Source organism: Perognathus longimembris, chromosome 1, assembly GCF_023159225.1.
Source record: "Perognathus longimembris pacificus isolate PPM17 chromosome 1, ASM2315922v1, whole genome shotgun sequence".
Classification (NCBI taxonomy): domain Eukaryota; kingdom Metazoa; phylum Chordata; class Mammalia; order Rodentia; family Heteromyidae; genus Perognathus; species Perognathus longimembris.
The window spans coordinates 3557150-3693782 of record NC_063161.1 but is presented as its reverse complement, the minus strand read 5'-3'; the positions used below and the strand labels follow the sequence as shown (position 1 = coordinate 3693782).

Below are 136633 nucleotides of genomic sequence, written 5' to 3'. Positions count from 1 at the left end.
CAGCCTTGAAACAGTTGCCACAATAGAGAGGGAACCCGGCAACCTAAGCCCCCGACAGCCACTCCAAACAGGACAACTACCGCCACAAAGCCCGCCCGCACGCACGCACTGAGACATTGTTGCCAGGGAGGCGGCGGGTTCCGGGGCTCGGGGGCCCCGGCCGTCCCCGTCCCCGACTCGCGGGCGCGCGGCTTTGGAAGGCAAGTCGCCGCCGTGGTTCCACACAGCGATCCGATCCCCATCCGCGCCGGGCCGCAGGGTCCCCCGGCCCCTCCCCCCGCTCCGAAAATGGCCACGAAGCAATCAAAATGGTAATGCCGGGCCCGGGCGGCCCCTCGCCGGCTCCCCGACGCCGCGCCCCCGCCCCTCCGCCGGGAATGGAAGCTTCCACTCGCGGCCGGGGCTGGGGGGGGTGGGGTGGGGGGCGCGCGGCACCGGCGGGGAGGGGGGAGCGCGCCCGTCCCACGGCCAGCCCAGCCGGGACCCCGGCCATCTTCCTTCCCGACCTCCCTCCACCCCCCCCCGGCCCGCCCCCGGCTCCCGCCCGCCCCCTCCCGCCACTCTTCAACTTTAAAGACGCGACGGGGAGCCGCGCGGCCTCCGCGTTCTCCCTCTCGGGGCGCGGGCACCGGGCCCCGCTCGTCCACGCTCCCGGGAACCCCCACGGAGAGGGGCCGCGGGCGGGGGGGGGGGGTCTGGTGCGGGGAGGGGGGGGCCGGGGCTGTCCAAGTTGGCGCGGGCGGCGGAGCGAAGCCAGCATTCCGGAGGAAGAGCGATCGATGTCGGGGGGGGGGGCGGGGGGGGGGCGCGGCGGAGGGGGGAGGGGCAGGGCCGGAAGGGGGGGCGGGAGAGGAGAGGGAGGGGAGCCGGGGGCGGGGCGGAGGAGGGGCCGCCCCCCGCCGCCTCGGAGCTCCGGGCGCGCCATTGGCTGCTAGGCTCAAAGTTGGGCGCTGGGTGGCGGGCGGGGGCGGGGGGCGGGGCGGGTGGGGAGGGCCCGCGGGAGGGGGCGGGGGGCGGGGCGGGGGCGCGCGGCCCGGGAGCTCCGGCGGCGGCGGCATCTGTTCGTGGTGCTGAAAGCCCGGCGCGCCAGCTCAGCGCAACTCAAGTCACAATGGATCAACTTTTCCTCCCCCGGCGGCCGCGCCTCCCCGCGCGGCAGCCGCTCCGGGGTCCCCACCCCCCCCCTTCAGGCCCCGAGATCAAAGTTGAGGCACCACGGGGGGACCCCCCGGGGGCGACTTCCTTTTGTTCCCCGAGAGCCGGCGTCGGGGTCCGAGAATTAGAAAGTGCAGCGGGCCGAGTGGAGGGGGGGAGGGAGGGAGAGGAGGGGGGCGGCGGCCGGCGCTGGGCCGCGGAACCCAGGAATCGCTCTCCAGGAGTTCGGGGTGCCGGCGCGAACGGCGGCCCCCCCGCGCCCCCCGCCTGTAGGGAAGGGGGCGCCGAGCCCCGGGAATTTCCACGCTCCAAAAACATGTCCACCAACTCAAAATGGACGCCGGGCGCCGGCGCCTCCGAGGGGCCTCCCCCCCCCACCCCGGGCCGCCCCCCGCCCCCCCCCGGCTCGTCCTCTCCGGCCAGGAGGGGGGGCAACTTTGAGGACGGGGGGGGGGTAACCCCGTGGGAGCCCGCGCGGGGCGCCCGGGCCGGCACTTTGCGGGACGCGGCCGAAGTGCCCGGCGCCCCCGGCTCGCCCCGGCCGGCGCGGACGGGCCCAGCTTACTTGCTTGTCGCCGAGCGCGGCGATCCGCGGCTGCCTTTCGTGGAGCTGCTTCTTGAGGTCGCCGTTCTGCGGAGACACGGGGGTGGGGGGGGCGAGGGGGTGGGGGTGAGGGGGGGGACGGTGGGCTCAGGCCTGCGGCTCCCGGGGCCCCCCGCGGGCCGGGCCGGGCCGGCCGCCGCGGCGCCTCCAAGTTTCCCGGGGCCGCGCGTCCCGCCGTGGCGTCGGGGCCGCTTACCTGTGGCTGCCGCCTCATCGGGGCAGCTCGCCGGGCGGGGCGGGGGCCGAGGCCACCCGGCGGCGCGCCCCCGAGCCGTGCAAGTTTGCAGGCCGGGGTGCGAGTGCGTGCGGAGTGTGAGCCGGGGAGGGGGGAGGAACAAAGAGCCAAGTAAACACGGCGAGCCCGTGTCGAGCAAAAGCTCATAAATATTCAAGTCGCGTCCTAATCTCCCCAACACACGCACACACACGCGCGCACACACACCACACACACACACACACGCGCGCACGCCGCCACACCGCCGGGCCCCGGCCGCCACGCCGCCGCGCGCCCCGACAACAATCGACAAAACTACTTTTGCAGACCCGGGGGTGGGGGGGGGGGGAGCCGCCTCCCGGCAGCCCCCGGAGCGACCCAGAGCAGAAGCCCGGCCGGGGTCCCGCCGTGCCCGCACCCCCGGAACTGCACGGGACTGCGCGGGAGGGGGGCGGGGGGGCCCCGGGCTGCGCGCGCACCGCCCCAGCCCCCCGGGCGGGCTCAGGGGGGGGACCCCGCTCCTCCCGGCCCCCCCCAGTCCCAGCCCCAGGGAGCCGGCGGCCGGGGAGGGGGCCCCCCTTCCCCACCTACCTGGCGGCGCGCGAGTTCCACGGCGAGCGCCTCGGGCCGGCTCTGCAGCTCCATCCCGGCAACTTGGGCAGCACTTTGCGCTCACTTTGGCCCGGGCTGCGGAGAAGTTGCGCGGCTCCGGGGGGGCCGGCCGGCCGGCCGGGGGCGGACCGGGCCTCCGGGGGGAGGGGGGGGGGTCGCGAGCCCCCTCCTCCACCACCCAAAGGGAGGGGGGCTGGCGACGGAGTGGGGAAAGCGCCACGGCGCTGAGCCCGCGGTCACCCCAACTCCTCAGGCTTCCCGGTGATCGGCGCCGGGTGTCCGGGCGGCCACCGCAGCCCGGATCATGGCCGCCCACCCCGGCGTCCGGAGCCCCGCGCAGCCCCGCGCGCGCCCCGCCGCCGCCGCCGCGGTCTCCGCCGCCCGCCGGCAGGGACTATATTTCCTCCGCCGCGCGCGCCGGGATCTCGCCAGTCCTCGGCAAAGTTGTGCCTCGGCCCGATGCTAATTCGGCAATGCCCGGATGGAGCGGGCCGGAGCGGCAGGGGGCGGGGCCGGAGCCCTCCGCCGGCCCCGCCCCCGCCCCGCCCCGCCCCGCGCGCGCGTGCGCACCGCGGACCGCCGCGGCCCGGCGCCCCCGAGCCGAGAACAAAAGTGCCAAGACTCCCGCGGCCCGCCGGGCTCCGGGAGCGCGGGGCGCCCGCGCCGGGACCCCAACCGACTCCGGGGCTGCGCGCCCCGCGGGGAGGGGCTGGTGCTGGCGTTGCTGCTCCCGCGGCTGCCGCCTCCATCCCCGCGGGCCGGGCCCAGCCGCCGGCGGGGGGGGGGGACGGGGGGGCGGGGATCCGTGAGTCCCGTGGCCGCCGGGCCCTGGAAACCGTGGGAAATGGGACCCCTCGCTCGTCCCCTGCGATCGGTTAACGCTCACAAAGCCCCCAGCATGCCGCCGACGGGGACAGTGGCTCAAGGCCGCCGACGGGGGGCGGGGGCGGGGACGCGGCCACAGCTGCGGCCAAGGGGACCACGCGCCCAGCCCGGGGGCCCCCGACGACCCAGGCCTGCGACCCCCCGACCCCTCGACGACCCCGGCCCGCCACCCCCCGACGACCCCGGCCCGCGGCCCCCCGACGACCCAGGCCTGCGACCCCCCCGGCCCCCCGACGACCCCGGTCCCCCCCGATGCCCCCGGGACCCGCCCCCGACGCCCCCTGACCGCGGCCCCCCGACGACCGCAGCCTGCGGCCCCCCATGCCCTCGGGACCGGCCCCCCGACGACCGCAGCCCGCATCCCTCCGATGCCCCCGGGACCGGCCCCCCGACGACGCCGACCCCCGCAGCCCCCCCGACGACCCAGGCCTCTGCCCCCCCCACGCCCCCGGCCTGCGGCCCCCCGACGCCCATGGCCCCCCGACGACCCCAGGCCCGCGACCTCTTGTCCCCGCGGTCCCTCGACGACGCCGACCCCGCAGCCCCCCGACCCCAGGCCCGCGACCCCTTGGCCCCGCGGTCCCTCGACGACCCCGGCCCTACAGCCCTCCGACGCCCCTGGCCCCCCGGCCCGCGGCTCCCTGACTCCCCACAGCCCCCACCCCCGCCCCATCCGCTGAGGCCACAGGCTCAGCCTGGAGGAGACCCCTGCTCGGCCCCGGGACCTTGGTCCGCCCTGGGTTCCCCAGGCTGCGGACTCCCACGCGTGGAGTCGTCGGGGAGTCAGCTCCCCGCCCCTGCCCGGCCTGCGCGGAGAGGCCCGGTCGGGCCCGTGTGCCCGGTACTGCGACCTCTGGAGACCAGCTGAGGCCTGAGGCCCGGGGTACCCAGCTCCTCGCCTCGCCTCTGGGTACAAAACAACCCCAAACCTGGTGCTTCTGCCGTGAGCAGGCCGCCCCTGCTGAGCGCCTTCCCCGCCCCCGAACCGGCCGCCCTGTCCCCTCCCAGAGAGAGCCCGTGTGTGGCACACAGAGCCGGCCAGGCCAGGGGGAGGAAGAGGAAAGGAGCCTCCCTGGAACGCACTGAAGTGGGGCCTCATCCCCCGTCCCCCTCCCCCCCCCCTCCCCTCCCCTCCCCCTCCTGAAGCAGCTTGGAGCTGGAAGCGTGGATGTGGCGCTCTGGTTTCCTTCTCACATTTGGAGACGCGTTGACCTCTGGCCTAATCCTTCCCTGGGCTGCTTCCCCCTCGTGAGCCCCTGTGGAAGGAACTATTGGGGAACCCGGTGAGGGAGAAGAGGCTCCCACCACACCAGCCTCCCCCGCTGCCCCCCAGATGTTGTGAACAGTGCCTTTGGAGCCCCAGTCCACCCCGCAGGCTGGTGCTCCCCAGAAACCAAGAGGGGCCGGCCGAGCACAGCAAAGGGGTGCACGCCTGCAACCTCAGCTGCTCCGGAGGAGGAGACGGGAGCCTAGGAGTCTGAGGTCAGTTCTGGCGAAAGCACGAGACCCCGTGTGAAAAGCAATGGCCGACAGGCCCCTGGGTGCATGGTTCAGAAGAGGGTTCATGCTTCACAAACATGAAGTTCCGAGTTCAATCCCCAAGCTCGCTCGCTCTCTCTCTCAATCTCTCTCTCTCTCGGTCCTTATTCTCATTGGCAGGTCTCATCCTCCATCATTGCGTGAGCCATGTAAGGGACTGCAGCGTCTCCGTCTGCATCTGGGGACCCCCGGGAACATGCTGTTAGGCCACTTGGCTGGTGGGACGCCAAGGATGTAGATCTCTGAGTTGGGCTGCGCAGTGGAGTTGAAGGTGCGGGGAGTTCTTGGGACTCGCGGGCCGGGGGTGGGGGGGCGTGAATGGACGCCCAGGGCAGCTTGGGCACAGGTATGCGTGGAGGAAGGGAGGGGCGGCTTAGCCCGGACCCTGAGCTCCGGCGGTGAGGGAATGCAGCGAGCAGGGATGCCACGCCGCCTGGGAAGCGGACAGGGAAGGGTCGCGTCGGGGTGTCCTGTGAGCCATCAAGAACCCAGCCCAGTGCTGGAGCCCACAAAGATGGGGTCTCTCTGCCAGAGGACACAGGGACAGACACAGTCGACTGTCATGTGATAAGAGGCACAGAGCCAGCTGAGGACCATGGCTGCTGTCAGTCAGATGGTAGGAGTGGCCTGGAGCAGATGCCCCCAAGCCTCCAGAGAGTCAGGCCGGCCCCCCACCTCTGCTCTGGACTTCTGGCTTCCTGGCCTCCGGGGGGGGGGGCTGGGGGGGCTGCCCTGCCTTAGTTAAAGCTGCCTGGCAGTACTGACATCCTGAGGCCTGTGTTCCTCCTCCTCCTCCTCCTCCTCCTCCTCCTCCTCCTCCTCCTCCTCCTCCTCCTCCTCCTCTCCTCCCTCCTCCTCCTCCTCCCTCAGCCTTGTCTTATTTGAGTCTTACTTGTGACAAAGTCGTATTTGTGGCATTCCGCAGCCTTCTCCAAACACAGCGATCAAACTCCTACATCCCCTCCCTGGGCGGTGCCGGAAGTTGTGCCAGATTCTCCTGATTAGCACCTCTGGGTTCCCCTCCCCAGGCTCCCCCAAACCTCGACCTCCCTCCCACGCACAGCGTGGCTCCACGGCCTCCCTCGGGCCACAGGGTCACGGGTCACGGTGGTGGGAGAGCCCACCACGACCCACAGTTCTCAGGGCCTGTGGACCGGTGCTGTCTCACCTCTTTGGCTCAAGGCCAGTGCTCTTCCACTTAAGCCACACCTCCACTTCCAGCTTTTTGGCAGTTCATTGAAGATATGAGTGTCATGGGCTTTTCCTGCCCGGTCTTGGCTAGAACTGCAATCCTCATATCTCAGTGTCTTGAATGGGGGGGGGGGATTACATTTGTGGAAATGTGGAAACAGCAACACAGGACAGCATCAGGCTTCTACCTTCCCTTTCTTGACTTCCCCTCTTTCTCTTCAAGCATGTAAATTCCAAATTAAAAAGCCTTCTTTAGGAGGTGAGAATGTGGCCTAGTGGTAGGGTGCTTGGCTTGTATACATGAAGCCCTGGGTTCGAGTCCCCAGCACCACATATACAGAAAATGGCCAGAAGTGGCGCTGTGGCTCAAGTGGCAGAGTGCTAGCCTTGAGCAAAAAGGAAGCCAGGGACAGTGCTCAGGCCCTGAGTCCAAGGCCCAGGACTGGCCAAAGAAAGCATTCTTTAGGCATTAAGCACGGCCACCCATGCCCCAGCCCCGCTGTGGGCTTAGTGGCCATGGTCGCCATCGTCACCGTCAGCGTCGTCCTCTGGATCGTGCTGACAAGTGAGAAGGTATTAAATCCAGGCGCTGCACCCAGGGCTCACCACGTTGTTCCATTTGAATCCTTTGTAAAAACCCTGGCGAGTCGGTACTATTGCCCCCCCCCGCCCCGCCCCGTGTGCGGGTGAGAACAGGGGGCCGCCCTCAGGCGCCCCGAGCTGGCTCTGAACCCTGGCCCGAGGGCTGTGCGCTGCAGCGCCTGGTGGGCGGGAGGAGCAGCGGGAGGAGGAGGATCGGGCCTTGCAGCCGTAGCTTCCTCTCCCTCCCGGAGGACACAGGTGCAGATCCTTCCCGAGCCACGCAGCCACCCGCCGGCAAGAAGAGCCGCCGAGGAGTTACGAGTTGCTAGTAACATTTACAGTAGCGGAGTGACGGGCTTCGTGATAATAACGGTATTGCGGTCATTAGTTCTGATTTGCTGGAGAGCCAAAAAAACAGTTTAAGATGAACAAAGTGTGGTTCAAGTGGTAAAGCACCTGTCCAGCAAGTTTAAGGCCCTGAGTTCAAACCTTATACCATGAAAAAAAGAGAGAGGAGAGAGAAATAAAATAAAGGCATGGGAGAGATTATGCGTGTGAGAACGTGTGTATTCTGGGATCCCAAATGTCAGCCTGGGACCAGGTCAGGGAAGAGTTCCAAGCAACTTCTTCCCCAGCGATACTGTGGAAAGAGTCGCATCCCGGTCTACTCCCCGTCCAAAGCCCCCCCCCCCCCGCGCCCCCCCCCCCCGGGCAGGAGCGCGGCACCCAGAATCAGGAGGGGCGGTGGAAGCCACCCTTCGCTGCCTGGGCCCCTGCTCCCAGCAGAGCACCCCCCCCCCCCCGAGTGGGTGCCTGCGGGCCTCTGTGTGCTTTGGCACACGTGTGTGGGAGGAAAGTTTCCACTCGAACCCAAAGAAAGCCTCGTAGCATTTCCAGAGTCACACACGCGCGCGCGCGCGCGCGTACACACACACACACACACACACACACACACACTGCGTCTATCAAACAGAGACTTTCCCCAAGCTGGAAGAGACTGCCAGCGTCCCCTTTCCTCATTCTCCTCATCTCACAGATGATGAAAGGCAGAGTCCAACGGCTGAGGTTGGGCACCGAGGAGGCTTGCAGGCCCCCTGCCCCACCTCCTGCCCCGAGGCAGACATAAGCAATCGATCCCAGATCACTTCCTGGCTCAGCCTGCGCTCGGCCCACGCTCCTCTCAACACCGCTGTCCTGAGAGCCACTGGTCTCTGTGTGCCAGTGTCACTGGCCCTCCCGGCCTGCCCCTGGGGAGCCTGCCTGGCCTCTCAGAGGCTTCCTGCAAGATGGGCCTTTCCTGACCCCCACAAAGAAGCACTACCCAATAGCCCAGGAGCCACACTCAGGCGACCACACTCATGGGCAAGGCCATGCACTGGAGCAGTTTCTATGCCTTTTTTTTTTTTTAATTTTAGTCTCAACCACTGGGTTGACTTCATGCCCCGGGCAGGAAATCAATGTTTTCCCTGCGTGTGACTCCAGTAATGTGAAAAACTCTCAAAAGCTCTCCCCTCCCTGATCCCCAGATCTCACGTCACCCAAAGCCTGCATTTCCTCCAAAGGCAAGACAGGAAGTACAGGCGCTGGTTGCACCTGTCATTACCTGACTTCCAGTAGGGTTGACGGGTCTCCTCGCTACCCAGCAGGCTGAGCTGGGTGGATCACAGTCTGAAGCCAGGCTGGCCAGGAAGTCTGTAAAGATTCTTATTTCCAGTTAACCAAAGTAGAAGTATGGCTCAAGTGGTAGAGCATCAGTCTTGAGTGAAAAAGCCAAGTGAGAATGCAAGGTCCTGATTCCAAGCCCCGGCACCAGTATGCGTACACGCACACGCGCACCGTGACAGCACCCCCCGGGGGAGGTGATCGTCCTGCTCCGCCCACAGAAGGAAAGAAAGTTCTGGCAAGTCAGCTCTGTCCACACTGGTGCACCTCCCAGAGGGAGATCAGAAGGCTTCCCCGCCCACCCCGGCACACCGGGGGCCGGGCCCAGGACCTCCCCCAGACAGCCTCGATCCTGGCCGTTTTGACGGCATTGTTCAGCCTGGCGCGCACCCCGTCACTCCTGCAAGCCGCCCGGCCGCTCCGCCCGGTCTCCTTGACCCAGGGCAGCCTGAAGGGAACGCCGAGATCTGCCAGGAGCCCCGTTGCCCTTGGGAACCAATGGAAGGAGGCATTGTCTTCCTCCCCTTCCCTCCCCTCCTTGTGTGGTCCCTTCCAGTCTAGAAAGCGGCAGGCTGGGCCCCAGCCAGGGCCCCCCCCCCCGGGAAGCGGCCTCCACGGGGGGTGGGGGGGCCCACACCCGTGGAGCAGAGCCCAGAGCCTTCGCGGGCCTTTGCCTCCGGTGCACCCCGGTGACAAACGGCAGAGCTGAGCAACCTGTGCTCCACCTGCTCTCCCGGTGAGACTCCCCGAGGCGGAAGTCCCGGCAGCTGAGAGGAGTGGCGAGGAGCCACGTCGAGACCCCTGGGGGACACTTGTGAGACAGATGGACCGACAGGACAGGAGCACGGGCAGACGTCTGTCCCGTGTCCATCTCCCTGGACGTGCCTCTTCCCTTCTCTGAGCCTCAGATGCCTAAACTATAAGTCAGCAAAAAGCTGGAAGTGGAAGTGTGGCTCAAGTGGCAGAGCCACAGTCTTAAGTGACAAAGCTAAGAGCCAGCACCCCGGCCCTGAGGTCATGCCCCGCCCCCCAGGAAAAAGGAAGAAGAGGACGGAGAAGGAATAGGAGGAGGAGGAGGAGGAGGAGGACTGCTCTTCAGGCAAGGCCCTCGAGCCATAGCCAGGACTCGGTCTCCCCAGTACATTTCTCCTCCGGAGTCTGAGCGTCGGTCTCCACTACTGTGTCATACTGGGGCCCAAACCTCAGGCCCATCCCCGTATCATGGGATGGACGACAGACCATGTGTGTGGACAAGGGGTGTGGGCGCCTCGCTCTGCCCCCCCCCCCACCCCAGCCTCCGGAGACCAGGCTTCTCTCTGCTTAGCAAGTCGTGACCAGGTGTGAGCCACAGTCCCAATTCAGGTGTTTCACCAGAGCCTCTTTCCCAGGTCACTTATTAAGATGGTAACGCCTAAGCAGAACCCCAGAGAGCTATATTTCTTGATCTGCAAAATCGCTTAATTATCTTTTCCTTGGTTTCCCTGGCGTGGCACCCTCTTACTTACAACAGAAAGATATTTTTTCCTAGCAAAAACAAGCTTGCGCTGAGCCAAGTCCTCTGTAGATCCGAGGCCATTCCACCAGGTGTGTAGCTTCGCGGCTGCTGCTGACTGCCACCCACAGAGCAATTGGCCTCAGTTCCACAGAGATGGGGTTACCACGCTGGGGCGCTTCTGCCCTACCAAAGCCCGTTCCGTGGAAGACGCCAGACACAAAGTGGACACACTGTCACCAAGCCCTCACCGGAAAGCTAGGTAAACACCGTCGGGTTGTTTGGTTTTAGTTTTGTTTTTGTTATATTAATAGCGCTAGGGCATAACTCATTCGATGGGAACACTGTGCTTTGAGCAGATTCCTTCCCCCTTTGAAGACCGTGTGTGATGGGTTTCATTAAGCTCTCTTCCTCTACACCTACATCCACACACACACACACACACACACACACACACACATCAAAGCAGGACACACACGTATGTATCACCCCCACTCCCCCTCCTTTCTCCCTCTCTCTCCTACTGAGTCCTTCCCAGACACTCCTCCGTCCACGCTCTCATTCCGCCGAGTCTTCATCTTCATCGTGATCCTAGCTAGGCTGGATTCCACACAGGAGCCCAAACGGGCGCTACTCTTTCGAGCTTAGCGGAGCTCCCCCAGCATGAGGGGGTCCAGTTGCATCCATTTTCCTGCAGATGATAGCTTTTGGTTCTTCTCTGTGGCTGCCCGGTGCTCCCCGGTGTTTGCATTCTCCCGCGGCCACCTGAGCGAGGTTCTGCATGAACGCCTGCCAACGAGCGCTCTTTACAAAGGACCAAGGGCCCCATCATGTGGCAACCCTGCTCCAGAGTGCTCCTGTGAGGTCATTTGCCCGGCTGTCTGTCTGCCCTTGGACCGATGCTAACCGTACTGCGGACCCTTGAAGGCCAGGGTTAGTACCTCAGAAGAGTTCACGAGCTCTTCATTCCTCACTTCACTTGTCAAAGCTTCCCCTTGGGCTGGGGTGCGGGCTCAGTGGCAGAGTGCTTGCCTAGCATTAGTGAGGTTCTGGGTTAGGCTGTCAGCACCCAAAACAAACCCAAATCCTGCCCCTCGCTTTGATCTCTTTGGATGCGCCCCTACCCTACCGTGGCACACCTGCCCCTGGGAACAGTTAGAAACCTCCTCGTCCCCAAAAACATGAGCCGGCCAGCCGGCGCGGGGGAGACTTCCGGTCTCTGGAAGTTAACGACATGTAGACCAGTTTTCTAGACCAGTTTTCTAGAACTCCTCAACCCGTGTCCACAGACCCGGTGAGGACCCGCGGTCTTCCTCCCTGCAGGACGGCCAGTGTTCCTTGAATCTGCCCACCTTTCCATCAGGAGAGTGCACTTCCGATTTGCTTTTTATTTACTTGGCTCTAACAAGCCTGTGCCAGCCTGAATGTCCTCGGTGTCCATCCTCGTTTTTTGTTGTTGTTGTGTTGTTTTGTGCTGGTCCTGGAGTTCGAACTCAGGGCCCGGGTGCTATCCCTGAACGTTTTTTGCTCAAGGCTATTGCCCTACCACTTGAGCCAGAGCTCCCACTACTGGCTTTTTGGTGGCTAATTGGAGAGTCTCACAGACTTTCCCGCCTGGGCTGCCTTTGAGTCACAATCTTTAGATCTCAGCCTCCTGTGCAGCCAGGATGACAGGCGGGAGGCTCCGTGCCTGGCTTATCCTTGAAAGCACTGTTCCCGGCCCGACCTGCACTCTGGAGCATCGTGCACAGAAGCCTCACGCCTCTCAGAGCGGCCCGGTTAGTTCTTGCCATCCCGTCTGACCACCCACCTCTGGGAAATTACAGATGCGCTGGGCAGCTCCCCACCCTGTGCTTGGGGCGCAGGCTCCAGCGGGCCTGAGGGCCAGCTCCCCGGATTCTCAGGGCTCCCTTCAGACGCCAACACGGTTGGACCACAGTCCACACTTTGGCCTGACCATCCGTGTCCAGGGGCAGCGGCAGCAGCAAATGACATCCACAAGACGGCTTACAATCACAGAAATCACATACACTTCCAGGGATCGAAGGCCAGGAGTCGGAAACGAAAGTCCTAGCAGAGCAGGTGGGCGTGAACTAAGAGCCTGGGCACTGTCCCTCAGCTTTCGCACTCAAGTCTAGCACTCTACCGCTCGAGCCACAGCTCCACTTCCCGCATGTTCAGTGCTTAAATTGGAGATACGATTCTCATGTTCTTCCCAGCCTGGGTTGGCTTTGAACCACGATCCTCAGATCTGAGCCTCCCGAGTAGCTAAGCATGAGCCACTGGCACCTGGGGTGAATTTGATATCTTAATTTTGGCTGAGTCCAGTGCTGCCGGGCTGGGGTGCTGTGTTCGAATTTGGGGGATGACCCCTGGCTGCCAAATCTCACGGTGCGGCAAAGGTTCCTCACCTGAGCCCTTCGGGGCCCTGTCTGGGGACCAGTGGTGCCCGCACTCGGAGCTGGGGCTCCCCGGCTGGCTCCCAGGGCCTTGCTCTCGCTGGGCAGGGACTCCGCCTCGCGAGCCAGCGACAGCCCTTTCGCGACCTCGCAGGCTTTCCTTGTTCATCGGGGGCTCGCAGCTCCTCGCGTGGGAGAACCGGAGGCGCCCGTCTCTAGGGGCCAGCGCAGGAGCGAGGGCGACTGCGGACAGAGGGATGAAGAAAGAAGCCAAGAACAAGGAGGCGCTGGTCGTTCCAAAGCCACCGCCCTCATAAGGGAGCCAGAACAAGAGGACAAGAGCTGCTCTGTACCCAGTGGCTCTCAGGCACATTGAAACTGCCCTGCACGCTCTCTCCCCCCCCCCTCCTCTCTCTCCTTCCCTCCTCCTCTCTCCACTCCCTTCTTGGACAGCCAGGCAGCAGCTGAGTCTCTGCTTGGTGACAGTGGACTTCAGTCTGTTTGACGGGGCTGTTTGTGGAAGGCCGATGCCAATCCCCTGGGAGGTTCCGTGGGCGCCCCACGCGGCCGGGCACGCCTGCACACCTGGGGCCTCCCTCGGCCTCCTCCAGGACGGACACCTGCAGGCACCATGCTGGGTCCAGCTGGGCGACTCCCAGGAAGGCGGCATGGAGACCGGGCGGCCATCTTCCGCGCCCTGGGGTCCTGTGGCTAAGCTCTGCCCTCCAGCGAGCGCTCTCCTGGCTCCCAAGGCCAGACTCGGGGAGAGGAGGCCAGCTCGAGGAGCCACCGAGGTGATGGGGAGCCCTGGAGGGAGGCAATGGGGAGAGGCGGGTGAGAAGGTTCTCACCCAGACGCCCAGGCGTGGCAGGTTCTGATTGGCCGCCGATGGGCGCGAATGCTGCTTCTCGGTCAGATCTACCAAACGCGAGACAGGCGCACCTGGCTCTGGTGCTCACGCCTGTAATCTGTGACTCAGGAGGCTGAGATCTGAGGATTGTGGCTTGAAGCCAGCGGAGGCAGAAAAGTCCATGAGACTGTCATCTCCAAGTAACCAGCATAAAGCCAGAATTAGAGCTGTGGCTCAAGTGGTAGAAGGCGTGCCTTGAGCAAAAGAGCTAAGAGACAGAGAGAGGCCAGGCTCTGAGTTCAAGCCCTCGTATGCACACATACACACACACACACACACACACACACACACACTCACATGTGCATGTACATAAACCTATCTGAGAAAACCAATGGGATCTGTGTTGTAAGCAGTGCCAGGCTGTGCGCTCAGCTGGAGGATGACTGAGCTGATCACAGAACTCTGGCAGAGTTGCCGAGGAAGGAGCAGTCTGCCCGTATTCTGCCTGGTAAAAGCCACGGGTGGCCTGCTGCTGGTGTCTCATGCCTGTCATCCTAGCTACTAAGACCTGAGGGTCACAGTTCGAAGCCAGCCTGGACATGAATGTCCATGAGACTCTTATCTCCAATAATCTACTCCGAAAAAGCCGGAAGTGGCGCTGTGGCTCAAGTGGTAGAGCGCCAGCCTTGAGCAAAAGTGAAGCTCAGGCCCGTGCCCAGGCCCTGAGTTCAGGTCCAAAGACCGGCACACACACACAAAACAGCCATAGGTGCCAGGCACACCCAGGCAATGAGAACGGGGGGGGGGGGGTCCGCGGGGGCCTGGCGGTCACGGGGGCCCTGGCCGGGCTGCTCGTGCTGAGGAGCCTTCCAGCTCCTGGCTGGCCCTGCTCACTGCCCTGGCCCACGCCATCGCACCTCATCCAGACCCGGTCCGCCCCTGCCATTCCGGGGGAAACGGAGCCATTATCCCCTTCCAGGAGCCGAGCTGTGTCCATCTTCCTGCAACCTCCACTCTTAGGGGAGCACGGCCCCCCGCAGAGCCGGTGAGACAGAGGAGCCCCGGATTGCTCGCGTCATCAACCCCGGAGTCGGGGCTGCCATGGGGAAGGAGGGAATCGCGGAGGTCAGGCCCTTGGCAGGGCTGACTGCACAGAAGGAAGCTGTGTGTGTGTGTGTGTGTGTGTGTGTGTGTGTGTGTGAATGCGTGTGTGTGTGTGCGTGTGCGTGTGCGTGTGAGATGCCCAGGCTTGACTAGGTGCTGTCCCTTCGTTTTTTGTGTGTTTGTTTTTTGCTCTATCGCTTGAGCCACAGCTTCACTTCGGGCTTTCTGGTGGTTATTGGAGAGGAGAGTCTCATGAAGTTGCCTACCCAGGCTGACTTAGAACCCAGATCCTCAGATCTCAGCCTCCTGAGTAACTAGGATGATGGGCACCAGCCACTAGTAGCTGGCAGGAAGCTACTTTGAGTGCCTCTCTCTGTCTGTCTCTCTCTCTTCATCCCACATCATCATCATCATCATCATCATCATCATCATCATCAGAATAATAATAATTCCCAGAGACTGCAGAGTCTTTCTGGGAACCTGAAGCCATGCGTGTTCCCTATCAGGTACATTTCTGGCGCTAACTAAACAAGCTGCTGTAATTAGAACCCCTGGAAGAGTTCTGAGCTATTTCAACCCCACAGTGAAAGGGGGACCTTTTAAAAGTTCAAAGCCATTTCAGGTAAGTCAGGTGCAATTCACACTGCCACTGTCTCCCAGAGTGAATTACTTGCCCTGAAAAGGGTGATCGATAGAGATTATTAACTTGCAGAGCGAAGTACATTTCAAAGAGCGGGCAGAAGCCCTTCGGATCTTAATTAGGTGCCATTTTTCTCTGCTCCTGGAGAAGGAATGAGTTTCTGGGTTTGCAGGGGTGGGGGGTCAATTGCAAAGGGGAACAAATAGCTTGGAGGGCTCCTGCAGGTTGGGATAAAGGAGAGGCTGTAATGGGAAAAGACATCCTGAGAAAGCACTGCTCCAGGCCGAGGCGGGGGTTGAGGCTGTGCCAGCCGCTCCTCGGGGGACAGGGTCCCCTCTGGACATCAGGGTGCTCTGGAGGATTTGTCTATGTGAGCCATCCCCCCGGGGACTCGGCAGCTGTCACCCGGGGCCCGGCTGGGGGACACCCTTGGGCTCCCAGTGACCCCACTCCCGGTGTCCTCTCGCCAGGTGTCGGCCATCACCTGCTGCGAAGCTTTGGGAAGGTCTCCCCACGTCTCTGTGTTTCAGTGTCTCCACCAATAAAGTGGGGGACAAGCTGGGTGCAGTGGCTTACCCCTGTCGTCCCCGCGACTCAGGAGGCTGAGATCTGAGGACCACAGTTCAAAGCCAGCCCTGGCAGAAAAGTCCATGAGACTCGTATCTCCAGTGAACTGGCAAAACGTTAGAAGCGGAGCGGTGGCGGAGGCCGTGGAGTGCTGGCCTTGGGAAAGGGCGCAGGGACGGGGCCCAGGCCTCGCGCAAGCCCCAGGACTGGCATCACAAAAGAATGGGGTGACGAGTGTGATCATGGTCTCCACCTCGGGGGTACAGAAGCGTAGATGCCACATGCTGAGGCCTGGTCCCCTGAATCAGAACGACCCTGTGCCTCCCCACCCCCCACTCCCCCCCAAAAAAGACCTTCCTGCCCAGGACACTCTGTAGGGAAACCATGAAACAGCCATTGAGTGGCAGGAGGAGTCCCACATAGAATGCAGTTAAGAGAGCAGGTAAACTGAGGCAGCCAGGCTCAGGCTCAGACCAGCCACAGGCAGAAAATAAAAAGCACAAAATCCTATCTGAAAAACAATGAAAAAACAACAACAAACAACAATGAAAGCCAAAGGGGTTGGAAGTATGGTTCAAGGGGTAAAACGCCTGCCTAATGGACCCCGAATTCAAGCCCCAGTACACACACACACACACACACACACACACACACACACACACACACACACACAGGATAAGAGTTCAAATCCAACCTGAACTCCAATGTCTCCAACTCTGGACTCTGACTCACTAGGAGGAAGGGAAGAGGAGGGGAAGGAATCAGGAGGAAGGAGGAGAGGGGAGGAAGAGAGAGGAGGAGAAAGAAGAAGAGGGCGATAAGGTAGTAGAAAACCATGTACTAATCTGCTTCACAATTGGGGAATAAATACAGAAACCGCCAAGAACCAACATCCCTGTATCTCCTAAGGAAAATGCTTAGAGGACTTCCCCAAGGAAATTCAGATGAAGAAATCAAAGGGAACAGTGGAGGTAGACGTAAGTTTGCTGAATTTATCCTTGTGCCATCCTGGATGCGGAGAGAAATGTACTGTTTATACAACTGAGTTAGAAACTATGGTTTTTATTAAAGCAAAGGAAAACACAGGGGTCTGAAACAGTGCCTATAAGATGGATCTCCAATAATAATATAAGGGGGGGCTGGGAAGGTGGTAAAGTGCTCGCCTCATATACATGAAACCCTGGGTTCGATTCCTCAGCACCACATACATGGAAAAAGCCGGAAGTGGCGCTGTGGCTCAAGTGGTAGAGTGCTAGCCTTGAGCACAAAGAAGCCAGGGACAGTGCTCAGGCTGTGAGTTCAAGCCCCAGGACTAGGGAAAGGAGAGAGAGGGGGGGGGAAGAGAGAGAGAGAGAGAGAGAGAGAGAGAGAGAGAGAAACAACACACACACACACACACACACACACACACACACACACACACACACACACACAGAGGGGCTCCTTAGATCCGGTGGTCAAGTAAGCATGGACAGCTGGATCCACCAGAACTGTCAGGAGGACGAAGCACAAGGATACTGCAGACACTGAGGGTGGATCACAGAACACTGTGGACAGCAGGACGGACCACAGGACGCTGCAGACAGGGCCCTGGGGATGATGTGGACAGGAGGGGGAACCACAGAGGCGGCTGTGGACAGGAGGATGGGTCGTGGGGATAGCGTGGGAAAGAGCACGGGTCACAGGGATGCTGCGGACAGGAGGACAGACCGCGGGGATGCCGTGGGAAGGAGGGCGGGCTGCGGGCAGCGGTAGCCGGAAGGATGGACAGCAGGGATCTGTGGGCAAGAGGATGGGCCAGGAGGCCGCTGGACGGGAAGATGGAGCACGGGGATGCTGCGGTGGGAGAATGGACCGCGCGTGGACTGTCGAGACACGGCAGGGACGGGAGGGTGAGCCCTGAGGACTCACGCACAGGTGGGAGGAGCTCAGGTCAGTGGAGACGAACCACGTCACGGGCATCCTGGGATGGGACCGCAAGTCACGTGGGCCCAGTGCTGGGCCACCAGGTAAGGGAGGAGCGGGGCTCAGGTCGTGCCACGTCTGGCTAAGTGTCCTCCGGAGCTCGGGCCCTTTGGACTCTTTCTCTCTTCCTCTCTCTCTCCTCCCTCCCTCCCTCCCTCCTTCCCTTCCTTCCTGTCTTTCTTTCTTTTTGTTGTTGGTCATGGGGCTTGAACTCAGGGCCTGGGCGCTGCCCCTGAGCTTTTTCACTCAGGACTCTGCCGCTCGAGCCACAGCTCCACTCGGGTTTCCTGGTGGTTCAGTGGAGATGAGAGTCTCGTGGACTTTCCTGCCCGGGCTGGCTTTGAATGTTGATCCTCAGATCTCAGCCTCCTGAGCAGCTAGGATGACGGGCGTGAGCCGCCAGAGCCTGGCTAAGAAGTAAGCTGTCTGTGGGGCCCCCTTTCCCTGCCAGCTCCCTTGAGCCTGTAACGCTGCTTACTCCAGCAGCGCGCAGCACTCCACGGGGGCTTGAGCTGCTCCTCGCACACACTCGCGTGCCCGCCGTGCGCACACACCGCCCCAGCTGCCGCTCACCACCAGACGCACGGCGGACAGGAAGGAGCTCTGACCACGATCGGCCGTACCCCTTCCCTCCGTGGGTTCTACACACACACACACGCACACACACACACACACACACACACACACGCACACACGGTGGAAGAGCCGGGGCCGAGGGCTGAAGGGAGAGGACTGGAGCGTGGGTTTTTGTGGACAGAGCTTCCGTTTTGCCAAGTGAAGAGTTCTATGGGTGGGGGGCGGGGCCGCCGCTCAGCAAGGCTAACGGGGTTCCCGTCACTGAAGTCCAACAGTCCATGATTTAGCGCAGGGGCTGCCGGAACACAACGGCTCAGGCTGGGCAAGACCCACAACGGCGACGTGCCGGGCGTGACGTGGCTGGAAGCCTGGCCTCCAGCCGCCACGTCCCCTGGCTGGCAGACAGCCACCCTCCCCCTGGGCCTTTATTTGAACGGCACTCTTTTTTTTTTTTTTTTTTCCTTTTTACCAGTCCTGGGCCTTGGACTCAGGGCCTGAGCACTGTCCCTGGCTTCTTCTTGCTCAAGGCTAGCACTCTGCCACTTGAGCCACAGCGCCACTTCTGGCTTTTCCTATATATGTGGTGCTAGGGAATCGAACCCAGGGCTTCATCTATACGAGGCAAGCGCTCTACCACTAGGCCATAGTCCCAGCCCCCATGGCCATGTTATTTACTCTTACACGCACACCTGGGAGTCTCTTCCTGTGACGACACCAACTCTGTGGGATCAGCCCCCCATCCCCACTGGCGACCTCATTTAATCCAACCCCCTCCTTCAAAGCCCTGCGTCTCCCTCCACATACAGTTAATACCGAAGGTGGGCTTCTGTCCGAGTATTTTGGAGCCATAATTCCATCTAAAACAATTAAAATGGTAATAGTTCATGTTCAGCATGTGTGCTACAATTTGAGACAAGAAAGTAAGGCTTTGCAGAAGTCTGAGAAGGTAAAATGCAAAAAGAAAGGGTTTCAGCCCCCAAAGGAGTAATTCATGCACTTGTGTGGGCAGCAGAGTTCTCAGGGAGCTGATTGGCGGCCAACGCTACCCGCCTTTACTGTAACTGGATTAGCTCCACTAAGAGTGTTCTCAAAAATTCATCACAGAGATCTATTCATTTCCAGACACTACGGTCTCATCAGCATAGAATTCTCATCTGTTAATATCATCAGTGCTGACTAGATCTTATGACACTAAAGAGAAACAAAAAGCCCAGGTTTCCATTCAGATTCCCCTGCACCAATCCCTCCTGAAAACGTACTTGCTCCTGTGAGTGGAGAGTATTGTGTGTGTGCATGTGTGCACACATGCACACAAGCACACAAGCACGCCTGCATGCACACACTGGTGCTGGGGATTGAACTCAGAGCCTGGACACTGTCCCTGAGCTTTTCTGCACAAGGCTGTCACTCTACCACTTGTTCCACAGCTCTACTTCTGGCTTTTGGGTGCCTAATTGGGGATAAGAATCTCACAGACTTTCCTGCCTGGGCTAGCTTCAAACCCAGATCTTTACCTCCTAAGTAGGTAGGATTACAGGCGTGAGCCACTGGCACCTGACAGATACCTTCTACTTGGTCTATTTGCTATGGACAGTGAAGAGTGCATCCTTGCCCCAGATGTGGGGCTGAGGTGGCCCTGGGAAGGCCTAGCTCCCAGCTGAAGAGCCTCCTACAGGGCTAAAGGCATTCTATTGGCCTTGGCTCCGAGTTCAATCCCCAGTACTAGGGGTTGTTTCCCCAAGACTGGAGCCTAGGCCTACCCAGGTCTAAGTTTCAGATTCGTCCTAGAAATCCAGAAGTCTTTGGTAGAGAGCACTGTGAGGGGGTGTCTTAGGAAAAACCCTCCACGAGGTTTTGGTAGACCCCTTCTGACTATGTCTTGAGAAGCGCTGATGTAGAAGTCATAAGACCAGCTGACACCTGAGCGCACTGCCCTCCCTATGCATAGCCTAGCGGCCTTGTGCTCCTCACACCTGTGTGCTAGGAGCTCATTTTATAAGATTTAAAAAAAAACAAAAAACACGTGGGACTTAGAGGGTAATTTGCTCCACGTCAACAGCAGCTAAGAGGTCCCAGGGACCATCTAACGACGCTGCCCCAGAGTTGTAAAATGCACAGCTTTCAAATGTACTTGACTAGGAGATTCCGACTCAGTCAGCAGCGGTAGGCTTTCTGCAGGGGATTCTCAGGCACCGTCTGCATTGGGAACCATCACCTAACCCATCCTTTTGGCTTTACAGGTGGAGGATGAAGGCAGAGAGAGTAATGGCTCCCAGCACCATTTTAAAGGGAACACTGGAGTCTCCCCTACAAAAGCACTAGAAACCCCAAACTACTTTCAAGTTTCATGGGCTAGGACCCAAGGTAGGGACCGCTGAATAGGAGCCCCACCTCAGCCCAGGAGACAAAACACACTGCTCTCCAGCGCCATCTAGTGACGCGGAGATGCGGTTCAAGACTCTGCACAGGGATCGCAGTGGCAGTGTCTATCCTTACAGCCTCAAAAAGAAGTCCCGACGCAGGCCACACACACGGACAGATCCGAATCCGCAGGACAGGGGCAATTACTGTATGATTTCACTCATACAAAATACTAACGGTCAAATCTGGTCTTGGAAAAGGCAGCCACAGCCACTCACACTGAGACGGCCATGCTCGGAGACAAAGCACGGCCACGAGGTTGCCACCAGCCCCGGCGGGGCTTCTGCCGCTGGGAATGTGTGTACAGGCTACGTGTGTGGACATCGGCATCTGGCTCAGGCTGAGTTCAGGGACCGAGACTCATCACCTCTCAATTTTGTTTACTTCATTGGGACAGACTGCACGGTTTATCTTCCTTATTAATCGAGCCTTATATACCCCTCCCTCTTTTCCTTCTTTCTTCTTCTCTTTGCACTACAATCTAGTATTTCCTCCCTCCCCCACCCCCAACCTCCCTCCCTGGCAAACTATCCCCTCTCCATCCTTTCCTTGCCCTAGAACCCTACACTGTTCATGCGATGCACCCCATCACACCTAACTCTACACCTACACTGAATGGCTTTACACACCCCGAACCCAGATGCATAAATCACAGTGAAAGATCACAAAATCCATGCACAACCAAGACAACATGCCACCCTCAGAAATGAATGATAACTCAGGGGAAGACTTTAGTGAGAACAAAGAAGAGGGGAAAAGCTAAAGAAATCATTAAAGAAACGATGAGAACATTTGCCACCAAACTAAGAGAGCAGATCCACAAACAACTAGAATCCAAAGAGAAAATATTAATAGACAACTGTATGGGGACCAAAAGCACAGCGTCAGACCTCGTCAGGGACCGCTCCCCAGAACCCCACGGCCAGTCATTCTCCCGTCATTTACTGCTGACAGCATGCCATGCGCTGCACTGGGGACCTGACGTCAAACCACAGGGACGAAACTTCCTGCCCTGGTGGAAAGTGCCGTCCAACAGCATTCACCCGCCAAGCAAATACGAGGCACGAGGTCGGAGGTAGGGATGCCCGCTAGGCCAGAAGCCTGGCTCTTCCCCTTCCTCGCCCCAGAGCTCCTTTTCAATGACCAAGCTGACCGCACACCTTCCCTCCTGCGCCTCTGCCCTGGGAACTGTGCCCGCGTCTCCTCCCCCCAGCCAGGTATGTCTAGATTGCCAACGCTTGGCCACGATGCTTCCGATATGCTGGGAAGAAGCAAGTGAGGACCTGTGACTGTGAAGGGACAGAATATGCCTGGCAAGGTCTTTGTGAACTGCTACTGATGCCCTTACCGTGGACACGGGAGGAGAAGTGACAACTCAGCTTCAAGAGGCAGCAAGGCTTACCCGAGGAGCAAGTGGCCGAGAGGCCCAGAGGGACGGACACAAGGGCCGAGCCAGCCACTCTCACCTATAGCAAGGCACCCAGTCTTCAGGTTGGATTCTTAGGCCCAAGGCCTGGGTTCTGATCCTGCCTCGGCCTCCCCTCTTACATGGGGCAGGTCGCTTATCTTCTGTTTCCTGAAGACGTGAGCTGGCTTCCTGCGGGGATTGTACTAAATCAATCAGCTTAAGTAAAAGACTTTGAGCAGGGTTTAAAAACTGGGTGGTACCTTGCCACAGACGGTGCCCAGTGTCCGTTGCCCACCCGTCTTTGTCACTCATGGTCACCGTCTCCATCGAGATTAAGAGGGGGGAGGGGAGGGGGAGTCCTATTTTACCAAGAGTGGGTCTTGAGTTAGTTGAACTTGGAAGCAGGGGGTGGGGAGGTGGGGGGGAGGGGACCAGGCTGTCTGATGGAGAACATTCTGCAACAGACCCTGACAGGCCCGAGCTCCGCGCTCCGGTCCTTAGAAGCCTCACAAAGCGGGAATTGGATGACAGCCAAACAGAAGGCTGCAGGTGGCAAGCCGAGAGAGGGCTCCGTGATAGTTACCAGCCAGCTAAGTGCCCAGACACTGAAGGACTGGAGTTCCAGGGAAACAGCTCACGCTTCGTGAAATGAGACTTCCTTCTCCCCCCCCCGCCCCCCCTCCCCTTCTCTTGTTCTCCTCCACCTCCTTCCTCATGCTCTGGATGGAGAGCCGAGGCCTAACCACTCTGGAGAGCTATTATGATCTATCAGGTGAAAAAATAATTTACTTTACAAAGTGGCGTGTGTGATTGTCGCCATTGACTGTAATAGCAACAGGGAGTCACTCCAGCTGGCGGAGTGCATAATCGGTGTGTGCTAAACTTCCCTAAGCATGGGTTGACACAATGGAGGAAAACAGCCCCCTGGGACCCGCTCGGCGCCGTGGAGTCAATAATGTGCACTTTACTGAAGGACCAGGGGTGTGTCAGGACCCTGGCTCGGTGATGTGGCTCTGGAAGCTCAGTGACTGTCCTCATAATCCATGTAGAGGCAGGAGGTCCCAGGGATGCGGCCCCAAGTGGCAGAGAGATACTGCCAGGTTCCCCCCCCCCGCCCCCATCCCACCAGTAAGAGAAAGGGAGAAGGGAGGGCAGGCCCTGCCTGACCTTCCCACCAACACCGCTGGCTGGGCAGAGGCAAATCCCTGCACTCCCTGGCCGATCCACTCAGCGGCAGCATGTGATCTAAAAGATAAGGTTGGGTTTGCCAGGGTTGGGTTGTTTTTACTTAAAAGATTTAAAATGATCTTTAAGTAGTTGTACAAAGGGGTTTCAATTCAACATGTCAGGCTAGCATTGGTGGTTCAATGGTTGAATTCTCAATTCAGCATGTCCTATGAGTACAACACACGTTGATCAATGTCACCCCTTCCATCCTCCTCCGCCCCCTCCCCCCGCCAACCTCCCCCCTCGTTACCGAGGTCCATTTTCACACGTGTACATTGAATATTGTGATTGCACTTGCCCGCCCTTCCTTTCTTCATTTGTCTGCCTGTGTCCCCCCTGGACCCCACCCCATTCCCAACAACACATGTTTCAGCCTCCTGGGATTTATTTTGTTACACAGAGTCATTGTTTGAAGGAGCTACACTAGTGCGACCTTTCCCTGTCTATAGCACACTTTAGATAATATGTTTCTATATGCACGTACATGGCCTTGTGTATGTTTTCATGTATGTTTATAATTTGGATCTAATAGTGTGGTTGCATGAAAGGATTTCTGGATTCTGGCTGCTGGTCTATCTTTTCATGCCTTGCCTGCTGAGCGGAAGATCTCCTGGTGACCCTGGGAGGTCTTCATCTTTATGCTGGGACTGGGCTGCTCCATGGGGCCCGAGCACGGTCCCTGCACCTTTTTCTGCTCAAGGACACCGTACCTCCACCAGGAGCTCTTAAAAAATGTAATTTTATTATTATTAACGTATTGAACAGAGGCTACCATTCCATAAGTCGGGTAATGAGTACATTTTTGGGGGACAATATCACCCCTCCCTTTGGTTTCTCCCAGTTTCCCCTTCACTTGGGGCTTTTTTGGTAGTTAACTGGACATAGTCTCCTGCCCAGGCTGGCTTTGAACTACAATCCTCTTATCTCAGCCTCCTGAGTAGCTAGTATTGGAAGCATGAGCCACCAGGGTCCAGCCTCCTGGGATATCTTGAGCAAACACTTCAAGGAAACTCCTACCCCAATGACAGGGAATACACTCAGGACTGACCTAACTGGAGAAGTTTAGGGCTTTTTCTTCCTTTTATTTTTGCTTAAGGCTAGCACTCTACCCCTTGAGCCACAGCGCCCCTTCTGGCCTTTTCTATATATGTGGTGCTGGGGAATTGAACTCAGGGCTTCATGTATACGAGGCAAGCACTCTTGCCACTAGGCCATTCTCAACCCAGTTTAGGACTTTTAATTAGGTTGTGTTGTTGTTTTAAGCAAGCACAAAGCTGTGCGGATAGCCTAAGGGCATAAGGTAAGAACTAGGCCAGCCCATCATCACGGCTGCCTTCCAGACACTGCATAGAAACATCTTCTCATTTTTTACATTTCTGAAGGGGTTGTTTTTATAGTGAACACAAAAAAACACGATAATATAAGATCTTAACAAGTAAATCTTAAGGTTCCACTATGATCTTATCTCCAAGTTCTATCAAGGAATGCCAGGACCACTTCCTACCAGGACAGCCATGTCAGTGCTGAGAGCTCTTATTAAACCATGCAGGACCAGTGGCTCACACGTCACCCTAGCTGCTCAAGCGAACGAGATCAGGGGCTCGCGATTCAAAGCCAGCCTGGGCAGAAAAGCCTGAGAATCTTAGGGGAGGCCAGGCCAGCTGGGTCACACCTTTAATCACAAGGCCCGGATTCAAAACTCGTAACCACCACAAAAGCACAGGCGAAAGAGCAGGGGCAAGTCAAGCTATTGTCCTGAGAGTGGGGGTGAAGCCAGCCACTTGCGGACCTGGAATATCAACAGTGACAAGCCTCAGCCCCAAACCTTGCTCCCCTCGTGGGCTGCTCACCTGTTCTTTCTTCCGGTTCCGCTTCCTCCCCTTTCTGTGCGCCCCTGACCTTCTGCTTCCCCTGCGTCGAGGCGGGCCAGCAGCAGCCAGTCCAGAGCACGGACGGAGTGCCTCCCGGGGCAGCCAAGGGCATGCCTGCCAATGTCTCTAGAGACAGAAACACGGAGAGTAACTCCTCCCTGAGTTCTGAGGGCTCTGGGAGCCTGGAGGTGCCGTCGTTGTGACTGCCTAGAGAGAACGTGCCCAAGGCTGAAGCCAACGGATGAAAACAGCACAGAGGTGGCCAGGTGGAGACCAAGGCCTGGAGTTCACTTGAGCCCTGAGCTCTGCCAGGCTGAAGCCAGGCCTCTGTGAGTCTTGCTTGCTGACTCCCTACCTCTCCTTCTCCACCTGAGGCTGTGTGGTGGGACGCCACCCACTCTGGTAAAGGGAGATGCACAGTTCATGTGCGGGGCTGGGGATATGGCCTAGTGGCAAGAGCGCTCGCCTCGTATACATGAGGCCCTAGGTTTGATTCCCCAGCACCACATATACAGAAAATGGCCAGAAGTGGTGCTGTGGCTCAAGTGGTAGAGTGCTAGCCTTGAGCAAAAGGAAGCCAGGGACAGTGCTCAGGCCCTGAGTCCAAGCCCCAGGACTGGCCAAAAAAAAACCCAAAAAACAGTTCATGTGCAGTGACCCTGCGTAGAGACACAGGCGGCCCCCGCAGAGGTAACAAGCAGAGGTAACAAGCAGGTGGCCCGCAAGCCAAATGCCAGCCACACATGGGCTTTGTTGGCCCATGAGATTAAAAGTTCGAACCAACTGTTTTAAACTGGATTTCCTCGAAAAGGAGACTTTCGGTTTCTCTCAAAAAAAACAAAAATCAAAAGGCCAGGTCACTGGGCCTGTGCCTCAGACAGTGTGGCCTTGAACACCCAGTGTGTTCATGCTCTTGCAGATCCCTTCACTGCCTAGCTACCCTCCTCATGGAGTCGGAGTCAGCCGCGTTTGGTTGTATGGTTGTGCTGCGACAGATGATCTGACATTTCAGTTGATCCTGGGGTCAGGGGGGAGTATTGGCAACATTTTTGGGGACTAGGTTTTTCTTTTTTTTTAATTTATTAATTAAACAAAAATTTTTTGACAAGGTGTTGTGCAAAAAAGGTACAGTTACATAGTAGGGAGTGTGTCCATTTCTTGTGATATCCTACGCCCTGTTTTTCTTTCCCTTCTCTAGGTCAGGTAGACATATATACAATACCCAATGTACCAAGAACATACACAGTAGCCACGTGGCCTACGCCCAAGAAAATTCGCCTAGGGCTTTAAATGTAATGTCGACATTAGACAATATGTCGACAGTAGTCTTATATGAACATACATACATAGCTTTTGAGCTATTGTGATCCACTGAGAGGTCAGTTTTTGACCTTTATATGTTGAGTAGTTGTTTGGTTTTAGTTACATAATGTTGGGTCACTGACCCAATCCTGTGGAAAATACCATTTGACAAGAAGCTTTTGGTTTCACAGACCTGGTCTCTACTGTCTCCCCGTCACCCCATCTTAACAGTCATATATCAGGGAGATCATGCCCCTTTGTTTTCTGTGTTCTAGGCTTGTCTCGCTCCACATTATTTGTTCAAGTTCTGACCATTTCCCTGCGAATAACAATATTTCACCATTCCTAATCACTATGTAGTATTCCATTATGTATAGGTACCATATTTTTTGGATCCATTCGTCTGTGGAGAGGCATCTGGGTTGATTCCATATTTTGGCTATTGTGAATTGTGCAGCGATAAACATGGAAGTGCAAATGTCTTTTTTGTATCTTGGGGTTTGCTGTTTAGGATAGATGCCTAGGAGTGGTATGGCTGGGTCATAGGGTAGGTCTATATTGAGCTTTTTGAGAAACCTCCATATTGTTCTCCAAAGTGGTTATACTAATTTGCACTCCCACCAACAATGGAGAAGGGTTCCTCTTTCCCCGCACCCCCTCCAGCATTTGTTGTTGCCTGAGTTCAGAGTATAGGCCATTCTAACTGGAGTGAGGTGGTATCTCAGGGTTCTTTTTATTTGCATTTCCTTTACTACCAGGGATGTTGAACATTTCCTCATATGTTTCTTTGCCATTTTTATCTCTTCTCTTGTGAAGTCTCTCTTTAGCTCCTTTGCCCATTTCCTAATTGGCTTATTGGGCTTGGAGGGGCTTAGTTTTTTGAGTTCTCTGTAGATGACAGAGATTAGGCCTTTGTCTGTTGCTGTGCTGGTAAAGATCCTTTCCCATATAATTGGCTGTCTTTCTGTTTTGGTGGCTATGTCCTTAGCTGTGCAGAAACTTTTTAATTTGTAGTAGTCCCACTTGTCGAGTCTCTCCCCTATCTGTTGTGCCCCTGGGACTCTATTCAGGAAGTTCCTTCCTGTGTCTATAAGTTCTAGCGTCTTTCCTACTCTGGGACTAGGTTTTTCCTTGATAACAATTTCTTTTTTTTTCTTCCTCATTTGTGTGGCCATCTTGAATTCCATTAGTCTCCACCTGGTATAGCACTTTCCATCCGCCTGACACATCTTGTGCCAAAGGCTGCCGGCCACTCTGCCAGCAAATCCCATCCTAATGCTAGCTATGACGCCTTTCAACCTCAAGGAACTAAGGAGACAACAGAACTTGCTTTCTTCAGAAGTGATTAGAGTAAACTGACTCCCTAGAGGAAGGCGAGGAGGAGGAGCAGACACAGTGTAAATATCTTGGCCGCTTCCCCAGAGACGTAATTAGTCTAACTCGGCAATAGTTCAATTTTAGCTCTGCCGTAATTTTCAGCAGCCGGCTAAGCTGCTGAGAACGAAATAGCAGCTATTAATTAGTATGCAGATTCATCAAGTAATGTTAAGAAACAGAAAGAGATGAGGCGGAGCCTGGGGAGTACTGCCATGGTGATTCCGGCCTTGGTGGGAGCTGGCCAGCGGCAGGGCTTAGGGAGGTCAGCAGGCTCTGAGACCTGGCTGCCTCTGGGCAGGGACGGTGGGGGGCGGCGCTCAAAAATAAGTCTCAAAACACAACAACCCCTAGCTGACCAAATCACAAGGAGAAATGGACAAATCCACCAAGTGAAAGGGCGCCCCCATTTTCCAGGAACGTCTACAAAAATTGGAATATTCTGTAACATGCAAGTCTCAACAAATACCAAAATGTCAAAAGAAAAACCAATGTCTGATTCCAAAATGTATATGAAAAACTAAACAATCACGCACAGAGTGATCTGGGAGCCGGTGGCTCATGCCTATAATCCTTGCTACTCAGGGGGCTGAGATTTGAGGATTGCGGTTCAAAGTCAGCCTGGGAAGGAAAACCTGTGCTGCTGTTATCTCCAATAAACTACTCAGAATGAAGGGGCAGCAAATTCATGGTCTATGAAAACAATACATGACAGCTGGTATCACTGAAGTCATTTAATAAACCGGTCTTGGCACAGTTTTCCCCCTGGCAGTATTAGAGTTTGAACTTGTGTTTGATAGGCAGATGCTCTACTGCTGAAAACAGCATTCATTTTTGAGATAGGGTCTCGTTTGCACTCACTAAAGACAGGGTCTTATTTCCTGCTCAGATGTAACCTTCCTGTTGGAGATGGATGGCAGGCATATACCACCGCTACTGACTCAGAACTTTTCTCAGTCTGCATTGGAAACATGATACTCCCAATTTCAGCCTTCAACCACGGTGGGTATTTCTACATGTAAAAAAAAAAAATCAAAAGTGAATTGCTTCCAAATACCACTTGAAAAAATAAATTTCAGGCCGATTAGACCTAAAACGCAACAGCAAAATTTGAAAGAAAATTATAAAAAGAAAAAAACTTGAAGACCTAGTGTCATTTTTTCCTAACTTTCATGATTCTTTTAATCAATATTTTACATGTAAAAATGTATTTGCATTTGCCCACACATGTATTACTATTTTTCATTGTAGGAGTTCCAACTGAGATCACTTTCATTCTTTTTGCATGAAGTTCAAATTTTAGAATTTATGAGTCTGCTGGTCAGACTATTTTGCTTGTTGAAAGTATTCTTGTTTATTTCATTTCTTGAAAGCTTTCTTAGAACGTTTCTCCCCTGCCCCCCTCCCCACCCAGAGCTGAGGACCAAACGCAGTGCCTTGCACTTGCCAGGCAAGTGCTCTTCTGCTGAGCTAAACCCCCAACCTCATCTTAAAAATATTTTTCAAGTTGTTCCTTCCACCATCTCCTAATGTCCCTGCAGACAGTCACCCAAGTTGTTTTCAGGAAGGACATGCCCTCCAAAACACTTTTCAATTTTCTGTCTTGGTTGTCTTGAAATTTCATTAGGATGTTAGGTGGAAGGTTTGCTTTGTGTGGGATTCCCTGGGCTTCTTAAATCTGTAGATAAATATATTTGGTGAAAATCATAGCATTGTGTTGTTCGCTATTTCTCCTTTCTTCTAGGACTATGAGCAACTATATTAGACTTTCTCACTTTATCCTACATATCTCAATCCTTCTGTATTTCCTATCTTTTCTCCTCTGAACTGTGGATATCCAGCGGGCCTAGTGATGTTTACTGGAAGTCAGCTGGCTGCAGATGTATAATTTATAGGCTCTCAATGTATTCCATTGTCCAACACATTTAACCATATGCCTGTACCACATTTTCTTCATTATCAAATTTGAAATTTGGGAAGTCTGGGGCCCCTGAAAATAACTTGTTTGCAAGATTGCTTTGGCTCTTCTGGATCTCTTGGACTTACATACAAACTTTAGGATCAACTCATCAATTTGTGCAAAAAGGGAGCTGGACTATTCATAGGAATTCTGTTGAGTATTGGGAGTGTTACCACCTTAACAACTCATGAATAGGTCTCTCCCCATTTATTTAGGTCTTCTTTAATTTCTTCTAGTCATATTTTATACAAATCTTACAGCTGTTTTGTTAAATTCATTCCTAATTATTCTTTGTTGTTGTAAATGGAATTGTGTGCTTTGTGGGGCTTTTTTCCTTTACTAGTGTATAGGTATGCAATTTTTCATTGATCTTACACCCTGCAAGCTTGCCAAACTCATTATTAGTTCTGGTAGCTTTTTGGTACATTGCTTATAAGTTTTTGTACTAGATTACCTCATCTATGAAATTTTCCTTGTTCTTTTCCAATCTGAATGACTTAAATTTCTTTTTCTTACCTAGTTGATTGGGCTAGAAACTGCAGTTCAGGATTAAAAAGACCATATAACCTAACCTTGTTCCAAGTCTTCTGGAAAAGCACTAGACATGATGTCTGGTATGTTTTTCACAGATGCACTTGTTCAAATCTGGGAAATTCCTTTCTATACTTAGTTTGTTATTATGAAAAGGTGTTGTGTTCTGGCAAATATTTAATACTTTGTGTATCATTCAGGATTTTTCTCCTTTATTCTGTTTATGTAGAATATTACTTTGTCCCATGTTGAACCATCCTTGCATTCCTAGGATAAATATTATTTGGTCACAGTATCTCATTCTGTCAATATGGTGTTGAATTCAGTTTCCTTGTATTGTGCTGAGTTTTGTTTATAAGGAATATTGGTCTACATGGTTTCTTGTTTTTTTTTTGGCCAGTCTTGGGCCTTGGACTCAGGGCCTGAGCACTGTCCCTGGCTTCCTTTTTGCTCAAGGCTAGCACTCTGCCACTTGAGCCACAGCGCCATTTCTGGCCGTTTTCTGTATATGTGGTGCTGGGGAATCGAACCCAGGGCCTCATGTATACGAGGAAAGCTCTCTCGCCACTAGGCCATATCCCCAGCCCCTCTTGTTGTTTTTGTTATTGTTGTCTATGTCTGGTTTTGGTATTAGGAGAATGCTGCTAACATGGAAACAAGGAAGTGTTCCTTCATTTATCTTATTTTTCAGGACCTGAGGAAAAAAAACTGGCATTTTTTTTTTGGTGCTGGTTCTGAGGCCTGGGTGCTGTACCTGAGTTTTTGCTCACGGCTAACACTCTACCACCTGAGCTACAGTTTTACTTCCAGGTTTTTGATAATGAAGAGGAGATAAGTGTCTCATTGACTTTCCTGCCTGGGCTGGCTCTGAACCATGATCCTCACTCAGATCTTGGCCTCTGAGTAGCTAGGTTTACAGGCATGAGCCACTGGCACCAGCTCTTAGTGTTAGTTTTTCTTAAGTGTTATAAAATGCACCAGGGAAGCCCTTGAATCTTGGGCTTTTCTACATTAGGATTTTAAAATTTTTCTGATTAATTTCCCTTACTTGTTAAAGGCTGACTCAGATTTTCTACTACTTCATATTCTGCATGCATTGTCTTTCTAGGAATTTGTCCTATTCATCTAGGTTAATTGGTTGACATGCAATTATTTATACTATTGTGTATAGTCCTCTAGCTTTCTTGATTTTTCTATTGTCTATTTCACTTTCCAGTCTGTCTCCTTCCTTCTGCTTGCTTTGGGTTGAACTTACCCACTTCATCCTTTTAACTTTCTTAAAGGATGAGAGGTTTGGCTATTGATTTGAGAGCTTTCCCCTTTTTTTTAAAAATAGATTATTCTCCATGTTTCATTTGCCATTTCCCGTCAGTTTTTGGTATGTTATGGCCTCATTTTCATTCAAATCATTCTCTAATTTTCCTTTGGCTTTCTTTTTAACCATTCATTATTTATAAGTGTGCTGCTTGATTTCCGTACTTGTGAATTTCCCAATTTTCCATTTCACTCTCTCATGTTCAGGAAACACACTGCATGTTCAGTCTCTTTAGTTTCATAAAGCTATTTATTCCATGGCTTAACATATGGTCTGTACTCCAAGTGAATTTTGAGATCATGTATCATGCTGTTGCTGGATGCAGCATTCTACAGGTATCAGTTAGGTGTAGTTGGTTTATAGTGTTGAATTTAAGTCTTTTGTTTTTTGTTATTTAAAATTTTTTTATTGTCAAGGTGATGTACGGGGGGGGAGGGTTAGTTACATATGTAAGATAGTGAGTACATTCTTGTCAAACGTTACCTCCTCCCTCATGTCTTCTTGTTTTCTTGAGGGTCTGCCTGGATTTTTTCATCTATGACTTTAAACAGGATACTAAAAATCAACCATCATTGTTGAGCTGTCTCTCCCTTCGGTTCTGTCACTTTTTGCTACATGTGTTTTGTATTCTTACTTTTATGGAAGTGTTGGTTTGGGGAAGTCCTATTACATCACTCCAAAGGAGTTTCTGCACATGACACTTCATATGGAGCTTAGAGGAGATGTGTGAGCCTTTCAGTTGAGTTTACTCTTGTTCTATAAGTAGCTTCTAGGATACTTCAAGTGTGTTATTTTGATTCAATCTTCAGTAACCCCATTAGGTGGCCACCTCATTAGGTGGCTACTATTACTCTCCATTTGGGATATGAGGAGACAGACACAAGGAGTTAGGTATCTTGTTGAAGGTCATAATGCTAGGAAGTGAAAGCTGCTATTTATATGCCACTAGTTTCTCTCCAGAGCTGCCTTTCCCTGTGCCTGTTTCAAGTGTGGTCTCCATGTGTGGGAGCAGGAAGAGACCACTTAACTTCTTCTAAATGTACTCTAATACAGCCCAAGATTGTGTGGTAGTCACATCATTTGTAGACATTTAGACTCTGTTAATTGTATACCAATGACTTCCCTCCTCCGCCTTCTCAAAAGGATCCCAATTTTGTTGGTCTGTCTTTCCCCCTAATGAATTGGAGGATGGTGAACTCATGGCACCATCCTCAGTGCCAGGGATAGAGCTCAACTGACCTAAGAACAAAGGCATCCACTGATAACTTTATTGGTCCAGAGAAGAGCTTATACTGGGTTAGTCCAGTGAGAGCTGAAGGAGCACTGACAATCTTCAGAGGAATTCATAGTCCTGCATGTAAGTCAGCTTGTGATGCTATAACAAAATGTCCAAACTGATGACAAATTCCCCCCCCCCCCCCCCAGTTCCAGAGTTGACAGTTCCTGGTGAGAATTTCCTACCTGGATAGCAGAGGGCTACCTTCTCACTAACTGAGGCTCTCAGGAAGAGAAAAAAAAAGGTCTGATGTAAAGATTGAAGGGGCAGTGAACTTTCAGCCAAAGAAGACCAATTTGGACAGACAGGCAACATAAGTAGAAGCAAACCTGTCCCTTCTTCAAGGGGAAGCACACATCAGCTTACCTAGTGAAAGTCTCTCTAGTCTACCTTAAAAAACATTAATTTTAATACCAAGGGGGTATGCTCTTAAAACTGCACATCAAAGGTCAGAAAATACCCTCACCAGAAATATACAAATGAAAAGCAAAAATTTAAAAAGTATATACTCTGAGGCTAAAAACCACACAAAGAAAACATTTGCTTTGGTAAATAGGCTTGAGACCTGTGAGCTACTAAGCCCCCAACTATGATAGCTTCTTATGGCAGCCTGAGCAAAGGCATGCAAGCCTTGTCCTGAACAAACCCTCCTTCCTTTCAGCCACTTGTTCAACCTTCATCTGACAGTACACAGAATATGACTTTGGGTTATTTTACCTTCTGCTTTCACAGAACAACTGTTTATCTGCCTTTTCTCCGTCATTTTTTTTCTCCTGCTTCCACAACTAGGCAAAGTCTCTAACTACAAGCTTTGTCTTACAAAACACAGCTTAGAATCTGTCAATGGTCCAGTCTTCCAGGCAGATGTCACTACGTTGTCAGCCAGTGGGCACGCTGGGGACTGGACCAAAGGTCTGTTAAAGTCACAGCCTGTAAGAAGGGGTGAGGGTGGAGAGGAGAGCACTGGTAGGGTGCAACACTAAGATCTGGTGCTCCAGGTGTGGCTCCAGTGGTAGGGCTCTTGTCTGGCCAGTACACAGCCCGAGCTCAAACCTCTCAATGGCAGAACTGACAGGCATGAGCACATGCACACACAGCCAGAAACTCACCATTACCTTGCAGTGTTCTGCGGTGAGTTAAACTGGATGTGGACTCTGAGACTTATGCTGTGATGACTTGATAGTTCCTGTCCTGTCAGGAGACTTCAGAAGTAGAAATGAAGGATACATCAAAGTCAACGTGGTTTGTTCTGCAGTGCTAGAGATCAAGACCCAGTGACACTGGGCGGCCATACCTCCAACTCCAAATTCATCCTTAATTCAGTAAACCAACATGTCTGGATGTTTATACACTGAGCATGAAAAGCCAAATGGCTTTTAAAATGCTTTCTAAAAGTCCTTTGGCTCTCAGGGGTTAAGCAAGTTGAAAAGAATTTTGTTTTGCTTTTTTTGTTTTATGCTGGTACTGGGGTTTGAACTCAGGGCTTGGGTGCTGTCCTTTAGTTTTTTTTGCTAGCATTCTGTCACTTGAACAAAAGCTCCACTTTGGGTTTTTGGTAGTTAACTGAAGTTGGAAGAATCTCACAGACATTCCTACATGGGCTGACTTCAAACTGGGATCCTCAGGTCTCAGCCACCTGAGTAGCTAGAATTACAGGCGTGAGCCAACAAGTGCCTAGCTAAAAGGGAAATTTGTAAGGTAGATTTCAGAAAAAAAAATGGCTAATGTCGTGGGGATTTACTGAAATGAGGCAGAAAAAGCTAATTGGAAGTAGCTGAATTCAGTGGAGGTAGATGTTATCCTCATGCAACCTGCCTCCATTCTCCTGAGTTACTCAGTTTAAAGCTGCCATTTTGGAAAGCAATGAAATCTATCCAGTAATATGCAAGTCAGCTACAGAACTATCATTCACATGTCTTTAATTTGCATTAGAAACACAATTGCCTCGTGCTATAATGTGTAATCATGCTATGATGTGTAATTTCGGGTGCTGGTGGCTCACACCACACCTGTAATCACATGTGATTACAGGTACTACTCAGAGGTGAGGGTGGAGAGGAGAGCACTGGTAGAATTCAATACTTATTAGCTGGAGCTGGAGGTGTGGCTCCTTTGAAGTTACTCAGAAGGTTGAGATCTGAGGATTGCGGTTCAAAGCCAGCCTGGGCAGGAAAGCCATGAAATTCTTATTTTCAATGAACCACCAGAAAACTGGAAGTGGTGCTGTGGCTCAAATTGGTAGACTGCTAGCCTTCTGCAAAAGAGCTCAGGGACAGCACTCAGGCCCTAAGTTCTTGCCCCATGACTGATCAAAAAACAAACAAGTGTGCTATTTCACTTAATCTTCTAAGATAAACATTACGTTACTGAAGGAAAAGAAGTTGTGATTTTCACTAAGAAACTTTTCAACGTTGAGTACAGAAGTCTACTGCAACCTAAGCTATGTGCCTTACAAGGTAACAATGCAGGGTCATAGCAAGCTGCTTAGTGATTGTACTTTGAAAATTAAAAACAAAAATCAGCCAGGCACTGGTGGCTCACACCTGTAATCCTACTCAGGAGGCTGAGAGCTGAGGATCAAGATTCAAGCCAGGGGCTGGGAATATGGCCTAGTGGCAAGAGTGCTTGCCTCATATACATGAAGCCCTGGGTTCAGTTCCCCAGCACCACATAGATAGAAAATGGCCAGAAGTGGCGCTGTGGCTCAAGTGGCAGAGTGCTAGCCTTGAGCAAAAAAGAAGCCAGGGACAGTGCTCAGACCCTGAGTCCAAGCCCAGGACTGAGAAAAAAAAAAAAAAAAGGATTCAAGCCAGCAGGGGAAGGAAATTCTTTGAGTTTCTTATCTCCAATAAAACACCTAATAAACAAACCAGCCAGCCAGCCAGAAGTGGAACTGTGACTCAAGTGGTAGATTACTAGCATTGAGCACAAAAGCTCAGGGACAGTGTGCCCAGGCCAAGTTCAAGGTCCAGGACTGGCACACATACAATCATTCATTTGTAAGAAGGTACTAGAAACAGCTTGGCTTGTAAACTAGTAGAAAAGACCCCAGAAACTGGTTTATTTCAGTGAAAAACGGGGGGAGGGGGGTAACCCTTAGGGCTGGAGGTGTGGTAAAGTGCTAGCCAACGAGCAAAAGGGTCAGGAACTCAACTTGAGTCCCAGTTTTGGGCCAAGAAAAAGAAAAGGAAAAGAGGGGCTGGGCCCTGGTGGCTCATGCCTATAATCTCAGGAGGTTGAGATGTGAGGATCACAGTTCAAAGCCAGCCTGGGTAGTCCATGAGACTGTTAATTCCAATTGAGCAAAAAGCTGAAAGTGGAGCTGTGTGGCTCAAATGGTAGAGCACTAGTCTTGAGCAGAAAGGCTCAGGGAGTATCCAGGCCTTGAGTTCAAATCCCAGGACTGGCACACCCAAAGTATTTGTTCATTTTGTATTTATCATCTAATAAGGATAGTGCTGGATTTGTGGTTGAAAATATATTAAAGGAAAATTCCAGAATAGAGCAACTTTATCAGATATGAAGGAATGACAATTAACAGGCACAAGGATAAGCAAGAGTGCCTATTTATAAAAGGAAAAGGGAGCCTAGAAGTGGCCCAGGGAAGAAGGCTGGTGGCAAGGGTTGAGTGATTAAGGGTTTAGTCACTGGGGCCAAGGGGGTAACTGGATGCAATAAGGGTACAGTGGGGGTGCCACACTGAGTCTGTGGCATACATTCAGTCTTGTATTCAATGTTTATTTAAAGCGCAAGAGAAAGGGCATGTCTGCTAAAGTGAGACCTGAACTCTGGTTCTATCTCTGCCACTAGCCAGCTGGATGGTTCTAGCAAATTATCCACCATCCTGAAGGATTCATACTTTCTTTGTTCTTTGTCACTGATCAAAACAAAAACATCCATGGGAGACCTCTCCTTCAAATACACTATACCCTACGGTTTGCAGACCTTCACAAGCGGGCTGTTTACCCTCAGTGAGGATGTGCTGAGGTGGTTCGTCTTTGATAGAAGTCCTCAGGTCACTGAAAGAGATTAAGGTAGTTCTCATGGGACCTCTGAGTTAGTTCTAAAGGCCCCATTTTGACTTCCTGTCTGGCCATGAAACCTGTCTCTTGCACATGCTCCTGCCATTGTGATGCCCGTCATCCACGAGCCTTTACCAGCATCAAGCAGATGTCAGCACCACCTCCAAAACTATGAGTACTCTTTTTTTAATCTTCTTGCCAATCCTAGGGCTTGGACTCAGGGCCTGGGCACTGTCCTTTTGCTCAAGGCTAGCACTCTACCACATGAGCCACAGCACCACTTCCAGCTTTTCCTGTGCATGTGGTACTGAGGAATAGAACCCAGGGCTTTGTGTCACCTAGGCAAGCACTCTACCACTATGCCAAACTCCTGGCCCAGTCTCTTCTTTATATGGCTATCCACCTTGGGTTTTTTTTTTTGGGGGGGGGGGTGCTGGTACTGGGGCTTGAACTCTTGAACTCAGGGCTTGGGTACTATTCCTCAACTTTGATACAAAGGCCAGCACTCTAACAGACACCTACATAGGCTCACAACTGTAAATTTAGCCTAATAATTAGCTTTATTGATTAGCATGCTTTCATAAAGCTTTAAAGACTTTTTTCCCCCAACTAGTTATACATACACTTCACATGATTCCATACCGAAATTACAAGGCTTGTGGGAAAGACTTGCCTAAATGCAGATGGACAAAATCGAACACAGCTTCCTGGTTGGATATTTCTTTTCACCTGAACCAGCTGGGCATAACATCTTTTTTTTTTTTCTTGCCGGTCCTGGGCCTTGGACTCGGGGCCTGAGCACTGTCCCTGGCTTCTTTTTGCTCAAGGCTAGCACTCTGCCACTTGAGCCACAGCGCCACTTCTGGCCGTTTTCTGTATATGTGGTGCTGGGGAATCGAACCCAGGGCTTCATGTATACGAGGCAACCACTCCTGCCACTAGGCCGTATTCCCAACCCCCATAACATCTTTCTTAAACGTTCAATTTAAGGGGTATTAAAAAAAATTCTGTACAGTTGATTCTGTGTGGATGAACTGGTTCTTGATGCCCCTGCAGATATCAAAACCTTCAGCTCTAACAGCAGCAAAACAACCAAAAACCCCTTCAGATGGATGCTCGGGTCCCTTAGAGGGTAAAGGGGCATGGGACTTGCATGAGACCTCTCATATTCTTGTTTCCTTCCAGACCAAGGCTGGCTACGGAATTGGGTGGGTGGGATTACCGGGGCGGCTTTATTCGTGTTCGGTGCGGTTCTCCTGGGGCAGGCCGGGCCTGGCCAGGCTGCCCGGCCTCCGGGGGGTCCTCCAGCCTCGGCCTTCCGGGTAGCGGGAACCTGCGCCGGGAGTCGCGGGCCCGGCTCCGCAGGGCTGAGTCGTAGTACCAGCGACGTTCTGGCGGGACGCACACGGCGGGGCGGCTTACGGTAAACCGGCAGGCGAGCGGGGGTCCGCGGCGGGCGTGGACGGGGCGGGGCGGGCCGATCGATCCCCGCGCGGGGGGTCGGGGACGGGGCGGGGACGGGCCCACCGCCCTCCGCCGCGCGCTTCCTTCCCAAGGCGGCTCCCCCGCCCCCCCCCCCCGCGGCTCGCCGGTGCCGGCGGCCCGTCCGGACCCGGGCAGGGGCGCCGCGAGCCGCAGCGGGGCTCCGCGTTCCCCGCCCCGCTCCGCACCGCCCTCGCCCACCGCGAGCCGCGTTCGCGCCAACTCCGGCGCGGAAAACGCCTCCAATGCGGACCGCGGCCGGCACGTGACCAACGTGCCCCGGCGGCCGACGCGAACGCCCCACTCCCGCGGCTACGGCCCGAGCGCGCGCGCACGCACGCGCATGCGCGAAACGGGCGCGTCGCGCTGGCGGCGGTCGCGCCGGAGGAGCTACGCGCATGCGCCGCGTGACGTCTCCGCGTCCGCGGAAGGAGGCGACACCGCCTGAGCTCCGCCGCGCTTGCGCAGTGCCCAGACGCGGGCGTTTCTTTCCTTCTTTTTTTTTTTTGGCCCCCCCCTTTACCCGCCGAGTTGATTTGAAGCTTAGACCCGAGTTACAAAATGGCGGTGCGGAGCGCGCTCGTGGCCGGGCTCCCCGCCCTCGGCGTCTGAGCGGCCGCCCGGCCCCCGGGGACATGGTGTGGGAGACCCCGGGCCTGCCGACCATCGAGTCCTCCCCGGCTCCCAGCGCCCCGGAAGAAGCGCCCGGCCGCGGCCTCGGACTCGCGTGCGGACCTCGCCGCGCCCACTGCGCGTCTAGAGTGGCGGCGGCCTCCGGGAAGGTGAGGGCGGCGGGCCGGGCGGGGCGGGCGGGAGGAGGGGGCCGCGCTCCTTCCCGCGCTCCCGGGCGCCGAGCGCCTGGCGGGCCGGCGGTTCCCGGCGCGGCGCGGTGCGGCCCCCGGGCCGGTGCCCGGTCCGCCGCTCCGGCCCCGGCGCCTCCCCGCGGCGCGTCCCCTCGCCGCGCGCGGCGTTCGGCTCCGGGGCGGGACTGCGCCCGGCGGCGGCCCCGCGGCCCGGCCTTTGTCCTGCGGTAACGTCCGGGGGGCGTCCGCGCCCGCCGCCCCAGCGCACGCGCGCGCCCCGCCAGCCCGGCCGGGTGGGCGCCTGGCGGGGCACGAGGCCCCGGGGCCCCTCCCAGCCGCCCGGGGCCGGGGCCGCCCTCGCCCCGGTCATACCCAGCGGACGGGGAGCCGCGTGCCGGGCGGGACGAGCTCGCCACGCTCCGTGGACGGTGCGCCCGAGCCCGCACGCCGCCTTTCTCCCGAGGAAATGGTCCGAAGTGTCATGCTTCGGAATAAAAATATTGGCGTGCTATAAAAAAATAATAATAACTTGGCAAAACTGACCGGCTAACCGCTGCTCCCCGGGCTGGACTGCTGCTGTGCAAGTTCTGGAGGAGACACCAGGTTCTTTCTAACAAAGCCTGTGTGCCTTGGGCAGTTCTTAAAGCCCTTCCCAACTAACTAGGCTGATGTTCCCAACCACCTTCTCCACCCGGCAGGTAAGGTGAGGCACGACAGTTAACTTAAGCCAGGGATGGTGGCTCTGCCCCTGGCATGCCAGCGTGCTGTGTCTTTTTTCCTCAGCTCAGTAATACTACAGATGACGTCCTACCAGCAGATAGAATGTCCGTGAGCTGGACAGGTTTGGTGCTTTGGGAGTTTTCATTAAACAAAACTGAGATCCCTGTCTCCCCCCACCCCCCCTCCTTGTTATATGCTTATTTGATTAACCTCGGAAGCAGCTACATTTGCCAAGGTGTGTTAACCGCTGTAGTCGCAGTTACGAGTGAGATTTTACCCTTATTACCCTGTGCTTGCGTCTTCACCCTCATCCCCCAACTCTCCTTTGATAAAATCCACTGTCAGTACTCCTCTAAGTGGAAAGAAACCATGACTGTTCTAATTAAACCCCTCTTGTGCCCTCTGGTGGAGACGCTAGTTAATGAATAGGAAAATTGCCAGAAGAATCCATGGAGACCTTGGTGGGGGAGCAGTTCAGTGAAGAGTTGCATCTATTCCTATGTTTGAAACATGAGCCCAAAAGGAGAATTCCCGGTTAATGACTAAAAGTGTAGTTAATAAGTCTTGTAGGTTGTATTTTATAGTATTTGGTCTTTTAAACCATTTTATAATCAAAAAACGTGTGAGAAAATGATTAGAATGTATTTAAAGCTGAAAGCCTAAATGGAAACACCGATTGCTTTTTTTTTTTTTTTGTCTTGGGGGCTTAAAGCAGGGCACAGAAAGAGATGGGAGGAAGGGAGAACAAATGCAGTCGTGGTATCCAGTATACACTAGGTAGAAAATGAACTCTTTAACTTTCGGGCAGGGACAGGAGAGGTAAACTAGGGGCAAGCAAAGGAAAAGGTGACATTGTCAAAAGAAATGCACTGGCTACCGGACTTAAAAATGGTAACTCCTCTGTATAACATCTTAATAATAACAATAAAATTATATATTTTTTAGAAAGGCTGAAAGCTTGTAAGCACCAGCTTTTGAAGGACTGGAATGTCACCATTTAAGTTTTATGCTGTACAACAGCAGATGATATGTAAGTGCATGTCCTTTTTGTGTGTGTGCTGGTCCTAGAACTCAGAGCCTAGGTAGTGTCCCTTACCTTTTTGCTCAAGGCTGGCTCTCTACAGCTTGAGTTACAGCTCCCCTCCACTTTTTGCTGATTCACTGGAGATGAGTCATGAGTTTTCCTGCTTGGGCTGGCTCCAAACTGCTATCCTGGGATCTCAGACTCTGGAGTAGCTAGAATTACAGGTGTGAGCCACCAGTGACTGGCTGTTTTGACTTAGATGCTGATGTTCTAGCATGCTTATTCCGGAGTTGAGTTTCTGAGGGCAGATGGATGAGGAAGAAGGCCAGGCAAGCTTGATCAGCCCTCACCTGTGCCTGGCAGGCACCTCCCCAGCCCCAGTGAGAGAAAGGGGATGTTTCCTTGTCCATTCTGAGTGACTGCTCTCAGCTGGTTCTAGTGTTTTGGTTTTTTTCTTTCGCTATTGCTGTTTATTTACAACAAAGGAAATGATACTAGAATCAGAAGAAAAATTGGAAATTGCAAGAGATGGCCACTAGCACCATTTATGAATAAAATGGCAAAGATAATTCCAACAGTCTGCCAACTCCAGCCACTTCCTCTAATGCCCATGGTTGCGGGAGAGTTCAAGGGCTGGAAGCATTATACGTTCTTTTGAGTGTTAACACATCCACAGTGGTATTTTGAGTTTGTGGATGGGGTCTTAGCTTTTGCTAAGCTTTTGCCTCTTTTGGAGCAACTAAATCTTGGGACACATGGGGTTCTATCAAGTGTTAGGCTAAAGAAAAGTATTCATGGTGTGAAAGTATTTCCAGTGTCTTACTAAAGTGCTTACCGGAGGATAAACTAAAGAATAATCTTTAAACAGTTTTTAAATATGAAAAATGCCCAGGTACTGGCGGTTCACGCCTAGCTTCTCAGGAGGCTGAGATCTAAAGGTCACTGAGGCAGAGCTGTGGCTTAAATGATAGCGTGCTAGCCTTGAACAAGGAAAGCTCAGGGACAGTCCCCAGGCCCTGAATTCAAGTCAAGACATTCATTAAAAAAAAACTTGTGGCAAAAATGACTGTAAATGTAGTTTGCATAGAGTAAGTTAGCCAAGACTTTGGTACCTATATATACTATATCATACAAAGATTCTAGATTAATTTTTTTTCTGGTGGTACTGGGATTTGAACCCAGAGCTTCACACTTGGTAAGTAATTGGCATTCTACCACTTGGACTCTGCCCCAAGACTAGATTTCTAGAAGTCAGTGGCTGTGTCATTTGATTTGGTTTTTTTTTTTTAAGAGTTTCACTTTTTATTTTTTTTTATGTTTTGGGGCTTGAACTCAGGGCCTGAGCACTGTCCCTGAGCTTCTTTTTGCTCAAGGCTAGCCCTCTGCCTCTTGAGCCACAGCGCCACTTCTGTCTTTCTATGCGTGCGTGGTGCTGAGAAATGGAACCCAGGGCTTCGTGCGTGCTAGGCAAGCGCTCCACCTCTTGAGCCACCTTCCCAGCCCCCCTTTGAGTCTTTTCTCGCGGAGCGGAGCGTGTCTGAGGGCCGTTGAGGAAGAGAGCTTGAGCTCCTCTTCCTACAGCCCTTCCCGGCTGCATGGTTAACCGCGCAGCCCTTGCAGCCGCGCCCCGTCCATGGGCCTCAGGAAAGGTCTGTTTCGTGCTAGAGTAAGCTTCTTACGTTCTCCGCAGGAGCTGTATCTTGGTCTAGAGAGAAAAGTTTTTTCTTTTTTTAAATGCACGTTAGTTGTACAGGAAGTTTCATGATGACATTTGCACGTGTGTAGCCAGTGCCACGTTAGTTGTACAGGAAGTTTCATGATGACATTTGCACGCGTGTAGCCAGTGCCCCTCTGTCGCTCTCCTTTCCCGCTCCCCACTTCTCAACACATTTGACCCGCACCTTCAACCACATTGGTCTTTACTCTCGTTAACCTGCTCCTGCTTGTAACCCTGCCCCCATAGAACGTATTTTACCCCTGTGTTTTTTTTTAATGTGTATTGGTTGATTGCACCAGGGTGTTTCATCGTAGCATTTCATAATGTGCATATATTACATTTTGCGCCAAATAACCCTCTTGCGGCTTTCTCCTTCTCTGCTCCCAGTCCCTTGTCAGCAGCTTTCATTAGGTGTCCCTGTGCCATCTTCATATCGTAGTTGCACTGGATATAAAACTTGACTTTTTCTTCCTGTTTTTTAGATTGGAAAAAATGGCCAAAAGAATCGCCGAGAAGGAATTGACAGATAGGAACTGGGATCAGGATGATGAAGCTGAAGAGGTAAAGCGGTTTCCATAAAAGCAATATTTTTTACGGTGTCTCCATGTGAATTGTTTTGGAATTCTCCTGAAAGACTTAGAGTAGGATGAAGACAGAATCAGCATGTGGACAAACTGCCGTGCGTCCATTGACTCTGTGCTCTCAGCACTCGGCTGTTCATTCCATGTGCTGCCCACTAGTCCTTGTGTGTAACCAACTGCTTTGCAGGAGCGTCTTCCTCCAGAATTTCACACAGTGGTGAGACTCAGGATCATGGTCCACTGTCACCATGTTAGTCTGCTGTCCATGTGGTGACCTTTGAGGTCACCTGCCCAGCTCCGACTGGCTCTGCTTCTGCTGTATTTGCAATTCCGATGGCAGCTCCAGTGTTGCAGCTGAGATTGGTGTGGCTATGAAATCAAAAGATTTGCATGGAAAGACTCTTACTTTTCTCCCCCAGTGATAATAGAACACAAGCTAGATGTGGTGGCAAACACCTTTAATCTCAACACTCAGGAGGCTGAGGCAGGAAGATCAAGGCCAGCCTGGGGCTACATAATGAAACTCCATTAAAAAAAAAAGAATGGGGGGCCGGGAATATGGCCTAGAGGCAAGAGTGCTTGCCTCATATACATGAGGCCCTGGGTTCGATTCCCCAGCACCACATATATAGAAAATGACCAGAAGTGGCGCTGTGGCTCAAGTGGCAGAGTGCTGGCCTTGAGCAAAAAGAAGCCAGGGACAGTACTCAGGCCCTGAGCCCAAGGCCCAGGACTGGCAAAAAAAAATAAGAATAAAAAAAGAATGGAACATAGTTGAAGTCTAGTGTTTTTTACTAAGCATATCTGTAGCTAAGTTAACCTTTGAAATTTGTGTTCATAAGACTGTGGAACTGTTTCTAAACTTCCTGGGGGGTGGGGTGGGCAATGGGTTTGAAATTAGGGTTCTATGCTTGCTAGGTAAGAGCTGTACCACTTGACCATGTTCCCAGTTCCTAGCTGGTATGTTCTTCTCTCGCTTTATAAGGATATGTTCTGTATGTCTAGGGAAGCCAAACTGACTTGATAGGGTTTTTATTGTTGTATTTTCTTTTTGTTTTTTGTGCTGGTAATGGGTTTTAAACTCAAGGCCTCGTGCTCATTTGGTTTGTCTAGCACAACTTGAGCCTGACTTGGGGTGGGAGGGTGTGTGCCATGCATTCATTATTCCTTGGACTTGAACGCAGGGCCTGGGCCCTGTTCCTGAGCTTATTTTGCTCAAAGCCTAGTGCTCTACCACTGAGCCACTCCACTCTTTTTGCTATGTAATAGGAGATACGAGTCTCATAGACTTTCCTGCCCAGGTTGGCTTTGAACAGCAACTCTCAGATCTTAGCTTCCTGAGTAGCTAGAATTATAGGCGTGAGCCACTGGTACTTGGTGATAGCTTATATTTCTGTTTTTTTTGTTTGTTTTTTTTTTCAGTCCTGAGCCTTGGACTCAGGGCCTGAGCACTGTCCCTGGCTTCTCTTTGCTCAAGGCTAGCACTCTGCCACTTGACTCACAGCGCCACTTCTGGCCATTTTCTGTATATGTGGTGCTGGGGAATCGAACCCAGGGCTTCAAGTATACGAGACAAGCGCTCTTGCCACTAGGCCATATCCCCAGCCCGATAGCTTATATTTCTAAAGCAAGTTACAATTTCATTGCAAACTTTATCACTAGTATCTGAGAATATATATCCGAAGTACTTGAAGATCTAGCTGTGAATACGTCTGTGCCAAAGTTATCTTTTTAGAGCTATTGTTTACATATCCCTCTCTCTGGATTGGGACTTGAAGCCTGTGTGGATTCTCACACAGTCACAGTTTGCCTTACTTGGATTGGAATCCCCGGGAATCTATGGATAATAACTGTGAGCCGGAGGCTTTGGGCATGCCGCTCAGTTATCTGTGTTCCCAGTATTTACAGTAAGCCTCCTGTTAGGAGACAGGCTTGTCCTGTGCTGCTCAGCGCTTGCGCTTCCTGGGTCTGACCTCTGCTGTGTGCTTTGTGCCCTTGCAGGTGGGAACATTCTCAGTGGCCAGTGAAGAAGTCTTGAAGAACCGAGCCATAAAGAAAGCCAGGCGTAGAAATGTTGGGTTTGAAGTGAGTGCTGATTTACACTTTTGCTGCTAAAAACTAATGTGACATCTGAATTGTGAGTGTTTGTGCCTCTGAGAGCAGCCAGCATGTAATAAGTTCTCCCCCCCCCCCAGTGCTTACTCCTGGCCAGGCGCAAATGGTTCCTACCTGCAGTTCTGGCTACTCAGAAGGCTGATAGCTGAGGGATCCAGGTTCAAAGCCAGCCTAGGCAAATAAAAGTACATACGATTTTTATTTCCAGTTAACCTAACCACTTAAAAAGCTGGAGTGGAGGAGTGGCTCAAGTGGTAGGGTGCTAGGCTTGAGTGGAAAAGCCAAGCAAGAACATGAGGCCCTGAGTTCAAGTCCCAGTACTGGCACCAAAAAGTAAAATGCTTACTTGTGTAGATTGTGGGAAATAGAAAAAAAATGATGGCGGGATCTGTGCCCTAAAGGCCACTCCTCAGTGGTAAAGGTAGATGTATACATTGACGCTGAGTGACAGTTTTAAGAGGAAGTGAGGCAGAAGGCAGGACTGGCGTGGGGCGCGGTGAGGAGCTGGGTGGAGCTGCGTGGGCAGCGGTGGGTGTGGCCTTCTCCAGCGTGACGGTGCGGTGTGGAAGCTGCCTGCTGCCTGTGCCCAGGTGGACGGACACGGGGACAGACACGGGGACGAGCGCTTCCGGGGCTGCGCCTCCTCCCTCCCGCTCCTCCCCCTGGAGCTGGAGTGGGTCTGTGGCCTGGATGTCTGGTGAGGCCGGACCCGGCAGGGCTGGCTTCAGAATGAACACAGCTTTGCAGGGTCAAAGTTCTCTTCTTGTTCCTTTGGGAGGAGCTGGGGTTTGAACCTGGCCTTACATTTTGCTGGGCAGGTAGCTACTATCACTGAGCCATTGCTCCAGCCCAGAGCGGGTTTGGTTTTGTGTGCCAGCACTGAGGCTTGAACTCAGGGTCTTTGACTCTCAGTCATTTTGCTCACTCGACTTTTTCATTCATGGCTAGCATGCTACCATTTGAGCCACATCTCCCCTTTTGGCTTTTGCTAGTTGGTCTGGAAATAGGAGTCTCATGGATTTGTCTGTTCAGACTGCCATGAACCGTCGGCCCTGGCAGCTCACACCTGTGATGTCAGCTGCTGGGGTGGCTGGGTCTGAGGATCGCAGTTCCAAGTCTTTTAGTTAATCTGACTTGCTTGTTTTTAAGGCTGCTTTAGGTGTTTGGGGAAAGTTGATGAAAACGTTTATCGGCATTTAGTTGTGTTGAGAATGTGTTCAGTTACTTGAGGCTGTGTGGTAGGTTAGATGAGTTTATCATTTTAGTCTTTATTTCTAGACATATATAATGCTTTTCTTTAGCAGTACTAGGGTTTGAACTGGGGCTATAACACTTGCCAGGCAAGCATTCTACCGTATAAGCTCCCCCCAGCCCTCCATAACCTGCTTGTAAAGATGTATGTAAGCTAAACGATTCTCCAGGCTATGTCAGGAAGGATTTGGGCAGCAGAGCACTCCTCCGGGGTGAAGTGTCCCCACTCTGTTTCGCCGATGCTGCCTCATGCTGGCTGTGGTGCTGCTTCCCGTGCTGGCCGTGCTAATCAAGCCTGGGGTCTGAGTGCTGTTTGGATGAGACACAGTTGTCACTTACCTAGCTTTATGCCAACAGTCTGCCTGCCTAACATGTGCTCTTTCTTCATTTCAGTCTGATAGTGGAGGGGCCTTTAAAGGTTTTAAAGGTTTGGTTGTGCCTTCAGGAGGAGGAGGGTTTTCTGGATTTGGCTGTGCTGGAGGGAAGCCTCTGGAAGGATTGTCAAATGGAAACAGCTTGAGCAGTGCCAGGGCGGCGGCCGATTCCAAGGCGGCCTTTGGTGAGTAGGCGTGGCCCAGGCCACCTCCTGGTTACAGATGACTTGATGGAGATGCGTTCAGTACGAGCTGAGGGCTGGGCCCTGGGGAGACCTGGGCGGTGGACAGAGAGGGAGGCAGGCGGGGCGCGAGCCTCTGCACCAGCTCAGAGCCCGCTTGCTTCTGCTGCCTGCCTGCCGCTTCGCTGCTCAGCTCAGCATGAAAGGCAAGTCGCTCTGTCCATTCTTTTTTTTTTTTTTTTTTGGCCAGTCCTGGGCCTTGGACTCAGGGCCTGAGCACTGTCCCTGGCTTCTTCCCGCTCAAGGCTAGCACTCTGCCACTTGAGCCACAGCGCCGCTTCTGGCCGTTTTCTGTATATGTGGTGCTGGGGAATCGAACCTAGGGCCTCGTGTATCCGAGGCAGGCACTCTTGCCACTAGGCTATATCCCCAGCCCCCTTGTCCATTCTTTTTTTTGGCCAGTCCTGGGCCTTGGACTCAGGGCCTGAGCACTGTCCCTGGCTTCTTCCTGCTCAAGGCTAGCACTCTGCCACTTGAGCCACAGCGCCACTTCTGGCCGTTTTCCATATATGTGGTGCTGGGGAATTGAACCGAGAGCTTCATGTGTAGGAAGCAAGCACTCTTGCCACTAGGCCATATTCCCGGCCCGGCCAGAGCCTCCCCTCCCGGAGCGGCGGGGAGCAGAGGTCTTGGCCTGTGTCTCATTTTGAGGGAGTCGGTCATCACGAGCTTCTGGGGTTCCGTGGGAAACGATGCAGAGTGGGAGGCCGAGACCTGACCCTGGGCGGCTGCAGCGAGCCGCCAAGCGCTTGAGCCCCGTCACTCCCACCAACCGTGGGGACGGAGCTCAGGACAGCGCCCAGGCTGGCACACACATAACAGCAAAGCCGTGGTGTAAATCAGCCTCTAAATAGATTGTTCAAACTTTGATTTCCTCTAGGTTCTTTTGCTGTAAATGGCCCCATAAAAATGGATAAAAACATTTCAGACCCCAAGGCTAATGGCAGAGGCGCACGGCCCTCCTCCTCCTCGTCGTCCTTCTCCTCGTCCTCGTCCTCCTCCGCCTCCCCCAAAGCTGGCACGGGGAGCGCCTACCGCGAGCAGCTGGCCTCCCTCAACTGCTCCGTGCGCGACTGGATCGTGAAGCACGTGGGCGCCAACCCGCTGTGCGACCTGACGCCCATCTTCAAGGACTACGAGAAGTACCTGGCGGCCATCGAGGAGCAGCGCGAGAGCGGCAGCAGCAGCAGCGGCTCCGAGAGCGACGCCAAGGGCCCCGGCGCCCAGGCCCCGCCTCCGCCCTCGTGCGCGGCCGCCAAGCTGCAGCAGGAGGGGACGTTTCTGTTTCACGGCAGTCACACGGAGACCACCCTAGAAAAGAAGAGGGAGGCTGCGCCCGAAAAGAAAGAGCCGGGACCAGGAGCAACAAGTGCCTCATTCAACTTCGGCAAGAAAGTCGATAGCTCGGTTTTGGGCTCATTGAGCTCTGGGTCTCTCACTGGATTTTCATTTCCCCCTGGAAACTCCGGTTTTTTCAGTAAAGATACGACTCAGAGCAAATCGGTTTCTTCGCCATTTCCTGCTAAAACCTCCGAGAGCCAAGCAGAAGGCGTTGGTAACGCATGCAAAGGTAAACAAGGCTTGTCCTTCTGAGGTTTCTGTCTTTGTTTTTGCTGGTACTGGGCCTCACGCCCTCACTGAGCTTTTTCCTCCGGGTTGTGCTCTGCCACTTGGGCCACAGCTTCACTGCCGCTATGGTCTGGTCTCAGCCTCCTGCGTAGGTAAGATCACAGGTGTGTGCCTCCAGTGCCCGACCCTTGTAAGTTTCCTATGTGCACAGGTTTTGTTTCAGTGGGGAAAGCACGGGCTTTGGGGGCAGATCTGAATTACGTTGTATGTGTTACACTGGGCAGAGTTGTAGAGTAGAGTAAGGCCTATTCTGTGGAGTCGTTACAAGGATTAAGGACAGAAAAGGAAGCCGGGCACTGGTGCTTTCTGCCTGTAATCTGAGCTCCTCAGGAGGGTTAGTTCCACAGGATCAAGGTTCATAGCCAGCTGAGGCAGAAAAGAAAAGCCTCAGAGACTCCATCTTAGTTATCCAGCAGAAAGAGCCAGTCTTGAAGCGTAGCTGAAGTACTTCACCAGCTGTGAGGAGGAAAGTTGCATAACACTATAGCAAGATAATACACACAGGGCTGGGAATGTGGCTCAGTGGTAGAATGCTTGCCTAGCATGTATGAAGCCCTGGGTTCGATTCCTCAGTACCACATACACAGGAAAGACGAGGTGGCACTGTGGCTCAAGTGATAGAGTGCTAGCCTTGAGCAAAAGAAGCTCAGGACAGTCAGTACTCAGGCCTTGAGTTCAAGCCTGGCAAAAAAGAAGATCACACAATGAAATACTGTTAGTAATACTGAAGGGCTAAGGGTTTGCTAGAGGAGGTGAAGCTGTTCGAAGTGCGGTGTATGCATCCATGGATAGATTGTACTGAAGCCACTGTGCAGTTACTATAAACTAATAAAAACGAGCCAAGCATTCCTCGTAAGAAAGCCAAGCAAAGCTGGGTACCACTGGCTCACACCTGTAATCCTAGCTACTCAGGAGGCTGAGACCTGATGATCGTGGTTCAAAGCCAGCCTGAGCAGGAAAATTTGTGAGATTCTTATCTCTAATTAACCATCAGAAAACCAGAAGTGAGGCTGTGGCTCAAGTGGTAGAAGGCTAGCCTTGAGCTGAAGCGCTCAGGGACAGCGCCCAGGCCCAGAGTTCAAGTCCTGTGACCTACCAAAAAGAAAAAAGAAAGCCAAGTAAGCCCAGAGTTCAAGCCCCAGGATCAGCGTAAAACATAGACAGTGAGGCTGCAGTTAGCAGTCACTGGCAAACGCTTAGCTAGTGGGGGAGTGGGGGCTCAGCTCAGCCCCTCCCCCCAAATAACATACCAAACATGCACAGAAAAGCGGCCTGTTCCCATTTTACAACTTCTGCTTCAAAAGTTCACCATCAGCGTGAACGCCCACCGAGTCGACTGGCTTATATCTTGGAGGTTTGGCTGGATCAATGACTCGGCTCTCACAGTAGAGACTTGATTGTCCCCCGGCACAGATGCAGTGTCCTCTCGGGTCTGGCTGCAGCCTCCCTTCAGATGGGCCCGGGGCCGGCTCCAACTCTGTGCGTCATCAGTGGCCAGACCCGCAGAAGGCCAGGCCTTCAGCTCAGCGTCTGCTCCTGGGCCTGAGGCGCGAGCGGGCCACGCTCAGCCGCTGGTCTGCAGTGCTGCTGTCTGTGCTGCTCTCCTCTCCTCTCCTCTCCTCTCCTCTCCTCTCCTCTCCTCTCCTCTCCTCTCCTCTCCTCTCCTCCCCTCCCCTCCCCTCCCCTCCCCTCCCCTCCCCTCCCCTCTCCTGTCCGCTCGCTTGGCCTCCCTAAAGGAACTGCACTGGATCCCAGAGGTGCCTAATCAGGTGGAGCCTGCCGTGCAGGTCGCCGTGTACGCCCACAAAGTCAGCCAGGCCTCAGCTCCCTGGAGGGCTCAGCTCCATTGCAGGGCTTTTGATTTTAAAATAAAGCACACGGACATCGGTGGCTCACACCTGTCATCCGAGCTACTCAGGAAGCTGAGCTGTGAGGGCTGTGGTTCAAAGCCAGCCCAGGCAGAGATGGCCTTCAGACTGAATTCCAGTGAACCACCAGAAAACTACAAGTGGTGCTGTGGCTCAAAGTGATAGAGCGCTAACCTTGATCCAAAAGCTCAGGGACAGCACAGGCCCAGAGCTGAAGCAAAACAAAACTCCCAGGAGATGCTAGGCCTCTCTGCCTCATCCTCCTACAATTTGTGTTGGTTTTTTGTCAGTCCTGGGGCTTGAACTCACGGCCTGAGCACTGTCCCTGGCTTCTTTTTGCTCAAGGCTAGCACTCTAGCTCCGAAGCCACAGCTCCGCTTGTGGCTTTTCCTGTACATGTGGTGCTGGGGAATCGAACCCAGGGCTTCACGTTTGCGAGGCAAGCCTCTACCGCTAGGTCACGTTCCCAGCCCCCTGGCTCCTGCAGTTTGGATCTGTGACTGAAGCCCTTTGCTTCACGAGGGCCTGCGTCCTCGGCCCCAGGCGCAGCAGCAGTGAGCCGCTGTCCAGTGGCTTGAGTGGCTTCTCTGACAGCTCTCTCCCTGGCACTGTGGTCCTGGGGGTCCCTAGCGCTGTGCGGGGGCCCGGAGCCTTGTGGGTTGGGGTGTGTGTTGGGTTGCGCTGCAGGGCATGAGAGCCCCGGCCGCCTCCGGCGGAGCGTGGGCTGCGCTCCCCGCGTGGACTGCTCAGCCGCACGCGGGTGCTTCTGCGCTGGGCGCAGTGCTGCTGGGGCTCACCAGGGTGTCGTTCCGTGCCAGGTGGGGATGAGGAGGAGAGCGACGAGCCCCCCAAGGTGGTGGTGACTGAGGTGAAGGAAGAAGATGCTTTCTACTCCAAAAAGTAAGTGCGCACATGGGCGTCCTCCATGCTTCCCAGGCCTCTGCTGGCGCAGGCTTGAAAATGCTTCAGTCCCCCCCTTCCCCCCCTTCCTCCCGCTCTGGCTGTCTCCACTCCACCCCGTCTCCGCATTGGGATTTAGATTTAAGGACTCGACACTCACCAGGCAGATGCTCTGCCACTTGAGGCCTGCCCCTGCTCTTTTCACTCGTATTTACTTTTTTGGAAAGGGTCTCGTTTGCCTGGGCCAGCCTTGCCCACCACCTCTTCTCTAGCTGTAGCGTCCCTCGTGGGTGGAATTGCAGGGATGCCGCCACGCGCAGCTTGCTGGTGGAGAGGGCCACTCACCGTGTGTCAGCTGGCCTCCAGCATGGCCCTCCGCACCTCCACCTCGAGCAGCAGCTAGGGTTTCCAGGCATGCTCGTTGGCTAATTTAAAATGAGAGTTGACTCTTCAGGGGAAAAAAAAAAAAAGCACGAAGGGGAATTTGATCCTCATAACTAAATGAGATTGCTTAGTACAAAGATACGTAGTGGAAAATATTTGTCATGTTTTGTTTGTTTGTTTTTTGCCAGTCCTGGGCCTTGGACTCAGGGCCTGAGCACTGTCTCTGGCTTCTTTCTGCTCAAGGCTAGCACTCTGCCACTTGAGCCACAGCGCCACTTCCAGCTTTTTTCTATATATGTGGTGCTGAGGAATCGAACCCAGGGCTTCATGTATATCAGGCGAGTACTTTCACCACTAGGCCATATTCCCAGCCCTGTTTGTCCTGCTTTGGAAGCTTTCTGGGATGTTTTCTAATAAAAATTTAGAACCACTCTAGTGAGTAGTTTTTCCTTTAGCCAGTCACCACGCCCTGTGACATCTGGGGGACTTTGAGGGGACACCAGTTACTGTAACGTGGATCGCTCGGGTGGCCTCTGGTGAGGCCATGGCTGTGATTTTTTTCTGCCCGGATTGAGTAGAGGGGTTCTGATGGCGGGGTGCAGGTCCGTAGGGTCCGTAGTGTTTCAGCGCTGGGCCCTGCCTGCGAGCGTTTGCTCACTCAGGTGTACTGAGAAGTCAGAACCCGAAGGCTCCCCGGAGAGAGCTTGGGACTCGGGCAGCCGAGGGCCCGGAGCAGGAGGCGTGAGCGCCGCGGGCCCTTCGTGCCTCCACCCAGTGGGAGGCTGCCTCCTGCTCGGCGCAACACAGACTTGGCTACACCAGTGGACGGAATGGCTGCTGGAAGAGCGACTTAGCCTTGAATTGGGGTGATTGTTTTTCTCCACAGGTGTAAACTATTTTACAAGAAAGACAATGAATTTAAAGAGAAAGGTGTGGGCACCTTGCACCTGAAGCCTACAGCAAATCAGAAAACACAGCTGCTAGTGCGGGCGGACACCAATCTAGGTGGGTGCCTTCTTACATCGTTCTATACACTTGTATTGTTATTCCTGAGAAGCTGTGCCCAGGTTACGGTTCGTCAGGTGGGGAGCCCAGGCCCCCCCCCCACATTGTAGGCGCCTCCTTTAGGGGGTGCACAGCCGCTGCTGGTAGCCGTCTCCCTCGCCCGCTGGTTTCCGTCCTGGGAGGGCCGAGGCGGGAGTGGGCGGGAGGGGCCACCGTGCCCGCCTCCACCAGGCCTTTTCCCTCACTCGGCCTGTCTCATTTGTGGCTCTTACCCGGTGACCCTCGCTGGCCTCGGGGGCAGATTTGTGTGTTTGTGGTGTCCTAGAGCTTGAGAGCCGGGCCGGGGGCGCCCGTTGGCTCTCTTGTTCCGGGCTGGTGCTCTTGCACTTGAGCCACAGCTCTACTGGTGGCTTTCCGGTGGTTTGTTGGAGATGAGGGTCTCAGGCTTCTCTGCCTGCGCTGGTTTTGAACTGCGGTCCTCACAGCTCAGCTTCCTAAGTAGCTGGGATCGCAGGGTGAGCCTCCGCCCCCCGCCCCCACTCCTTCTGGAGCCGCACCTGGGCTTTGATGTGCGCCTCTTGTGTCGCCTCCCTGCAGGAAACGTCCTGCTCAACGTCCTGGTCCCGTCCAACATGCCGTGCTCCCGCACCGGGAAGAACAACGTGCTCATTGTCTGCGTCCCCAACCCGCCCCTCGACGAGAAGAACGCCACCGTCCCGGTTCCCATGCTGATCCGGGTGAAGACCAGCGAGGACGCTGACGAGCTGCACAAGATCCTCCTGGAGAAGAAGGGCGCCTGAGCCCAGCCCTCCCTCCTTCCGCGACGGCCCAAGGACTTGAGACAACTGCAAAGCCTTTGTGAGGAAGAGTAAGGCCAATAAAACCTTTCAAAGTGAAGTGTCAAGCACCCATTCTCCCTTCTTACGAACTAACTGCAGAACACTTTGGCAATTGGGGAGGTTTTTAATTAATGCTCATTTCTTGGTTACTAAGCATAAGTGATTTCCTAATGGACTGCAATCAGGGTACCGATGAACTCCTGATAATCGGTGGGGTTCAGGGTCTTCTCCCTGAACCGCCCCCCCCCCCCGCCGGTGTGTGCCGTCCGCTTCCTCCTGCCGCTGTCCGTGTGCCCCGCCCAGCTGCTCGCTCAGCCCCGCGCTTAGCTCTGCCTTACCACATTCAGGAACTGCTGCTTCAGTGTCAAAGGAAAGGGGTGGATGGGGGAGGTGTGGGCTTCTGTGAGCGCCTCTCGTCAGCTCCCAAGACAGTGGACGAGGATTGCAGGACGGGGGCTTCAAAAGCACAACCTTGGTATCACATCATCTCCAGACCATGAACAAAGCCCTTATGCAAGAGTCAGTGTGAACCCGCATGAAACAGGAAGTGGGCGCGGGGCCATTGCCACTGCGGCCCCGTGGACCTAAGGCTACTTAGATGGCGGACACAGGAGCCACTGAGTTCACCAGCAGACAGAGTACGATGGGGAGGAAACTGCGCGTGCGAATCTTGCCTTTTGCTATCTGACTTACGCACTTATTTTTTTAAATGAGATACGAGTCCATTTGGACAAAAGCCATGTGAAGCCCCGCAGCCCCGCTCTGCACACGGTGCAGAATTGAGATCGGGGGCGTCTCCGCCGGTGGCTGCGCCGCGCTGGCTCCGGAGCTTCCGGGCCTAGCCGGCGCCCAGGGCTCGCACCTGCTCCTGCACCTGCGCCTGCTCCTGCGCCCGCGCCTGCTCCTGCTCCTGCGCCTGCTCCTGCACCTGCTCCTGCTCCTGCGCCTGCTCCTGCACCTGCTCCTGCTCCTGCACCTGCTCCTGCGCCCGCGCCTGCTCCTGCTCCTGCGCCTGCTCCTGCGCCCGCGCCTGCTCCTGCTCCTGCGCCTGCTCCTGCACCTGCGTGGCGGCAGAGCCAGCAGCGCGGCTGGGCGGACGGTGGCTTTTGGAACCGCAGTGTCGGTGTTGGTGTGGCGTGGGTCAGGGCGGCACCTGGTGAACTTGAGATGGAAGGGGATGGGACACGGCCATCGGGAGAGGGTTGCGTCGCTCGTGCCAGGTCTGAGGCTAGTGCGAGTGGCCGTGCGTGGCTTTGGGCAGGAGGACGTGGCCCAGCTCTTAGCCCTGGTGTCTGTCACCTAGGGATGAGCTCCGCGCTTACCTTGTAGAACTGAGAGTGCTGTGACTTCCTTAGTTGATTTACAGTAAGAAAGTGGTTGATATTATAAAAATAGCACTGGCCCTGTCCTATTCCCATTAGAGAGATTTATCTCACTTTGTGTGTGTGTTCCGATACCGGAGCTTGAACTCAGGACCTGGGCGCTGACCCTTAGCTTTTTTGCTCAAGGCTAACACTATCACTTGAGCCACAGCTCCCATTTCCAGCGGGAAGGGGGGTGTTGTTTTTGGTGGGGTTTTTTTGTTATTAGAGATGTCTCACACTTTCCTGCCCATGCTGGCTTCAAACCATGATCCTCACATATCAGCCTCCTGAGTAGCTAGGATTACAAGCATAGCCACCAGGGTCTGGCCCATAATTTCTTTGAAATGAAGAGGAAGAGAACACACATGAGAACCTCACAGCTCAGCCGCACATGCGTGCATCACGCTTGCTAACCTGCATGTGCAGTACGTACAGAAAGTCACGTGGGAAGGTTATGATTGGGTTTCCCCTCCCCCTCCCCAGGTTATATTCAAATAGCTGGATATGTGTGGTTTCCTTTTTTCCTGACATTCCCTGCAAATGTTTGCTGCTAAGATGATCACTGTTGAGGTGAAAATTACAGGGAAAAATGTGATCTGTGTACCATAATTCACAATGTGACATTTCCTTACTCAGATGCTTTGGGAACGTGTTGCTCTCCGCTCTATCATCTGAATGTGTGGATTTTGTTGTAATTGTATCTCATGACTTGGAGGAAGACACAGAGGGCCCGTCTGTGTTTTCCCCTTCTTTGTTAGCCGTGAATTGACTCATAGTGGTGTTAGTTTTAATCCAGTGGTAGAAATTTTTAAATGTTCAATGTGAAGTGAAGTTTTATTCCTCAAGGTTTCTTGAGTTGTATCAGATTTGGCCCAAAGTGCGATGTGTCATCTTCACAAATACTAAGTATCCCTGTGGCCTTTCTTTCCAGAAGCAGGTGGCCATCTTTCCGTTTGCACATTCCCAGGAAGCAAAAAAAAAAAAAGAGTTCTGCTGTCTTCCTTCTTAGCATCACCTACTGGAAACGTGTCCAGGGTTTTTAAAGAACTTGAGATTGTGTTCTACCTAGAGGCACAAGCCGGACCGTCCATGGACTGCTTGTCTTCAGGACGATGATTCTGCTCTACAATCTTAATTCTAAATCATATTTTTATATGCTGCATGCCAAAAAATAAATAAACTACCTGTTGTAGGTGGAGGGAAACAATTCTGCCTTTTACTCTTAGAGCTGTAGAGACATATTCACTGCGAGCCTTCTCCTTGTGGCTAAAGATAACAGGCTAGTTCTGAGCACAGCAGGCGAGTATTTCCCAGGTCCAATGCTAGCCTGGTGCCTTCAGAAGCTTTGCAGACTCAGTGGTCCACTCCCGACCTGACTCTCCTTCTGAAAGCCAGAATCCTAACAGCAGACTGGTGGATGGGCCGGAGCTCCTGAGAACTGGGCAGGTCTCTGCGCCCTGTGGCGGGCACTAAGGACTGCCCATTCCATGCGGATGCCATTGTAAGGGAAGCCTAAAGCTTCTCCACAATCAAACGGATACATTGTTTGCTTTTTACTTTAAACAGGAAATTGCTTTCTAAAACTAAAACCCCTTCAATTGTCCACCAATAAAATTCCGTTTGTATTAGGTTTTGAACAGTCCTATTGAGAAGTGTAACAATCCTTCAATGTGAATAAATGGGAAGTAAAGAAATGAGTGTCTGGCGCTTTCCTCTGTCACTCACGGGCGTTGACACGAGCCCGGTGTCCAGGAACTTCTGCAAACGACAGGTCCACTTCTCCTCAGCGCGGTGGGCCAGCGTCCGGCCGAGGGCTCCCCGAGGATTGCTTTATACAGCAGGACGGGGCTACAGGCTGGATTGGTGCCGAGTGCGCAGCACTGTTGGGCCAGGGAGCTTACATTTCCCTCGCAGACACGGTGACTGTGGGATTGGTGTTCAAGTCTGTCTCTACCGCTAAGAAAAGAAACATTTTTAGACTAAGGATCAAAGTGACAAGTGTATGTTTTGGAATTATGCAATTCAGAGTATTTGTCTTGAGTTTATGTCATTTTACTTTTTTGATGACTCAGAAGACCTTTTAAGGCTTAATAAGTTCTCATCTAATTCATGATAGTGTTTTGGGTCTTTGTGTGTGTACTGGGCTTTGAACACGGCCCTCCACTTCCTTGGCTGCTTTGCTTAGCTGGTGCTCTTCCACTTGAGCCATACCTCCGGTCCTTTTTTTCCTGGTCCTTCTGCTGGTGAAGTCTCGTGGACTTTCATACCTGTCCCCGGGATCTCGGCCCCCTGGGGAGCTGGAATTCCATGCTGAGCCGCTGGCTCCCAGCACTGCGCATTCTTTTTGAAGTTCCCTACTTTATTCAGCATTGATCTAATTTGCAAGTTAATTTCTGACTTAAAAGAAAATGTGTTAGAAAGGCCAGGCGTCCTGGCTCAGGCCTGCCACGCTGGCTCCTCGGGAGGCCGGGACCTGAGGACCGCAGTTCAAAGCCAGCATGGGCAGGAAGGGCCATGAGACTTACCTCCAGTTCACCACCACAGAGTCAGAAATGGTGGCTCCAAGTGGTAAAGTGCTAGCCTTGAGCACAAAATCTTAGGGACAGTTCCAGGCTCTGAGTTCAAGCCCCAGGACTGGCAAAAGAGAAAAAAAAAAGCTAGAAAAATGAGGTCAGCCATCAAGATGGTTTCTCCTGAGCGGTGGTGAGCAGGGCCGCGCGGCCCAGCCCGGGGCCACCGAGCCGGAGCCTCGGCTGGGGGAAGCTGGGGCGGACGCACGGCAAAGCTCGTCTTTCCAGCGGCTTTCGGCACCTCCGCAGCCGTGCCGCCATGGTCCCTCCTGAGGCCCAAGGGATTATCCCGGCCACTGGGTTGGCCCAGGCCACCACAGGGCAAAGAGGACTCACCCAGAGACAACCCATGAAATGCCCTCTGGCACATTCTGGGGGAGCCCGGCAGCCTTGGTACCTAACCCTGTCTCCCTTCCCGGGGAGAGCCCAGCCTGCCACCGCCTCCGGGCAGCCCGCCGGGCCCTCCGCTGCGCCTGGGAGACGCGTGGGCCTCCTGAATGGCCGAACCACTTTGGTTTCCGGGACTGGCTAGTCTTTCGAGCAAAACTATTCAAAATACAATCAAAGTTCACTAAAAATCATGATTAGTTCAAACTCGGCAACCTAATTGTTAAAGATTCCAAAGTGAAAGCCCTTGCATCACCCAGGGGGAAGGAAAAGCTGGTTCTCGTGGCGGCTTGGGTGGCGGTGGCGGGAGGCAGGCGGAGGACGTGTTAGGAGACCACACGGCCTTTCCTCACCATTCCCTTTCCGTGGGGGCTTCCAGCAGATGGGCTTTCCAGCGCAGAGTGACAGCGGGCCACGTGGATGTGAATAATGGGCTGGGCTGGTCACATTCCCCCGCAGGAGCACAGGCTCCAGGTGGGTGACGGGGCTCGGAAAGGCTACGCAGGTCAGGACACGAGGCCCGAGCACCACGGGGCCTGGTGAGCACGAGGGCACACGCGGGTGTCCACCGAGGCGGGCTTCCCCCAGAGCACGGCAGGCGGCGAGGGCCGGGCCGCCTGGTTGCAGTCAGTCCCTCGCCGTTACCTTTCTCCTTTCTCGAACTCCGCGGGTGGCCTGTGTCCCCTCGTGCTGGCCGCGGACCCAGGAGCCAGGACGCTCGGGCACGCACCTGCTCAGCAGCCTAGGGAGTGGCAGGGCCAGGCAGGCGCCGGGGCCACCTTGACACCACCAGACGGCGCGGGGCCACGTGCATCGGCCACCCACATTTTATATGTCAAAGCAGTACTTCGTGGAAAAGTTTCCAAAGAAAAGTTCCAGACCCTATGGGGCAAAATTATTATTATTGAATTACTGCTTTGCTTTAAAATCTGTAATGAATCTGGAATATGTGTAATAGAAAAACAACTGGGTATAGATTAGGAAAGCAGAAAAATAAACAGCATCCAATATGCAAAGTAAAGTCCCAAAGAAACAAAATAATAAAGCCAAGAGGACAGCCAACCACCACTGTGACTTCACGGTGACTTCTAGACTCAGAAGACGGCGTGAGTCAGCAGCAGGTCCTTTCATGGGAATGCTGCTGGCAACTCACTCACTGGTCTACTCCGTGTATTTGGCGCCATCGTGATGTGTGCACCAAAGTAGATTTGACAGAAATCCCAGGGTAGGCCTCAACGCTGTCTGCAGATGTAAGCACCTTCCCACGCGCCACGAGCCTGGAAGGCACGAGGGCTCACTACTTGTATGGAAACTTCTGGATTAGGAAGAGGCACAGAGAAGGAAGACCGCGGTTCGGGCTGCAGAGCCGCGCTGGGGGACGTGGCCTGCGATCTGCCGGCTGACTGATTCCCTTTCCCGAGGGTCACGTCAGGCCATGTCTGTGAGCGAGGAGAACCCCATGGGTTCTCGCAAAGCCCTCCCTGCAGAGGGCGTGGCCACCTGGCCTCCAAGCAGCTCTCCCTCGGGGGGACGGGGCAGAGCCTCCCAAGGCTGCTTTCGTTCAAGCTCCTCTGGTCTTAAGGCCTTATTGTGTTCGCGTTGCCATGTTTGGCAGAAGCAATTGATTTTGCTTTCTTGGAGACCGAGCCTCCGCTGGAACTAGTGCCAGGATGCCGACATGGCTGAAGGCGAAACCAGATTCCAGCAGTGATACCCACTGAATCCCATCGCAGGCTGCCAGGCTTTAATATAGACGCCCCTAAAGACTTCTGGTAGCTGTGTGTGCGTGTGCGCCAGTCCTGGGAGCGTGTATGCACGTGTGCACGCATACATGTGCGTGTATGGCGCCATTCACACTTGAACTCAAGTCCCTGAGGTTTTTTTGCTCCAGGCTAGCACTCTACTACTTAAGTCAGAGCTCTACTCGTAGCTATTTTGGTGGCCAATGGTGAGAAGGGTCACAGGTTTTCCTGCCTGGCCCGGCTTCATCCCATAATCCTCAGCTCTCAGCCTCGTGAGTAGCTGGGATTACTGTAAGCCACCAGGACACTGCCAGTAGCTCGGGAGGTCTGAGAGCAAAGCTTTGACTCCATTCGTCTGAGGGCTTCTAGGTGGAGGCTGAAGCAGCAGCCGCGGCCCGTCGGTGCTGGCTGCGGGCACAGGCGCCCGCCTTCCCGCCCGCTCCTCGGTTACTCCAGAGCACAAGCCCGTCGGGCCCGCGTCCACACGCAGCGGGGATCCCGCTGGCCCGGGAGGCTGGGCCGCTTCCCATCCTCTGCACCGCTGCCCGGGACGGGGGAGGGGCCTGCACAGGACCCGCCTGCCGGAGCCTCCGAGGGCTGGAGGCCCAGCAGAGGCGTCTACGAAAACAAACCAGGTGAAGCAAAACAAATACGACTTTCTTCTCTGTGTCCTACAGCTTGACAGCTAGGTTTCCTGCGGGGGAACGAGTTCTAACTCCCATTGAGGACGTGTCTGTCTGCATTCCTTGGTCACCCATTTTGTACTGGAGACAGGTGTGTCCCCCGAAAAACCAAAGATGGCCTTCGGGGAGCATCCGATCTTTGAGGCCTGGGATGACCATCTCTTATTGTCCTATCACTTCTTCAGATTCTCGCTAGATAACCCAGGCTGGCCTCAAACTCACCATCCTCCCTTCCTGCTTCCCTCGCACCTGTGCGAGACCACAAGCACGCACCACCATGGCCAGAGCTCTTTTTTTGGTGCCAGTCCTGGGCCTTGGACTCAGGGCCTGAGCACTGTCCCTGGCTTCTTTTTTGCTCAAGGCTAGCACTCTACCACTTGAGCCACAGCGCCACCTCTGGCCTTTTCTATATATGTGGTGCTGGGGACTCGAACCCAGGGCTTCATGTATACCAGGCAAGCGCTCCACCACTAGGCCGTACTCCCAGCCCTCTCGATCACCTTTTGAGTGATGTCAGCCGGTACTTTGAAAAACGAACTTCAAAGTGACAGCTCGTGGTCTAGCTATCAAGCGCTTCGGGGGAATTTTACATTCAGCACCGGAAGTGCTCTCTGGAGAGGGGTTTAAAGACTGAGCAAGGTAGATGCAGCTAAGCATCTGGCCGTGTATGCAGGGCAGCACTGTGTGGTCTCGACGGCGGCCAGGCCTGCGATCCGGCCTGGCTTGAGCCCCGGTGACGGTGTGGCCCCTCTGGTTCAGCGGTCCCGGGGTGAGATGGGGCCTGCACACTGTCGGTGGCACGAGTGAAATCCCACAGGCTGCTCCCGTGCGCCGCCGCCGCCTCATCCCTGCTCCGGGCCCCGCAAGCAGCCGTCCTGCAGGGAGCTGGCCCTTCCTGGGCCGGGCCTCAGGGCTGCCCCTCGGCTTCCGGCTCTGAGAAGCCGGGGCCTCGGCACTGCCGCCAGTCTTGGGCCACCCCGTCCTTCCACGGAAGACTCACCACGACTACATTCTTCCTGAAGTCCCAGGAAGTCCAGGGAGGGAACGTTCCAGAAGCGGATCTGGTGCTGCCCACGGAGGGTGATGGCACTGCAGCACCCACGGTGTCCCAGAGTGCTCTGCGCGGGGCCCGGGCCCGGACCTGGCCCTGCAGCCAGGAGACACTGCTCCCGGGACCCTGACGCGCAGCCTGAGCAGGGCGGGGTTCTGCTGGACCCCATGGGCCATTGCGCACGGGAACCCCGGACACTTCAGTGAGGTAGGTGGCATCAGCCCCATTGACAGGTGGGCAAACTGAGGCAGAATGAATTGCAATAGCTCGTTTTTAATAACAACATACAAAATCTAGAGAAAGGCCCGAAGCAGTCCCCATTTCTGGAGCCAGCCGCGTGGCAACGGGAGGGCGGGCTCCGGCCCCTCCTCTGCCCACGGGGAGCCCTGCAGCGCGAGGCCCAGCTTCCAGTGGGTTCCGGTTGGTGCTGAGAGCACACTGCCAGGCCAGGCCGGGGGCCACACGCACCGGCTGGAGGCCGCCGGGGCGGAAGGGGCTGGCCCAGGGGGCGGGGCCCGCCTAGGGGCTTCCGGGGAGGAACCCGCCCCGGCCCACAGCGGCCCCCGCCGCCCAGGCCTCTCCTGCCCTCGCGGTGCACACGGGGCCCCGGCCGCGAGGTGTGCGTTGGCGGTGTTCTTTGGCTGGAAGCGGAAGGCCGTTCTGGCGGGGTCGGGGCCGTGCGCTCGGCGCGGGGCTCCTGCGGACCTGGTGTGGGGTGAGGTATTCACAGCCCAGGGCCGAGCCACCAGTCTCCCCACGGCAACGGACAGTGACACGGTGGTGACGGGGGAGGACGCACGTCATCCGTGCCGCGTCTCCCCGCCTCCCGCGGCCTTCCGTGGGGGCTGCGCGCAGTCTGGCTCGCTGAGTGCCCCCGCGCTCCCTGCTGGCCCCCTGGGGTCTCCCACCCTCTTGGGGTGCAGCAGGCGCCGGGGGCGGGCGCAGGGGGGCAGAGCCAGCAGGGAGGAGGACGAGGCACTTCAGTTTGGGCTGGTGTTCGTGGCGTGGGCCCAGGCCCTGCCTAGCTGCGGCTCTGGCGCTGGCTCGTCACAGAAGACCTTGGTGGCGGTGGCAGGTAGGCACTTGGCAGCACTCTCGGGGCCGGGCGGGCTCTGCGCGCTAGGTCATCAGGATGGGCTTCTGCCGGACTTCCAGGATGTCTAGGGCAGCGGGAGGGAGGGAGGGAGGGAGGGAGGGAAGGAGGTGGGACAAGGAAACTCAAGCCACCGGGCCCGGGCCGTCACTGAGCCCGGCCGCCACACCCGGGCTGACAAGGCTTCCTGGGGAGGGGGCTGCCACCAACATGGCGCCTCTGCTAAGGCCTCACAGAGCGGCAGTGCCCCCTCCCTGCCAACCCCACATTCCCAACTCACCCTGTGCAGACGGCACCATCTGCCAAGCCCGGCTGAGGCCGAGCAGGACAGAGCCCAGCCCTGAAGGCTGAGGCCGGGCCGCAAGCCCCTGGGCCACGCAGCGCCGGGGCCTGGCATTGTGCGGGAGGGGGCAGCAAGAGCTCCAGGAAGGGGGGGTGCCCAGGCAAACTGAGAGCCAAGCCCACGTGGAACCCCACAAGGCCGCTCACCACCTCGGAGGGCCTGGAGGCCCTGGCCCGGCGCCCTGCCCCACCACGCCCGCCCCATTACCTGTTAGGATCCGGTGCAGCGGCAAGGTGACGTAGGTCAAGTGTGCATAGAGAAGGAAATTCCCATCGGCTCTGTTCAGCTTCAGCCAGGACCCCACCAGGGACCGCCCCGTGCCCGACAGGGACCGAGACCGCAGGTTGGTTGCATTGTGCAGGTCGGCTGGAGGGAAGAGGGCCAAGTTGGGGGGACAGCAGACGCAAGCTCTCGTTCCCAGCCAATGCTCCTTTGGCTGTGGCCCAGAGCTCTCTAAGAATGGCCCCCACGGACACCCATGCACCCAAGAACAACTGCCGCCTCCAAGGCCCCCCTCCCGCAGGACCTCTGCTCCCCGTTTCTCTGTCCAGAGCGCAGAGTCTCTCGGCGGGTCTGTGCCCGCCTGGTACTGAGTTGGGCCTGCAGGTGCAGAGCATGGGCTCCGTGGGCCTGGAACAAGCCACAGCTGCCGCGCAGGCCCGTGGTCCGGAGGAGACCCCCCTAGGAAGGCCAATCCGTGTGGCTGCCCCGGACGGGAGCAGGGGTGGTTTGAAAACAGCCCTGTCTGCAGGCAGGGGTGGCACTCGGGGAGTGACACCACAGACCGCGTGCCAGCTGCCGCGGGGAGGGGGCCCCCGCTGGCCCAGCTTCCGCATCACGACTCCTGGGGACGGGGGACGGCTGCCGTCTCCCCCACGGGGCCGTGCTCAGGGCCGGGCCAGCGAGGGGGCCTTGCCCTCGCTCGCTCGCATCGGCTCGGCACACACAGCCGCTGACCTCTGCGCCCCAAGCCTCCTTCCGCCCCAGCCCCCAGCGGCGGCCCGGCCCGGCCCGGAGGCCTCGGCCTCGCCCGCCCGCTGGCGGCACTGATCACTGACGGGACGCTGAGAAGGCGGGTGTGCAGAGGGCACAGGCGGGCGGGGGGGCTGAGGGTCTGGGGGACCCGTGGGTAGACTGAGGCCAGCGAGGACAGGCAATGGTGGAAGCTGGCCAGAGATGGGCCAGGCAGCCTGAGGGATGCTCACAACAGAAAGTTCTAGAGAAAGAACTGGCCCAAGACAGCAGAGATGGCACACGGCTAGGAAGCTAGAATCAGAATGCCCTGCTGCCTACCAGCTGCAGCCATCAAAAGCAGCCTTTCTGGATTAGGCACCAGAAAATTCCAGACACCTCTGAACCCTGGAGGCGGGGACCCGGGGCAGGGGACAGGGGCTGAGCCTGTGGGGAAGTCTTAGAGGCGGGACTTCCGGGTGTCCAGTTCAGATCCGTCCCAGGTCCCAGATCGGCCTAGGCACGGACTGGCTGTCTAAACGCCGCGCGCGGAGCGCGTGACCAAACCAGAAACGAGAAGCACCAGTGTAGATGCGGGGGGGGGGGGGGGGGGAGGGGGGAGGGGGCGGAGGAGGGAGGGGGAGGGAGGGGGAGGGAGGGAGAGGAAGGGGGCATCACCTCCACCATCGTCCTCCCGAAAGAACTCCTCGCTGTCGTTGGCCGAGTGGGACTTCTTCATCTCAGCGATGCGGTTCCGGGGCACCTTCCTCTTGAGGGACGGGGAGAAGAAGGCGGGCCGGTTGTTCCGCTCGGGGGTTGGGGGGGTACTGAAGGAGGTCACCTGGAACAAGGAGTCCAAGTCACAAAGGCGGCCAGAGCCGCCCCCCACGGGGAGGCCCAAAGCACTCAAGTCCCGCCGCACCCTAAACCCGGGGGCTCCCGGCCAGAGGCCTGGCCAAGGAGGGAACAGACCGAGCACCCCTAAAACGCAGAACGCAGCCCTGGAGCAAGGCCACACGCAGGCTGTCCCCGGTTCCTCCTACACCCCACAACCCCTGAACAAAGGCAGGCAGGCGCTCCCCAGGCCCCTCCCCTGTCTTTCTGCCCCGCCCGCAGGCTCCGCCTCCCACTCGGGGCTTTCCTCTGCCCCTGGCTTTCCTCTGCCCCTGGCCGCTCGCGGTCCTTTCGCGCACTCCTGGCTGGGTTCACTAGCTCGCTCTCTATCCACTCAGGGCCAGGTGAGCACAGACGAGCACCTGGCGTGGGCCCCTGCCCTCAAGGAGCTCACAGTCTTCTGGAGGCAAGAGGATTAGCAAGGGACAACCACAGACGGCATGCTGGCCACGGAGATGGAGAGGGGGAAGCAGGACACGAGCGCACAGGGGGAGAATCACAGCGTGGGCCGTGAGGGCGGGCTTCCTGGAGAAGGTGCAGCTTGAGCTGGGTCTTGAAGGACGAGTAGGAGTTCGCCAGGTGAAGAAGGGGGGGAAGGGCGTTCCAGGAAGAGGGAACTTGGCCCATCTCCTCCCTCCTCCCCACGCAAACAAGAATCAGAGCAGCGAGATGAGCTGGGACTGAGACTTCGGGAGCCCCACTGGCCTCCGACCTCCACCAAAACCTCGGCGGCTGCTGGGCTCCGGGCGGTCCTCCCGCAAGCCAGGGAAGGGTTTAGAAGATAGAAAACAAACACCAGACACCAGAATACACAGTGTGCCGTGTCCTGCACCGGACACCGGGGTGCTTGGGGACAGGGAGCGAGTCACCCCGCACTTCCTCCCTGGCCTGGGGCCAGCCACAGCCACAGCCACTGGGCGGGGAGGAAATGGCGGCCGGGGCTGGCCCAGTGACACGCCTGTGCCACTCAGCACGAGGACGAGGACGGCACACCGCGAGCAGAGGAGGCCACAGACAGGAGGCCCCGGCCGGGAGGGGCCCCCATCTCCCCAGCAACAGCAAGGCTCGTCTCGTTGGGCTCATGTAACAGTCCTTACAGATGGCATAGGAAACAGAAAGCTAGGCAGAGAGAAAAGAGCAGCCATGACACTAGCGGACCTCCTGGAGACACTCGGGGTTGGGATCTTTCTGCACACGCGGGGCAGGGGCGCCCGACGCGTGCCCGGGCCCTCCCCGCCCCCTCCCCCCGTCAGCCGGGCACGCCACGCGTGACGCGAGAGGCGCCCCGGGAAGCAGGCGTGCTTTCCCCTGGTTCACGGCGAGGGAACAGAGGCTCAGGAAGGTCAAGGTCCCCTGAAGCCGCCTGGCCCGGCGGCCCTGCCTCGCATGCACAAGGACTGGAAGGTACTGCAGCTAATTTCCGGGCCCTGCAGCTCTGAGCAGCCCTTTCTAAGGAGACAAAATAGCCAGCGGGCAGAGACCCTTCCCCTGCCTGGGCCCTGGGCCCTGCACCCCAGCCCCGTGGACGCGTCTGGGTTTGAGGTGGCAGCGCTCAGCTCTCCACATGGGGGTGGAAGGAACGGGCTGGGCCTCAGGACCAGGCAGTCAGTGCCTGGCTGCTCAGGTCTGGGGCAGGGTGGTGGCCCCGACCCATGGGGCTGCTGCTAAACACCCTGCGACGCGATGGGCCAGCGGGGAGAACGAGCCGGGAGGCCCCGGCAGCCACACAGGGCGCCGCGAGCTCCTCCTCCTCGGCACCCCAGCCTCCCCGTCACGGGGGGAGGAGTCCTGCCTCCCCGGAGGCTGAGCAACGAGGGGGACGGCACCCCCTCCCTCGCCGCGCCCTTACCCGCTCGTGCATGGGCGAGGCCGGGCTGGAGTCCTCCGTCCCGCACGGGGACGTGTCACCGGTGGAGACGCGGCTGACGGCCATCTCCGCGTGGCCCTTGCCCTGGGGCCCCTTCATGCGCACAAACTCCATGTTGTTGTACTTGTAGAAGCCAAACGACATCTTCTGGGCCATGCGCGCGGCCACGCTCACCTGTGGCGGGCAGGACGCGGGCTGAGTGGCAGCGGGGGCGGTGGGACCCACAGGGCCTTTCCCTGGGGACGTGAGCAGCCAGGGCAAGCACCCCGAGACCCCAGGGGCCCCTACGAACCCCAGTGAACTGGGAGTGCTGCCACTGGCAGGCACCAGACGGCAAGGGACTCGCGGTGGGCAGGAAGCCTCTGGGCCGCCGGCTGTTGCTCCCAGAGGACTACAGAGCAAGGAGGTGTGCCCACTTGCGTCTCGAGTGGACAGCCTGGAGTGGGGCCAACACGGGATCAAAGGGCACCGGGACGTGTGACAGCCCTGCGGCAGCAGACCAAGGCGCTGCGGCGTGGGAGCCGTGGGGTTGGGGGGGTGTGGGAAGGGGGAGGGGACGCGCGCACTCACGCGGTTGTCATACACCTTCTTGAGGGCTTCGTAGCGGATGGAGCCCTGAAAGATGACCCCCTGGAAGGTGTTGGTTTTGTCACTGGCCACCAGTTCCACGCAGACCATCTCTCCTTCCCCCACGGTCATGTCACTGAATACCTGAGACGGGACACACACAAGACAGGGACACGCAGTGTCAGCAGCCACAGTGTGGCGTCGCCGGACCGGCGGCGGGGGAAGACCACTTGGGAAGATTGAGCCCGGGGGAGCACATGGAGGGAAAAGGCTGAAAAGACAGCCTGCGGACGGGAAAAGAGCTTTCCCAGCCATACAGCTGACAAGGGACTAATAAGCAAACCATACAAGGAGCTTAAGAAGCTAAGCCCCCCAAGAATCAATAACCCAATTAATAAATGGCAAAGCAGCAGCTACGGCTCAGAAGTAGCAGTAAAAATGGCCAATAAAGACACAAAGAAATGCTTAACATCCCTAGCCATAAGGGAAATGAAAATCAAAATAACGCTGAGATTTCATCTTACCTCAGAATGACTACTATCAAGAATACAAACCATCAGTATTGCTGGGAGGTGGGGAAAGGAAGCCCTATTGCACTGTGGGTGGGAATGTAAACCAGCGCCACCATTATGGAAGCCTATATTGAGATTCCTCAACAAACCACACAGAACTGCCTGACGCCTGGCAACAGCACTCCTGGCATTCATCCCCAAGATGACAAGTCAGGATGCGTAGAGACACCTGCACAGCCACGCTGCCTGCTGCCCAAATGCGGAAACAAATCACATGCTCTACAAGCAAGAAATGCTACCTATACGGGCTGGGATAGAGCGCTCGCCTCGTACACAGGAAGCCCTGGGTTCGATTCCTCACCACCACATATACAGGAAAAGTCAGAAGTGGTGCTGTGGCTCAGGTGGTAGAGTGCTAGCCTCGAGCAAAAAAGAAGCCAGGGACAGTGCTCAGGCCCTGAGTTCAAGGCCCAGGACTGGCAAAAAACAAAACAAAATAAGATGCACTATATGCAGAGATGGACATGTTACAAATTCAAACTCCACTTAGGGGCTGAAGGCATAGCCCAGTGGCAAGCCCCAACCTAGCAAGTCCTTGGGTTCCAACTCTAGTATAAATAAGAAAATAAATGAGAAAAAAAAAAAAAAAGCATTTGAGCTGGGTGTGGTGGTATGTGCTGCCTCTTATACAAGCAGGATCTCAAACTTGAGGGCCAGTCTGGGCTACATGAAACCTTGTCCCCCAAAGCAAAATACAAGAGAGATAACTAACTGAACAGTGCTTCAAGGCACCATTAGATCCAGCAGAGACCCTGAAATACCTGCCCCTTCTTTGTGGACCCTCCCCAGTGCCCTGAAGGCCTAGAAGCAAGCTCAAGGACCACCTCCAGGGCCTCAGAAAGACCGCACGGGGAGTGCCGTCAGCCAGCTTCTCCGCGTCTTCAAGGCCTGAGTCCAGTGAACTGAAGCCCCGTTCTTATCCCAGGCCCCGGGATTCCACGTCAGCACAGGCCTGGGGCGCCATTGACAGCAGCCGCAATGGCAGGTCTCCTCCTGCCCAGGTAGGATTTACTGCAGGAGGTTACGAGGCGTCTTCTCACTCAGGACTTGTGGGTCATCCATCTTGACAGGGATGTAAGGCAGCCGCTCACTACACTCATTGTCCAGGTATGGAAAATGAGGCTTGCCCCAAGCAAAACACTGAGGAGATGAGACGCCACACGCTGGTCTTCATCTAGACTCCTCCCCCTCCCATCCACGGCTGCCCTTCCAGAAAGGGGCGCTGAGGGAGAGCCGGTCACCAGCAGCTCACCTCCTCGAAGCTGTCAATCATGAAGAAGATGTTGGGATAACTCATCTTGGACTCTTCCCCTTTGCTGTCCATGGGGTGTTTACTAGGAGATGCAAACACTTGCTGGAAGACAAAGATTTTAAGGGCTGAGAGAAGCACCCCCAAACCAGGCCCAGAGCCCTCCACCGAGGCCGTGGGGCCACAGTGATTCCCGCCGGCCCAGCGCAGGGGAAGCCCTCCAGGTCAGCCGCGAGGGTAAGCTGGCTCTGTGCTCCCTGCCGGGGACGAGGCCGCAGGAGACGAAGGGATTTCCGCGGTGAGCCCCTCAGCTGGAGGCCGGGAAGTGAGGGGGACACAGACACGGGGAGCCGAAGGCGGCTCTCGGCCTGGGCTCACCTGGGATTTCTTCCGGTGGATGTGGATGTCGCCCCCGTCGGTGCGTGTGCACACCGCACAGGTCACCATGTAGTCCAGCTGCAAGAGAGCGCGGGTCAGTGTGCGTGGGGCTGCTGTCCTCTGGGCCTGGGGACAGCCGGCCCCGCCTGGCCTGACGGCTGACCCCTACCTTCTGCAGGATGAGATTCAGGCAGACGCTTTCCTCCCAGTCGATGTCGGGGTCTCCCAGGCCAGGGAGCTTCTTGGAGTCCCGCCGGTACACCTCCACTTCCACCTCCACCTCCGGCTCCGCCTCGGCCTGTGGCGCGGGACGGGCGTGAGCGTGAGCGAGGGTTCCCCGGCTCGCCCACCCCGTGGCCCAGAGCCCCTCCTTTCCTCCTGAAACCTTACTTTTCCTGTCTGTGCAGCGGACTGAGAGCAACTGCCTCCCAAAGCCATGCGGTGACTAAAGGCCACAGACTCCCCAAGTGTTCTTAGGGACAGGGACAGCAGTGGCATCTGAGCTCCCGGGGGGCATCAGGGTCTGTGCTAAGCATTTTACACACTACTGATCCTTCTGTCCTGATAACAGCCCTACAAGGAAAGCATCATCGGACTTTCTCTAATAGATACAAACCAAATTTATTCAAAATAAACAACACAAGCCCTTGGAGGACAAACCCGAGCACCCAGGGACGCAGCTCACTTTGGCCAGGGGCGCCAGGGGCCCCTCGCTCCGGGTCGTAGCAAGTCCCAGGAGGGTCTTGCAGAGTCAGCTTGGAGAGGCAGCGGCCAACGCCTGCTGGGCAGTGCTGGGAGCTCCTCTAGGCGCGGGCCCGTGCGGGGCTCAGACCCACGAGGAGGTTCCGGAGGCTGGACGCCACGTGGGGAGGCTCCCTACGCCGCGGCTGTGGAGACGGCTGCCTGTCTGGGTCCCACTTTGTGGTCCTGTCTGGTTACTTTCTTTCCTCTCGGCACTTACCCCCCGCCCGTCCCCCAAGGTTCAGAGAATGCCACCCCAAAGAGGCCGCTCTGCGGATGGCAGGTGCTCAGCAACCTCTGCCAGCCCAGTGCCTCGAAGAAAGCACACTGGACGGTGAAGAGCGCAACTCTCCATCAGGAAAGTGCCGAGGTGCGCCCCAAAAGACAGGTCCCAAAGCGTGCTGGGCGCTCCTCCGACGTCACGTCCTGCATGAGAGGAGTGGCACGCAGCAACCAGACGACAACCCGCAGCCACCCGGGCCAGAGGCATAAATGCCCAAACCCACAGGGAGACAGGCAGCCAGAGGGCGGCACACGGTGCAAGTCTGGGGACGTGAACTAAGGACAGCCCCCCCCCACCCCCCCACCCAGGGGAGCAGAGGCGGCCAGCCCCCGAGGATGGCGGCGGCTTCGGAGGGCCAAGGCCTCGGGTGTGCGGGTCATGGAAGCTCCTGTGACACAGTGACAAGGCAGCCGTACAAGCTGGCCGCGCGTCTGCACGTTCTTTTCTGTGTGTCTTCTACTCAAGGAAATCGGCCACAAGGGAAGGGGAGGAGCAGGGCTGTCCCGCTGGGAAGCTGGGTGGCCCCGGGCAGGCTTTGTGCCAGCTCTGAGCTTCAGCTCCAGTGAGTGGGTTTAGGATGATCGGTATCCAGGACGACTGCGAGCGCCGACAGCAGGGTCAGGGGCCCACAGGAGGGGCATTTGGGTGTCCCTGCCCTTCACAGCCAAAGACAGAATAGGCTGCTGAGAAGGGGGAGAGGTTTGTGCAGGGGTGCACTGGGAAAGCAGCGTGGAGACAAGACTGAGCATGGTGCACCGTGTGCAGGTGTGGACCCCTCAAAACCCAATCCCCTTGTAAAAGTAACTGGTGCTAATAAGGAATGTCTAAAACAATGACAGCACAGGAATCCAGGGCAGCCTTCCCCGGGAGAGGCCGGGCCACGATACCCAGGATCTGGGAGCCAGGTATGGGGATTCCACCCTCCTGTGCCCACCCACACTGCAGACCTCATCCTGCCCATCACCCCCCTCAGCTAGGCAAGAAGCCCAGCTCCGTTGCCATGGTAACTGGGTACCAGCTGGCAGCACTGCCGCTGAGAACTCTCAGTGCACAATCTGCAATCACGGGGGTCCACCCCTCGCGCCCACGCCTCCCTCCCCCCCGACTGCTCTTGGCATGGAGGGCTTCTGGCTTGTACCAGGGCAGGCAGGCCCCTGGCTCGTGCCGCCTTCCACACTGCAGCGTGAAAACCTGGGGGTGACGTCAGTAGGGGGAGCAGGGTCCTGCTGGCCCCTAGCCTTGGCCATCCTCACACTGCCATACACCACCCTGCTGGCCCTCACTGGCGGGGCTATGCTGGCCTTGTGCCGCACACGACAGCACACTACCCAGCGCCCTCCCTCCCCATCGCAGCCTCGGCCCACGCCGCTCTCCCGTTCCCTCCAGTCCTCCGGACACACGGGACACACGTTCACAGCTGTCCCCGGCACCCCCGGCCACCCCCTCATCGCAGCACCACTGGCTCAACCCCATCAGCTCGCAGCTCTGTCCTAGCGGGCAGGGCCAGGCCTGGCTCGTCTCTGTGCCCCGCGTGCTTGGGGTGTGGACGTCTGCACGCGGCTCGCCGTCGGGACTGAGTACTCCTGTGGACTTGGGGTCCTCTCCCTGACCTCAACACCCTCGAATCTTTGGGTTTGGACCAGGAAGTCCCCGAGCAGAGCTCTCACCTCGCACCTGCCTGGTCCTCTCTCCTCCCCGTCTGGCATCTGCAGGGACACCGAGGCTGCGGGGGGAGGGCTCTGCCCTCACACAACATCTGTCCCTACCCCCACCGACCAGACATCTGGGCAAACTGGGGGCAGGGGCTGGTCGCCCACCTGCACACCTGACAGGGAGGGCATGGTGGGCTAGACGGAGGAACCAGGAACTAGGCTCCCGAGGGCACCAAGCCGAACACGGGAGCCTGGGAGCAGAGCTAACCCACAGCAGAGCTGTGTGGCCCAGAGCAGACTCAACTATCTCTGAGCTTCAATTTTCTGTGGCAACTACTGACACTTGCCCAAGGACCACACCGATGAGGATTCTCTCACCCCTTAAATGCGCACCTCCTGAACTGCCCACAGAGGTTGCTCGGCCAGGCCTCCACATCCCTTCTGGTCCCAAGTCCAGTCCACGGACCCCCGTCCTTCTCTCTAGCCAAGGGCTCAAGCTTTCTTACTGGTCTCTCCTTGTCAGTAGGCCTAGGCCTGTCTACTTGCAATGACTCATTCTGCACATGTTCAGGCTCAGACCAGGAACTGGGCTCCAGGCAATGACTGCCTGACACACAGCTAACAACTAATGGGGCTGGAGGCACAGGGCACTGGACTTGAAGCCAGGCAGGCTACTAGCCCCAGACCGGTCTCTATGGTCCCATCTGTTTCGCTTTTAAATGAAAAGAAGCCTTTCCACGTGGGCTGTAGAAACTCTCTAGAACCCACTGACGCTTCTGAGACAGAGAGAGAAGCATATGTAGTTTGCTTTCTTAACTCCTGCACACACTTCAATTTAGTGGAGCAAGCACCTTTGGTAAGTCACTTCATGTTTCCGCACCTGTCTACTCCAAGGAGCACGAGGAACCTGGCACTGTCTGGTCTAAGGTAAGCGCTGGCTGAGGAAGGTATCATTCACCACTACCAAACCAGGTCACCCAGCCCACAGCCAGGGCCGACCCTGGGCTCGGGCCCAAAACACCTGCGCTACCACCCATTACTAACTGAGAGATGAACCCTAAACCTCAGCTTTCTCAAAGCTACACCGGTGCGGACCACCGCTGCCCGCCAGGACCACAAGGAAGCCGCAACGAAGAGCAACGTGCCCAGCATAGCCTGCAGCTAGGCAACGGTAAGCAACGCAGACGCCCACGGACAAGCACAGGACTGGGGGAAAGACCCCCAAGAGCAGCAGCAGACCCTGGAGGATGCTGGGGCAGATTCAGGCAAGAACTGGGGGGGGGGGGGGGGAGGTCACCCACCTACCTTCCTTCCTTCAATGCTGCTCTCGTTGCCTTTGTAGGCCAGCTTCCGGCGCACATAGAAAAGCATGTCGTCCTGCCGGGGGGCCCATTTCTCCATGAAGTAGGTGGAGAACATCCACGTCCAGAAGACGATGCGGTCGTCCTTGAAGCACCCTGCGGAAGGGGGCCGGAAAAGCATGAGGCACCAAGGCAACCCTGGCCCTGGCCAGGCCCTGCCCTCGAGAATCTGACAGGGCACTGGGATGCCTCCTTCCTCCTTGCCTCCCTAGCACCCACCAGGCATCGGGGAAGCCCAATTTCTTCACCCAGCCAGAGACGCCGGCGGGCCCCGCCCCACCCGCCCCACCGCCCATCCCATCCATCCCGCCCAGGGAGTGAGTCAGCAGCTTCCGTGCACAGGGAAAATCTAACAGATGAGGATGAAAATGTGGCTGGCTGGCTGGCGGGGAGCCGAAGGCTGGGCAGGGGTGATCTTCCAGGCAGGCGCCACCACTGCAGATGTACCCCCTCCCTCTCCCCCCTCCCCACAAGGCTGCGGCAATTCCCTGGGAGAAGCTGCCTTAAAGGGACCGCCACCCTTTACCAGCAGGGCTCAACAGCCAACAAGAACCCCTTGGAGAGCTTGGAGGGAGCCACAGCCTCCTCTGACTGCTGTGGGCCCTGAGAGCACACCAGAGACATTCCCATTCCAGTCCTGAGTGTTTAGTTACAGAATTTCTACTAGAATCCCCTGAATGCATGCCTTCAGGGCACAGGGCTCACTGCAGACGGAGGGAAGAGGACTCTTCTCTTCAGAGGGATGGGAGGGGGAGACATCCTCAGACTCGCAGCAGGTCCAGACACTGAGCAGGAGCCGGACTGGAGTGGAGGTTGGGTCCCGAGGGAGGGGCACCAGGAGGCTTTGAGGCTAGACCATGAAGCTCTCACTGCTCCTCCAGCCTGCCTGCCTCCGGAACCCGCCGTGAAGACGGGGGAAGAGCAACCAAGATGGGAGTCCTTGGAAACCACGATGCTCCAGACCCACAAGGATCACCGGGGGCTCTCTGCACTGCTGCTCGGCCGGGAAGTGGACACTGGATTGCCTGCTGGGAATGAATCCCAGGATTCCAGCCTCCCTGGGTCTTTTGCCTGTGGCACAATAACTGAGTGAACACATGACAGGCGGCTCACGCCTGTAATCCTAGCTGCTCAGGAGGCTGAGGTTTGAGGATTGTGGTTCAAAGCCAGCCCGGGTAGGGAAGTCCATGAGACTTTTATCTCCAATTAACCACTAAAAGTTTAGAAATGGAGCGGTGGCTCAAGTGGTAGAAAACCAGCCTTCAGCACAAAAGCTCAGGGAGAGTGCCCTGGCCACAAAGTCAAGCCCCAGTACCAGCATGTGCACACATATGCACGCACAAGTAGCATAGCTGGACTCTTGCAGGGCCTGAGAAATCACAGATTAACCCCTTCTTCCTTCTTTTCCAAGGCCTGCCCAGCAAGCACTGCTAGGTCGCAAGTCCGGGCAACTAGCAACCTCTCCAGCAGAGCTTTCCAGCCTCCACATCTGCCCTGTTCCCACCTCCCTGCCACACGGCTAGCGGGGGGCGGGCGGGGGAGTGGACTGGAGCCGAGCCCCTCCCTCAGAAAGCACCATGGACAGCTCCGCAGCCCTGGAATCCTCCCTCCAGCCCTGGGATCCCGGGTGCAGTAGGTACCTACAATCTGTGAGGCAGACACAAGCACTGGCCACTGCCCGGGGGGCGGGGGGGGGGGAATCCAAGGCTGGGCCCCTGAGCACCGCTGGTCATACTTTAACAAGCAACCAAAAGAACAAGTGATACATGTGCAAACATTGAACGCACAGCCCCATAACACACATGTCTGTTGGATAAAAGTATCTAAAACGCTTTTCATGCAGCCTCCCTGGGCTGGGACCAGACGTGCAAGACCCAACAGAAAAATAGCTAAGAACGTTCTAGTGAGCAGGCAAAGCACCAAAAAGACAAAGAAAGAAAGAAAGAAAGAAAGAAAGAAGAAGAAAGAAAGAAAGAAAGAAAGAAAGAAAGAAGAAAGAAAGGAAGGAAGGAAGGAAGGAAGGAAGGAAGGAAGGAAGGAAGGAAGGAAGGAGAAAGGAGAAAGAAAGGAGGGAGGGAGGAAGAAAGAAAGAAAGAAAAGAAAGAAGGAAAGAAAGAAGAAAGGAGAAAGAAAGAAAGGAGGGAGGGAGGAAGAAAGAAAGAAAGAAAAGAAAGAAGGAAAGAAAGAAAGGAAAGAGAGAAAGAAAGAAAAAAAGAAAGGAGTTCACAGTGCGGGAGAACATTAATCCCACTAGTAACCAAAACATTCTTATGTAGGACCAAATTCCCATTGATAAGCGGGAAATTTTGTTCTTTAAAAATTACAGCTAAGGGGGCTGGGAATATGGCCAACTGGTAGAGTGCTTGCCTCGCATGCATGAAGCCCTGGGTTCAATTCCTCAGCACCACATATATAGAAAAAAAGCCAGAAGTGGCTCTGTGGCTCAAGTGATAGAGTGCTAGCCTTGAGCAAAAAGAAGCCAGGGACAGTGCTCAGGCCCTGAGTTCAAGCCCAAGGACTGGCCAAAAAAAAAATACAGCTAAGGGCTAGGAATGTGGCTTAATGGCAGAGTGCCTGCCTAGCATGCAGGAAGCCCTGGGTTCAATTCCTCAGGACCACATAAACAGAAAAAGCAGGAAGTGGCGCTGTGGCTCAAGTGATAGAGTGCTAGCCTTGCGCAAATAAAGAAGCTCAGGGACAGAGCTCAGGCCTTGAGTACAAGGTCCAGGAATGACCAAAAAAAAAAAAAAATTATAGCTAAGCCAGGTGCTGGTGGCTCAGGCCTGTTATCCTAGCTACTCAGGAGGCTGAGATCTGAGGATCATGGTTCAAAGTCTGTCTGGGTAGGAAAATACACGAGACTTTTATCTCCAATTAACCATCAGAAAACTGGAAGAGGAACTGTGTCTCAAAGTGGTAGAGTACTAGCCTTGAGCAAAAGAGCTCTCAGGGATAGTGCCAGGCCAACAACAAAATGACAGCTTAGGTTGGACACTGGTGGCTCACATGGTATTCCTAGCTACTCAAGAGGCTGAGATCTGAGGGTCTGGGTTCAAACCCAGCCCAAGCAGGAAAGGCCAGAAGTGCAGCTGTGGCTCAAGTGGCAGAACACTAACTAGCCTTGAGCAAAAGAAGCTTAGTGACAGTGCCAAGGCTTGAATTCAAACTTCAGAACCAGGAAAAAAAAAATTACAGCTTAGCTGGGTGCCTGTGGTTCACATCTGTAATCCTAGCAACTCAGGAGGCTGAGGTAAGTCAGGCTAGGCAGGAAATCCTTGGGACTCTCATCTCCCATTAACAAGCAAAGGCTTGAGCACTGTCCCTGGCTTCTTCTTGCTCAAGGCTAGCTCTCTGCCACTTGAGCCACAGCGCCCCCTCTGGCCGTTTTCCATATATGTGGTGCTGGGGAATCGAACTGAGAGCTTCATGTGTAGGAGGCAAGTACTCTTGCCACTAGGCCATACTCCCAGCCCTCTAGTGTGTTTTTAATTTGCTTAATAGAATTTACTCATGTTTCTGTGCTTTAATAATGTAATATTACCAGTAGACTCCTGCTTTTAAAACTTTGTCCCCAGAGGACTGGGCTGTTGTGGAACACTTGTAGACTTCTGGGTGGAGGAAACAGGTCATTTTGGGTATGTCCTTGAAGGCTCTACCAGGAATCTCTTCTGCTCTCCCTCTTCTCTCTCACCTCCTCCTCCCTCTCCCTCCCCTCCCCTCCCTCCCTTCTCTCTGTCATTTTCAGCCTCCTTCCTGGCTGCTAGGAGGTGTGGTAATTCTCTGCTCCATTTTCCCACTGTGGTCATGTTGTGTCCAGTGCATGGGTCTCAGGAATGGAGAACAGAATCCTTTGAAGTAATGATTCAAAATAAATCCTTTGTCCCTTAAAAAAAAAAACAAAAAAAAAAAAACAAGCAAAAGGCTGGGGGTATGGCCTAGTGGCAAGAGTGCTTGCCTCCTATACATGAGGCCCTGGGTTCAATTCCCCAGCACCACATACAGAAAACGGCCAGAAGTGGCGCTGTGGCTCAAGTGGCAGAGTGCTAGCCTTGAGCAAAAAGAAGCCAGGGACAGTGCTCACAAAAAACAAAACAAAACAAAAAAAACAAAACAAGCAAAAGGCTAGTGCTGTGGCTCAAGTGGTAAAGCACTACTCTCGAGCACAAAAGCTCAAGGACAGCACCCAGGCTCCATGGCAAACATAAACACAAAAACCTACAGCTTAGGGAATGTCAGATTCTCAGGAAGATATACACGTACCCAAGAGAGAATAAGCATGCTTCCACACAAAGGCTGGCACACAAATGCGCACTTGGTGCCTGTAGCACAAACAGACCACAAAAAGGACACTTGTTTACAGGCTGAGGACTGAAGCACAAAGGGCTGAGTGTCACCTTGGGTTGAGAAATACCTGACAGTGGTCACCACGAACCAGGAAAGCACTGTGCATACTCAAAGCTGAATCCCCAAGTGGCATCCATGAATAATGAGAACCCAACAGCCCGGGACGGGAGTACTCAGCGGAGCAATGACCCGCAAGTGCCAAGTACTCAGTAGCACTGGTTTGATGACAGCTCATGTGTCTCTTGACCCTCCCCGCCCACCCCCGAATTTAAAGCCTGTCACTCCTTACCTTTTTTGTTTTTGTCTTTGACAGTCCTAGGCCTTCAACTCTGGGCCTGGGCACTATCCTGAGCTTCTTTTGCTCAAGATTGAGTGCTCTACCACTTGGGCCACAGTGCCACTTCTGGCTTTTTTGAGTAGTTTATTGGAGATAGAGTCTCACGGAGTTTCTTGCCTGGGCTAGCTTTGAACCGCTATCCTCAGATCCCAGCCTTCTGAGTAGGTAGGATGACAGGCGTGAGCCACTGGTGCCTGGCTTACCCTTTACCATTTTAAATCCTCTTGGCACCAGTACAAGGTGAGGATGGCCACAGCAGAATGCGAAATGGTCTCAACGTAAAGCAACCAAGACTCGGGACTCATGGCTCGGAGGTAGCCACAGGAGCTGTGTCCGAACAGCTATGTTCTTTCTAAGGTCCATCAGGCACAGCTAGGATTCTGGTAGCCTATTTTTAATGAGGAAACTTAGGGGCCCTGAGGTCACCTGGTGAATGGCTTCTCTAACCCTTCAGAGTCCCAGGGAACAGCTCTGCACTCCTTGGTAACCCCAGGGGCCCTCCTGAAGTGTCCTCAGGGCTTTTGGCAAAATGACACCTGGGGAAAATGCTTTGTGTGTAGGGGTGAAGAGTCCATTTCACAGTAGAACACCCACGGAATGTGAATGACTTTCCACAGATGGGATTCCTCAGACACCTAATGAAGGCAGCACTGGATTGCACAGGGCTTGCCACATAATCATGATCAGAGCAGAGACCAGGGAAGCCTCCCTCAGACAAGAGTCTAAAAAGCAGACCTGACCAACATTCTTGGCTCTTGAGCAAGGTAAGATTAAGCCTCTTGGCCCTTTGGTTTCCTCATCACAAAATCAGGAGAGCTCCTCCTACAGCTGCTATGGAGAGCCCAGGGCCTTGTGTGAACAAGTAAGTGCTCTGCCACTAAGCTGTGCCCCCTCCGGAGGCCACATCAAGTTTTAATGGCAAAGGAAAACCATAAGAAAACAAAAACCAGCAGGGCATGGCAGTACATGCCTTGGAAAGCTAAGGCAAGAGGATCACAAGTTCCACGTCAGCTTTGCCTCAAAGCGAATCATTAAACTCATAGTGAGTTTAGTGTCAACCCGCGCAATGACAGATGGACGGACGGACAGACAGATAAGCTTGGGATGCGCAAAGGGGACCTGGAAGGCTGAGGGAAGTGCTAGAGGGGACCCGACTGTTGGGGTCCCTCCAGCTCAGCAGTTTGGGCCTCGCCACTTAGATGCCCCTCTCCTGATTGTGGAGTGATACTCATTTGGCAGCTCCCTCCTGAGGTTGAGAGTTTTAATTCAGTGTTAGTATCATCTGCTCATCGTTGGTGTTGCCTTTGGAGACAGAGAAAGGAAGAGAAGACTCCCAGGTTTTCCATGACCAGTCTTCTCATAGCTACTGAATTTTGTACCCTGACTATCATGTTTACTTACGCAATGATGGGGACTGCGGAGAGGGCCTTGCACAAAGTTGTACATGTATAAGTACAAGACAGACCCTGGTTTGTTTCTAATGCCTGGGAATAAAGGCTGAAAGGAGGTACCCTAAATGTCCATACTGGCTGTATCAAGAGCAGTGCAGTCCACAGGAAGGGCCTCCCGTGTCCCAAGCACCACATTCAGCTTCCCATCTCCTCGGCCTCCTACAGACCACCCGCAGGTTTGCTGTATGAATGCAAAGCCGTGTCAGGGAGCGGCTGCAGGGGGCGTGGCTGGCTCTGGGCCACGCAGGGAGCCTGTTCAGTGCGGGGCAGGAGGCTGAGCAGAACCCATCGTGGCCTGGGCCTTCCCAGAGCTTCAGGGGAGCAGGGCTCATTCACCAGTAACACAAATGCACTGGAGGACTGGAGGGCAGGCTGCTGAGGAGGGGACTTTCACTGGGGCTCGGTGGAAACTACAAGTTGAGATGGCAAATGGGGGGAGCTAAGAGAAGCTAGGTGGAAGACTCCAGAAGTAAGGCTCGAATGGGAACCAGAGCTGGAAAGCCCTGGCCCTGCAGGCATCCCACCTGGCTTATCCTTGCACAGCTGGGGGTGGGGTGGTGGGGGGCTGAGACGGTGTCTGTGCTGAAGCCTGGTGATGGCACTGCCCAGCCTGCGCCCATCCCGGGGAAGCCTGCAGGAGGGCCTCCTCAGGGGAGACTTGGCCAGCAGCAGGCTCTGCTCAGTTCTGACTACCTCCTCCCAAAGGCAGCCAGGCTCAGCTCGCCTCCTTGGTCTTCTGGAAGCTTCCCCACGTGGGGCCCGGGCAGGTTGAATTGGGTCTGTGGCTCCTCAATAGGCCTTTCATTAGCCCAGGCCTCAGGGCTGAGGGCCTCCTTCCACAGGGCACGCAGACAGAGAAGCTGCCCAGGCTGCCCTGGTGAGCCCCTGCCGGAAGGAGAACTGGTCAGCCCTGCCCCGCGTGAACAACAGGGCTTGGCCAAGCCAAGAGGGACACGAGGTTTGGAGGCCAGCTGAGGCCAAGCCTAAGTCCTGCCTGATCTAAAGCCTTCTTCAGGAAGGAGTCCAGGCTCCTTCACCCACGTCTTCCCTGTGGTCCTCGATGCTGCGGCAGGCCTTGGTCCCTCTTCCTTGACGAGATGGCCCTTAGTGACCCCCCTCGTCTGCTCCCAAGGGGCACCAATCCGCCATCACCTCCCGGGGACCTGTCCCCACCACCTCTCCCTAAACTCCCCCCGCCCCCGCCTGCCTAAGCCCTTTTGAAGTGCACCAGGTGCAGCCTGCACCCTCCCGCCGGCGCGCACACGCTGGAAGCCACTTTGCCTTCTTTGGTCCTCGTTTACCCGGTGAGGAAACTGTGTGCGGTCACAGTAGGTGCCTCGCTGTCTGTCTGCGAGGGGCTCGATCTGTGCACGGGCCGTCCTGATCCCGCAGCGGGACAGGCTCCGCCACAACAGGCAGCCGCTGAGTGAGCGAGCACAGGGCTGCACACCCGCAAACACTACCATGGCTTTCCGCCAATCACCATCAACAAGAGCCCTGCACGTGACACCACAGGGCTGCACAATGGGAAACCCTCAGGGCCCTGTCATCTCCCCGTTAGCCCACTGCAAATCAGGGAAACTGAGTCCCTGGAGCCCCAGTTGCCGAGTTCCTGATTGGCACTGGCTTTCCAGTTTCCTGGCTTGTTCCATGTGGGGCACAGAGGTGTATTTCAGGGGGGTGACAACTTCTACTTGGGCAACCCACCGGGTCGCAGTTCCCAAAAGGCCACCCCACAATCCATGACCAGCACCGCAGCCCCTGCTGCTCCACTCATCCCAGACCGTCTCCCCACAGCAGCTCCTCCCCACACCTGGCTTTCAAGCTGAGCAGTAGCTGGAGGTGCAAAGGTTCAAATTCCCATGCGTGAGTTCATTAGAATTCCAAATTCCCCACTCCCTGCGTTCCCCAGAAAATGGCTCTCCAGGGTGGGAGGGACTGCTCCTTGTTCTGACTCACTTTTCGAGTTTCCACTGTCCCAGCCCGTGCCCCTGCCGCCCCCCCCCTCCTCACCCCACCAGCCTCCGCTCACCTGCCACAACACAAGGCCAGTCCCAGATCCCAGAACCTCCTCTCCAACCAGCCTCCTGGCCAGGACCTAGGCTGGGGACCGGCCTCCTGAGTGTGCCAATCACACAGTTCTCCCTAGCTCTCACCAGGCCCTCGCAGCACCAGGCTCTAGGCTAAGAGCCAGGCACAATGCCAGGTGGACCCAATGACAATGAGCCTATGTTGTGTCCATGCAGTGCCCAACACTAGCGCACTGTAGGCCCCAGGGCTCATCCCATGTAAGTCCTTCCCATCCACACACAAAAGCTGCACAAAACAAGATTCTGGGGCACCATCTGGCCTGGACAGACCCCCAAAGGCAAAGAAAGCTGGAGAATGTTCTTCCTCATGCCCAGAGAAAAGGGGCATCCAATGTGTCTCCCCAGAGGAATGGGTGCATTTGCGTGTGGGAATGGACAAGCATGGTCCCAAGTCCAGGAGACTCTCAGCAAGTGCGTCAGACGCTCTGAGCCTCACTGCTCCACATGCCAACAGGGCCATAACCCCCATCCCAGTTGGCAACAGATGAGACGCAGGGACACAAGGTAGGGTTGTTCCACTCAGGGAGGGAACAGCAACCTGAGATGCTGAGAGAAATCTCCTAGACTTGGAGCCTCCACGCTGCAGCCCCTCAATGATGATGCCGTCACCCTCTCAGCTGCAGCAGGAGGAGGAAGAGGAGGAGGGGGGGGAGAGGGAGAGGGGGTGGCCCCAGCTGCTCGGGCCCCAGCTGATTTGTCTCACCAGGAGTGCTGCAGGGACAAGACTCCCAGAAGTCCGCAGTGGGGGAGAACTCTGGAATCCAGGGCCTCCGCCTACGAGCTCTATCCATCAGCCAAGCATAAATCCCCAGGGTGCACCACAGGGGTGAGTGGCAGTGGATGGCAGCTTGGTGGGGTGTCCCTGTCCCAGGCTCCTCACAAGGGGTGCAGTCACCCACTCAGGCCAACCATCTTCCTATGAGAATAGAAAACCTAGGGGCAGGGGAAACAACCTTCTCCACGGGTTCCCAGTGACAGACACCCCGAGGCTAGGTCTGCCCCTCAATCGCTGCTGGGTACAGACAACAGTCACCTGCTCATTTTGCCCAGAGAGCTGCAATGACTTCTCTGCAGCAGCACAGGAAAGTAATTCCAGGCCTTTCTCTGCTCCTTTCCTGCTCTGGCGCTGCTCGGGCAGGGCTCTCTGCAGGCAGAACCCCTCGAAGGCCACCTCTCCAAGACCTGACACTCTGCCCGCTCCCAGGCCTGTCTCCAACACCCAGCACCCGCTGGGTCCCCACAACACCTCCCATGTCACTCCCAGGGGACTGGGCTCAGGGACTTTCCAGACTGAGCTGGCACAAAGAACACCAAGCTCATTCAAACGTTGCCCTGGAGGGCACCCGAGGTGGGGGAGGAGGAGGAGCTACGGGGGGGGGGGGGAGGGGAGGCTCTGCAGTCACAGACCAGGTGGTAGGAATGATACTGGTGCCCTTGGGAACAAAGATCAGACAGCAGAGAAAGCTCCAGAGGGTCCTTTGCTCTGCAAGGGCGGCAACACTAGGCGGAGGAACCGCAGGGTGAAGAGGCCAAGCAACTCTCCAGAAGCCTATCACCTGAGCTCAGGTCGCCAGGGATCTTGGGCTTTCGGTCTTACAGGCATCAAGAGGTCATCAGAGGTGTGTCAGCAGGGATAACAGAGTTGTGTTTTGTTACAGGACCTCAGTGGAAAGTTTGTTCATCTCCTACCATGGCAATGGGTTCTGCAGGCCCAGGGAGGTCTGGGCAGGTCCCGTGATGGTGTGCACAAGATACACACAAGGGCCTGGGAGGAAGCCGCCTGCCCATAGGACCTCTCCCACTCGCGCTGACCTGCGCCCCCAGGGAGCTCCAAGCTCCTGGTGGAGGGCCCGGCTCAGCGCTGCTCTGGCACTGCACTGCATAAGGACATACGCTTGGCCGAGGCAGATGCGGCGCTCGTGGGACACGCCTAGGCACAAAAGTCCTGTGTGGTTGTTGCAAAGGTACCTAGGAAGCACTGCTCTGCAAAGAACTAGAAGACATTTGCTCCTAGCCTGCCTATCACGGAGTCTTCACCCCTCTAAGGAGGAGATGCCTTGCCATCTGTAGATGACAATGAGCATGGAGGAGAGAGCACCTTGTAAACTCGGGGGGCCCAGCTGTGCACTAATGGAATCCCAGCACTAGGAAGGCAGAGTCAGGAAAGTTGAATCTCTTCCTTATATAGGCAATCCAAGCTTCACACACACACACACACACACACACACACACACACACACACACACACTTTGTATTCTCCTGTTGTCCCATTCTCTGTCAAAAGGGCTGCCATTGAAAACCCATCCAAATGCACAGGCCTTGACCTGAACAACAGTCCCTCCACCCACAAAGCAGAAAATGCAAACGGCCCTGCTTTCCACCCTCCCACATTTCACAAATGATCACAGTGGTCATTTAAAGGCAGCAAGAAAAAAAAATCTTCTAAGACTCAAGTGAGAAGTGTGGGCTTCATATTGTCAGGTAAAAGATGTTTTTAGGAGTCTCCCAAAATGGGATGATGTCTTTCCTCTCCAGGCCTGCACTATACAAAAGGGCCTTCACCAAATGGGTAGCCCCCAACCCTCAGAAATCAGGTAAGTGCTGACCCCAGACTCAACGTCTGCATGTCCCAGGGTCAGTCGGTGGACTCCCTTCCGGAAGCATCGCAGCTCTGCTCAGTAGCTACCAGGCTACCTACCCTCCGTGACTCCTCCCCACCACGCACGATCTGGTCTTTCACTGCCAGGGACCAAGGAAGCTTCACCTGCATTGAAGGCTCCACCTCCTTGCCTGAGCAATGGAGCTGCAGGGGAGACGTTAAGACCAGTCATTCCAACGCTGGGCTCTCGTGGCCTCGGGACTGGAGATGAGTCAGGAGCCACCGAAGACAGGTCAAGGCTGGATGCGTTCTGAGAGGCTTCCTGCTCCACCTCAACTCTGCCAGAATAGGCTGTGGCCCAGAGGACATTCTGCTCCTGAGCCAAAACAGGGAGACTGGCAGCATGTGTCCACCCTCCCAACACACACACACACACACACACACACACACACACACACACACACACACACACACAGAGTGAGAGAGAGCTCATAACTAGGAGGGGCAGGCTCCTCAGGCACACGAAGTCCAGAATGGAAACTCCTAGAATGTCTGACCCTCTGATGGCAGCCAGGGTAGGGCTCGTGGCCCCTCCTCCCTCTGTGGGACTAGGCTGGTTTCTGCACTTGGCCACAGCCCCTAGGTGCAGAGACCCCTGGAATGGTAAGGCTGGGAACCAGCAAGCAGGCCTAGGTAGGTCCAAGAATGAGAGGGCAAAAAGGAGGCCAGATGGCTCACAGCAGTAGGGCAAGTGGCAACTGCACCAGGGAAGGCATTACAACCAGCTCCCCGGCCCTCCTGGGCCCTAACAGCTGCTAACGCTCCCTACAGAACAGGCAAATGGGTGGCTGCGGGTGGCCAGTGGCCACCAACCCCGCACATTGCCGCCGATACGCAGGGAACATGGTAACACTACAGATGTCCAGCCCACCAGGGTGTGTGACTCAGATGCCCAGGTGGTGGGAATGAGTGGGCATATTGGTTCTAAGGTTCCCAATGAGCCCAAGGGTGCAGCTCAGTGGAAGAGCGCTGCCTAGCACGCACTAAGCCAAGTCCCAGCTCATGACATGCAAACCCACCCCCATGTGCTTAGCAAAAAGTTGGTAAGAGGGGGGGCAGACACTCCAGCTAGGGAGCCGCGGGCCCACAGGCGGGCACATGGGGAGGTTTAGGAAGATCACATCATGTTAGAACATTCCTGAAGAGTGAGTGAAAAACAGCCCGGGCAGCCCACCTGAGCACAAGGTAGGTCAGCCTGGTCTATGCTCAGAGGCTCGGTTTCTTGGCTCTGTCTCTGGAAGCTGAGGGCTTCAGGGGGAGAGAGGTCTTGAGTGAGAAGACCAACTAGAGAACCAAACACTGATCCAAAGCCACGCCGGATGCTGGCTCCTTCCTCAGCTGCTTGCACACCCTGTGGCACGTCCTGCTCACCTTCTGCAGTGAGCCTTTCCATTCTGTGTCAATTGCCTGCGACGCTCCACCTAAGTTTGTTAAGCATCTGGTCACCACTTAAGAGCCCTGGCCCTGCCCTTGGGGGTCAGACCGAAGCCTCTGGAAAACGGCCTCCCAGGTTTCTAGGCAAATACATACACTCATCCACATAGAAGGAGGTTTCTTGCAAGCTATTTATAACAATGGAAAACTGGATCCAAGCTAAGTTTCCAACAAGATGGAACGAATTAAGTAAATGATGGCACATGCTGTAGTCATTTAAATAAGGTTTAGAATTGAAAGACATGAAAAAAGCTTTAGGAACTTTAAGTATAAAGTATGATTAAATTTTGTATGTATAGAATATCAAGGAATTTTAAGGAGAAAGCATGATTCAAATTTGTATGTATGGAATATCAAGTATTCAAGAAAGGCTTTGAAGAGATTCATGGAGAAGATTGTGTGTGTGTGTGTGTGTGTGTGTGTGTGTGAGAGAGAGAGAGAGAGAGAAGAGAGAGACAGACAGATAATGAGAATGAGAATGAGAACAAATACTGGGCTTGAACTCAGGGTATGGCGCTGTCCCTTAGCTTTTTCGCTCAACACTAACTCTCTGCCACTTGAGCTGGAGCTCCACTTGCAGCTTTTCACTGGTCAATTGGAGATAAGAGTGTCACAGACTTTCCTGCCCCAGCTGGCTTTGAACCTCGATCCCTAGAGCTCAGCCTCCTGAGTAGCTAGGATTACAGGTGTGAGCCACCAGCACCCAGCAGCTAGGGCCTCACTTTTGGCCCAGGCTAGCCTGGACCATGCACCAACTATTTCAGCTTCCTGCCATCGCCTTATCTGTTGAGATTGCATTTTTGCCTGGGCTGGCCTCCAACTTTGATCCTCCTGATCTCTACCTGCTAAGTAGTTAGGATTCCAGAATGATCCACCTTAGAACCCAGTCTGTTAGCTTTTTCATTTTTTTGTTGGCCATGGGGCTAGAAATCAGAGCCTTGGCGCTGTCACTAGCTCTTTTTGCTCAAGACTAGCACTCTACAACCTGAGCCACAGCGACACTTCCTGTTTTCTGGTAGTTAATTGGAGATAAGACTCATGGACTTCCCTGCTTGGGCTGGCTTTGAACCCTGATCCTTAGATCTCAGCCTCCTGAGTAGCTAGGATTATAAGCATGAGCCACTGGTGCCTGGCTTGTTATTTATTTATTTTTTTTGCCAGTCCTGGGGCTTGAACTCAGGGCCTGAGTACTGTCCCTGGCTTCTTTGGCTCAAGACTAGCACTCTACCACTTGAGCCACAGCGCTACTTCCAGCTTTTCTGTGTATGTGGTACTGAGGAATCGAACCCAGGGCTTCCTGCATGCTAGGCAAGCACTTTACCACTAGGCCATATTCCCGGCCCTTGTTAGCTTTTTAAATTGGGAAATAAATGATTACAAATATTGAGGACTTAGAAAAATAAGTGTTCTCACAAACAAATGGACTAAAGAATGGTATCCTTAGGGGAGGAATCCAAAGGCATAACTCCTCTAAACAACTAAAGTATTGTTTAGCAAATGAATACCAGCCTGTGGAGATATGGTTTTGGGGGAAGAAAAAAAAAGGGGGAAGCACAGGAATGGAGAGAGGAAGGATGAGCAAATGTAGTCATTATATTCAACGTACATTATGTAAAAACTGAGCCATGTAACTTGACGGTAGGGACGGGAATAGAAAAATGGAAGGGAATGAAGGAAGGGCTGATACAGACCAAGATGCACTGTACTCATGACCTGATTTATAGGATTGTAACCTCTTTATACAACTACCTAATAATAACAATAAACAAATGTTCTGCTTGGATCTTCTCAGTGGCCTTGTGACTTAGCTGACACTCACGAGCCTACCCGGTTGGATGGAGTCTCAGGGAGCCCCTGGTCAGGCTACAAGCTGGAGGGGGAAATGACTCACGCAAGCCACAAAGCCGGGCAGAGCACTCATCACTGGCTCAGGGGTGCCAAGGCAGCTGACTGCAGAGACCCCTGCTTCTCTCCAGGGTGAGGTCCTGAGTCCTCAGATGCCCCTGAAAGGAACAGGGCTCTGGACTCCAGGTCTGGGGCCGAAACGAACAGACCTCAAAATAGGCTCAGGAACTGTAAGTAGCTCTGCTACCACTCCAAACGGCCACACTTCCTCCCCACCCAACAGCCCTGACTGCGGTGGGTAGGGGAAATGGAGCGGGAGACGCAGCTACTGGTGACCCAAGGAACCCTGGGACACTGTCCCCAGGAGATGAGAACCACACGGAACCGCCGGGGATGGCCCTCTGGACTTGAGCACGTACAGACAGCTGTAAATGTAGGTGCAGACACTGGGACAGATGGAAGAGCAGCCCCCAGGCCTGCGCCAGCTCCTCTGGAGCTCGTGCTGAGCGGGTGCCTGCCATGGCTCATTCACAACCCGTCCTTTCTCGGTGCAATCCCCATGTCCCTGGAGAGTCTGCGTCTTCTTTACAGAGAGGACACAGAGATCTGAAGGCTGCGGCATTGGCCAGGCCCCACAGCCTTCCTTTTTCAGCCACAATTCCCACCGAATCCCCAGCCCAGTAAAACCACAGAGCTGGCCAAGAGCGCACATGGCTCGTGCTAACTCAGAGGGTGGGCTGGCATGGAGGGGAAGCACAGGGGCAGGGGTCATTGGCAGGCAGCCCCCCTTCAGTCTCTGACAGGCCTAGACTCTCAGGCGTCCCCGTTTTATGGCCTTAAGGGAGCCATGTTATTCTGTAGTTCTTGCCCTGTAAAACGCAGCAGGGCCACGGGAACACTGTGGGGGCAGGCAGCTGGCCTGTGGCTGGGGTGCAGAGCTGCCTATGCTAACGGCAGCCAGTCGCACCTGCAAAGCTCAATGACCCAGAGCCCTAAATGCCACCACTCCAGCCTCGACTCCTCTGCTTCTGCATTCAGGCAGGTCCTGCCCATCCTCTCCCCTGCTCACTCCCTCCACAAACTCCTCCCCTGGGCAGCACTGGTGACTCCAGTGACCGGTTACCCCTCTGGTCAGCTGGGTACCCACATCCCTACTGGGCCCTTCCTTAACCTGCCTCTCCCAGGCAGACAAGCACCTGAAGCCAGCCAAACTACTGGAATCCTGAGGGCAAGGCTGTCCACAGAGCCCAGAAGCAAATAACTTAAGACTCAGGATCTGCCCCCTCCGCCCTTGTGGTGAGGGCACAGTGCTACCCCTCCAAACCCGTGCACAGGTTCCCAGACCATAAACAGCCAGGCATGAATGCCTCCGGCAGCCGCAGCCAAGGCAAGGACAACTAGCAGCATGGCACAGGCTGGCCCTTCTAGAACCCACCTGGGATCGAGAAGCATGCTGCCCTCCCGCCCAAAAAATAAGACATCTACCAGGCTGAGGGCATCACTCAAGTGGTAGAGCACAGGAGCACAGGGCCTGATTTCAGTCCCTAGTAGTACCAAAAAAAAAAAAAAAAAAAGTGGGAGCCTTCCTACATGGTTTGTGTGGGTTGCTATGAGTGCTCTCGAGAAGCCGCTAGCCACATCTGCCTCAGCCACCTGGAGACGTTACCTCAGCCAGAACCACAGCCAGCTCTGGGCACAAGCAACATCAAAACAGTCACCTGTACACCTGGCTTCCTTCACCAGAGACTGACGTCCTGCAAAGCAGTGATCAAAGCCAGCCCCGATCCAGCAGAGCGAGTGCTCAAAAAATGCTGCTGCTGCTGCTGCTGCAGAGACCACTGGGGAAAGAATTCAAGTCAGGTTTGTATCCACAAGGTGCCCTTCATCACCAGCCACACAGCGAGCCCAGTGTGGGGAGGGCTAGACTCAGAGATGCCCAAAGGTGCCCTTGATACCTTCCAAACAACCTCAGAGGGGGGAAAATCACCCCTAGAGAAGACCCAGCAGGGAGCTGAGCAATCTAAGCTTTAATTAGATACCCCCCGCCAAAATGCAAAAGACCTAAGTTCACGCCTAATGGCCTGGAAGTGTTTCTTACTGGTACTGTGAGGCTCTGTAATCAATCTCCAACACTGGAAAAAAAAAATACATTCACCCATTCGTTCATAAACCTAACAAGCTGCTAAGCTATGAAGTGGGGGTGACAAAGTGCAACTGAAGGGAAAAAGGCAAAAACCCAGGGGCTGAGAGGGTTGACTGCTTACATGAGCAGGAGCCAAGTGCTCTGACAGTTCTAGATTCTATGCTCAGGCCCTCACCCGGCGTGCTGCACGAGTCCCTGTGAGCGCTGCCCCTCTACGAACATCAGATTTACTAAGTTAAAAAAAACAACAGGGTGGTTGCATGGATGCGTCTGCAATTCTAGTGACCCAGGAGGCAGAGATCAGGAGGACTGTGGCCCAAGGCCAGCTCTAGCAAAGAGCTGTCAAGTTCCCATAGCACCAATAAGCTGGACGCGGTGGTGTGTGCCAGTGGTTCCACCTACATAAGAAGTAGTAGGTACGAGGATCACAGTCTGAGGCCATCACAACCACAAAAAAAATGGGGTGGAGTATGTGGGTGCATGGCTCCCAGGCACAATAGGGTACTTGCTATCATGTCAGGTGCTGCTGTGCTGCTCTTGGGGGGGTGGCCCTGCCATCTCCTTAGGAGCAGGGCTGTCTAATAGGAGAGGAGATGCCCGCAATCACGGCCCTCAGAAGACAGTGGAGAACAGAAGGGGTATATGCTCAGGGGACTGCAGAGGGGCTGTTTGGAGCTGGTAAGCACACACAGCTGAGGGAATCTGTGGCAGATGGTCCCCCAGGCCCCTCCCCAGTTCAGACATTCCGTGCCAGGTGGGCTGCCAGAATGGCACACAGTAAGTGCCCAACCCATGGTTTCCGAATGAATTAATGAGGCTCCTCAAATTTCAGCTCCAAACTATAATGAAGACACCTTTGGGGCTGGGAATGTGGCTTAGTGGTAGAGTGCTTGCCTAGCAGGCACGAAGCCCTGGGTTCGATTCCTCAGCACCACATACACAGAAAAGCCAGAAGTGGCGCTGTGGCTCAAGGGGCAGTGTGCTTGCCTTGAGCAAAAAGAAGGCAGGGACAGTGCTCAGGCCCTGAGTCCAAGCCCCAGGACTGACAAAAAAACAAACAAACAAAAAAAAAACCCACAAAAAAAGCACCTGCTATCCATGGCTAGAGAGCATGTCACTCTATGCAGGCTGACTGGGAACTGCTACAAAGAAGAGAATTCAAATTAATTTCCTCCCCTCACCCAGCCTTCAGGGTGTGGCCTACTGAGGGGTCTGGAGTGCCTGAGGCTGCCATGGGGACAGGGCAGCTACAGTGTGACCTCAGTGGGGGATGAATTTCTCCTTTGGAGCTTGCGCCAGCTCCCCCCCCCCCCACCCCAGGTGAATGAAGGGGCACTGGTAGAACCTGCAAAGTTGTCCCAGCCTAGGAAAACCCCAGCTCACATTGGGAGGGTGACAACATGGAATGAAGTCATTCAGTGTGAAGAAGGGAGGGGTCTTTTCATGGAGCAAATGACAAATCAGAGACTATGGGGGAGGGGGGACCTCCTGGCTTGGGTTTGAACAGGCCCATCCCTCGCAGATTACCTCACACCCAGCCAGACTAGGAGACCCCACCCACACCTGCAATCCCAGGCCTTTTCAAACAATAAGAGGCCCCAACACCTCACCTCACCGGGCAGACACACACCTAGAATCTCCAAAGGACACAATCACACCCAGACAGGCAGCCAGCGCCGCCCTCAGTGCCAAGTAGGTGCTATCAGGGGGCCGAGGGTCAACAGGTTCCTGGCCAGGCCGGTGCAGGAAGACAAAGGATTCGTTGTTCCGCAATGGAGACCCGGCCCTCCCTGTGAGCTGAGGATGTGGCCGGGCACCCTCGTCGATAGGTCCCCTGCCCTGTGTGTGGAGACGGGGCGGTGTCTCCTCCAATCTCCCGCCCACACGCCGGGCTGTAGCACTGAGGCCCCCAGAGGTTCCTGGAGAAGGAACCACGAAGAGGAAGAAGGGGACCGGACAACATCCGGAGAGGCAGAGACACCCCGAATGACCCGGCAGAGACGCCAAGGGTGGCCGCTCTGAGTATCAGAATCAGAGCCCCGGGGACCCAAGGCAGAGCCCGGTGCGGGGCCGGGGAGCCCTCGGGCGGCGCGCACGGGGAGGCACGGTGACAGCTGGGCACGCGGGGACACGCGCGGAAGGGGCACGCGGAGGTGGACACGCAGAGCGGCAGATACGCGGAGGTGGACTCGCGGGACGCAGGCACGCAGGGACGCGCGGAGGAGGCGCGCGCCGGGCAGCGCCGGAGGCCCCGCCGGCCTCGCGCCCGCCGCCGCTCCCCGGACAGGCCTCGTCCCGCGGCCCCGACCCCCCCCCCCGGCCCCCGCCGGCCTCGCGCCCGCCGCCGCTCCCCGGACAGGCCTCGTCCCCCGGCCCCGACCCCCCCCGGCCCCCGCCGGCCTCGCGCCCGCCGCCGCTCCCCGGACAGGCCTCGTCCCCCGGCCCCGACCCCCCGGCCCCGAGCCCCACCGGCCTCGCCCCCCGCCGGCCTCGCCCCCCCCGCCGGTCCCGTCCCCCGCCGGCCTCGCCCCCCCGCCGGCCTCGCGCCCCGCCGGCCCCGTCCCCCCCGCCGGCCCCGTCCCCCGCCGGCCCCGTCCCCCCGCCGGCCCCGTCCCCCGCCGGCCTCGCCCCCCCGCCGGCCCCGTCCCCCGCCGGCCTCGCCCCCCCGCCGGCCCCGTCCCCCCGCCGGCCCCTGTCCCCCGCCGGCCTCGCGCCCCGCCGGCCTCGCCCCAGTCGACTCACCCAGGCCGCAGACCTCGCGGCGCAGGTGGAGGCGGCTGCGCTCCTCGGCTATGGCGCGCAGCATGTGCTGCAACGAGCGCTCCTCCGCCTCGGCGCCGCCCGCCGGCTCCGGGGAGAGCGTAGCGGCGGCGGAGAGGCCGGGCATCCCGGCCCGGATCCCCGCGGGCGCGGCCGCGGAGGCGCAGGCCCGGCCCGGCGGCCGCGCGGAGGCCATGCCGGGCCCCGGCTCATCGCCCGCGCCTCGCCCGCGGGGATCCCCGGCGAGCCCCGCCGCCTCGGCCCCGCCGCCGCCCGCCGAGAGCACCAGTGAAGCCACAATCCACCCCCCGGGTGCGCGGTCGCCGTCGTCGCCGCCCGCCGAGCACAGCTGAGGAGAGCGCACTGCGCGCCGCCGCCGCCGCCGCCAGCGTCCGCGCGCTCCCGCCGCCGCCCGGCCCCGCCCACCGCGCGCCCGGCCACGCCCCCACCCAAGCCCCGCCCTCGTCGTTTAGACCCCGCCTCTGCCCGCCCTGACCCCGCCTCCTCCCCCCAACGACCCGTCCTGGCCTCGCCACGGCCCCGCCCACTTCCGGGCAGCCCTTCTACCCACCGCTCGCCCTGGTCTCCCTCCAACCCCGAGCTCCGCACCCCCACACCGGTGCTGTGAGGAGGACTTTGGCAGGGCAGCAGCGGGGAGTCTGCCCCCAGGTGGCCCCCTTCCCAGGTCAGGAGCCATCACAATCGCCATCAGACCGGCCCCTCTTCTCCACATCCTAGAACTTCCTTTCTGGTCCCAGTAACTCACTAGCCATTCCATCTCGGTCACCCCGCTTCCTCTCCATCCCCTTCCCCTACTTTATCTCAGTAAAATGTCCTTTCCTGACCTAACAAATGCTCCCGGACCCCCACCGAGGAAGGTTTGTTTTCTGCTTAGTAGACCCTTGTGGGGGCCTGAAATCCCTATGTTAGAAACCCTGCTCCCCCCCACCCCCCCGTGATTGTATCTGGACACGGTGCCTGTAGGGAGTAACTAAGGTTAGGTGAGATCAACAGCCATGTCCTTATTAAAAAGAAAAAAAGGAAGTGACCCCTCCCCCAGCCAAGTAATGTCACAGAGGCTGCAGTGTGAAAACCAGAAAGGCCTCGGCAGACACCCAGCCAGCCAGCACCTTGGCCTCCACTTTCCAAGTTCCCAAAGGTAGGCGAGAACCAACGTCACTTGCCAAAAGCCACCAGTCTAGGGTGTTTTGCTATGGCTGCCCAAACAGAACAGCAGCCCAAGTGTTCTGCAGAAGGCCTGTCTTTGGCACAGCTGTATTCCCAGTGTCTGGCATGTCTACATAAATGTAGGCTCCATGAATGGAGAACAGAGGAGAGATTCCTGCCAGAAAACATCTGGTAGTCCAGAGGCTGGGACCACAGGGTATTGGCACCTTCCTGGAACAGGAAGTAGGTGACCTAGATCTTGCTTCAGACCTTGACTGGAGCTTTGAGCCACTGACTCTGAGTGGCAGGGCCTGGGTCCAACTCCAGGCCAGGCACAGAAAGAGTTCTGTACAAAGGTATTCAGCCAGGGAATTGGTGACCTTACTGCCTCGTCTGGGTTTTTTGGTGGCTAATTAGAGGTAAGAAGAGTCTCATAGACTTTCCTGTCTGGGCTGCCTTAGAACTGTGATCCTCAGATCTCAGCCTCCTGAGTAGCTAGGATTACAGGCGTGAGCCACAGGTGCCCAGTTCCTCTCCCCTTTTTTTTTTTTTTTTTTGGCCAGTCCTGGGCCTTGGACTCAGGGCCTGAGCACTGTCCCTGGCTTCTTCCCGCTCAAGGCTAGCACTCTGCCACTTGAGCCACAGCGCCGCTTCTGGCCGTTTTCTGTATATGTGGTGCTGGGGAATCGAACCTAGGGCCTCGTGTATCCGAGGCAGGCACTCTTGCCACTAGGCTATATCCCCAGCCCTCCTCTCCCCTTTTTTGAGTGGCCAGGGGATCCAGAAAACTTGCCAGTTCAACACAAGAATCCCCCCCACCCCCCTCCCCCCGTACCTGGCTCTAGGCCTCAGTCGCTGCCTGTACAATGGGGTATAGGACTGGATGGGGTCTGGTTGTCCCCTCATGTCCTGAGACTCTGATTAGGTCCCAGTTGTTACGGCTTGTCCTTAGGGGACCATCCGTTTCCAGGGCGGGTCAGGTCTAAGCCGCCACCTCCGTGGTCAGTGAGCGCATGCTTGTCCACAGTGTCCCAGGAGGCGGGGGGGGGGGGGGCAGGTCCTCGCACGCCCTCCTCCCGTCTCCCAGAAGGTCTTCTGCTGTGCTTGCTGGGGTTCTCTGTGGCGGCAGCTGCTTCTGGCTCAGACTTTGTTCTCTGAGGCACGCTTCTCCTCTACTCTCTTGAACTCACTGTTTCTTGGCCTCTTTTGCATCCAGAACGTTAAATCCACCAGCTCTAGGTCTAGCTTGCAAGAGCCCCTCCCTCCACCAGGCTTTTGTTACCCACTCAGAGGTAGAGGGGCTGCCTCCCCCCACTTCCTCCAAACTCCCTCTCCATACACCCTCCCAACACACATACGTCTTCCCATCCTGAGCTGATACCAGGATTGTTACCATCAACACTCTAGACTTTATTTTTTAAAAATAGATCCTTGCTAAAATTGCCCAGAAAATAACTAACCTTAATATTATTATTAGGCACTGATACCTTGGTGTGAATAAAGGTTTCACAGATCCTGAAAGAAGAGCCTAATGGGTTAGAGGTAGGGAAAACGCATTGCAAGCGAACCTTTCTTTTCTTTCTTTCCTCTCCTTTTTTTTTGGGGGGGAGGGTCTGGGGGGAGGCGATCGTGGACCTTGAAAATTCAGGGCCTGGACACTGTCCCTGAGCTCATTTTGCTCGAGGCTAACATTCTACCACTTTGAGCCACAGTGCCGCTTCCGTTTTTGTTTTTTTCTGGTGGTTCACTGGAGATAAGAGTCTCACGGGGACTTTTCTGCCCCGGCTGGCTTTGAACCATGATCCTCAGATCTCAGCCTCCCGAGTAGCTGGGATTGCAGGCGTGAGCCACAGGCACCTGGATTTTTTCTTTCTTCTTTTCTTTTTTTGGTACTGAGGTTCAAACTGAGGGCCTTGAAGTACTGCAGTTGCTGGGCAGGGCCTCGACCAGATGAGCCACACCGCTAGCCCGTCTCTCTTTTAGTTCTTTAGGGTCTCCTGTTTTAGCCCAGAGCCAGCCTCAGACCTGACCCTCCCGCCTTCTGCCTCCGGAATCCCTGGCACCGCACGCAGCCCCACACCATCACCCCCAGCTTGCTGGCTGAAATGGGTCTTGCCCCCAAAGTGGGGTGCTTTGCACTACAGAGCCGGAGAGCAGGCTCAGAAATAGGGCCCTCTGATGATTGCACGCATGCGCACGCGAGCATACGCGTACACCTCGATCTTCTTTACCTGCTGCCCAGCTCTAGGCTTGCTCCCATAGCCCCCCCTCTGCCTTCAAACCAGACCATGAAAGAGAATAGAAAGAGAATACCGCCGCTTCCCCTGCCCTTCCTGAAATCTGACCCTCGTTGGAGAAAAAGGCAGAGCAAGCACCCCCGTGGGGAACCTATCACAGGAGACTGTACTTCTGACTCACACCGCTGCTTGTAGCGTAAAGAGTTCTAAAGAAACGCTTCGGAGAGGATTTCCGCCATGTGGACCATTCATCCTCCCTGCAACACCTGCCATTCCTCCTTTGTCCTGGAAAGACAGCAGCACGAACGCCCAGCCTTCACCGGCAGTGGACGGGCACTGCCCTTGCTGTGGAACACACTTGCGTGTGTAACCTGTCTGCCTTCAGCCTCCCCACGAGGCCTCTGGATGCCATCCGGAAACTCAATAAACACTGTGAGTAAAGAGAGTTCACAAGCTGGGCGCTGGTGGCTCACACCTGTAATCCTAGCTGAGATCTGAGGATTGTGGTTAGAAGCCAAACCCGGGCAGGAAAGTCTGTGAGACTCTTATCACTAGAAAGCCAGAAGTGGAGCTGCGGCCCAAGTGGTAAAGTGCTGGCCTTGAGCAGAGTAGCTCAGGGACAGCACCCAGGCCTGGAGTTCAAGTGTCAGGACTGGCGCGCGCACACAGACACAGAGTGCAAGATCCCATCTCAACCAATTAATACGAGGAAGTATAAATAGGAAGATCAGGGGCTGGGAATATGGCCTAGTGATAAAGTGCTTGCCTCGTATACATGAAGCCCTGCGTTCGAGTCCTCAGCACCACATACCTAGAAAACCGCCAGAAGTGGCGCTGTGGCTCAAGTGGTAGAGTGCTAGCCTTGAGCAAAAAGAAGCCAGAGACAGTGCTCAGGCCCTGAGTTCAAGGCCCAGGACTGGAAAAAAAAATAGGAGGATCAGAATTCAGATTGGCCCCAGCAAAAACACAAGGCCCTTTCAAAAACATAACCGACCTTGGTGGAAGCATGGTTCAGGTGACTTGCCTAACAAGTGTAAGGCCCTGAATTTAGCCCTAGTCTTGGGGGGGGGAGGGGGGCGGGGGAGGAGAAGTGTCAATAAATAGCCTTGGATCAACTGCACACCTGTATCTTTCTTGTTTTGCTTTCTCTTCGGGGTGCTGGGGTTTGAATGTAGAGCTTTGCATGTGCTCTACCACTTGAGCCGTGCCTCTGGCCCTCTCTGCCGACCCGTGGGCATGTCCTGGTGTCTGGGACGCCAGGCTGTTTTTCTTTCACAGGTTGATGGGAGGTGTCACTGAACGGGTGCCTCAAACCATAATCCTCCATCTCCGCTTCTGACAAGCCGGGATCAGGGCAGCGAGCCCCGGCCCCCAGCTCAGAATCGTGTTTCCAACCGGGGGTGAGAGATGGAAGTCAACTGCGCGCCGGGAAGGCAAAGGGACGGCGGACACGTGGGAAGGAGCTGAGCACCGAGGCGCTCGGCACCCGGGGCTGCCGCCGCACCCACGCCAGGGCGGCCACGACCCGGCCCGAGCGCGCCCAGGGGGGGCGTGAGACAGAGCGAGCTGCGGTGCGGCTGTGACCGAGCCACCGAGAGGCGCAGCTTCCGAGGAGGAGGAGGAGGGAAGGCTGGGCGGGCGCGGCGGGCGCGGGCCTGCCAGGCCGGCCTCCCCCCCGCCCACCGCCCCTCCCCCCCCACCGCCCCTCCCCCCCCACCGCCCCTCCCCCTCCCCCCAACCTCCCCTCCCCCTCCCCCCCACCGCCCCGTCCCCGCCCCGTCACGCGGCCGGCGGCGATCACTCACAAAGCGGGCGTGGCCTCGCACACCGCCCTCCTCGTGCCCGGCCTCGGTTTCCCCAGCTCTCGCAGCTTGGGGACACAAGCCCCCCCCCCCCTTCTCCTCCGGCTCCCGGGCCCGGTGGGCGGGGCGGGGCCGAGCGGCTCTCCCCGCGCCGGCCGCCAGGGGGCGCCGGGCACCCGCGCTGCGCCGCCTCTCCACGGGGGCGCCCGCCCGCCCCGCGCCTCCGCACCCCGCGCCTCTCCACGGGGCGCCCCGCACCCCGCGCCTCTCCACGCGGACGCCCCGCGCCTCTCCACGGGGGCGCCCGCCCGCCCCGCGCCTCCGCACCCCGCGCCTCTCCACGGGGGCGCCCGCCCGCCCCGCGCCTCCGCACCCCGCGCCTCTCCACGGGGCGCCCGGCCACCCCGCGCCTCCGCACCCCGCTCCTCTCCACGCGGACGCCCCGCGCCTCTCCACGGGGGCGCCCGCCCGCCCCGCGCCTCCGCACCCCCGCGCCTCTCCACGCGGGCGCCCCGGCCCCCCCCCCCGCCGCCCGCGCCTCCGCACCCCGCGCCTCTCCACGCGGACGCCCCGCGCCTCCGCACCCCGCGCCTCTCCACGCGGACGCCCCGCGCCTCCGCACCCCGCGCCTCTCCACGGGGGCGCCCCGCACGCCCCGCGCCTCCGCACCCCGCGCCTCTCCACGCGGAGGCCCCCCCCCCCCCGCCGCCCGCGCCTCCGCACCCCAGTGTGGGCATTTGTTCCGGCAGCCTTAGGAAAGGAACAGCTTTCATTGCGTTTCGCCTGGCGATTTTCCGTGCTCATTTTCTGCCTGTGCCGGTGCTGGGGTTTGAACTCGGGGCCGGGCGGGCGCTGCTCCTCAAGGCCGGCGCCCTCCCCCCGCCCCGCCCCGTGAGCCGCACCCCCGCCTGCCCAAATGATGACAGCACCGGGGAAGGGAGCAAAGACAACTTGAAGAAAGACACCGGAGGGGGGGGGGGCACGGAAACGACCTGTCCGGCACAGAACGCGTTTGCGGGGTGGCCCGGCCCTGCGGGGCGGCGTCCAGCCGGGTCCACGCTGTGCTTAGAGGGCCGCTCAGACGCCCGGTCCACAGCGCCCGAGCTTCATAGAAGCCAGGCCGACCTTGAAACCTCTGCGCCCAGTCCATGGAACACAGTTAATGTTTGAACATACCACAATAAAGGGGAGCACCCACCCCAATGTACATATAACCAAACCCCAACCCGCTGTGTGTATGGGGGCCACAACTGGGGCTTGAACTCAAGGCCTCCTGAGCTTTTGCGTGGCTTTTTTGCCCACGGTTGGCACCCCGCCACTTCGTGTGGCTTTCGGGGGCCTAATCAGAGACAAGAGTCTCTCCGATTTGTGGATCTCTGCACCTTGCTCTTCAGATCTCAGCCTCCTGAGTAACTGGGATTACAGATGGGAGCCACTGGTGCTGGACTTGTTGCTTCTCACTTCTCACCCTGGCTTGCCTCCTCTCTCTGTCCACATCCCTAAGGGACAGCCGGCTCCAGGAGTCCACTGAATAGCAGGATAAGTGGATTTGCCTGGGTGGGTCACAAAGCAGACAAGGTTAAATGAACGGCACCGGACGGGGCCCAGATTGGTGGCCCGGATTAGTGCCCTGGTTCAAATTCTCTCTCAGTCTCCATCTCTACCTTCTCCACCTGTTCCTTCCTCTTCCCCAACCTACGAGGGACAGGGGACATCCCTAAATCCAAAGAGTCATCATCAGGAAATCAAGTGGGTCAAAACCTGAAGTTCCCATGCAGGTATGGTAGCACCTGCCTATAATCCCAGCCTCTGGGTGGAGGGGGGCCGGGGGACTGCAGCCCTGAAAGCTCTGAGTTAAATCTTCAGCACTACCAAAATAAATAAATAAATAAATAAAGGGAGGGATGGAGGGAGGGAGGCAGGATTTAGGTGAGCCTTGCTGGGGCCTCACTAGGTAACTAGGGCAGCTCTCCCCTTTGGGTCTCGCTCTTTCCACTCAGACCCCAAGGGGTGGATGGATCAGCTGTCTCTGGGAGATTCCTTGCATCCTGCTGGGCAGTGGCCTGGACGGTTAAAGCGGGGGGGGGGGGTGGGCAGTCCAACATTCAAAGCAGCTGGAGCCCTGGAATCCAGACCCCCAATTCCAGCCACTGCTCAGGGCCACCCACCCACCCTTCCGGTCCACAAGTGCCCCCAGGAGCCCAGAAAGTGCCTTCAATGGACCACAGCTCACAGAGCCAGGGTCAGGGGGACTTGGGGGGCAGTCAGTGTGGCACTGTCACCCCCTTTTTCTCCTCCCTAAGGCAGGGGTGACATGGATCACCTCTGGTTTCTGCAGGGCCAGAGCGTGGTGCTCAGGAGCCAGGCTGGCTCCAGGCGGGGGCCCGTGGGGGCGACCGGCCCACCTGTGACCCGCGCGGGGTGAGAATGTGGTGCCCAGCCCGCAGAGGCTGGAGGAGGGGCTGGGGGTGGGAAGGCGCCCAGACTTCCAGACTCACAGATAAGGAAAAATTAATGTCTAATCTGGACTTCATTCCAGACACGGACAAACCAGTTTTGACCTGCCGCACCTGCCTTTGGGGCAGGGATGGTCGTGGCCTGACCCGCTCCCTCTCCCGGGCCCCTCGGCCTCGCAGGGCCCCCTGGGCCCCCCTCCCAGTGCCTGGCGTGGAATGTGACAGCGGAGGGGGGGAACTGGGGGGGGGGCGCGTGGATGATGGTCAGGTTGTAAGGTGAGTCACCTGCTACCGCGTGCAAGGATCCGCCAGCGAGTGGGAGACGCGGCTCCCGGAATGTGGCTCTTGTTCAAGACTCGGCAGCGGATCAGATGCTGTCTGGAGTGGGGCCAGCGCTGAGATCGGACCCTGGGCTCCAGCCCTTCACTGTGCCAAGGGAATGAAGTCCTGCCCCTGCCAGCCCTCTTCTCAGTTCAAAGCCCTCGGGTTCCGTCTTCCTGGCCGCGCTGGCCACACTGTGGGAACCTCACATCCAACCCCCCCCCCCCGCCCCAACAAGGACCTTTTGACTCAGCCTGTGAAACCCACCCATCAACTGGGTGCTGGTGGCTCGCGCTTACAATCCTAGCTACTCAGGAGGCTGAGATCGAAGGATCAGCTCAGTGTTCAAAGCCAACCCAGGCAGGAAAGTCCATGAGACTATTAGCTCTGACCACCAAAAAGCTGGAAGTGGAGCTGTGGCTCACGTGGTAGAGTGCCCACCTCGAGGAGCAAAGCTCAGGGACAGCGCCCAGGACTTGAGCTCAAGCCCTAGCACGGATAAACACACACGCACAATTCACCTGGAGTCTTCACTCCTCCCCTCGGCCCGGGAACGGCCTGCACGGATCACGCCATGGCTCTGTCTAGAGTATCTGTGCTCGATGACTGTGGCACCCGGGCAGAGCCCTCGCTCGTCTGTGCATGCCACTTCAAGCATTCATCTATTCATTCATCCAACACAGGGGCGCACGTGTGCTCTGCGGTGCCTGGGAGCCTCGGGGCCCCCGTTCTGGGGTTGTCACCGGCACCGTGCCACCCCAGCCTCACAAGAAGAAAGCTGAGTGAGAGCCACATCCCGGACTCAACCACGGCCCTCGGCGGTGGCGGGGGCACCGCGAGGAGGTGTGTTCTGCAGGGTGGGAGCTGGGAATGTCAACGTGGGGTGTGGGGGAAGGTGGGGTCCCTTAGAGGGATGTGAGCATCCTTGCATCCTAGGCAAGACGCGTGTCCCCCAAGGGCTACAGCTGTGGCTTTCTTTTTCTTTCCCTTTCTTTCTTTCCTCTCTTATTTTTTTTTTTGGGGGGGAAGAGGGGTGTGCTATTACTGAGGCTTAAACGCAGGGTCTCTTGGTCTTGCTTAGCTTTGATCTAGCACTTGGGCCACGGCTCCAGTTCCAGCCTTTTGCCGTTAAATGGAGGTAAGGATCTCTTGGATTTGTAGGCTGTGTGGAACCTCAACCCTCAGCTCTCAGCCTCCCGAATGGCTAGGATTACAGGCACCTGGCAGAGCGGCCCGGGGCACCCGGCCCGGAGCACCAGCGAGAGAGCACTCCTCACGGCCTCTGGGACTTCTGAAGAAAGACTGTGTAGACATTTACTGGGCCGGGCCTCTGTGGTGCTTGAAGAAATGTTCCAGGGTCAAGAATTTCCACCCATAAACTCCCCACGTTCCAGAGCCAGAGGAGGCCCGAGAAGGGCTGCACTCTGCTTAACCTTTCACCGCCCCGAACTTCCTGCTCTCCAGGCGGGGCAGGCATGTCCTCTCCGGGCCAGGGTTCACACAGGAGATCTGACCATGCCAGGTGCAGGAGCAGAGCTGAAGTCAGATGGGTGTCTCCAAACCCCGAAGGCGCCAAATCGAAAAGGGAAAAGAAAACCGATCCCAAAGGCTTTCGCGATTTACCACAGAGGTTTGGCTACTGCCGGGAGGCACTGGCAGGATCAAGACCGCCTCCTTTGTTTTGCAATGCCGGGGACGGAACCCAGGCCTCCATCTTGCGCTGAGCCGCAGCCCAGCCTCGGAGGTCCTGGGTACCAGCCCTGGGGTCCCCGGCAAAGCAACCACACACAGCTAGTCCCCCCACCCACCCCCACCCCGGGCGGCTCTCCTGTTTAAGAAATGCCAAGCAAAAGCCAGCAGGCTTTGAAGTGAGTCCCGCTGAGGAGGCCAAGGGGTTTTTTTCTAGAACATTTTTGAGCTCTTAGAGTTATTATGTTAACATCTCGCCCCAAGCATTCTCTTCCTATCTGGGCAAAACAGAGATGAGAGGACTTGTGTTTGTTTTTCTCATCTTAGGAAAGGCAGCATGTTTCTGGACCTAATCTCTCTCGTGAGTGATTCTAGTCCAAGGCTAGAGTCAAGATCACCCAGCTAGCCTCTGAGCACGCTCAGGTTTGCAAACAATCGTAAAACCAGAAATGTATGTTCATAAAAATTCTTGGAGGAAAACTCTACCTCTGCTCAGGAGCTCATATTTTGGGGCATTTTCTGGGCCCAACATAAACATCTGACCCTCCAGTCTGCACATCAGAGCTTCCAGGAGATCAAACCTGGGCCCTATTTTACAGAGGGGAAACTGAGGACCAGAGAGGGTAGAGCACAGAATTCTCCTTTTGCCTTTTTTTTTTTTTTTTTGCCAGTCCTGGGGCTTGAACTGAGGGCCTGAGCACTGTCCCTGGCTTCTTTTCACTCAAGGCTAGCACTCTACCTCTTGAGCCACAGAGCCACCTCTGGCTTTTTCTATATATGTGGTGTTGAGGAATCGAACCCAGGGCTTCATGGATACAAGGCAAGCACTCTACTACTAGGCCATATTCCCAGCCCCTGTTGTTGTTGTTGTTTTTAATTTTTGATTGTAGGGCTTGAACTCAGGGCCTGGGCGCTGTCCCTGAGCTTCTTTTGCTCAAGGCTAGCACTCTACCACTCTGAGCCATAGCGCCACTTCCAGTTTTCTAGTGGTTAACTGTAGATAAGAGTCTCATAGACTTTCCTGGTCAGGCTGGCTTCAAACCATTATCCTCAGATATCAGCCTCCTGAATAGCTAGGATTATAGGTGTGAGCCACCGGTGCCCACCTCCCAACTTTTTATTGATGATTGATTGATTGATTGCCAGTCCTGGGGCTTGAACTCAGGGCCTGAGCACTGTCTCTGGCTTCCTTTTGCTCAAAGCCAGCACTCTACCACTTGAGCCATAGTGCCACATCTGGCATATATATATATATACATACATATATATATACATATATATATATATGGTGCTGAGGAACCAAACCCACGGCTTCATATATGTGAGGCAAACACTCTACTACTAGGCCATATTCCCAGCCTTTTATTTATTTTTTTTAATGGTGCTGGCTGAGCCTCTTGAACACTGGGCAAGTGCTCTAGTTCTGAGCCTCACACTTAGCATCACTAAGTCTTAGAAGTTACGTTTGTGCCTATAATCATAGCTGCTAGGGAGGCTGAGTACTTCTTTGGTCCTGGCTCCCTGGACTGGCCCTGTCAGCCCTCCACAGGGTCCTGGGACCAAATTCACCTGCTGTTCTTTGCACTTGTGGGGGGTGGTGGTGGAGGGGAGCAGATATTGGCCCTTTTAGTAGTCAAAAGTAAAAACAAAAGTTATTCTTTCCATAATGAAATTAATTAAACATTTAAACAAAGGCTCCAAACCTCCCTCACTCTATCGTGAGAACCTGGGTCTCAACAACCTCAGCCCACAGCATTTCAGTCGTCAGAACTGTTATCCCCCCAGCCCCCCCCCCAGCTGCCAGCGATTCACCAGTCAGCTTTGGGGGGGGGTCTCCTGTCTGATGTCTTTATTCTTGGAGAAGTCAGGCAAACACCTTTCCATGGGCTCCAGTAGTCTTTTTCTGCAAGTGGCTATGTCGTCTCTGCCGAATTTGTTGGTTTTCCCTTTTCGCTTTTGCCCATCTCTGTTGACTTGTTCCTGTCTCAAATGTAAAAAGAATTTGAGGCGCGTCTGAAGATGTGCCCAGGTTCCTGATGCTGGAAGGAGCCGTCTAGGACCCTCGAGGTGGGGCGAGCACCCCGTCACTCCTGAGGGTGAGTATGTTGATGGGAAGGGGCTCAGGGTCGGTGTCATGCTGGGCACGCCATGCTGGTCCCTCCCCAGCCCCCCTGGCCTGGGCCACAGGACCCTCGGCTTTCCCGGGGAGACCACCTGCCGCGCTGCGTGCCTGCCCCTCCTCGGCCTCCCTGGCCAGCCAGGCGTCCCCAGGCCTCCAGATTTCCCGGCGCCCGGCACGCGGTGGGCGCCCCACGCGTGCAAGGAATCGGCGCCCCTGGAAACAGTCTCATTAAACCCCACTCACCGCCAAGGACGGGGGGCGGGGCCTGCGGCCGGCCAGCCGAGCAGGGGCGTGGCCTGGGGGCGGAGGCATGCAAATCGCCCGCGAGAAGGCCGCGGATTGGCCGGCGCGGCCGGGGCGGGGCCCGCCGGAGGCCTGGGTGGGCCGCCGCGGGGCGGGGAAGGCCAGGTGCCGGGAGCCCTCCGGCCCGGCCGCACCGCACCGCACCGCGCCGCGCGCCCGCGCACGGTCCCGGGAGATGACGCTGCTCTGGGCCCTGCTGGCGCTCTGCTGCCTGCGGCTGAGCTCGAGTAAGAGCGGGACGGAGGCCGGGGTGGTGCCTGACCCTCCCAGGGAGGCCTCCGAGGAGCCTGGACGGGACCCGACATCACCCGTTCCTCCCACCACCCATCCGTGCGCGGGGAAGCGAGGCTGCTGTCCTTATCAGCATCACGTAGTAGTATTACTTTTCTTTCTTTCTTTTTTTGGTGCTGGTCCTGGGACTTGAACTCAGGGCCCGGGCGCCGTCCCTGAGCTTCATTGCTCAAGGCTGGTGCTCTCTACCCCTTGGAGCCTCAGCTCCACCTCTGGCTTTCTTTGGTGGTTAATAGGAGATAAGTGTCTCATGGACTTTCCTGCCCGGGCTGGCTTTGAATCGCCATCCTCAGATCTCAGCCTCCTGAGTAGCTAGGACTTCACGTGTGAGCCGCTGGCATCTGGCTAGCAACCGCCAACATTTATGAGCTTCCTCTCATAAATGGGAATGAGGTGGCCCGTGGGGGAAAGAAGGTCTGTGCTTAATAATGTGCATGTGTGTGTCGGGGGGTGATAATGTGTGTATGCGGGGGACACGGGTCAGCTCCCGTCCCCGTCGCCTCCCCGCAGCTGTGAACCTCAAGCCCCAACTGGCCAGTGTGACCTTCGCCACCAACAACCCCACCCTCACCACTGTGGCCTTGGAAAAGCCCCTGTGTATGTTTGACAGCTCGGAGCCACTCACCGGTTCCTATGAGGTCTATCTTTACGCCATGGCAGACTCGGGTAAGAATGCTTTCTTCTGGAATGGTCTGTGTCCACAGAGAGCAGGGAGGAGGCGGGAAGGGGTGCGTTCCATCCCCATAACCAGCTGAACTCTCCCAATGGGGGCTGTGGTCCCAGACATCTGGCCTGGCATCCAGAGTGGGAAGTAATTGGCAATTGCCAAGTACCTAACTAGTGCTGAGTACCTATCTTGTGTCAGGCACTTGGCACACAGCAGGAATCACAGAGCAAGAATCCAAGCTGGGATGGTAAGGGGTGTGTGTGTGTGTGTGTGTGTGTGTGTGTGTGTGTGTGTAATAATTCTCTAGTGCTCCCAGAGCTGGAGAACAAATCCAGGTCTCTGTAGTTCCCAGGCTCAAGTCCTTCCAGAAGCTTCCCAAGATGGTTCAGGACGGCCTAAGGGAAGCCAAGCCCGGGGACTCAGAGGAATCTGGGGCTTCCAAGGGAAGGAACCCAATGACACCTTTTCCCACCCATTTCTAACAGTTTATTCTCTCAGCACACCTATCCTGACTGCCTACCTGTGCCCACATCTGTGGGAGAACTTCTTCTGTCATTTCACAGGAGTCTGGGTCCAGTGAGGTGGAATGGGTTGCCCGAAAGCACCCATCTCGTAAGGACAAGACCCAGTACAGGGCTCTGACCCCAGGACCCAGATCAGGGCTGAGGCAGAGAGGAGGGCTCAGGGGCGTTAGCTGATCGGCTGAGTGAGTGTTGCAGAGCTGGGTCCTGACTCCCCACACTGCCTCTGCAGCCAGCTCCTGGAACGCCTCTGTGCAGGACGACAGCAAGCTGCCACTGAGTGCCACCTTCCGGCAAACCCGGGGCGGGAGGACAGGCCCCTACAAAGCTGCGGCCTTTGACCTGACCCCTTGCGGTGACCTGCCCACTTTGGATGCCATTGGGGATGTGACCCAGGCCTCCGAGATCCTGAGCGCCTACCTGGTCAGGGTGGGCGACAATGGGACCTGTCTCTGGGACCCCAACTTCCGGGGTCTCTGCAACCCACCTCTGTCAGCAGCCACAGCGTACAGGTGGGTGTGAGGAGGGATGGAGAGCGCCTCGTCCCGGCTTCAGCTCTGCAAGAGCCCAGGGGGCGGGGGGGGGGGGGGGGAAGGCCGGAGCTGGGTGCTGGGACCATCCCAGGCCGCCGCCGCAGGCAGTGCTGGTTTCCTTGGCAACAGTGGAGCTTGAGCTCCCAGGGGCCCTGCGTGGCTTGCTGCGTGCAGCAAGCAAATCCTGAGATTTGCCATCTGTAAAGTCACACTGCTCCTTCTAAAGTATGCACAGCTGGCCCAGCACAGAGGGGCAAGTCACGTACCCTGTTTTGTTCTTCAGAGATGAGGTCTCACCGCATAGCCAGGCTGGCCTAGAACGGCCTATGGAGCCTACTCTGGCCTTGAGTTTCCTGTTCTAGCTGAGCACCCATGGCTCATGTTTGTAATCCTGGCTACTCAGGATCTGAGATCTGAGGATCGAGGTTCAAAGCCAGCCTGCGCAGGAAAGGCCAAGAGACTCTCTTTTCTCAAATTAACCACCAAAAATGCTGGACATGGAGCTATGGCTCAAAGTGGTAGAGAGCTAGTCTTGAGCAATCAAATCTAAAGGATAAACCTTAGTCCCTGAGTTCAAATCCCAGGACCAACACACACAGACACACACACAGACACACACACACACACACACACACACACTTCACAATTCCCATCCTCCTACTTCAGCCTCCTGAGTGCTGGGATAATATCATTGTGTGTGTGTGTGTGTGTGTGTGTGTGTGTTGCTTAGGAATCAATGCATGCCCTTTTACTGAGCTACATGCCTAACCCCCTAGGGTCTTTTAAAATTTTTAAGTCTTTTTATTTTTTTTGCCAGTCCTGGGGCTTGAACTCAGGGCCTGAGCATGGTCCCTGGCTTCTTTTTGCTCAAGGCTCTGCCACTTGAGCCACAGCGCCACTTCTGGCTTTTTCTATATATGTGGTGCTGAGGAATCGAACCCAGGGCTTCATGTATATAAGACGAGCACTTTACCACTAGGCCATATTCCCAGCCCCCAAATTTTAAGTCTTAATAAACTATAAGTTGTATATATTTCAGTCCTCAGACTATCCATTTTTTTTGTGTTTTTGTTTTTGTGCCAGTACTTAGCGTTTTCATTCAAGGCTGGCACTCTGCCACTTGAGCCACACCTCCACTGCTGGCTTTTTGGTGGTTACTGGGAGATAAGAGTCTCTAGGATTTGTCTACTTGGGCTGGCTTCAAACCATGATTCTCAGATCTCCGCGCTTTCTAAGATGAGCCACTGGACTATATCCCTCATTGTAATGTGTTTATGCAGGAGGTCTTAGTAGCTATGGCTGGTTTTCCTGTTCTACTTCTTTCCTGTTGAACAACACTTGTCTGTGGGTTCTTGCACCTAAAATGTAGCTTTGACCCCAGGACAGTGGGGCTGGTGATGGCGATGGTCCCTTTGTGATCCCAGGGACCAGGCTTGGAATAGCACAAGGCAGATCTGCCATGGTAGGCTGTGAGTCCACACCTAGCAAGTGAGATACGTGTGCTCTGTAAGATCAACAGGGTCCTTCCAGAAGGACCACCTGGAGATGCTGCTCCCGGCCGTGAAGGCTTCCTCGAGGAGGTACAGCCAAGCTGGAGAAGGACCCATAGGGTAATATGTGGTCACATCCAGCGTGCTTCTGTTGTCCAGAGGCCACGTAATAGCTGCCTCCTGGAAATCCCCCTTCCTGGTCCTCTGTGGTCCTTCTCCCTCCTATTGCCGGAGCCAAGGTAGATAGGTGGATGCATGAGCAGGTGGATAGATGGATGAGTGAGTGGACGAATGGGTGCATGGATGGGTGGATGGATGGGTAGATGGATGGGTAGCTGGGTGGATGGATGGATGGGTAGATGGGATACTGCCTGAGCCAAGGTAGATAGATGGATGGATGAGGGATGGATGGATGGGTAGCTGGGTGGATGGATTGGTGGATAGCTGAATGAGTGGATGGATGGATGGATGGACGGATGGGTGGGCGGGTGAGTGGATGGATGGAAATCTTGTTCTTTCTTCTTCTAGGTTCAAGTATGTCCTGGTCAACATGTCCACAGGCTTGGTAGAGGACCAAACTCTATGGTCGGATCCCATCTACACTAACCGGCGTAAGTGATAGCAGTGAGCTCGGGGGATTCTCAAGGGGCCCGGGAGGGCAGAGCCCGGCACGGATTAGCTGTCACTTGAGGAGGTCTCCTGGCGACCTCCGCTGCTGGCCTGTGAGTACAACGCCTTTGGAACAGCTTTGCTGGATCGGGCGCTGGTGGCTCAGGCTGCAATCCCAGCTACTCGGGAAGGCGGGCTCACACACTTCACGTGAATGGTCCCCTCCTGTCTTCCTTGGTTGGCGCGGGCCGGGCGTCACCGTGGAGTAACGGGCCGTGGTCCCCCGCAGCCGCCTCCTGTCTGAGCATCGACACGTGGCCCGGCCGGCGCAGCGGGGGCATGATCGTCATCACGTCCATCCTGGGCTCCCTGCCCTTCTTCCTGCTCGTGGGCTTCGCGGGCGCCATCATCCTCAGCTTCGTGTGAGTGCCGGGGTGGGAACGGGAGCTGGCTTCCTTCGTGGGGGTGGATCTGGAGCAAGCAGTCAGAGCCTCGGGACCTCGAGCTCACGTCCTTTCCCCAGGGAGGGGTGCCTTTGGATCTCAGCTCTCGGGCTGGGGTTCCGCTTGCGTAGAGGGCAGGGGGCCCCGGGTTTGAGCTGAAGCGCTGCAAAGCGAGGAGACGACTCTCAGTCGTGACGTGTGCCACCGTGCACCCCTGGACAGCATGGCTGGGGTAGCCCTCGCTTTCTGCCGCTGGGAGGCAGGCGGTGCGTCCCAACCCCGTACAGCGGTGAAGGTCACGTAAAGGCGAGGCCCTCGGTGCTCCGTTTTCCTCGTTCTTTAACTCACCTAGTTGCAATCCATGTGGGGAAACTGAGGCTGGGTGCCCCAAGGTCACAGCCTAGGAGTTGGGATTCAAACCCAGGTCTCCTGACTCCCATGACCCCGGGAAAGGCGGAATGGCGTACGGATCAAACCTGGCATCCCCAGAAGAGAGGGGGCAGGCTCTGCCTAGGGCCTGCGGGTGGGCTTCCTGGAGGAGGGGTCCGTCATCGCAGACTGAGCTGGGCCAGGATGAATCCAGTCGTGTGCTCTTGTCACCTGTGCCTCCCCCGGGGCTTTGAGGACGGAGAGGGGTCCCCGTGGGGGTGGGCGAGCAGGTAGAGTTGCCTCTCTGAACTGCCAGGTAGGGCACGGTGGGGGAAGCACGGAGATGGGGTGGGGGTGGGGGAGATCAGGGCGTCCTTCACAAAACGCCGATGACAAAGTGACATGGCTCGCCAAGGGGCCTCCTGCCGGAACTTGTGAGCGTCAGGGTGGTGCTGTCCCTCCCTCCTCCTTGATCGCTCTCCACAGACCCCCAACCTCCTAGCTCCCCCCTTTGTCCCCCTCACCTTCCCTTTCCGACCTGTGCCGGCCCCCGCCTGCTGGACTCCCAGCCCTCCGTCAGGCCCGGCTCGGCTGCCTCCTGCCCCGGGAAGCCTTCCTGGGGCTCGAAGCGTCCTCAGAGGCAGATGTCCCTCCTGGTCCGTCTCCCCAAACTGTCTCGGTGCTTTGGGGACACGTGCCGTGACCTCTCGCCGTCCAGCTCACAGGAAAAACGGAGAAGCGAGTGCTTAGTCACCTAGTCCCGAGAGGCTGACAGATCTCGTGGACGCAGTGTCGCGGTGCTAGGGTCCCCCGCCACCTGGAAGGAGGAGGCTGGGTTGCTTTGCTCCCCTGATGGCGGCTCTCTCCACCCCCTCGGGCAGGGACATGGGCGGCTCTGCCGGGGAGACCACGCACGACTCTCAGATCACGCAGGAGGCCGTCCCCAAGCCCCTGGGGACCTCGGAGCCTTCCTACACCTCTGTGAACCGGGGGCCGCCTCTGGACAGGGCCGAGGTGTACTCCAGCAAGCTCCCGGACTGAGCCTCGCCCCGCCTCGCCCCTGCCGGCCGCCCACCTGCTGACCAGACGGCAGGCGATGCAGGCTGGGGGGCGGCCCGCGGCAGGAAGACGCTGAATAAAACCTTTCCCAGAAAACACGTTCACTTGTAAGCTGCAGCGCGGAGGACGAGCCGCGCGTGTTATCGGGGAGGAGAAGGTGGGGGAACCATCGTCGGAACCACGGAGGTGGAGCCGGGCACCAGGGGCTCACACCTGTGATCCTAGCTACTCAGGAAGGAAGCTGAGGTCTCAGGATCACAGTGTGCAGCCAGCCAGGGCAAACGCAGGGCAGATTCTCGGAGATGCAATGAGGTAGCAAGAAGCCGGAAGTGGAGGTGTGGCTCAAGTGGCAGAGCACCAGCCTTGAGTGGGGAATGCTAAGGGAGAGTGCCCAGGCCCTGAGTACTGGCACAGAGAGGCCAGGCCTTTGGGATGAGCCTAGGCCCTCGGGTCGGCGTCCGTACAGAAAAGACCACAGAGGGTGATAGGGCCCTCCTGGTCCCCCAGAGACATCTGTAGCCCCAGAGTGGCAGGGCTGGGGCGGGGCGGGTGAGGCCCTCATATGGTATTGCTTCTGGCCTGGGCCTGATCTGCCTGTGTCAGGCTTCCTGTTGCAGTTAGGGTAACAGGTGTGCACCCTCGTGCCCACCTCTCTGTTGAGATGAGGTCTCGGTGAGCTCCGATGCCCAGCCTAGCCTCAAACTGCCATCCTCCCAACCTCGGCCTCCCAGCGGCTAGGATTGCAGATTTCCTTTGCACCGTGCCGTAGGTGTGCAGTGCTTTGTTAGGGCACGCCGACCCAGGCAGCCGGCGCTTTGAGGGGCCGCAGAGCCGGGGGGTGGGGGGCGGAGGGCAAGGCAGGAGCAAAGCCACGGGGAGCAGAGCCCCAAGTCCGGCAGCAGGGTCAGAGGGGCGGCGGGAGCAGCCTGCATGGCCCAGAGAGTGGAGGAGAGGGCGCAGCCCCTGAAAGGGCCCTGGGCTCGATGCGGCCTGGCACCGGGTGTCCTCAAGACCGCGTCTGCCTGGGCGGAGCTCGCTGGGCCTCTGTCTCTGCGTGCCCTCTCCCAGGGGGGCGGCCTCGCAGCCCTTCTCCAGCACACCCGCCCAGGGCACGGCCGCCCGGAGCCCTGTCCTCTGTGCACGATGGTGCCTGTGTTTGTCCTGTATTTGAGGTGAAGTTCACAGAACATACAATTAGCATTCTTTTTTGGTGTTTTGGAGACAGGGTCCTGCCCTGTAGCCCAGACTGGCCTGGAACTTGCAATCCTCCCTGCTCCCACCTCCCGAGGGCTGGTATTATGGGTATGCGCAACTAAACTCAGCCTGTTCTATTTCTTCCCCGATTCTAGGGGCTGGGCGCACAGGGCACAGAGGCGGTGGCGAGGAGAATGCAAGTTCCAAGTCAGCCCGGGCTACATAGCGAGGCCAGGTCTGAAAACACAAGCAACCGTCGGGACGCCGGTGCCTCACCCCTGTAATCCCAACCGCTCAGGAGGCGGAGAGCCCAGGATCACCATTCAAAGCCAGCCCAGGCAGGAACATCCTTGAGACTCTCCTCTCCAGTTAAGCACCAAAAAACTGGAAGCAGACCTGTGACTCAAAGTGGTAGAGTGCTAGCAAAAGAGCACCCAGGCCGAGTTCAAGCCCCATGACAAAACACAAAAGCAAAAAAACAAGCAAACAAGCAAATGAATTATACTGGGGATTAAACCTAGGGCTCAAGAATAAGAAGCAAGCACTTCACCACTGAGCCAAATACACTCAGCCCAGGATTAACTTTGTGTGTGTGTGTGCAGATCCTGGGGCTTGAACCCAGGGCCTGGCATCGTCCTTGAGCTTTTAGTGTTCAAGGCTAGTCCTCTACTACTTGAGCCACACCTCCACGTCTAGCTTTTTGGTGGTTAATTGGAGTCTCATGGGCTTTCGAACTGTGATTCTCAGCCCGCTGAGTCGCTAGGATTACAGATGTGAGCCGCCAGCTCCAGACTCCCCCAAATTAACCATTTCAAATGCAGTTAGTCCATGCACCACGTGTTCTGAAATACAGCTCTGAAATGTCCTTACCACCCCATGCCTAGTTAGCCCTCACCGTCTCTCCTCTCCCTGCCCCTAGCAACCACGGTGGCATTCTAGTTTTATAGATTTACCTATTCTGCAGGTTCATATACAGGAGATCAAACAGCATGTGGCCCGTGTACCTGCCTTCTTTGACTTGACATCCTTCCTGTCTTCCTTCCCTTTCTTCCCCCTCCCCCTCCCTCTTTTCTATTTTCCTTCCTCCCTCCCTCCCTCCTTTCCTTCCTACTCCCAGCCCCAGCACCATGTCTTCAAGTAGAGTCGTATTTTATTGAGATCAGGGCTTCTTTCCTTTTTCGTAGCAGAGTAAGGCGCCACTGCATGGATGGATCGCATCTTCTCCTGTACATTCCCACGTTTTGGCTATTGTTTAAACACCTGTTTCTACCTCTTTAACTATCAACCGAACAGTGGAACTCCTGGGTCACAGGGAAATTGTTTAATTTCTGAGGCGCCACCAAGCTGCCTTCCTCGGCAGCTTCCTCATTCCCATGATCCGTGTTGAGCTCACTAGTTCCGGAGCCCCGTGCTCTTGCTCTAGGGAAGCTCCCAAGCCCGTTCCATGGATTTGTACCCGAGTGTGTTGTGCATGTGTGCTTCTCTCCACACTGAAAAGCAAGACAGTCTCTCTGGCTGTGAAGGCCACGGCCTCAGCTCCCTGGTGGCCCCATGAGTAAAGCACAGCTTCTCTGAAGCCAGGATGGACGAAGTGCCTCAGTTTCCTCACTTGTAAAAGGGGGGTCACGACTGGAACCCACCTGCCCTGTGTAGACCTTTCCCTCCCGCATACCACTCTCGCTTAGCTTTTCTCCACTCAAAGCTGGCACCCTCCCTCTCGAACCAGAGCTCCGTTTCCAGCTTTTTGCTGGTGAATTGGAGTCTCCTGGACTTTTCTGCCTGGGCTGGTTTTGAATTATGATCCTCAGATCTCAACTTCCTGAGTAGCTGGGTAGCTACTGGTGTGAGCCACCAGCTACTGGCTCGGTCGTTGTTTCAATTCTGCCTTGGGAGGAGGGGAGCCATCTGATTTGGTCTCACGGTCCCTCCCGCTCTAGGGCACAGCTTGGTCACTGTAGGTAATTATCCTTCGATTACTGCAGGTGATCGATCCCAGGGCGGTTATTATTTTTTAGAGGTATTTTCTGTCCCTCGACAGATTTTTCCCAAGGTGCTAAGCTGCCCCCTCCTCTCTACCATCAAAGCCATCCTGCTAGCTACACCGCACCACCCACCTCTGCCCCGGGCTGGCTTCACACTCCTTCCTGCAAACCTGCAGAGAGGCGGCAAGCAGTTTGTGCAGGAACTTGTTATGGGTATAAGTGTGAATGGAGTGAGACAGGCTCTAAAGCACTTAGCTTCTTTTTCTTGGATATTTTCAGCAGTCCATTTAACAAGCCGAAGCACAAGGTTAGGTGGTGCTTTCTCGGATATCTATGTAGTGTGTGGCTCAAGGGTGGAAGATTTGTTTTATTCTGGCCAGCACCCTGCTTGTGGAGCTCTGTGTTGTGATGGGTGTGTGTGTGTCTGGCAATAAAACAGCTTTCTCTCCGGGAGAGAAGTAGTATTCTTGTACTGGGGCTTGAATCACACTCTCGGCTTTTTCCACTCGAGGACGGCAGTGACCCACAGCTCCACTTCTGGCTTCTAGGCCTTATCTGCCTGGTCAGGCTCGGAACCTCTATCCTCAGATCTCAGCCTCCGGAGTAGCTAGGGTTACAGGTGTGAGCCACGAATGCCCTGCGTCCTCCTAGGATGGCTCTGAGGTGTTGCTGAAGGAACGCAGGTGACATGCTCAGGCAGAGGAGGCCTTTACACAAAACGGCCTTCATTCTCCGGTGCTAGGTGTTTGGTCTGCCCACCGCCCTCCACACCTCCAATTTACAGGATGCTGAAATTTCTAAGACCAGCTTATGGTCACAAAACGCAATTATTCTCAGTTGGGCTGGGGGAGGGTGAGAAGGGGACAGGTTTACTCTCAATTAAACAATTCTGTAGTAACTCCGGGCTTGGGGGGGGGGGGGCAGTCCCGGGAGGCTGGGAAGAGAAAGTGGTCTTTGAGCAAACCCTGAGGAGGAAAAGTCCTGCGTGCCCAGGCGGAGGAGCGATCGTGGGGGGTGGGGGGAGGGAGCACGGAGTAGGGGGCCCGGGAAGGGAGTCTAGGGGAGGGGGCGGGGAGGGCGTGCCCCAGAGAGGGTGTCCAGGGGAGTGGGCCCGGAGGGGAGGGCCCCTGGGAGGGATCACGGGGGGGGGGGAGCGGGCCGGGGGGGAGAGCGGGATCGGGGTGGGAGCACGGAGGGGGCCCGGCGGAGGGCTCCCCTGACCCCCTCCGGGCCGTACCCGCGCGAGGCCGCCCGCGCAGGGTCTCCGCTAGTCCTCGCATCACCGCGGGAGCTGGGCACCGGCGCCCGGGGCGTCCGCAGAGTCGCGAGCGGGGCGCGTGCTGACCTCGGGGCCCCGCGCCGCGCCCGGGCGGTGGCGGTGCGGACCGGTGCGGACCGGGTGCGCCGGGCGGGCGCGAGGGGCCCGGGCCCGGGCGCCCCGAGTTCCAGAGGCGAAGAGCGCCGCGAAGGGAAGGAGGGCGGGGCTTCCCGGTGCTCAGGCCCGGTCCGGACCCGCCAGCGGGGGGAGGCTGGAGGCCGGGCCCGCCGTGTGCTGCAGAAGGTGGCTCCGAGGGCCCGGCCAAGCCGCCCCGCCAGCCCGAGACCGGAAGACCGGAACACGACGACGGGCCGTCCCCGGGAAGACCGGAAGTCCGCGGGCACCCCTCCGCGCACGCGCCGGGGCTCGCGGAGGCGGGCCTACCCGGGGCGTGGCCGCCGCACGGGGGCGTGGCCGCATCTTGGCCCGCCCCCTCAGGGGCGGGGCCTCGCGCGGCGCCCGGCCGTTGGTGTCCGGGCGGAACGTCGGCGCGGGGGTGCGCGCTCGCGGCGGAAGGCTCGGCGGCGGCGGCCGGCTAACGTGGGGTCGCGGCCCGGTGGCTCCGCGGCTCGGCGTCTTCCGCTCCGCCCGGTTCGCCTGGCTCGGCGCACAGTCCTCTCCCGCCGACGGCCTCGAGGCCTCTCGCCGACGCGCGGCCGAGACACCGGGGGGCGCGCGCGGGAGGCGGCGGCGGGGAGCGGGAGCGGCCACCCCGCGTCTCGGCTGAGCAGCCGGTAAGGAGCGAGGCGCTCAGGGACCCCGGGACCCCGTAGACCTTCCGATGTCGTCTCACCACTCCCCGGGGACTCCCCCGTGTCCTCTCAGTGCTCCCCGGGGACAACCCCCCCTCCCCCCGCCCGTGTCCTCTCAGCGCTCCCCGGGGACCCCCCCCCGTCCTCTCAGCGCTCCCCGGGGGGGACCCTCCCCCCGTCCTCTCAGCGCTCCCCTGGGGGGGACCCTCCCCCCGTCCTCTCAGCGCTCCCCGGGGGGGACCCTCCCCCGTCCTCTCAGCGTTCCCCTGGGGACCCCCGGTATCCTCTCAGCGCTCCCCGGGGACCCCCTCCCCCTCCATCCTCTCAGCGCTCAAGGGAACCTCTGACCCTGAAACCTCCCCCGGCCCCCCCCCCCCCCCCGGCCCTTGCTGGTGCCCAGGCTCCTGAGCCCTGGGGTCTCCTGCCTTCCTGACACTGGGGTCCTCAAACTCTTCAAGACTTCTCCTGAGGCTGCTGAGAGCCCTTTCCCCAGTCGGAGAGGCTCGGGGGTCCCCCTCCCCCTCCCCCCACCTTTCCTGGGTAGAGGCCTTGGGTGCCATCGCCCTTACCTTGCCCCCGCACCCCGTCTCTGGAATCCCCTGTGCCGAGGCTTCTGTTTCTTTGCCTCTTCACTCAAACTCGGAGGTCCATGGAGGAGCAGTGTTAATGATGATAAAGAAGCAGAACTGTGCAACAGGTCCCTGGAGGACTGCTGAATAAACCAGACAGGCAGTGACATCGGGCCCTGCTTTCTGTTTCCTGTTGTGTGTTGAGGACAGTGTTTTAACTTTCTGTGTTTGTGTGTGTGCTGGTCCTGCGGCTTGAACTTAAGGCCTGGGTGCTGTTCCCCCCGGCTTTTTGGCTCAAGTCTAGCACTCTACCACTTGATCCACACCTCTGCTTTTTGGTGGTTACTTTGGCGATAAGGGTCTCACAGACTTTCCTGCCTGGGCTGACTTTGAGCTACCGTCCTCCTAGAATGTAGGATTACAGGGGTGAACCATCGGTGCTCTGCAACACTTCTGGGGACACTTGGTTTGGGTGCAGACTGAAGCCAGTTAGGTGGGAAGGCAGGCTGGTGACCTAGCTGATGGGAAGATGGCAGCTAAACCTCCTCTGGGAGGCTAAGTTAGGGTGGTTTATGAAGATGGGAACCTCAGCCCGGTGGGAGCCTTCTTGAAGGTAGAGATTTGTGGCTAAATGGTGCTCATGAGATCCTTGTGCCTGGATTCAGTTCTGTAAACCTCAAGAACAAGTATCATGGCTGGGGCTCAAGTGGTAGGTCTGAAGGCATGAATTCAAATCACAGTATTGCCTAAGAACATAGATCATTATTTTCTCAGGCCATTGGTTTGTCCACATGTAAATTCCCTTCTGCCTTTTCCCCCAGGCTCTCTTGCTGGTCACCAAATGCCACAGATATAGATGAAAGAAGACATTTTTCACCTGTGGAGGTCAGGTGAGGCTCGGTAGGGGCTAGCATGAGATGGGTCCGGTGCTAGCCTTTAGTTCTAGGCCACAACCTCTGCATTCAGGGCTGGGTGGGGTGAAGAATTAGCCAAGCTGGTGGGCTTACTGGGCAGTCACTGCCAAGGCCTTGCTTGAATGCTTCTGGGCTGGGCAGGGTCCTTAGAAGGAAAAGCTAAGGACGGGTCCCTGATTGGGGGCGGGGGATAGCTCATCTGTGAACTTGAGAAGTTTATCAGTATCATCAGGTGAAGGCAGACTAAGGGCCGGGCAGAGCAGGTGTGTTGTATGCTGGTCTGATGATGAGGGTGGTATGGGGGGGATGTGAAAGTGGGGAGAAATCAATGTCCTTGAGGCTTTCTTGAATTCCTGCTGTCCGGAGTCGAGGTCAGCATCTGCTCAGTGCAGGTGAAGGTCTTCCCAGTGGAGACCAGGACGGTCTGAGGCTGGAGCTTGAGAGGAGAGTGGCTCAGGAGAGGGTGTGAGAGCCAGGCAGGACCTCTGAGGTGGGCTTCCCCTGCCGAGTGGAGAATGGGACCTCCGGGAGGCGTGGGCTGCCAGCTGCCAGCGGGAGGTTTCCATGTCCAGCCAGCCAGTCGGGTGAGAGGCGGGGAAGACAGGCCTCAGGGCCTCCGTTGGTTGACATCTCCACTTGGCTGAGGGAGGGAGGGGCCCAACACATCTTAGGCAGCGAGCACAGTGCTGTGTGGGTGCGTCCCGGACACGGCCAGAGGTGGCCGCGGGGCGCTGAGAACATGACTGGTGTGACGGGGACTGGGTGGTTTTTTGTGTGCCTTGTTTGAATGAGTTAGAAGTGAGAAGGCCCTTCCTCCCATCCTAGGAGGGGTACAGTAGCAGTCCTTTGAAAAATCGTCAGTTATTTATCTATGTATATATATTTATTATTTATGTATTTATGTTTTGTTTTACTACTGGGGTTTGGACTTGGGAAGTCATGCGTGCTAGGCACATGTTCTATCACTTGAACTGGGCCCCCAGCCCTCTCTTGCTTTAGTTTTGTTTTTTGTTTTTTTTTGGCCAGTCCTGGGGCTTGGACTCAGGGCCTGAGCACTGTCCTTGGCTTCTTTTTGCTCAAGGTTAGCACTCTGCCACTTGAGCCACAGCGCCACTTCTGGCCGTTTTCTATATATGTGGTGCTGGGGAATCGAACCCAGGGCTTCATGTATACAGGTCAAGCACTCTTGCCACTAGGCCATGTTCCCAGCCCCGCTTTAGTTATTTTTTAAGCAAGGTCTCAAGGATTTTTTCACTGGGGCTGGCCTTGACCTTGATGTCTCTCCCTATGATCTCCTGGGATCACAGACACTTGCCACTACACCTTCTCTTTGAGATTGGATTCTGCAGGCTTTCTTGCTCTGGCTGGCCTTGAATGTTGATCCTCCCTGTTTCTAGCTGAGATTATTGGTGTGAACCACCGTGCCTGGTCATTTGTTCTTTTTTTTTTTTAATGGAAGGAAACAGGCTCAGAGTGAGTTGGCAGGTATGAAGTGGTGCAGCTGGTACCTGGCATTGGCTGGGTGCCTTCTGCTGTAAACTCCTTCCTTCCCCTCCAGAGTCTGAAGCAAAGCCTCCGGCCACAAGAGTGAAGTGGCTGCATTGTTTCTAGTTTGCTCTTTATCTACCCCCTGCTAAAGTTAACACCAGTAGTGGTGTGATAACTCAGCAAACAGAACTCCTGCGTAGGGGGCTCGCAGCTGCATGCAGGCTTTCCTTATGGCTACATTTTTTTCTAGGGAGTGAATGGCAAGTGACTGATAGGGTGAAACTGTAGCTCATCCAGCCTGGGCCTTGGCCTGTGTGAAGACTGGGTGTTCAGAGGTAGAAATGGGTGCCCCAGAGGAGGTGTGGGGTCGCAGTGGACCAGGCCCCTTCTAGGACAGCACACCGTCTGGGTCGTGAACCTACCTCCTTGGGAGATGTCAGCGCTCTCCCTGCCTTTTAGAGTGTTGGGTTTACCTTAGATAAATGAGGAGTATTTGGTATTGCCTAAGGTCTTCCAGCTCTAAGCTTCTTCTGTTCCAGTTTCATCGGGAGTTTACGCCCTGACATCCCCCGTGGATCCTCCCGGGCTGTGCGGATGCTGGAGAAGCATTTGGACCCAGTTTGCTATTGACCAGCCTGTCATTAGGCATCAGGACGACCCGGGGCTGTGCGACGTCACGTCTGATGGACAGATTGTTGCACAGCGAATGCTGTAGTGTGAGTGGCAGCTTCTTGGTGAAATAGCGGGTATACTTGTTTACCATCCAGAGCCTCACTGGTGTTAGGACAGGTGCAAGACTGTACAATGTCAGCTTCCTTCTTCTGGAGGTAAAAGCAGTAGCCACTTCCTTGGGTTCCCGAGGATTAAACGAGATAATGAATATAAAGTCCTTAGAGTTTTCTCATGAATCTAGGGCTCTAAAAGTGATGTAATGAATGTCACTTCTTAAGTGAAGCTGTGACCTCAGCATTTGTTACTGATGGAATTGCTGTTTTCTTGGCTTTTTTTTGGGGGGGGGAGGGGGGTTCGGGCACTCTTGAGGCTTGAACTCAGGGCCTGGGCTCTGTCCCTGAGCTCCTTTTGCTCAATGCTAGCTAGCACTCTACCACTCGAGCCACAGTGCCACTTCCAGCTTTTTCTGTGATTTAGTTGGAGAAAAGAGTCTCAGACTTTTCTGCCTGTGCTGGCTTCAAATTGCAAGCCTCAGATCTCAGCCCCCTCAGTATCTAGTATTACAGGCATGAGCCGCCCACACCTAGCTTGCTGTTTTCTTGATTAGGGCCCATGTGTGCAATCAGTTTTGCTAGGGACATTAGTTTCTAGAAACTGGTGAGCACATTTGATTATTACAAAATAGGCACCTTTTCTATTGTAAGTAGCATGTGTTCAAATTCAAAGTTTATATTTTCTGTGAAGAAGGCAATTTATCTTGAAGTTCCATGCCTACTGGTGCTGGCTGAAATGACTTGTGGTTAAGTTGACACCTGTTGTGGGGTTGTGCTGGGAAGCCCTGTGGAATTGGGCAGCTGCTGTTGCTACGGAGGCGGCTGGCGGTTAGGGAGGGGTTTAGTAGTTGATATTAGTTCCGGAGGGGGTCTTGTAGGTGTTAACTAGTCCTGGAGGAGATCTTACAAGTGTTAACTAGTCATGGGTGGGGGGGTATCTTACAGCGACAACTAGTCCGAGAAGATATCTTACAGTTGCCAACTAGTGAGGGAAGAGGCCTAACAGCTAGTAACTAGTCAAGGAGGCACTCTTTCAGTTGGTAACTAGTTGTCCTGGAGTGCCTCTTGGCAAAGGGATAAAGGGATTTGCTTTGCTGGCTGTATGAAAGCAAGCTCCCTTCCTGTAGCGTGTCATTGTGAGTTGGACTGTTTGGTGATCACTTACTTGGTGCTAGCCGCTGAGGAAGCTGAGTGGGGCAATCTTAGTTACTGCATAGCTAGTTTTTTTGGCCAGGGGGTAGGAGGGGGTGGGGTTAGTTGGTCATGGGGCTTGAACTCAGGGCCTGGATACTGTCCATGAACTCTTTTTGCTCAAGGCTAATGCTCTACCACTTGGAGTCACAGCTCCACATCCCGTTTTCTGGTGGTTCATTGGAGATAAGAGTCTCACACTTTACTGCCTGGGCTGGCTTTGAGCCTCCTGAGTAGCTGGGATCACAGTGTGGGCCACTAGTGCCCTGCTGCATGACTAAAAAGAGCGTGGTTTCATTCCTGAGCAGAAAGCATCCTGGCAAGGCTTTCACTTTGGGCGTTGGATCAAAAGGACAGGAACTGCTTCAAGGACAGGCTCTGCCGTGGGGTTTGGTTTTGCATTCAGCAGTGCCAGCGGGTCCTTAGGAAACTCGGTTGCTAGGATGACTTGGCCTTGGGCCTGCCGGCTGGTGACGACACGGTCACCACGGAAACTCACGAGTGCACGTCTGTTGTCTGGAGCCCCGTTGGCTTGGAGGAGCGGAGTGTGAGATGGGAGCCGAATGCCAGAGGCGGGCGGGCTCACCAGCATTTCCAGGACCAGGCCGTGGATGGAAATCCCCCATTTGGACCTTGGTTTAAAAGCAAGGGGAGATCTGGGGTGCCGTCCAGGTTATTGTGAGCTTTGGCTCTGATCTATACACTGCTGGAAAGCAGGAAATGAGGTCATGTGGTGTTTATAAGGAACCGTGCTGGCTAAATATGGGCTGCAGCGTGGCTGCGGCTCCTCTGCCGAGCCCCCGAGCCCAGCGTGAGTGTCTCCGGCACTTCCCCGCTGGCCGCTTTGATCCATAAAGGCCACGTCATCGCCAGGCTAAGGGGCCCGTCTGCCTGCGTGGGAACCTGTTTTATGAGCCGTCTCTGGAGTCCGCCTGGCCTTCTGTCTGGTCTTCCTGCCCTGCCAGCAGTGCAAGCTCTCACCTGTAAGTGCTGTGAATGCAAGTGTGTGTGTGCGTGTGTGCGTGTGTACGTGTGCATGCATCCCTCGGGTACAAGGGCTTGAACTCATGGCCTGGGTGCTGTCCCTTAGCTTTTTCACCCAACGCTGGCTGGCGCTCTGTCACTTGAGCTACACCTCCACGTCCAGCTTTTTGGTGGTTCATTGGAGATAGCAGTCTCATGGACATTCCTACCTGGGCTGGCTGTGAACCGTAATCCCACTTGTCAGCCTTCCGAATAGCTAGAACGGCAGGCCTGGCCACCGGTGCGCAGCTTCTCGTGGGACCATTGGAATCACTTGAATTTGGAGTTAAGCATGTACAGTCTAGGAGAGTTTCGTTTCTTCTTGCTTTCTTGCAGGTGTGTAAGTAAGTGTGCTGTTAGGTTTAGATTATCTATGCAAGTATGTGGAGAGCCTAAGCCGTCTGCAGGACCTGAAGGAGCTGAGACTTCAGTGCTGAGCGGAGGGGACCGCGCAGAGCACGCGGCGGAAGTCCCGGCTGACTGCCGCAAGGCTGTTGTAATTGTTGTGTAGGGAAGAGCAGGCAGGAGGGAATGCCTGTTCTGAAGCCATAGCTCGGGGGGGTGGGGGGATCTTTCCGGGAGGACAGCAGGGGCTCCCCTTGCTCTGCCCTGCAGGAGGCATTGCATAGGAGAGGCAGCCAGCCTTGTCCCCAGGAAGCCCGGCCTGCTGGCAGGTCCTGGTTGTGGTTGGTAAGGCCGGGCAGTGGTTGGTGAAGTCGGTCACGGAAGGCTCATGGCTGGGGACCCACAGTTGCTTCTGTTCTGCAGCAGAGAGGGACTATAGCCTATGGTGGAAAACTTTGGCATTTGTTACTGCTCGGAAAATTTCTAGAAACATCTAGATTAAAAAGTCCAGCGTGGGCTTGCCTTGTCTGATGGGCAGTGACTCTAGAGGGGCGGGGGATGGAGTTGGGGTGGTGGCCGGCCTGCCTCGCCAGCCTTGCTCCTCCGGCAGGGCTTCCCCCACGAGCCTCCCCCTCTTGGTCTGGGGCTTCTTAGCATGGGGAGGAGTCGGCTGCCGTGGCCGCAGAGCCCTCGGGGCCTTTGATGGGAGCGGGCAGCCGTGCACCAGGCTTTCGGGATCTCCGGAGTCCCATTCAGCCGTCTAACCTGGCGAATACAGCCTGGCGGCTGGAGCCCAGAAAGAAGAAAGTGTGCAGACTTGAGTGCGGGTTAGGAGGTGGCAGAGCCCCATGCCAGCGACCTGCTGACCCCCCCCCCCCCCAGGACGCACGGAGCCTGCGTGCTGACAGGTCTGCTGTGCTCCCGGTGGGTTTTGTTTCTTAGGAAAGAGCCTGCAGCCCAGGTTGGCCTTGAGTTCAGGACCACCCCTTCCCCAGCCTCCTAGTGCTGTGATCACCGGTGTGCACCCCTAGGCCTGGCAGTGCTTCCGCTGTTCACAGCTTTCACATGATAAAAAGCTGTGTGCACAGCCACTTGTCCTGAACCAGGGACCTAGGTAAAAAGATGGGTGCTAGAATTCTGACCATGAGTGTAAATAGTATGCGTGGAGCCGAGGGGAGAGGCGGACTGGTGGATTGGCACGGGCTGCCAAGGTGCCTGGCTGGTTCACTTGCTCTCCGAAAGACACTAGCTTACCTAGACCTGATGGTTCTTCTTTTTCTTTTTTTGGGGGCCAGTCCTGGGGCTTGGACTCAGGGCCTGAGCTCTGTCCCTGGCTTCTTTTTGCTCAAGGCTAGCACTCTGCCACTTGAGCCACAGCGCCACCTCTGGCCTTTTCTATGTATGTGGTGCTGGGGAATCGAACCCAGGGCTTCATGTCTGCGAGGCAAACACTCTCCCGCTGCCTAGGCCATAGTCCCAGACTGCACTTATGGTTCTTTAGGTTGGATTTCAGCTGGCAGCAGAGGGCAGGCCTGGCACTGACTTGGACACTGTTGGTATGGAGGGGCAGCAGGCCCTCCTCACAGCCCCTTCGTGGTGCCTCAGGGAGCCCCCCCTTCCTTAGAGAAGCTGGGCGCTGGCTTTCCCTTGCCAGGCCTTGTGCTTTCCTTCCTCCCTCCTGTGCCGTCTGTGTCCATGTTCGCTGGGTGCTCTTCTGAGTGGTTTCTTCAGAGACATTTCCAGAATGAGCTGGGTGCTGTAGCCAAGGTCACGAGGATCATGGTTTGAAGCTAGCCTGGGAAAAACGGACTGGAGACCTCATCTCAATGAGTAAGGCAGGCGTGCTGGTGGGCACCTGTGACTCCAGACATGGGTGAAGCGCTGGGTGGGAGGATCTTGATCTGAGGGCAGCCTCACACCGTGTCTGAAAAAATACCCGAAGTGAAAAATAGCTAAGGGCCTGCTTTCCCGCTAAGCCCGAGGCCCTGGCAAACCCAGCGCCTCGAAAAAGAGAAAGAAAAGGACTTTGTGGTGTGCTGCAGATAGCAGACCCCCCGCCAGCGTTGCTCGGGGTCAGCAGTGGTGGGGAGGGCGTCGCTCGGGGTCAGCCGCGGCGGGGGGGGGGGGGTGTTGCTCAGGGTCAGCGGCGGGGGGGGGGTGTCGCTCGGGGTCAGCCGCGGGGGGGGCGTTGCTCGAGGTCAGCCGCGGTGTGGGGGGGGGGCGTTGCTCGGGGTCAGCGGCGGGGGGGGTGTCGCTCGGGGTCAGCCGCGGCGGGGGGGGGGGGGCGTTGCTCGGGGTCAGCCGCGGGGGGGGGGGGCGTTGCTCGGGGTCAGCCGCGGCGGGGGGGGGGGCGTTGCTCGAGGTCAGCCGCGGCGGGGGGGGGGGGGGGCGTTGCTCGGGGTCAGCCGCGGCGGGGGGGGGGGGCGTTGCTCGGGGTCAGCCGCGGTGGGGGGGGGCGGCGTTGCTCGGGGTCAGCCGCGGGGGGGGCGTTGCTCGGGGTCAGCCGCGGTGGGGGGGGGTTGTCGCTCGGGGTCAGCCGTGGCGGGGGGGGGGTTGTCGCTCGGGGTCAGCCGCGGCGGGGGGGGTGTTGCTCGGGGTCAGCCGCGGCGGGGGGGGGGGGGGATTGTCGCTCGGGGTCAGCCGCGGTGTGGGGGGGGGTTGTCGCTCGGGGTCAGCTGCGGTGGGGGGGTGTCGCTCAGGGTCAGCCGCGGCAGGGGGGGGGATTGTCGCTCGAGGTCAGCCGCGGTGGGGGGGGTGTCGCTCGGGGTCAGCCGCGGTGGGGGGATTGTCGCTCGGGGTCAGCCACGGTGGGGGGGGGGGATTGTCGCTCGGGGTCAGGCGCGGCGGGGGGGGGGGGCGTCGTCGGGGTCAGCCACGGTGGGGGGGCGTCGCTTGGGGTCAGCCGCGGCGGGGGGGGGGTGTTGCTCGGGGTCAGCCGCGTGGGGGGGGCGTCGCTCGGGGTCAGCCGCGGTGGGGAGGGCCCCGGTGCGCACGCCGCCTGGAGCTGCTGTCCTCCAGGTGCTGGAGTCTCCCCGGGCACGCGGGGCCTTTGCTTCCCCCCTTCCCGGGCAGCAGTAAAACGCCTGCCCGAGCCATGGAAGTTGCTTGTGACTAGCGTCTCTCTTCAGGATTCACAGATGGATTCAGTGGAAAAGACGAGCAACAGAAGTGAACAGAAGTCGAGGTAGGCCGTGCGCTCACGCGTCGGTTCCGGCCACGCTGGCTTCCTGGCTGCCCGGTGACTCAGATGGGAGGCCAGGGGGGACGGGGCGTGCCCCGCGCCCCGCCGCAGCCTAGAATCGGCCCTTCCAGAAAGCTGCTTCTGCGAGGGCGGCGGCCTTGCCCGCGGCACCCCGGGAGCGGGCGAGGCGGGAGGGCGGTGGGTGCAGGGCCGTAGCAGGGGGCGCTGCCGTCTCCCGGCTCTGTGACTCGCTGCTGGCTCGGTGGGGCCCTGGGGCAGCGCAGCGCAGGCGGGCGCGGAGCAGCCTTCCTGGGACCCGGCGGGCAGGCGCCGGAAGCACCCGACAGCACCCACGCCTCCAGGGTGGGCTGTTCTCCGCCCCTTTGTCTTGACTAGGAAGTTTCTGAAAAGCCTCATCCGGAAGCAGCCGCAGGAGCTGCTGCTGGTCATCGGGACGGGCGTGAGCGCCGCCGTGGCCCCCGGCATCCCCGCGCTCTGCTCCTGGAGAAGCTGCATCGAGGCCGTCATCGAGGCGGCCGAGCAGCTGGAGGTGCTGCACCCCGGGGACGTGGCCGAGTTCCGCAGGAAGGTGATGAAGGACCGGGACCTGCTGGTCGTGGCCCATGACCTGATCCGGAAGATGTCTCCTGTGAGTGTCGCCCGTGGCTCCGGGTCTGGGCCGGAGTGGGGGAGGCGGAGCTGAGCTGCGCGGAGGCGCGCGGCTCCTGGCAGGGCCGGGCCGATGGAGGAGCCCCTCGGGCTGTGGACTCCTCAGCTGGGCCACCGGCGCAGCCTGCGCCTCCCAGGCTTGGTGAACGAGGCTGGCTCTGCAAGGTTTGCCTGCGGTGCCGGGGGGGGGGGGGGTGGCGGGGGGGGGGTGGCGGGGGGAGGGGGAGCAGCTGCTCAGGACCACAGACAGCGGTCCCGGAGCAGCTGGCTGGCTCCCAGCCTTGGATGGAGCAGAGCCGGCGGTGGCCTGGCCACCCCGCCCGTGGGTCTGGGCACAAGAGACTGGGAAGCCAGTGTGGTGGTCGCAGGCACAGGCTGCCCCCAGTTTTCCGTGTGCATTGAAGAAGCATGGTGGGTGGAAGGCAGGGAGGGTGGGGACGAGGCTGCCCCCACGAGGAACCGGAACTGCGTGGCTTCGGTGAGGAGGCCACTGTGGCTCTCCCACCGAGGCCTGGGTTGGCAGCCTGGAAGCATGCGTCCCTTGACAGTGCTGGGGACCTGGGGCCGTTGTCTTCACCCACAGCGGGAGTGCCCAGCAAGGGCTGTCGGTGAGGGACGGCTCCCCCCGCAGGGCAGCCCTTGCCAAACCCGGCCTGCTGCTTGTGTTTGTGAATGAAGTCTGGGGGTCATGGCCGCACCTCCTAGTGGCTCTTGCTCGCGGCAGCTGCCCTGCCCCCTGCTGGGTGGGGTAGTTGTAGTAGAGGCGGGGTGACCCCAGGCCCTTAGTGTGCAGGAAGAGGGGCGAGCTGGGGGCCCCTGGTCCCTCCCTCCGGGGGGGCTCTGCGAAGCTCCTGCTGGGTGGCGCGGCGCGCGCTGACTCTCGCTCGCTCTCTCTCCCCAGCGCACCGGTGACGCCAAGCCCAACTTCTTCCAGGACTGCCTGATGGAGGTGTTCGACAGCCTGGAGCAGCACATCCAGCACCCGGCCGTGCTGCAGTCCATCCTCAGCCTGATGGACAGAGGCACCATGGTGCTGACCACCAACTACGACAACCTGCTGGAGATCTTCGGGCAGCAGCAGAACAAGCCCATGGAGTCGCTGGACCTGAAGGACAAGTCGAAGGTAGGGCGGGGCGGGCACCCGTGGGTGCGGCGACTCCCCGGGCAGGCCGCGAGCCCACCCACGGGGCAGCAGAGCGCTCCGTCCTAAACCAAGCGCCGCTCTTGCTTTCCCGTCGGCCCTGGCGGCTGCGTGGTCTCCTGTGCTCGCTGGGGGAAGTGGGGATGTAAATAACAGACCGGCCGCCGGTGGCTCGCGCCTGCCATCTCGCTGCTCAGGAGGCTGAGATCTGAGGATCCCAGTTCAAAGCCAGCCAGGGCAGGAAAGCTCGTGAGACTCTTATCGCTAATCAACCACCAGAAAACTGGAAGTGGAGCTGTGGCTCAAAGGGCTAGCCTTGAGAGAAAAAGGCCAGTGACAGTGCCCAGGCCCTGGGTTCAAGCTACATGACCGACAAACAATAATAATAATGAACAATAAAGAAAAGCAAGATACCACAATCGTCTTTTTTTTTTTTTTTTTTTTTTGCCAGTCCTGGGCCTTGAACTCAGGGCCTGAGCACTGTCCCTGGCTTCTTTTTGCTCAAGGCCAGCACTCTGTCACCTGAGCCACAGCGCCACTTCTGGCCGTTATCTATATACGTGGTGCTGGGGAATCGAACCCAGGGCTTCATGTATACGAGGCAAGCACTCTACCACTAGGCCACATTCCCAGCCCAAGATACCGCAATCTTACTACAGGGTCTCACCGTGTAGCCCAGGCTGGCCTCAAATTTGAGACCTTCCAGCCTCAACCTCCCAGGTGCTAGAATTATAGGCACGCACCACCACATCTGGTTTTCATTAAACCAGTGAACTGTTTTTCAAAGTATGAAACTTCTCTTTGTTCTTTCTTTGTTCCCCTCAAGGCTAGCATTCTCCCACTCGAGCCACAGCTCTGCTTCCAGCTTTCTTTGGTAGCTTAGTGGAGATAAGAGGCTCACTGACTTTCCCACCTGGGCTGGCTTTGAACTGCTTTGAACCCAGATCTTAGCTTCCTGTGTAGCTTGGATGACAGTACCCTAAGACTAAGTTACCGTCGGTACCTGCTTTTCTTGTTAGCTTATTTTTACTGTCTTAATGCCGCAGAGGTATTTTATGTGCTTCTGTCTCTGCGTTCCTGGAGAAGTGTCAGAACCTAAGGTGGGAAGAGTGAGAGCTAGATTGTGCCCAGCCGCTTTGTGGGAATGCCCGCTTCCCATCGCTGGCTGCTAGTGGGCTTTTAAAAAGCCAGTGAGAGGTCCGTCACCCACTGGATGGGTGGAACCCTTCCCTGCGATTTCCACGCGGGCGCACGGTCTGGTTTTCTTGGCTGCTGTGTATTTGTTCTCGTGTGGGTTAGGGGTGACCCCGGCCGCCGGGCCGCTCCTCGCGGCGTGGGTGTGTGCTGGCCACGGCCCTGAGGAGCGAGCGAGCGTGCCAAGCTCTGCGTGGAGCCCAGGGGGTGCTGGTGCCCCAAGTGATGCAAGCGTGACGGCTCCCGAGACGGGCCCCGTGCCACGAAGCCGCCCTCCCTCCCGCCGGCCGGGCCCAGGCGGGCAGGCGCTCCCTCCGAGAGGCCCGGGGGGCGGCGGGGGGCGGCGGGGGGACCCGTGCCCGGAGCCTGCCGCAGCGCTGCTCCCTGACAGCGGCCGGTGAGAGCCGTGCCGACGCGCGGAGCTCCTCCCTAGCCCGCCGCCTGCCTCCCGCGTGTGTCTGACAGGTTCTTCAGTGGGCCAGGGGCCACATCAAGTACGGGGTTCTGCACATCCACGGCCTCTACACCGACCCCTGCGGCATGGTCCTGGACCCCTCGGGCTACAAGGACGTCACCCAGGACCCGGAAGTCATGGTACGGCCGCCTTGGGTCCCTCCTTGGGGAGCGTGGTCGCCAGCTGCGTGGCGGCCATGTTGGTGGCGTCCTGGCCACGTCGCGCAGCTCCTGGGCCAGGGCGTCCGTCGTCCTCTGCGGCAGCCCCGGCTCAGGGCCTGCGTGTGTCAGGAAGGCGCCTCCGGTCGGCCACGGTGCCGGGCGGAGTCCAGGCCCAGTGCCGAGGCCCAGCCCGGCCCCGCCCGTGGGCTGACTGGGTGCTGGGGGAGAGGCCCTGTGGCCCCCCGAAGCACGGAAACCCCGCCCGTTCCCGCCCCGCCCTGCCGAGCAGCCGCCTCCGCCCGGAACCCGCCTCCCGCACTCAGCTCCCCAAACGCGGCCCCTCCCTGCGGCCCGGCGCCCGGCCTGGCGCGCCTGAAGCGTGCGCCTCGGTGCCCGGGACTGGGCTCAGGAGGCGGCCTCGCACAGGCCAGCCCCGCTATGCCCGACCTGGCCCCCGCGCCCCAGGCCCCTGCCCGCCCGTGTCCCACGGGAGCGGGTCCGGGCTTCGGGCACTGCGCGGTCCCCCGCGGAGCCGGTGCCGCCCTGGCCCGGGCCTCGGCCTGCTGGCAGACGAGCGCCCGGGCTGACCTGGGCAGCGTGTGCCGCGTGCACACCGGGAGGCCTTCGGGGAGCCTGGGAGGGGACGTGCAGAAGCCCCCCCCCCCCCCCCCCGTGAGGCCGCGTTGTACTCACGAGCGCCCGTCTCGGCTCCTCAGGAGGTCCTGCAGGACCTGTACCGCACCAAGTCTTTCCTGTTCGTGGGCTGCGGGGAGACGCTGCGCGACCAGATATTCCAAGCGCTCTTCCTCTACTCGGTGCCCAACAAGGTGGACCTGGAGCACTTCATGCTGGTGCTCAAGGAGCACGAGGACCACTTCTTCAAGCACCAGGCCGACATGCTTCTGCACGGGATCAAGGTGGTGTCGTACGGGGACCATTTTGACCACTTCCCGGGATACGTGCAGGACCTGGCCACCCAGATCTGCAAGCAGCGGAGTCCGGGTGAGGGGCCTTCGCTTCCCTTCCGAGAGCACAGTTTGGGGGGGCTTTTCACTGGTCCCCTCTCCCCTTGGTTACATCTCACACGTCAGGACATTCACCAGTCTGGTAATTAGCTTAAAAATGCGCCTTCAGCTGGGCTGGGGTGGCTCACCCCTGTCATCCTGGCTGCTCAGGAGGCTGCGACCTGAGGGTCAGGGTTTGAAGCCAGTCCAGGCAGAAACGTCGGTGAGAATCTCATCTCCAATAAACTACTCAGAAAAAGCCAGAACTGGTGCTGTGGCTAGAACACTAGCCTTAAGCACAAAGAGGCTTAGGAAGAGCACTCAGGCACTGAGTTCAAGCCCAGGATCAGCAAACAAATAACAAATAAATGAGGCTGCGCTTTGAGGCTCAGGCCTTTAACCTCAGCTGCTAGAAAGTGGACGTAGGGGGAGTTGCGCTCACGGCTAACCCAGGCTAAAAGTCCTTGGGCCCCATCTCGGTCAGTAGGCCAGGTATGTCGGTACATGCCTGTCTGCGATCCTAGCTACAGCAGGCTGTAGGCCGGAGGATCGCATTCTCAGCCTGGCCCCAAGACTATACTAAAGAAAAAATAACGCAAAAAAAGGCTAAAAGTATGACTCACGTAGTGTCGCCTGCCTCGCAAGCACAAGGCCCAGTTCAGACCCTAGAAAAAGCAAACATGCTTCTGTAAGTTAAAAGCGTGAGAGCGGGGTCAGTGGTTAGGCAGTGGCACTCTAGCTGTGTACGTACACGGTACACTCGCTGTTCATGTTTCTGCTTACTTTAACCAAGAAACAAAAAAGTTGCCAGGAGGTTTTTATCAGCTGTGAAATTTAAAACCTGCAGCCTGCTGCTGTTTCATTTCTACCACAGTTGCCTCCTGCCTGCCTGCCTGCCTTCCTCCCTCCCTCCCTCCCTCCTTCCCTCCCTCCCTCCTTCCCTCCCTCCCTTTCTTCCTTCCTTTCTCCCTCCCTGCCTTCCTTCCTTCCTTCCTCTCTGCCTTCCTTCCTTCCTTCCTCTCTGCCTTCCTTCCTTCCTCTCTGCCTTCCTGCCCGCCTCTCTTCCTTGACTTTCTTGAAAGCCTGTTAGTATTGGTGCTTGAACTCGGGGCCTTGCGTTCTCACTGGGCTTTTCTGCTCAAGACTGGTGCTACGCCATTGGAGCCGAGCTCCTCCCCTGGCTTTTGGCTGGCTAGTGGGAGGTGGGCGTCACGGTCCGTCCGGGCTGCTCCCCGCTGCCATCCTCGGCCCCCAGCCTGCGTCGCTTGGGTCACAAGTGTGAACCTTGGCATCTGGCCTTTGCTGTTTGAACTTTTAAAGTGCACATGAGCGCGGTGCCCCGTCTTCCTGAGAGTCCCCCCTCCGCCCCCCTCCCGGTGTGGGTGCGTCTGCCAGGCCTGGCGAGATGGCCGCCCACACCCCCGGTCACGGGGGCCCCTGGGGCTTCGTGGCGTTGAGTCTGGGTCCTGAAACAGACGGCAGCCGGGTGGAAGGTCACGAGCCGACTGCCCTTTTGCGGTAACAGGGCGGCGGTGCCCCTCGCTCCCCCGGCCGAGTGAGGCTGGCCTGCAGCGCGGCTCTGGCGGTCAGGCTGAGCCGCACCGGCGGGCGGCGGGCGGCGGCGTGGGGCCGCCCCGCCCTCGGCGGGCTTTCTAACGGCAGTGGGAGTGTGGAGCTGGAGTCGGCTCGGCGTGGCGTGTCCGGGCGGGCGGGACACCGGTGCTGGCCTGGCAGCGTCCAGGGCCCTGCTCAGTGGCTCCCGGCGCCGGGGGCCTCACAGGCAGCGACCACCCCCCCGCCCGAGCCCCTCGTCCTGCCCCCAGGACCCCCGGGGTGGAGTGTGAGGAGTTCCTAGGGGCTCCTGAGGGTGCGGCTGTGGCCGCCCCCCACCCAGACCCCTTCCCAGGCCCCGGACGCCGCCAGGGGCCCGGGAGGTCGCGTGGGCTTAGCCCGTGACCCTTGCGAGTGGGGAGGGCGTTGTTGCGCTCGCGGCGTGGCTCCTGGTCGCAGAGAAGGCCCGCCGGGGATGGCAGCGCCGTGGCTGGGGGACGCGCATGCTCCGTGCGCCGCCGGCCGCAGGTGCTTCCCGCGTCGCTGTGCCCTTGCGTGGCGCAGGAGGCGACCGGGCCCGGGTCCGCAGCCCGCGCCACTGTCCCCCTCCCCCGAGGGCCCAGAGGGCTCCACACGGGGGCCTCGCGCCCTCACCCGGCCGCCCCTCTCCCGCCCAGGCGGCTTCAAGCCACCATCTTGAGGCCTCCCCTCCCGCGCGGCTAGGGTGGCACGCGAGCCCTGCCCCGCCCTCACCGCTGTGCTTCCTTCCAGATGCCGAGCGAGTGGACAGCACCACGCTGCTAGGTGAGGCCGGGCGGTGCGTGTCGGGTTCCCCTGGGGTTCGGTGTCCTCCATGCGGGTTTGTAAAGCCGGAGGCTCTTCTGTGACGTAGCGGCGTGGGTTCCCCAGAGCGCGTGATGCCTTGGATGAGGCCGGCCCCTCCCCCTCCCCTCCCCTCCCCCCTCCCCTCCCCTCTCCTCCCCTCTCCTCCCCTCCGCTGCCCAGCTCGGTCTGTGCTTGAACCAAGATGGTCGGGGGTGGAGCGAGGCTCTGCGTGCGCAGCACCCGGCGCAGGCGCGGTCCCCAGCCCGCGGCCCCATTGCAGCGCCCGCTCCCATGCTCCCATGCTTCCATGCCCCCATGCTTCCATGCTCCCATGCTTCCATGCTCCCATGCTCCCATGCCCCCATGCCCCCATGCCCGCGCTGCCTTTGTTCTGGTTTCGGTGCCGCCCTGGCTTGGCCCTGGCCGGGCTGCCGTCCAGGAGCCGCTCCGCTCAGCAGAGCCACAGCTCCGCCTCGGCCTTTATTCTGCTGCTCAGAAGTCAGAGACTCGGGCCGCGGCAAGCCGTGAGGCTTTCCTCAAAAAATAAAACTAAAACTAAGGCGGAAACGCGTGTGTTCACACGCAGGTGCCGCGTGTCAGGACTGCGCAAAGAGGAAGATGGAGAAGAATGGAATGGAAGTTTCAAAGAGACCCCGATCCTCCGACGCGGGTACTGTGCTGCTGGGGAGCCGCATCCGCTCTGTCTTGCCGGGGGTGTCCTGACTGCTACCCCTGCTGCCACGGGGGTCCCCGTTTAGAATATGTTCAAGGGAGCACATCCCGGCAGAACCCCCCCCCCCCCCCCCCCGCCGCGTGCGCACCCCTCGTGGGTCAGCAGGGCTGGGGACCTCGCCTCACACCAAGGTGGCCGCAGCCGGCATGTTCCGTGTGCAGAGAAGGCGCGGCCTGTGGCGCCTCGTGGAGGGTCTCGACCCCGGGCCCCTAAGAGGCAGTGGGACAGTGTGACGTGGTCCCCCCCCACCCCCGCGTGAGCGTGTGTCCAGCTGACGTGGTTCCCCCCCCGCCCCCGCGTGAGCAGCTGACGTTCCCCCCCCCCCGCGTGAGCGCGTGTCCAGCTGCCGTGGTTCCCCCCCCCCCCGCGTGAGCGCGTGTCCAGCTGACGTGGTCCCCCCCCCCCGCGTGAGCGCGTGTCCAGCTGAAGGTTGGTGTTTTGCTTCCGCAGATGATGCTGGCGGGTCTTGAGATCTTTAAAGCCATCGCCAGGCTGCCACGCGAAGCCGCTTCTGCGCCCGCAGTGCTGTCCGTGTCCACGCCATCAGGAGCCCGCCGCCAGGGCCCCCTCCCCCCACGCGCCCCTCAGTGGGGCCTGCGGGCGGCTCCGAGGTGACACAATCAGGGACACCGCAAGGACTCCGGGCCAGCTACCTCAGGGACCGAGGCTGCAGGAGGGGGACGCCCGTGGTCCCCATTGCCACGCCACGCGCTGCCCCGGCCGGGGCGGGCGGTTCCCTCTGCAGGCGAGCGCGAAGACCGGCCAAGCCGAGAGCCGCGGCGCGGATGCCGGACCGGCTGCTTCCCCGTGGGGACGCGTTGCCTAGTGTAGGAAACCAGGATGTTCCCCCATTGCTAAATATAGAGAGCGCGCCTCCAGGCGCTGGGGGCCCGCGAATGCTGCGTGGTTTTTCTAAGCCCTGACCGGACATCCTCTGGAATTCGGACGCTGCCCTAACTTCTGAAGAAATGACAGGTCTGCCTGTTGGTGCAGAGTCCAGACAGCCAGAGGCCTTTCCAGAAGAGGAGCGGAGTGTGCCAGGCCATGATGAGACTGACAAGGGAGGGGCACCAGGGGGCACGAGACCAGGTGGAGTCTGAGTTCGAAGCTCCCCACATCTCGCTGCTGTGGTGGCCCAGTCTTTGTCCTCTGACGGCCCGTGCCGCCCCCTGGTGGCTCACGGAGAGGCTTGCGGGACCCGCGCACGGAGAGCTCTGCGCTGTGCCCGGGGCTGCCACCATTGTGCCAGGGGCCTCCTGGAAGTGCAGGACCTAAGACGAAGCCGCCTCTGAAATCAAGTCCTGCAGGGTTTTAAGTTGCGGCCGCAGTCTTGGATGAGACACCCCCATAGCTACAGGAAAGTTAGGCACAGGAAACCGAAGCTGGGGCGTACGGGGCATGGGTCAAGCCAGAGGTGTGCAGAAGGTCCTCCTGCTGCTCCTTTTATGTCACTCGGGTTATAAATAAAATTTTAACGTTGACCCTGCATGTTCACATTCCTTCAGCTACGGCAAGGTTTTGAAGAAGCCTTAGTATTAACTGAGAGTTTTTTAGCCTGAGTTGCCACCTATTTCTGAGATAAGTTACAATTTTAAGAAGCAAGCATTGAGCCGGTGGCCAGTGGCTGACACCTGTAATCCTAGCTATGTGGGAGGTAGAGATCTGAACATCGAAGCTCAAAGCCAGACCTAGCAGAGAAGTCCTAAGACTCTTCTTTCCAATTTACCAGCCAAGTACCAGACGAGAGCTATGGCTCAGGTGATAGAGCCCAGCCGTGAGCAGAAACGTTGAGAACAGGGCTGGGAATATGGCCTAGTGGTAAAGTGCTTGCCTCGTATACATGAAGCCCTGGGTTCGATTCCTCAGCACCACATATATAGAAAAAAGCCAGAAGTGGCGCTGTGGCTCGAGGTAGAGTGCTAGCCTTGAGCAAAAAGAAGCCAGGGACAGTGCTCAGGCCCTGAGTCCATGCCCCAGGACTGGCAACAAAAACAAATTAAAAAAAAAAAAGAAATGTTGAGAACAAGGCTCTGAGTTCAAGCCCCTGGTACCAGCACCTATGCACGCATAGGCACACCCAGCAAGCATGAACTACTTTGCTTATGTGTGAACACTGGGATTTGGACTCGGGGCAAGAGCACTGTGTCTTACTTAGTGTTTGCTCGGCTGGTACTCTATACCATGAGCCACAGCTCTACTTTGAGCTTTTTAGCTGTTAATTGGAGAGAAGTGTCACACAGACTTTCCTGCTGGGCCAACTTCAAACCAAAGTCCTCTGATCTCAGCCTCCTGAGTGGCTAGGATTCCAGGCGTGAGCCACTGGCACCTGGGCTTACAAAGTACAGTAATATTTGAATCTGGGCTGGGGATATGGCCTAGTGGCAAGAGTGCTTGCCTCGTATACATGAGGCCCTGGGTTCGATTCCCCAGCACCACATATACAGAAAACGGCCAGAAGTGGCGTTGTGGCTCAAGTGGCAGAGTGCTAGCCTTGAGCAAAAAGAAGCCAGGGACAGTGCTCAGGCCCTGAGTCCAAGCCCCAGGACTGGCAAAAACAACAACAACAACAACAAATATTTGAATCTGAATGCTGTCCAGACACACGGGGTATAGCTGTTACAAGCATAGAAGGCGCCTAGACATAGATGGGCTGGACACAAAACTGGGTAAGGAAATCAGCCTGTCAAAGAAAAGCTTCCAGTGCCCTGCTAGCGGATCTGTGGAGCTTTGATGAACGAACAGACGTATCTGGTAAATTTTGTTTTAATGATTTGATATTCCCATGATTGGTACAGATTAGAAGGAAACTGAGCCCAGTGCACAAGGTCAGGGAATAGTCTGGCCTGCCAAGGCTACAACTGTAAGGTGGTTGCATTTTAAGTAGTAGCTACAAGCATGAGAATGTCCTTTCCAGGTTTGCTTGGGTCCCTTAAGGCTTGGGTCCTTTAAGACGTGTGCAAATCCACCCGAGATGGATGTCACACATTTACCCAGTGATCGTGTGCAAATCCATGAGATGGATGTTACACATTCACCCAGCGATCGTGTGCAAATCCACGCGAGGTGGATGTCACATTCACCCAGCAATCGTGTGCAAATCCACGCGAGATGGATGTCACACATTCACCCAGCGATCGTGTGCAAATCCACGCGAGGTGGATGTCACACATTCACCCAGCGATCGTGTGCAAATCCACGCGAGGTGGTTGTCACACATTCACCCAGCGATCGTGTGCAAATCCACGCGAGGTGGATGTCACACATTCACCCAGCGATCGTGTGCAAATCCACGCGAGGAGGAAGTCACAGATTCACCCAGCGATCGTGTGCAAATCCACGCGAGGTGGATGTCACACATTTACCCAGCGATCGTGTGCAAATCCACGCGAGGTGGATGTCACATTCACCCAGCGATCGTGTGCAAATCCACGCGAGGTGGATGTCACATTCACCCAGCGATCGTGTGCAAATCCACGCGAGGTGGTTATCACACATTCACCCAGTGATCGTGTGCAAATCCACGCGAGGTGGATGTCACACATTCACCCAGCGATCGTGTCCCCAGCTCCGTGATCCTGAGTCAGCCGCACCCAGTCCCCCCCAGCCCTCCACTGCTGCCCACCTGATCACTGGCGTGAGCTTCCGTGGTGC

General features: G+C 56.9%; 5 protein-coding genes and 2 long non-coding RNA genes across 12 annotated transcripts in view; 4 read left to right on the top strand and 3 right to left on the bottom strand.

Annotated features, from left to right (window-relative positions):
* Phf21b (PHD finger protein 21B) overlaps positions 1-2658 on the bottom strand; it is a 42511-nt gene extending 39853 nt beyond the window's left edge. The window contains exons 1-2 of the mRNA XM_048339839.1: positions 2565-2658; positions 1721-1786 (exon numbers count right to left, since the gene is read on the bottom strand). Of these exons, the coding sequence (XP_048195796.1) occupies positions 1721-1786; positions 2565-2618 (120 nt within the window). The 5' untranslated portion in view covers positions 2619-2658. The remainder of the gene's footprint in view (positions 1-1720; positions 1787-2564) is intronic.
* Positions 2659-38734: 36076 nt separating this feature from the next.
* On the top strand, positions 38735-53743 carry Nup50 (nucleoporin 50). Its single transcript, XM_048353990.1, has 8 exons — positions 38735-39008; positions 42973-43051; positions 45073-45156; positions 46831-46996; positions 47934-48623; positions 51369-51450; positions 52721-52839; positions 53437-53743. Exons 2-8 carry the CDS (start codon positions 42983-42985, stop codon positions 53637-53639), a joined length of 1413 nt encoding a protein of 470 aa, XP_048209947.1. The 5' UTR covers positions 38735-39008; positions 42973-42982; the 3' UTR covers positions 53640-53743.
* Positions 45815-92846, bottom strand: Kiaa0930 (KIAA0930 ortholog). Of its 3 annotated transcripts, XM_048354009.1 has the most exons (12): positions 92472-92846; positions 73371-73522; positions 69559-69687; positions 69390-69467; positions 69015-69116; positions 67194-67334; positions 66606-66797; positions 64541-64703; positions 63119-63277; positions 62581-62635; positions 58465-58471; positions 45815-45826 (listed from the first exon to the last, which is right to left on the bottom strand). In XM_048354009.1, the coding sequence occupies exons 1-10, from the start codon at positions 92683-92685 to the stop codon at positions 62595-62597; spliced, it is 1371 nt and encodes a 456-aa protein (XP_048209966.1). In that variant the 5' UTR covers positions 92686-92846; the 3' UTR covers positions 45815-45826; positions 58465-58471; positions 62581-62594. The 3 variants fall into 3 exon arrangements, with proteins under 3 accessions (XP_048209966.1, XP_048209973.1, XP_048209957.1); XM_048354016.1 differs by lacking the exons at positions 45815-45826; positions 58465-58471 and having other exon boundaries at positions 61729-62635; positions 92472-92634; positions 92743-92843; XM_048354000.1 differs by lacking the exons at positions 45815-45826; positions 58465-58471 and having other exon boundaries at positions 61729-62635.
* Positions 62646-64721, top strand: LOC125357287. The gene is made up of 2 exons (XR_007212110.1): positions 62646-62678; positions 64485-64721. It is a non-coding gene; the product is annotated as an uncharacterized LOC125357287 (long non-coding RNA).
* A 132-nt stretch (positions 92847-92978) lies between the features above and the next one.
* LOC125357285 lies at positions 92979-107003 on the bottom strand. The gene is made up of 3 exons (XR_007212109.1): positions 106865-107003; positions 94887-94891; positions 92979-92990 (listed from the first exon to the last, which is right to left on the bottom strand). It is a non-coding gene; the product is annotated as an uncharacterized LOC125357285 (long non-coding RNA).
* Upk3a (uroplakin 3A) lies at positions 102494-128631 on the top strand. Of its 3 annotated transcripts, XM_048354059.1 has the most exons (8): positions 104703-104813; positions 105388-105543; positions 106298-106577; positions 108617-108699; positions 108987-109119; positions 110391-110565; positions 123949-123954; positions 128620-128631. In XM_048354059.1, the coding sequence occupies exons 1-6, from the start codon at positions 104762-104764 to the stop codon at positions 110548-110550; spliced, it is 864 nt and encodes a 287-aa protein (XP_048210016.1). In that variant the 5' UTR covers positions 104703-104761; the 3' UTR covers positions 110551-110565; positions 123949-123954; positions 128620-128631. The 3 variants fall into 3 exon arrangements, with proteins under 3 accessions (XP_048210021.1, XP_048210007.1, XP_048210016.1); XM_048354064.1 differs by lacking the exons at positions 104703-104813; positions 123949-123954; positions 128620-128631 and adding an exon at positions 102494-102612 and having other exon boundaries at positions 110391-110594; XM_048354050.1 differs by lacking the exons at positions 123949-123954; positions 128620-128631 and having other exon boundaries at positions 104696-104813; positions 110391-110594.
* Positions 115589-134428, top strand: Fam118a (family with sequence similarity 118 member A). 2 transcript variants are annotated; one of them, XM_048354037.1, is made up of 10 exons: positions 115589-115796; positions 117205-117268; positions 125195-125253; positions 125647-125899; positions 126821-127042; positions 128720-128848; positions 129586-129871; positions 132196-132228; positions 132836-132919; positions 133433-134428. In XM_048354037.1, exons 3-10 carry the CDS (start codon positions 125207-125209, stop codon positions 133450-133452), a joined length of 1074 nt encoding a protein of 357 aa, XP_048209994.1. In that variant the 5' UTR covers positions 115589-115796; positions 117205-117268; positions 125195-125206; the 3' UTR covers positions 133453-134428. The 2 variants fall into 2 exon arrangements, with proteins under 2 accessions (XP_048209994.1, XP_048209985.1); XM_048354028.1 differs by having other exon boundaries at positions 115721-115796; positions 117205-117273; positions 125198-125253.
* Positions 134429-136633: the final 2205 nt, after the last annotated feature.

What these genes read in the sequence shown, in the direction of transcription:
- Nup50 (XM_048353990.1), top strand. Translation starts at nt 42,983, where the DNA reads ATGGCCAAAAGAATCGCCGAGAAGGAATTGACAGATAGGAACTGGGAT. An exon ending in CGATTCCAAGGCGGCCTTTG is followed by an intron (nt 46,997 to 47,933) that starts GTGAGTAGGCGT and finishes GATTTCCTCTAG; the next exon opens with GTTCTTTTGCTGTAAATGGC. An exon ending in GATGCTTTCTACTCCAAAAA is followed by an intron (nt 51,451 to 52,720) that starts GTAAGTGCGCAC and finishes TTTTCTCCACAG; the next exon opens with GTGTAAACTATTTTACAAGA.
- Upk3a (XM_048354059.1), top strand. Translation starts at nt 104,762, where the DNA reads ATGACGCTGCTCTGGGCCCTGCTGGCGCTCTGCTGCCTGCGGCTGAGC. An exon ending in TTACGCCATGGCAGACTCGG is followed by an intron (nt 105,544 to 106,297) that starts GTAAGAATGCTT and finishes CTGCCTCTGCAG; the next exon opens with CCAGCTCCTGGAACGCCTCT. An exon ending in TCCCATCTACACTAACCGGC is followed by an intron (nt 108,700 to 108,986) that starts GTAAGTGATAGC and finishes GGTCCCCCGCAG; the next exon opens with CCGCCTCCTGTCTGAGCATC.
- Kiaa0930 (XM_048354009.1), bottom strand. Translation starts at nt 92,685, where the DNA reads ATGGCCTCCGCGCGGCCGCCGGGCCGGGCCTGCGCCTCCGCGGCCGCG. An exon ending in TCCACCGGAAGAAATCCCAG is followed by an intron (nt 69,117 to 69,389) that starts GTGAGCCCAGGC and finishes TTTGTCTTCCAG; the next exon opens with CAAGTGTTTGCATCTCCTAG. An exon ending in AGAAGGTGTATGACAACCGC is followed by an intron (nt 66,798 to 67,193) that starts GTGAGTGCGCGC and finishes TGCCCGCCACAG; the next exon opens with GTGAGCGTGGCCGCGCGCAT.
- Fam118a (XM_048354037.1), top strand. Translation starts at nt 125,207, where the DNA reads ATGGATTCAGTGGAAAAGACGAGCAACAGAAGTGAACAGAAGTCGAG. An exon ending in AGAAGTGAACAGAAGTCGAG is followed by an intron (nt 125,254 to 125,646) that starts GTAGGCCGTGCG and finishes TGTCTTGACTAG; the next exon opens with GAAGTTTCTGAAAAGCCTCA. An exon ending in GGACAGCACCACGCTGCTAG is followed by an intron (nt 132,229 to 132,835) that starts GTGAGGCCGGGC and finishes GTTCACACGCAG; the next exon opens with GTGCCGCGTGTCAGGACTGC.